The sequence below is a fragment of the Aptenodytes patagonicus genome, chromosome 15 (assembly GCF_965638725.1).
Source record: "Aptenodytes patagonicus chromosome 15, bAptPat1.pri.cur, whole genome shotgun sequence".
In the NCBI taxonomy this organism is placed as follows: Eukaryota; Metazoa; Chordata; class Aves; order Sphenisciformes; family Spheniscidae; genus Aptenodytes; species Aptenodytes patagonicus.
Genome location: NC_134963.1, coordinates 16,490,922 through 16,633,586, shown reverse-complemented (window position 1 = coordinate 16,633,586; position 142,665 = coordinate 16,490,922). Strand labels below are relative to the sequence as shown.

Below are 142,665 nucleotides of genomic sequence, written 5' to 3'. Positions count from 1 at the left end.
AGTAGACTCTTCCCCAAAAGGAGCCATTTCAACATGTAACTGGTAACGTGGCAAAGCAGAGCTCAAACAACAGGATACCTCTCCCCAGGAGTTCCACACTAGCTGCTTTGTGAAGCCTTGGCCCAGTGGTGGTAACTCTTCACCGGCTCTAGCAAACAAAAGCATCCTGGAGATGCGGTGAATGCTAACGCTGGACAGCTAGGAGAGCAAAGCAAAGCAACAAAGGGGACTCCAGGCCAGCAGCTTCACTTCCAATGGAAATAATGGAGATGGCCACATGGGACCTGAGTGCTCAAGGAATGGAGATGAAACAATGTCTATAACTTGTTCTTGGTGAAGATCATTTGTTAAGTAGGGCTTCACTTAGAGGTGGCATAAGCCAGCACTGCTGCTAAAAGAGGGAGTCTTGCCTACGCCACGCCAGCCTGCATGTTGCAGTCTGGTGCCATCCCTTCCCTCTTGACACCAGGATTCGAGGCAAACTGGGCCACTGAGCTCATACCACATGAAGCTGACCCGAGAGCTACAGCTGAATGGTTTGTTTTAAGCCAGTTCAATTCCCCAGCCTGGGAAACTGCTTTTTTTAAATTATTATTTTCCAGGAACAGCACTTACTTACATAAGCTTAATCTGTTTCTCAAACTGAGAGGCTTTAACATTTTCTTGGGTGTTTGATTTACTGTCATGGAGTATTCTGTTTAAAAAATAGCTCCACAGGCAGCAGAAATGATCATGCTTGGTTTCCTGTGGCTGCCTCCTGTGTGCTCCCTCATGTGTCTAGCAATTTGGTTGATCTCAGAAGGAAGCCTTTCTCAGCAGAGCACTAATTTGGGTATGTTTCCTCTAGCCTGGTTACATACATTCATGGTATTTGTAAGAAAACTGTATCGCTGAGAGCTCTACCTCTCAGCTGAACTTGATGGAAGGTGGCAACAGTGGGATTGACAGGCAGTAATATCACATAATTCCTGCTTCCTTAGGAAACCTGGCTGAAATTAACACCAAACTGCATCAGTCAAGCACTTGATAAATGGACTAAGAACTGGCTAACAGATCTCACAAAAAGAGTTCCAGGAAAATCAGGGTTTCTGCAGATCAGGATATGGATCAGTGCTTATTCAACAATTTCCCTCAAGATCTGAGGGCAAATAAAAACTAATTCCAGGTAGGTGGATAACAAAGTCCGTCCAAGCAGTAGGCCACATTAGGATCAGTACAGGGTGATGGGAACCCCTTATTGTTTGTGCCTTAAAAAGCAAAAATGTATTTTACTATGGCCAAATTCCCAGTAGCCAGGAGTTCAGATCATTGCACTTTGGAAGGGTGGTGGCGGGGTGATGATGAAGGTGTCATGCCAGAAGAGCTCACATGTTCATGACCAAGCGATGGAGGATGCTCAGGAGGAGCAGGGAGGAGATATCCTCTCTGCCTATGCCACTGGGGAGACTGGCACTGAAATACCCCTTTTCTGGTGCCCTGTTCTGACGACGTGCCCTTTGCTGGGTAGCAGGATGCACAAACCTGCCCTGAGCCCTCAAAGAGTTATGGTTTCATGAAGGCTTCTCATTCCTGCTTCCTGTGTTTGGTTGGCTGTAGTGACATTTTTGGACATCATCTACGTTTCCATGTCTGCCAGACTGGCAGCACCGTTTGTACCAGGGACACTTTCCAGATGGTGTACCACAGTAGTTTCAGACTACAGTTCTGTAAAACAAGGAGCCTCACCCAGCACTTCTGCCAATTCCTCCTCCTCATCCCCTGCACATGGTTCCATACAACCAATTGACCCATCACAAAGTCTCTTATCCATTTTACAAATATCTCCTCTGTGCTGAAGGCAAACTTTTCCTGCTTCCATTCTGCCAATCCGCAAGTTTCTAACCACTCAGGACCTGTGAGACCACATGTCCTTTCCTGCATTCCCTCCTGACATGGCTCAGCTCCATCCTACAGTCAAACCACCATGAGCCATGGGACATGACAGAAGTCTGGCTCTTGAACTGTTTGTATTGTGTAAATAATCCCCAACCCTTACGTGCTGGGGTCTACAACATGGTTTATCATGCTCCTGCCAGGGACATGTGGAGCAGGTAATTCCTGACAGGTCCAACCACTACTTTTCCCTCCAGGAGCCCATGAACTGGTGCCATGTGGCTATCAGATTGCTGCCAACTCTGGCAGCAGCCATGGGGAGCCTGTGACAGCCAGGTCTGAATCCTCACTGCTGGACCATTGCTAGTAAGGAGAGACCAGGATCAGAGCAGGTGAATGCTGGCAGGGCAAAGAGTGTGTGGCAGAGGAGCAGCACTGGAGAATGGTGAGACAAGATCCAAACTCATTGCCAGCAAGTGCATGGTTCCAGTTAACTGAGTGTGTGTGCTGTGGACATGGGGGTACGTGCAAGCAGAGGTGTGAGCCACCAAGGCTTGGTGCCCTGGGTACCAGGGTGAAGGTGGTTTGGTACCTGGGGAAGGGCATGGGATGGGAAGGTCGTTACTCACTGCAGTGGGGCTCAAGAATGACGCTTTTTCGTGGTGGGGTTTCTTCCTGTGTATCATTCTGGTGGTAGGAGGTGAAGGTCAGACACCTAGCAGGACCACGGCATGATTTAGCCCTCTGGGCAAGAGATTGCCACTCTGCCCCACTTTCTCATGAAATCCAGCTTGGCCCCAGGGGAAGGGGACAATCTTTTTCTTTGGGGGGGGGGGGGGGGGGCAATCTTTTGGGGGGTGGGGTGGGATTTTCTGGGAGCTGCAACAGACAGTCTCCTTCTCTGCCAACTGCCACTCTCCTGAGGTTTGGGTAGCCTGAACACCTCAATGCATCCCCCCCCACTAGGACCCACAGTCCTGGTCCCACAGCAGGGATGCTCTGCCTCCTTCCCCTTCCAGTGCTGGGGAGGAGGAGCTGCGCTGCTAGCACTGTCCAGCTCTGGGAAGTGCTGGACAGGCACAGGGTGAAAATAAAGGCACAATGGAGAAAGGCATAAAGCAGTGGAAGCAAGATGGGAACTAATATCAAATACTCACAGCCTGTTTTTTTGCAGCATACACCAAATCATAGTCCTGCCACAGTCTCAGTGTATTGGCCAACCACCCCAATGGTGTGCATCCTTCCCCAAAGGACAATGCTGGGAAGTGGAGTGCGGGACAGCGGTATTCAAAGAAGAGATGCTCTAATTCCACCCCCCGTGCCCCCAGCTTTTCAGTGGAGCCATGATTCCTGCTGAAGTGTTTCCAAGCACTTGCTGCAGGAAACCCTGGGAGTTCATGCACACAACCAACTCTGGGCCTGCCCTGCAAACACTGGTGTTTCCGTGCTCCATAAGCAGCAGTCTCAGGATGTTTCAAGGAAAACAGTGCTTCATTCATGACCTTGTTGGCTTGAGCCAACTTTCCCCCTCCACCAGCTGCAGCATGGGCTCTGCTTCCAGCCCTGGGCACAGGACCCAGATCAGTCACTCAGAGCCAAGTTACTCTAGAAATGGCAGAAAGGCGCAGGCGGGAGTTAGGCTGGAGCACGGAGAACTGCAAAATGCTTGAGCTGACCCTGTTCCCAGCTTATGCTGGGGGTTGAGCACAGAAGGGGCAAGGGCTGTGCTGAGGGAGGAGTTTTCCCAAGCACACTGGCAAATTGTGCTGAGCAGAGGTGGTGGGAACTTAGCCCTTGCAGCCAAAGCTTCAACCTGCTACGATGTCCAGGATGAGACATGGGAGTTCCTGGGAGAGATGAGAGCCCTGAGTGCAGCCTGTACATTTACTGAGCCAACCAGTCACACTCATCTTCTCTGATGCATTCAAGCACACAGCTGGATGCTTGTGGACTCAACACAAAGGGCTCCCCTGTCCAGTCTGGACCAGTTCACTTCCAGATGTGGAGTCTGGAATGACCCAGAGAAGCTAAATCCCAGAACTGCTTGAGACTAATCCTGAAGACTCTGAAACCATCTGCAAACTGCCAGGCTCATTCAGTAGATGGTGATAATAACCACTGCCCAAGCAGGAGCAGGAGAGCTGGTCAGGTTGGGGTTGTCCTGGCAGTTCTGCAATGTTGTCTTAGTCAATAGCTGACAAGATGCTGCAGGCTGTGAATTGCCAATACAACATTAATAAGTATGTCAAAAAACACAGGGCTGAATTATTCAAAGTGTGTAGCTGGAGAGACAGCACTCAAGACATGCAGATACCCACCTGCATCAGGACAGCTTGGGACATGTTAGGACTGAGTCCTGGCAGCTGGAGAACAGACCTCAGGGGACAAACCCCATCATTCCCCCAGGGCTCAGGGTCTACCTGCCTCCTCCAGGCTACTCTTATGCCTAAAGTCCCATTATGGGCAAAAGGGAAGACACCATACATATGGAGCTAAGTCTGGTTAATGTTTTGGCAGTCTAATAGGCCAAATCATACAGAAAACCGTATTTAGTAATGTAATCAAAATTGTTATACAAAAAACTTCCCAATGTCTGTCCTTTTCTCTGGTGCTGTGCTCACCCCTTCAATGTCCCCTTGGGCCTACGTGTCCTTAGACCTGGCCCAGAGTGCCGGGCTTCCTCAGGCAGAGAGGTGGCAGGGAGTCACAGAGAGCCACAAGCGTGCTCAGTCCTTTGCTGGGAGAAATCTGATGTTCATGGTGGGGTTTCTTCTGCCTTGATTTGGGAGACCCCAGTGTTATTCTTTTATGCTCCCTCTTCATCAACCCCCAGCTAAAGTTTGAAAGCTGCACAATAGCCTCCCACAGCCCCACTTAACATAAAGGGCTCTATTTCATTATGCACGACAACCTGGATTTGTTATGCCATTAACATACACAGTGTGCACAGAGTTTAGCTGGAACAGTAATAGTTCCTTAATTGCTAGGCAGTTGTTAAAACAAGCTAAAAGCAGCTCAGGCGAAGGCAAGACCAGACCAGTCCTGAGACTCCACACTGTCAGGTCAATAAAGCGCCTTTGGCTTTCAACTAAGAATGACAAAAATTATATTTACTGGGCTACACTTCCATCATGATCAGAGACACACACACACACATATGCATGTTACTGTGACCTGGCTGCTAAATTTCATGCCACAAACAGAGTAATGCTTTTCAGCCTAGCATTATACAAATTGCCTATTTCACTGGCATTACAGACCCCACAACGCCGTGGGCTCCCTGTGTTTCCTTGCAGGCAGAGGACTTGGCACAGGGTGAGGCCAGGACGAGGGTGATAAGCACCAGATCGGGGCAGGATGCTGCTGAGCCCATTTCCCTGACCAATACAGGAGTGGTGAGCAGGGATCTGCGCTCTCCTGGTTGCACCAGGCGCTGGCAGATTGCTGGGCACGAAGATGCAGGTGTGAAATGTGCGCCTTTCTCTGCCTTCCCTTCTCCACACCTTCCTTTCAGAAATTCCCTATAAATCAGTTTTGGATCCCTGCTCAAATGGTTAATGCTCACTTCAAACCCTCTTTTTGAATTGTACAATGCTTCACATCTCTTACATTATAATCTCCAGTTCATTTTCACTCCTCCCTTTGACACATTAGAAAGACTGTCTGATAAAAGCGTGTACCTTATATCCTGAATAATCCTCTCCAGCAAAACACCCTGACCCACCTGTCAGCAATGGGCTCCAGCATGACACAGGAGAGCTCAGATTGCACCAGCCTTGTGGGCAATTCCTACTGAAGAGGCCCCTCATCTTCCTGCTTGCTCATACCAAGGCACGAGTTTCAGACAGGAGATGGAGGTTGCAGAATAAGCTCATTTCATGTCAGCATGGCAATCTCTGAGTCATCCCACTCATTGCTGTCACCTGAGGAAATTTATCCAAGAGCTCTGCTAGCTTGAGAGCTCCCAGGGATGCTCTGGGTGAGGTGAGTGAAGGGATGCACTTCCTTTTCTCAGTGCTGTATTTGAACAGACTGCAGTGCCTTGTCTACACAGCTGCTCCTCTGAGCTGCTCGTGGTCTGCTTCAAACGCTGGTGGTGGTTGTCCACTGTGCAGCCTGGGAAGCAGAGCTTGCAGACAGCATCAGGGGGGCAGGAGGGGGGGCAGGAGGAGGAAGCCCACCGCGTGTCCTTGTGAACAAGTCACAGATGGGGAGTGCATCAGCTCACTGCTCCGCTGCTCTGCCTCCACACTGTGCTCAGCCCTGCTGCTCGCACCGCGGCTGTGCCAGGCTGGGTGGCTCTGGCTCTGCCAGGTTCTGTCCTGACCCCCTCCCCCACGAGGCTCAGGTGAAGGGGGAGCTGGGGGACTGCACAGCCGGCCCATGAGTGAGCCAGGCAACAATTTCATTTTTCCAAGACTTAATTTCAGCTTCTGGGATGCTGAGGCGCATGTGTGGATGTGCCATGCTTCTTGATTCAACTCCTTCTACAACCTCTTCTTGGAGATCAAGCACACTATCACACTAAAAAAATAACATGCACCGGCAACATACCAGAAACACTGCCAGAGAACAGACACCACGGACAGTGGCTTTGAGACAAGCCTGTCTATAGCTCGTTATCTGATTGCAATGAATGTGGGCAGCAGAGTACTCCACAGCTCCCTCACCAACTCCCGGCGTTCAAAACACTTGACTCAGGTCTCAGAAAACATTATGCTGTCCAAAAATAATGAGATTTTAAAAATTAATAAATTCCAGCTCTGTTTATTTGCCTTCTATTTTTTGGAGCTGTTAGGAATCATGTTTCCAGTTTTTCTCTGCAGTCACAAGTTTGGCTCTGATATGATTTTCATTCAAGACCGAGTGTCTCGTGTAATCCCCTGACTCTTACAGCTGGGGCTATAAGAAAAATAACAGCTCTCTGAGGACTGAATTACCAGAGCTGCTAACCCTGGTCAACCTTTTCAGGTTGGTAAAGTAGGGATGGGGATGCTCTTAAGAACACTACTGACTTTGGCTTGGAAACTAGTGAATTACTTTACCTGTAAATGCTTCACCTCTGGGATTCATGATCCTTCCTGTGACACAGGGGTCTTTTTCTGCTCCTCAGCAAAATCCCAGGGCATACCTCCCCATGATGGGAATGGTTCAGAGCACAAGCACTGTACTGACTTGCTGAGCAGTGTTTGAAGCTCTCACAGGGATGTCAGGAGGACCTGACTGGTCCTACCTACCTGCTGATGCCATAGCTGTCCTTGCAGAGAGGGAACTGGCTTCTCTGCCTGTGATGGCAAAGCATGGCAATCTGTCCTGGCTTCTTTGCTGTGATGTAGGGCTTGGGCTGGGTAAGTGCTTGGGAACAGCCCAAACAATCATAGATACCCAAAGCTTGTCGAATTTCAGCAAGTTCAAACATTTGCCCAGTGAATAACATGAAATTCACACTCATCATTTGTCCTTTGCTCTTTTTCCACTTTGTTCATTTTCTCACCATGCCAGTAATGCTGCTGTGAAAACTCTGTATTTCCCCAAAGAAGCAGGGCAGGACTGGCTCCATAGCTGTCCTTCTGGTCGCCCTTATGTCATGTGTTGTGTCCAGGTCCAATGTCTTACAGAGTGCGCACCAACCCAAATGATGTAATTTAGTCATGCGCTTCTCCTTTAGCCCCACGTAAGACAGATTTGCTGAAAAGCTCAACAAGAGAATTGAAATGTTTTTTCTGAAAGCTTAGGAAAATGAGATCAAGGGCTCGATATTCTTCAGCGATACATTTGTGCGTGCTGACACTCCCCAGTGTCCGGTTCTCTTTGTACTCAAGAAACAAACAGGCTTGGGGAAAGAAGAGAGGCTGCTACTGCCATTGGAGAGCCCTGCTTTCCTGAGGTATTAATAAGGGTGTCCAGCAAGGCTTCAGGGCTCCTGTCCAGTGAGAGGACCACTGCGGACATGCGCATTCCCCAGGACAGGGTCTGACTCATCCTGGTCTGGATCAACTCCACGATCTCTCCGCAGTCACTAGAGAAGAGACCTTAAAGAAAAGGATCTTCAGTAAATGTGAACATTTACTGCGCAATCGAGGTTTGATCCATGCTTTGATGGATTACAGTCATTTTTATTCACCTTTTACTTTGCCCTGCTGTCAGAATAATTCCCAGGTAAAGTGGATTCCCACATGGCAGCCTGTCCCTCTGGGAGAAGAAAACGCCAACATCACATAGACCATCTGACTTTCAAGGTGCCTGCCAACCCATCGCAAGGCAGGAAGCTCTCCAGAGCTGAAGCGCTCGGTCTGTGGTCTTCTGGCAAGCAGTGCTGGAAAACCAGGAGTTTATAAACTCCCTGAATCTTGCTCCTTTACACTGAGGACAGCTGTGGCAGATGAGTAATGGTCACACTCTCACCAGCTGACAGACACCTTGCAGAAGGATGCATTTGCATAGGAAATACTCATTAAAAAGCAGCTGAATCTTCAGTGGGTGAACCTCTGGGCACCAGCAGGTTGCAGGGCAGGGTTCGTGCAGACAGCTGCTCTACCGTAAGCTGCAGCGTGCAATGCAAGAACAGGTAAATGTTTTTCAGATCAATGCTGCACCCAGACAAGGTTGTAATTTATATCACAGCTCAAGTCACAGTCTTAAAGGCCATATAGGTACATATTTATACAATACATAAATACATACATAAATACATTACATAAATTATATATAAGTACATATAATAACTCTGTTTCAGATATACGTTATTTCAATGAGGCTAGAAAAAACTTTCCCTTCACCTTCTTATTTTGCAGCTGATCAAGCAAATGAAGAGGGACCCTGTCCAGCACAGCCACTTTCACTCCATAATGAGCATAGTATGTGGGGCAAGACCAGGCTAGCACCACGCGCAGCATGCTGCATAGGTCTCAGCTGGCAGCTCAGGGTATAAAAAAGCAGGATTCAGCGTGCTGGATTCTGACCTGCCAGGGCTGATTTGTCTCTCTGTCCTAGCATGTCCCCCTGCAAACCACAGACCTGTGCCAGCCTTTCCTGCTCCTGTCGCTAATATTCAGCATTCCCTACAATGCCGGCCGTTCTTTAGGTGAAGAAACTGAGGGTACATAAGAGCAACATGCTGATACAGGGCAAGGTGAAACAATTATTGCTTAATTATTTAGATAAACCTTCTTTTTGAGACTGGGGGGGGGGGGGCAGCAGCTTTTTTAGCCTTTTTTTTTTTTGTTCCCTCCAGCAGTTTTTTGTGGGGTATTTTTCATTGGTTTTTATTTGTTTAGATAAGGGGGTTTGGGTGGTTTTCTCTTTCTTCTTTCTTTGCCCACACCTCACATGCAGTTGTTCTATGGGTGTGTTGGTTGATAGAGTTATCTGTCTGTCTGTCCATCTACCTGTCTTTTTATCTCTATTTTTCTATCCATTGTTTTAGTTTTTGTTTTTCTTAAATCCAGTTTGTTGGTTCTGTTTTATTCTGGTGTCTAGAGGATTCTCCAGCTAACTACTTCTGTTGGTTGTTTCCCAGTTGGTGGGTCCCTCATTAAAAGGGCTTGCACCAGTGGTCTGTAACTGCAGGGAGAGGCTGGTGCCTCTCCTGGGGCTGGGGGTGATGGTGGGCTCCCAGGTGGGAGGCGAGCACTGGTTGAGATGCTGATTTGGCAGATGAAGGAGCTGTGGGGGCAAGGAGCAGACTGCACTTGCAGGGAGGATGAACACGAGAGTGACAGGGTCTTCACAGAGATCTTGAAGAGACAAAAAAGCCTGAGCTCTGTGATGCAAAGGAGGAGGGACAGCAAGAGATGGGGCTAGAACGACTTGTGGATGAAGACTTCCATGATGGGGGAGACTGGACACTTGTGACTTCAGGCAGTGTGGGAAATGACCTTTCTCTGCCTGCTGATCTGTGTTAGCAAATGGGTGCAGACCCTTCATAGCCAAGGAAGGAGACCAAGCCCATGAAAAGAGGTTTCAGCCAGACTCGAACAAAGCATTAAGAGCAGAAGGCAGCAGCTGGTGCAGGTCATCACAGGTTCCCTCCTGTGCAGGATGGAGGCACACATCTGCTGACCTGACCTATGTCACAGGAGGTTTGTAGGTTGCCAGTGACCTGGATCTTGGATGTTCTGGAGATGCTGCTGAGGCTTTTTTAGCCTTCAGACTGTTATGCCTTGTTGCAAATTGGTATGGACACAATGCTGCTTCCAAGGGATACCTGTAAGAAATCAAGAATGACTGTAGGGCTGCAGGGGTGAGAGAGAAGGACTTAGAAGCCCAGATATTGTTGTCTTCAATCCTGCAAGGGAAACCAGAAAGACTTGGGTAGGAAAGGACTCACCCCATGAGTTGACACTTGGCTGGTGTCATAGGCAGTGCTTTGGCTCATATGACATGTGTCCCTCTGTGGTGAGCAAGGACTGCTGGGCAAGGACGGGATCCACCTGACAAAGTGGGGGAAGACCATTTTTAGCAACAGGCTTACCAAGATGGTGAGGAGGGGTTTAAACTGGGTGTGCTGTGGGATGGTGATAACAGCTGGCAGTTGAGTAAAGAGAATGGAGGCTGAGGTGGTACATACCTGTGACAGGGTGATGGGTATGAGAAAGCCCTTGAAGCCCCTGGGAAGTATAATGTAGGGTGAAAAGGGACCCATGTCAAGTGACAAAGGGGGCCCACGTCATGCAAACACATGGGAAGCAAAAAGCCAGAGCTCCATGTGTGGACATCAAACTGTGATATTACTGGAATAAGTGATAAGTTGTGGGAAAGCTCGCTGTGGTAGGCAGATAGGGGCAGTTAAGGAAAGAGAGGCAGAGAAGAGGAAGGGAATGTGCTTTGTTTTAGGAGGTGTATAGAAGTTCTCCTGTGAAAGGGGTGACAGGCTGGGTGAGACCCTGCCTGTCAGGCTCAGAGGAGAGGCCACTAATGGTGACATTGAGGCAGGAGTGTGCTACAGGCTGCTGTAGGGTGAGGGAGTAGACAACATCTCCTTCAGACAACTCGAGAAGGTCTCCAGACTGCAGATCCTCACTCTTTTCAGAGACTTTAGTCTTTCTCACATCTGCTGGAAGGGCAATGGAGCAGGAGATAAACACTCCAGGCAGTGTCTGGAGGATGTCTGGGACAACTTCTTAACACAACTTCTTGGATGCACAACCCACAGTTAATGCCCTCCTGGATGTGCTACTCAAACAAGGAGGAGCTGACTGGAGGTGTGATAATGGTATTGGCATTGCTTGCAGTGACCACAAGACTGGGGAGGTTTGGGGAGGAGAGCAGACTTCTGTTTTTTCAGGGAACTGGTAAGTGGGAACCCATGGGTGGTAGCCCTAAAGGATAAAGGAGCTCAGAAAAACTGGCAGGTGTTTCAGGACAACTTCCCTCAAGCATAAGAAAAATTCTTACCAATATTCAAGAAAGTCAGTAGATTAGTTTGGCTAAAGAGGGAACTCCTGACTGAGCTCCAACATAAGAAGGACACACGGAGGAGGTGGAAGGGGTGGGAAAGGCTACACAGGAGGAATACAGAATCATTGTTCCAGCATGCGGGCAGGGTGTTAGGAAAGCCAAAGCTCATCCTGAATTGAAAGCGACAAGGGATGTCAAGCGTTGCCATTAAAAGGGAAGGAATAAATAAGGGGGGTGTGGGTATGCTGTTGAATGGGATGGGTAATTTAGTGACAGGGGATGCATATGAGGCTGAGGAAATCAATGTCTCCTTTGCATCTGTTTCCATTGACAAGGTCTCCCAGGCCTTTGTGCTTAGAGAAGGGGTTCAAGGAGGAGAACAAATGCCAGTAGCGGAGGGGGATCAAGTCAGGGATCTCTTGAGAAATCTCAACCCACCTGAGTCTATGGGACAAAACAGGACATATCCAGGGTGCTCAGAGAGCCGGCTAATGGCAATGTCAGACCACTCTCTGCCTTCTTTAAAAGATGAAAGAGATCAGAGGAAGTCTCCGACAACTGTAGAAAGCCTCCTGTCACAGCCAGTTTCAGAAGAGAGGACGAAGGACAACCCAGAACTGCAGGCTGGTCAGACTCACTTCGGTCCCTTGGACGAGTGAAGCAGGGTGCATAGAAGGTGGCAGGGCCTGATGAAGCTTGCACCAGCTGCTTTCATCTCTGAACTGAGCCATATCTTCCAGAACTCATGTTAGGGAGGTGGGGGAGGACTGAAGAAGGGCAGCGTGGAGACAGCAGTAAGAGGGGGTAAATGGCGTCACTGGCTCAGCCTGGCTTTGATATCAGAAAGAAGAAAGAACAAAGTACAAAGCCTTCAGTTTATAAGTACCTATGATATCTCTAGGTGATGAAAAAGAACCATCTGGGATTTGTCAGAAACAAATCATTTCAAATCAGACCAATTTTTTTGACAGTAACTGGCCCGGTGGATAAAGAGAAGCAATAGATGTGAAATATATTGACTTTAAAGCTTTTAACACAGTGCAACAGGATGTCCTCTGAGCAAACTAGGGAAATATACTCTAGATTTCTTAAGAGGATGGGGGTGCAAGTAGGTGAAGGGTTGTTCTCAGAGAGTTCCTGACAAGCTCTCTGTCAAACCAGGAGGGCTGTTCAGATAGGTCTGTCTGGAGACTGATCCTCTTTTGAGTCTTGATTCCCAATTTACAGGACAGAATTGAGAGGATGCTTCCACCCCTGTGAATAATGAATTCATCCCAGCTGGAATGAATGGCAGAATCAAAACTAGAGTGGCAGTGACAAAATGCAGAAATGGTCTGAAAACTGTTACTTAAAGGGGGGCTATGGAGAGGATGGAGCCAAACTCTTTGCAGAGTTGCATAATGAGGATTAAGATACAATGGGCATGAGCTGCAATTGGGAAAATTCCCATTGAACATAAGGAAAATATCCTTCACCTTCAGGACCAGAGAGGTGGGGAGGATCTTCCTCCCTGGAGACTGTCAAAACACATCTTGGTGAGGCACTGAGAAACCTGGTCCAGGTTTTGAGTTAGCCCTGCTTGGAGCAGAAGAGTTAAGTAGAGACCTCCAGAGATCCCTTGCAATATAAATCTTTCTATTAGTCTATGACAATGGTTTAGCTGGTTGTTTGCCAATATCAGCCATTCTGAGCCAAAGTAATGACTGAAGTTCTGAGAAGCTCAGGGGACAAAGAGAAGACGGGATGTGCAAAAGCCAAAGAAACTTCAGAGAAGCTAAGAGAGGAAACACCAGTGCACCTGAAAAGGGACAATCCTTCAGTCCAAGCAGACTGGCTGCAGGTTTTAATTTCCCTCCCAATGGCTGTGATCCTGGTCACTGTTCTTTAACTGACATTATACAACATGTCTAAATAGCACCCCTCATTTGGAAGGCAATGGCTGACTGTAAATGAATTTTTTAACCCATTAGGAGACATTTTCTAGGCCACTGTTCCTGGTTTTCACACCTGTGACCCTTTTAAGCTCTTTGGCCTATTTGCATGACAAATATCATTAAGCTTTTTGAGATGCCCAGCTGTAGCCCTAGATTCCTCTTCTCTCAGGCTGTATGTGGCTGGATAGCAAAAATTCTCTCCCCAGTTCTGCTTCTCCCTGGGATTAAGCAAAGAAATTATCAGTAATTGACAGATATCTTTCAGGTATCTTTTTTTTTTCCACAGTGCCCAGGATTGTCCACAGGGACAACGTAAGAGGACAGAGGGTTCCTCAATGGGCAGGATCACAGGCTGCAGCTGGGGTCAGAAAGGCTTCCTGGAGAGCTCCTTTGGACACAGGACCCTGTGATGTGGCATCTCTGTGAGGTGGCCTCTCTGCAAGGTGACCTCAGCAGGTAGGTTAGAGAAACACAGGTTCAACCAGCTGCACTTGGCTTTGGGCTATGGCACATGAGAGAGGCCCTGGAGATGGGGTAAGTGGGCTGAGAGGGAGGTAGGATGTGGTGGGTGCGTCCTGTGCTCAGCGCATCAGACACGGCAAATTGGGTGGGCAGCCAGATCTGCTCCTTCCCATGGAAATTCCTGGTCAGCTCTCAAAGGGCTCCCTAGGTCACAGGGACACCCGGCACTGCAGGACATCCCATCTTTTAGTAGCAGGATTGGACATCAGTGCCTGAGTCTATGGGATCTGTGACATCACTGAGTTGATGTCAGTCAGGCTGCCTGTGACCTCATTGAATCCCCATGTGGAGCGCTGATACAAAGGAGTAAATGCTCTGACATGTCCTCCCAAGAGGCAAATAGCCTTGATACCTGCAGGAATCCATCCCTCCCTCCATTCTGCTCACAGGGCTCCAGGTTAGCCATTGTAGACTGCCTGCCCCATCAATTAACAGACCCCTATTGAAGGTCTTTGCTCGTTTTCTTTTTCTTTCTTGCATTTGGCTAAAAGGACAATAGATAGTGAATTCTCCAAGGTCTCAAGTCAAATTCTGGCTGATGGCTTATCTCCATTTCCTTCCCCCTCTTAACAGTGGTGAGATAAACCTTAGACTTACACAGCGTCTCCCATATTCTCCAGGAGCAGCAGAGATGCACCACTCCATCGCCAGCCTGGCCCAAGGAGAGCTTGTGCAACGTGCCCCTCACCAGGGCTCTCAAAGACAGCTCAGCTGGGCCAGAGTACAGTGGCATTCGTTTCCGAACTGCAGATTACAAAAGAGTCTTAGGAAGGTTTTGCTGTGGGAGTTTTTCTAAAGCTTTTGTATTCTGCTCAAATGATGCTTTCCTCAGAGCTGAGCAAGCTCCACGCCCCCCCCCCAAAAAAAAAAAGAAGGAAAGGAAAGGAAAGGTCAGGCCAAGCCTCTGCACGGATGAAATCCCTGAAAGAGCTGGTTTCATTGTGCGGCTCAAATGCTGCATTTGCCTGACTAAGACACAACTGCTCCTGCTGGCCTTTTGCACTGGTCTCAGGAGCTTACAGTGGATTGCCACTAACGGCAGGTGCTGTAAAAGCCCGAAGTCCTTGAAGGGAGCATTTCACTAGGGCTGCAGACCAGCGGACACCTCCTTTGCCTTAATTGCTTAATTAATACTCTGCGCAGGCATCCAGCAGCATGAAAGCAAGCAGGTGTGAGGTTGTGAGCCGCCCTGCGGAGCTACTTCCCATTAACATTCACTTGGCTTTCTGCAGTGGGAAGCAAAAGAGCAGGGCAGATAAAGCGTAATTAAAGGGCCATTCATTCAAATGTTACATTTCCATCTACTCAAGTGCTATCAGGAAAACTCTGGCCTGGTGCAGGGCACCAGCGATTTGATTAAAATTTCAGCCATGCCCACTTGGACGCGCCGGCAGGGACTGAGTCTGGGAGTGATGCTGACCCTGACAGCTGGGTCCCAGGGTGTCCCAGTGAGTGCTGGGACTGGGACAGTGTGGGAGCAGCCTCCTCCAAAACAGACACAGAGTGGGAATTAAGGAGCTTGGAAAGGAAATGTGTGTTCGAGGGGAAGTTTAAGATGATTTTGTTCCTCAGTCAACGAAAGCTGTAGCTGGGCTTCATCCCTAATGAAATCAGTGCTGATGATAGGAGGCACGATAGCAGCCTGGCTGTGCACGGACTCCTTGCCTGAGCTGGAGCTGTGATGGGCAGCGTGAGCTCCCCAGCTCTCCCCTGGCTGCCTGCTCAGCGCAGTGTCCTTTGTGGGGATGATGAGGGGGCATCCCGTCTCTGTGCAGAGCATCGCAGTGATGCCCAAGGGGGCTGATAAAATAAGGGAGACACGGGGGGCATTGTCTCTGTTGCTGACTCACACTATATTATATGCACCCCGCAAGCCTGGCAAAGGAAGAGGGGTACAATCCCCTCATCCTCCATGGGGCAGAGAGCGGGCTGGCTGCTGGCCCATACTGTCGTGCCTCTGCAGTCAGGTCACGCTGGCTGCTGGCCCAATTTCACGTCTCGTGAGCAAGCTCCAGAAACGTCTGCTGATTGCTGTTGCTGAAATAACTGTGGCCATCACAGTGTCCTGGTGGCATTAGGCCCTGGGTTGCTGGAAAGCAAGTCTGAATTTCTTTGGAGCTGATCTGTTGGGGCATGTTCATGCTGACTGTGTGCCATGCATTTTTTCAGGTGTGATGGCTCTTTGCTCAGGGTCACAGCCTAGAAGACATCTTTGTGGACACAGCTGGCAACTGCCCGTGAATCTCCCCAGCTATCAAATTGGAAAGAGGTCCAAAAGCAAGCAAGCACCTGCTTGACTGTGTCAGGAGGCAGCAGAGCTGCAGTTGTTGATGTTTTCTGCTGAATAAAAGACACTGTGGGAGTTTTCCTACCTACAGAACATATTTTCTCACCTGCAGGCTACATCGCAGAGATGCAGGCAATGTCACAATTCTCCTGTGAGTCTCTGCTGCTCCAAGAGAAGGAGCCCCATGCAGAGCTGGCAGGAAATGCCGTGTTGACTTCTACCCTGCTGTCATCCCCAAGAGAGACAATTTCTGCTTGGAAGTGGCAGCGAGGCATCGGGTGTTTTCCTTGGAGCTGTCTGCCATGGGAAAATGCTGCCTGTCCTTACCCTTCCCCACCTCCTGGGGACCAGAGTGCCCCAGAACCACCACTGGACTATCTGCATGTACAGTCTCCAGGAGGAGATGGGCAGCTTTCTTCTCCCTGCACACAGATAGCTGCTTGTGATCTAGAACCTCGACTAAAACTGATAGGACTGGGGGTCCGCTGCCAGCAGCAAGGAAAATCAACCTCTTTCTTTGCAGGGGCCAGGACACTGTGCTGCTTGCCCTAACACTCTCAAAGGGGGCTGGGAATGGGGCAGACTTTGAGAAGCACAGAAAAAAACCCCAAAATTCTGTTTCTTAAATAACCATCTGGTAGTGCAATGTAGGGTAGAGGAAGAAGGTTGTGTGTGCCTGTCATTATGTGGGAGGCCACCTCCAAAAGTTGCCTGTGTTTTGTCCGCTGAGAATACCACCTTCTGCATTGGTGGCCCTACTGTGTGTCCACTGCCAGCCATGGGAAGGCTGACTTCCAACACAGCCTCAACATGCTGCCTGGAAGCTGCCAGGAGCCCTTTCCCTGGGAGGGAGAGCACGAGGCTCCGTACAACCAGCTGCGGGACAGGGGCAGGGAGTGGCTCTCACAGATCCAAAAGGAAAAGCACAGAGAGGAAAGCAATACTGAGTCAGAAAGCTGGGGAGAATGAGCTGACTGAGAAATACAGTGGAATTAGAAGAAAATTGGGAAATGTTTGAATGAAAAATACAAAGAAAATAATATCTTCCAAACATCTTTCATTTTATCAGAATTGTTCTGACTTTTTTCCCCCTGAAAATATTTTTCAGTGATTCCTTGTCTCATGAAACCTTGTTTAGTTGTGCCTGTCTAGCGTGGGAGCACTGGATGGACGATGGAGCTTTCCTTGGAGCTACCAAAGGTGTTGCGACCTGCAGCAGCATGGGCTGTCCTGCCTTCTGCTCCAAGCACAAGGCACATTTCTGTGCTTTGCTCCCTCTGAGAGAAGTGTACACATAGCTTGGAAGTACAGACAGTTTCTCCCTGAAATACCAGGCTGCACACGCTTCTGCTTTGGGATGGGACAACAAGACCAAACCTGATGCATTTCACGTTGCTTAGTGCACTACTGGAAGGCACACAGGTATGGTGGGGAAGGGTCCAGTGTAGGATCCAGCAAAAACTAGGACAGACACAGCGCCTGAAGTGCCATTTCACAGCTTCAGCCACCTCCAGATGCAGCAGGCGAGCAGAGAAAGACAGAACAGCAAGTTTTTGTTTTGAAAAGGCGGGGAGTGCTTCCACTCCTTCCTCAGCATGGGCCCGTTAGCATAAGGCCAGGACTAAGGCAGCCTTCACAGATCACTGTCAAAGGGAGTTTTTGTTTAATAAAAATAAAACTTTGTTTTTATTAAACAAACAGGCACTGTCTGAAACCCAGGCTGCCCACCTGCAGCGGTGGGGGGTTTCCACAGGTGTTTGCAGATCCGTAAGTTACATCTTCTCACACGCACGCACAAATGCACACAGAGATCAAACACTCCCAAAGACCCACCAGGCAGCTTTGCAGGTGTTTTAATCACCATCTAGGACTGGGAATCCCAGCTGCTGTAAAATAAGAAGAAAACAAATCAAAACCTTTGAAGGAAGAGGGGAGGGGGCCATGTCCCTTTATCCAAGTCAGGGAAGATCTTGGAGCCTGACTGCAGAGGAAGGCGTGCAGCAGCCCCTGAGCAGCTACATGGTGCAGGGGCACTTTAGGCTTTGCAAAGGCTAGCCAGCTTCCAGGATAGCCTTGGGCTCATTTATGTGAAAGACACGCCAAGGGGTATTCACCAATACCAATGCCTTGTTGTGCTAGGTGTTGTACAAGAATGTTATGAGGATCAGCTGGTGCCTCAAAATATTTTTTCATGTAGAAAGATGGCTCATTCAAGGACAGAAAAGAGAAGAGAGGTGCAGAGGGGAACGGGGCCATTTTCTCCCATCTAACTCCCATTGCTCTAGGTGAAAAGCTTTATGATGGTCTCACATCTAGCAGGTCAGTGTCCTGCAGAGCCCTTGGAGCACAGACAAAATATATGATGGTGGGTCTAGATGGTGAAGAGTCTGGCTGTCATCTCCAGAGCTAGCTGAACTTCTGCCAGACATCACTGGTTCTCTCATGTCCAGCTTGCACTCAAACCAGCTGGCTTATCTCCAGGTCTTTTCTCTGCTAAACTCTCCAGTCTTATGTCTTAGAAATGTAATATTAAGGACAAACATCCCCTGGTGCTGGTACAGAAGAAAGTTGACGTAGCTACATTGGGTAGTTGTGAGCTCAGAGCAACATGAAATCCCCATGCCTGTGACCCAGCTGCACGGTGCTCATGGCCATGTGTTTGTTCCTCTCTGGATGGGCAAACAGCACACTCACATTTCTGCTCCCTCTTTTGACTGTTGCCTCTGGTTCTGAGGCAGCAAGAGAGCATGACCAAAGCCTTCTCCTTGTGCTTGGGAGCAGGTGGGGATCAACCCTCCGAGGTGCACATCCGTATGGTGATGTCCATCAGCACCTCCTGATTCACAGACCTGAATGCTAGGCAAATGGGTAACAGATATAGCAGAGAGAAAATATCCCTCCTTTCTCTCCTCAGCCCTTCCAGCTCCCCAGTCCTGCCCTTGAATATCACAGCAGCCTCCTTTTGTTCCCACCTGCCTTCCCCACCAGCTCTGCTTTGCCTCCTCCATTGCCCCTTTGCAAACCCAGCAGCACTGTACAGACACTGCCATGCCAGTCCTGCTCCCCACCTTGGGGAAAGGGAAATTTTCTGCTCCAATTCCTCTAGGAGTTGGCATCTCCATAAGCAATCCAGGGGAAAACATGGACGTTGCGACTTGAAGTGTGGAGGTTAGTTTGGGGAGTGGCAGAGGATACCAGGAGTTTACCAAAGACCTAGTACAAGGTGATAGACAGAAGAGAAACTGCTGGCCCAGCTCTGGAAAGCTGCATGGCCATGGCAGCAGGGCATGGTCCCCTACTGAGGAGCAGGTATGTGAGATAGGAGAGCTATGCTTTACAGCTTCCAGGCCCCCAGCCAGCTCTGGAGCCCAGGCGAGCTCTGCATTCAGCTGACATTCAACCCCCCTTTCCCTGCACACCCAACTGCCCTCCTGCCTGCTTGGCATGTACTCAAAGCTGGGAGAGGCCTCATTACCCCACTGATGGCCATGCACCGTTCCTCTGCCAGTAATACTTGGAGCAACCAAGTACCACGTCTTTACAAATGCCTTGTCTTCAGGATGGAGAGAACTGGGTACATGCAATGCTCTTTTCCTCCTGTTTTGTAAGTCCAGCTGCATCATACTGATTGAAGCCATGACCCTCCTGCCCCAAACACCACTTATAATAAATGCACAAGTGCTTCAAGTGTAAACGTATTCCCTCAAAGACCAAAGCTCTCAACTTGCTCAAGTGATCCCCAAATAAAAAGCAGAGCAATAATGGGATAGATGAGTTTAGCACAGTCAGCTTCGTAATGAACACCTAGGGAAGCATGAGCACGTTAAACAGGGCTCGCTTATGCTATATGGGGTCACTATTACATGCCCTTCATTATCGGAAACTTGTAACAGGCAGAAGCCTCTGCCTGGTGTGAATTAAGAAAAAAAAGACATGACATTTATGCTTCTCACGGCACTATCATTTGCTACCTAAGGAAGCATTCTTTCAGCAAGAACTTATAAAAATAATGAGCAGGTGACTCTCCTTGTAATTTCTTGACATTTATTCTGAATGTCCTTAACTGTCTCATTTCCCAGAGCACTGACAGTAGCACTCACCTGCTCCAGGCAGGTGTATTTCCAAAGCTTTCCTTCCCAGGATCAGACATTCCACGGAAACCCTCCAAGAATTAATCTGAATGAGCCAAAGATTTCTGTTTTGTGTGCAAACCACCGGAAACCTGCAGTGACTCTGAGCCGCTCTGCAGAGCCACTGGTACATAATGTATGTAGCCAAGCCAGAGCTTGGCTAAGAAAAGCTCAGCCCCAAACTCTGGGAGGTGCCTGGATTTCCTTAAACTCAGCACTACAAAATGTCTGTGAGCACCCAACGTACTGAGTCTAGCCAGGAGGGAAAGGCTAATGCCAGAGATGTCTGAGGGATTTAATTGTGAAAAGTGACTTGGCTTTAAAGCCTGGGTTTTCAGCAACATTTAGGTATGGTTTTGCAGAACATCACATTGTAGACGGCCAAGCCAGAGAACCTCCAGCTCCATCATTCTCTTTCTACACCCACTACCAACACTCAACACAGCCTGGCAACTGCGTGGCCTCCAAACCCTGTCTTTGCTTTTGTATTGTGGCAGTCATTGACACAAGACCTTAAGCACTGACAATGTGCTATTGCTTTGCGCACAGCCTCCCTAGGACCTTCCTCTTGTCTTTAAGTGGAGTCAGATGTCATGCAGCTTGTTCAACTGACCCTGAAGGGAGCTCTCAGCCAAGACTGTCCTCTTCAGCCACCCTACTGCCCTGTTCAGTGGGGCTTCGTTCAATCTCCTTCCCCACAAGCACCTGCCCTGGACTACTTTCTTGTTGGATTACACATCAACGTCTCCAAATTCACGGACAATTGCCTTCTAGGCAGTGACAGTGAATGGCTTGGGTCCCTGGTGCCCTATTTATTTTAAGAAGATTTTTCCTGGTGGTGGAATGAGCTCAGATCCCCATTGAGGTCAATGAACCTCTACTACTGTTATACACAGAGGAGTCACCCTAAAATATACCCACGTGGTAGCCACCCAAGCCCCAGAAGGTGCAAACTCTAAAGTGCTTTCCAGCCTGCAGGACTGATGAGGCTGTTTGCCAGGTGGGTGCATTAAAACTTCCAACCCAAGAACTCACCCCAAGACATTGGGCTGACTCACCATCAGCTATTCCTATGAAAGCCTGGGCCATTCTCATCCCTGTTTCAAGCTCACTACAACCCGCTCCACCGTGATGGCTCACCCTAAACCTTATTGCTCCCCAAACTCAGTCCCCAAAGCTTTCCCATCCTGCTCCCCCAGGAGAGCTCACATACAAATCCCCTGCGGTCAGTCTACTGCTGCCCACCCTCTGCTAATTTCAAACTCGTGTCCCATACTGCTGTCCCTGAGTGCTCATGCTCAGTTATGTCCCAAAACACATCTGCTAGAAGATAAGCATAACTTAGAATCATAGAATAGAATCAAAGAATCATGAAGGTTGGAAAAGACCTCTAAGATCATCGAGTCCAACCGTCAACCCAACACCACTATGCCCACTAAACCATGTCCCTAAGTGCCTCATCTACACGTCTTTTAAATACCTCCAGGGATGGGGACTCAACCACTTCCCTGGGCAGCCTGTTCCAGTGTTTAACCACTCTTTCAATAACGAAATTTTTCCTCATGTCCAACTTATTCCTTGCTGAATTCTGTCTTTAAACTGCAGCCCGGTGAACTGACCTGGAGTGCTCATGCCAGTCTGTCCCTACAGACTGCTTTTTCTTTTTTTTTTTTAAAAAAGCCCTCCCCACCCCACCAAGTTTATTTTGGTCCCTCTGAGTGAGAAGAGCCACAGCAGCCTCAGCACAGACCTGGCCTAAGGGGAGAGAAAGCTGGGAGAAGGAAATGAAACAAGGTAAGAAATAGAAAGAAAAGGAGGAAAGGAGGAGATAGACTTGTCAGCCTGTAAGATGAATCAGCGACAACACAGCAGAGGAACTGGAAATAGGGAAATACATATTAAAAGAAGGGAAAATGCAAAGAAAGGTGAAAGGGGAAAAAATTAATCTGTGAAATATTTGTAAAAAGGACCAATTGGTGATGACGGAAATTTAGAAAATAATACAAGGAAGTAAGAAATAAGAATAATGAAACGTGAAGCAGTTCTTCACAGTTGACAGTCATGAGTTATCTTGACTTTTTTTTCTCTGAAACTTGTTTTCTAGAGGCCAGGGTTTATCTTTTCAAGCACATTTGTTCCTGCTTCTTGAGCGGCTTCAGTGCTCGAAACTTTCCATTTCCACAGCAAACACTGACAAAATCACAGAAAAGGGATCCCCATCTTTCTCCTTCTGCCCTTCCTATACTGTGTGGGGATAAGAGGAAAAAGTGGCACAGCTTTAGGAGATTTTTGCTGTAATAGACTAGATGATGAGGAACAACAGCAATGAAAATGCTCCGTGGTGATTCTCTCTTGGGTCTCCACAGATGCAGCAGGTGTTTGGTTTTAGGAATGATGGATTTCCCTTTCTCTCCTCATCCTCTGGACAAATAGTACAGGGCGGTCAGTGTACTCTGTGGGTGGGCGTGCACGTGTGTGTGCACCCCTGGGGTGAGGTGGATGTGCAGGTCCTTCCAAGCTCTGGCAGGGTGCTGGTCACTCCTCCGGTGACAAGGATTCCCGTGTTGACCCAAATCCTCTGCCCTGTTGACAGAAAACACCTCTGTTCCCCCAAACCAAAGCTGATCACCGGGGAAATGTTTCTTCTAATGTCTCTGGGGGATGGATGCCTTGCTCTGGTGCTCCTCAGCCCAGTTCTCGTGGATCGAGCTGCTTTGCTGTACGTGGCTGCTGACGGTACAGCAAACCAACAGGCTGCTCAGCTGGCCATGCTGCTGATGTGGGTGCTCGGCAGTTTCTCCGCAACACGGGAGAGAGGCAGTGGCCTGAATCATCGGTGTCATTTGTTTCACTTTGGACGCTGGCAGGCTCGGTCACACAGCCAGGATCCTTTCCCAGGGAGGAGCAGGGTGAGTCATGTGGCCCTGACGAGTGCAGGCACTCCAGTTTGCATCGGAATTTCCAAACTTACTATATGCTTGTAAAAATTAAATGGTGCTCTACTACTTACAGAACTGTTTTTTGTCAAGTTTAACATTATCCTGAATATTTCATTAGTATTTAGGATAGTAGGATTAGCTGGATCACTTTGCTGTGGAATCTACTTTTAGGTGCTTGCACAGAGATGGAAGATACATAGATTTTGATGGGTAAATCCCAATTTTCTTTGCTACTTACCCAGAATACCAACAGTTTTTATGTTTCCCCTGTGAAAGCCCGGGCAACCTGCGAGTTCAAACATTATTTAAAAAAAAAAAAGCCTCAAAAATGACAAAACCAACTTAAAAATAATTAGATTTTTTTTCAGAGACTGTTCCAAATATCCTCGAGTTTTACAGATTATTTTTTCTTCTGTCCTCTTTTCCTCCTCCCTTTCCTGCAACTGAGCCTTGCTGCCTTGATAAAAGATAAAGCAACTCCCCAGTAGCAACAAACATTTGTAAATTTAACTCCAAGCTGTTTGGACTATTTGTAGGACTTGTGTTGACCCTCCTGATGGCAGCAACCAGCGCCCCTGAAGCAGAAAATGAGCAGCGTGTCTGCACCACGCACCAGCTGGGGACTAGCTTCTGTGTAAGCCTGTGGAGGTCCTGAGTCCATCTGGGATGATGAGGCCAGAACGTAAAAGCTTCCTATTCGGAGACCATCCTGGATGCTGCTCAGCTCCCCTCTTGCCAGACTACCGGTTGCTTCTTCTTACACCTAAGAAGTCCCCTAAGTGCAGGAGCTGGGGCCTGGGCATACATTTGCAAATTCATTTTAATTAATATTGGTTCAATTAGCTTCCAACATAAAGCGTTGGTTTTTTTTTTTTCTGTCATTTTATGAATCTTCAATGATGTTTCCAGTGGCATAATTTGCTCACAACACTGTTAACTACTCGGAGGCATCTGGGGCAATGTAGTCAGTGCTTCTTTCTCCTGAACTGCACAGTAAACAGCCCATTACAGTCATAGTTCAAACCAGTGTGAGGGAAAATCCTCCCTGCGCTTGCTATGCCAGGCTTGGGCACTTGCTCGGGTGGCAGCTGGCAGATGAAGCCTGCTGGCAGCAAGGGTGCAAGCAGCCGAGCAGGGTTATCCCAGGGGAGCCTGAGGGTCACCCAGGAGAGCAGGACACCCCAACAAGGAGGACGTGTCCCCACGGCTCCTTGTGCTGTCCCCTGCGGACTGACTGCTCTGCTCTCAGCTGCTGTCTCAGGCTAGCCAGGTGCTCCCCTCCCTTGGGCACATGGTCTTTAGAGCTGGACAGGCACGTGCTGTCCATGTCTGACAAACAACAGCGGCGGTAGCGCCAGCTTTCCTTGGCTTTCACTCTTCCTGCAGCTCTCTGCTCCTAGCACCAAGCTGTTAGATGCCAGCTGTCTAAAGGGCCTCAAAATCATGTGCTCAGGTGGAGGCAATGCTTGCTTTTGCTCATTTGGGGCTCTGCCTTTGCCTCCTGCCATTAGGACATTTGACGGTCAGGTCTTCAGTGTTTTAATCCCTGCTCTACAGACCAAACCCCCAGAAGTTTTAGAAGAGAGGTGAGATACAGCTGGCATCCCTTGACTCCAGTCTCTGGAACTGCCCCAAACCCACCACCATTCCTGTTATGTGCTCTGGATGCTGCTGGAAGCTCTAGGTGACCTCACTTGATTTGGCTGGGTTGTTTATTCTCTGAGCCAGCCTGGTCCCTCCTTTTTCCCTGCTCAGGATGTCGTAGCTGGTCGGACTTGTGGTGCAGAATTGACTGCCAGTGCAGGGCTGGTGCCTGGTGAAGTGGGGGAGCTGAGCAGGGAAAAGAAGGATGTTTTCCCAACTGGGAATCCAGTCTCACAAGGCATCTCTGAGATGCAGAAGGGAAAATGCGGACATCCAATCCACTGCTGGTGGAAATGATAGCACAGGAGAAGCCTTTAGACCGTGGAGTGTGCAGAGACACTCTCCGGCTGGGCACCATGGGGGGAGACAAGCCTCTGGTGGGAGAAGGTTAAAAAACACATACCTGGAGAGCCCAGAGTAGTTTCTAACCTCTCTCCACTCCACTGGAGGGCCATGCTGTACTGGGAACTGCTCTTCCATGGAAAGATGACCAGCTGCTGTAGATAAATTAAGTCCGTTAATCCCTTAAATGTCTCCAGTCTTTATCTCAAGATGGCATGTTGTAAATGTGTGCAATTTGGATCCTCACTGAACTTCTCTTTGGCAGTACCAGGGGTGATGCTGCAGGTGAGATGCAGATGCCCAGTGTGACAATGGCCCAGTTGCTGTAACCCAGAGAGGACATGCCATGTGGTGCTGTAAAACCTACGAGTCAGCATGTGAACGGCACATGGCACTGCAACACACTTTGCGTCATTGCATGTGACGTGTGGTTGTGGTTAAGTGTAGAGAGTTTGTAGCTACAGGTTAGATTAAGATTTTTTGTAAAAAAATGTCATTACACATGTTTTCCCTTGTGCTGGACAGCTGTGGGCAAAAGCCTCACTAAGTCTGCTTATCCTCTGCACAGCTGTTTGTGCCAATGTGCTGCTTCTGCCACTCAGTGTATCTACGGCAGTTCATTCTCTCCGCTCAGAGCCTTTGTGCTCTGGGCACGGCTGCTCAGAGCATCCTCCTTCCCACATTTCAGCTCCAACTGAAATGAGCAGAGCCTCCTGCTGAGCCTTCACTGTTTTCATGCCCTTAGTACACTCCTACGGGCTTGAATTCCAGGTGTACTCTGCGTGCATTGGGTCCTGGGTGTGTTCTGCAACATGACTCTGAAAGGAATTGATAGGAGATATCCTGTGCTGGGTTGCGGATGCACAGGTTGAGGTGGATAACCTCTTGTCTCTTTGGTGACTGGCAGTCTCTTCAATTAAGTTTGCCATGATTTCTTAGTGATGCTTTACTAGTTCATAAACGGCTGCTTCAAATAAAAGAATTGCTGAATGCTTGGGATTAGACCAGCCAGCTTTTGGGTGGTGGTGGTGAGTTATGTTCTGGTTTAAAAATAAGGTGAAAGAAGAGTAATTATGGCATACAAAAGGTAAGTAAGACTACTTTCCCTAGCCAAATCCCTATACTCGTTTCTCTTTCCTGAAGCAGCTGAGAACTCTCCAGAGGAATCACAAGCTCTTGTTAAAACAAACAGATGACTTTGTCTATTCCTTGCCCAGCCATGGGGAGTGTCCTGAGCCTGGAGTCCCCCTTAGGCAGCATAGCCTTGCAGGCAAGCTGTTTTCTGCCCCAAGGATTCTCAGCATGGGCTGTCTATGGGGATCAGAAGAGCAGCAGAAGCATGGGTGATGGTGCCATGCTGGGAATGGGATGCCACCAGGAGCCTTGGGGTGCTACCAGCTCCAGTGCCCTGCCCAGAGGCAGTTCACCAGGAGAGCTTTTGGCAGGCCAGCACAGGTCTGAGCAGCCTGCAGTAATACATCCTCCTTGGCTCCTGTCTCCCAGCCTGCTTGTTCTCTGGACTGGTGCATGGGAAATGTACCTTTTAATAGCTAAGAAGCCCTGTTGACTGTCTGCCCAAAACTTCAATGAAAGAGGCTCCATCTTTCCACTGTGCCATCTTTGATAAATCAATACTGTCTGGGAGTATTTACCTTGGAGATCCCAGGTAAATGAAGCACTAATTATTAATTTAATAGTGAGAATAAAAATCTCTCAGGTCATAAAGAGAAAGGCCACTCCCCCTCAAAGGTGAATACAGCAGTAAGCAGAAAGATAGATAGATTGATAGAGCTGATATATCATCAAAGAGCTATACCATCTTAACAGAGTTTTCTGAAAAGGCTTAAGGCACCTCTCAGGCCTTTCTGTGCTTTGGGTACTGTCTGCATTTTGTTTCTTAGATCCAGCAGCTTCCTTGTGAAGCAAAAATTTATTGTGAGGGAGATTGTTAATAGCAAAAGTTCAAGTACTATAGTCAAAATCTGTTTCTTCTCTTCTTGGAAAGCCCATGCAAAAAAAAAATACATACACATGTAGAAATAAAGCTAAGAAATGCATCCCTTGGAGCCAGACAATTAAAGCTAAAAGCTGTGGTTGCTCTGCATCTTCATCTAGACGCCCTGGCTAAGGTTTCCTTTTCCATTAGTGCATTATTTAGCAGCTAAAACGTAATAGAGGGTGTAAGCCGCAATGCCTAACACAGCCTCAGAGGGGCCCATGCTGGTAGCAGTTACAGTGCTGTGCATGCAGACCTGCCACCTGGAGACCTTACTCCAGATTCAACCTATCACTGAGAAATAAGGGCACGCCTGAGCATGGGGTTAGAGATTTTGAACATGTGAATGGGGTGGGAAGGGAGGGCCCAGACCTACACAGGTATTTTGGCTGCGTAAGATCTTAGCTATGGATGGTACAAAACCCCCAGTGGAATCCCAGCAGCACTGTCTGTCTGTCCTTCCTGCGTCTGAAACTCCCCCTGTAGAAGAAGCTCCTCCTGCTGACACCTGAGGTCCTTCTCTCCATGCTGCACTGCCCTTGGGAGCTGAGGTCTTCTGGAAAATGATCCCAGAGCAAAGTACCGCCTGCCAAACAGGAGAACAAATAACAGTGCTCCAACATGTCCTATCCATGCTCACCTGGAAGCACCACATCCATCCCTACATGTTCCGGCTAGCACCCTAACCGTGACTGTGTAGCCATGGCTATGGAGGAAGACTAGAGCCCCTGCACTTGTTTTTCAGTGCCTGGCAGCTTCCCGGCCAGCCCAAGAGCATCGGTGTTACTGCAGATGTGCTGGTAAGCTGAGCCACCAGTGCCAAAGCAAAACTGTCTGCACACCGGCTCTCCAGAGAGGAGGCATTACTGGGCTCTACACCCAGGCACGTGAAAGGCACCAAGAGCTCTTCCTTTGCATATTTATCCCCTGAAACCTCTGTTCCCTGTCCTCTGGGCTTCAGGCCTGCCTGGGCTCTCCCAGCACTGTCAGGCAAACGAAACAGCAGTGGCTGCAGTTGTGGATATTGATGTGTGCCTATATTCATAGCTCCATAAAGCTATTTTATGGTGATATAATAACCCTAAATATGGGACGTATTGGCAACAGAGAGTTAGTAATTCTAAGTGGTCTATCCATAGTGAAATAAATGCCTCCCAGTTATCAATAGAGGAGCTTGATGGAGTCAAGTAAACAGCCGCTTTTCAATATCTCTCTCTGCTGTAGATTCACAAGGTATCAATATATCTATTGGAGTCCTTTGTGAGTAAGACATAAATCTGGGCGTTTGTTTCCTGGGAACAAATGCTTTATTATTAGCAAATTGTAAAGCAGGGTCTAGGCACTTTGCTAACAAGTGCACAATCTGCAATTCTAATGGCAGTTCATCTCCCATCTCACATACACACGCATGCACGCACATACGCCCCTCCAGTAAACACCTCCGTGGGAGTGATTAGTATCTCCTGATGACTGATAGCCAAGCTTTCTCCTCCCACTTATGCTGCCAGTTCAGCTGCTGAAAATAAGATCTGCAATTGCTCCAGGCCTGGCAAAGGAGCACGCGGAAGAGCTGGGCAACACATTCCACGCACAGAATGGCAGCGGAGCATTTTGACATCTTGCCAGGTTTCCTGAAAAGGGAAGGGGAAAAAAAATCCATTTTCATCAGTCCTTTTCTGCTCGTTGTTATTAAAAGTGAATAGGGAGCTGTGTTTGTCAGGAGCCACGAGCCAGACAGGCTGCTCATCACCCATGTGGTGCAGAGAACAGACAAAGCCTGGCTGGGAGATGGCTGCAGACATCTCTCAGGGCTCTCCAAATGCCCAGGTTATCAGACCCCACTTGCATTACCTGCCTGCAGTCTGGACACCCACACTGGCCTGCCTGGGAAACCCCACTGGGCGATACTTCACACCTGGGTGGCAGCCACCATGAGTTGTCAGCAGATTTTGGGAACTTCCCCCAGCCCCACTCCACTTTCACATGTGCTTTCAGCTCTGCCTGAGCCCTGTTTCAAAAGGGACCAACCAGAGGCAACAGGCAAACCCACTCGGTCCTTCTTACCTCCCTGTAAAGTGGAACTGGCCCAGGAGGCTGCCACAAGATCCTGACAGTGGCTGCTAAGGGAGGTCCCCTCTCCTGGTTTTCTATTTTCTCGAGGCATCACCATCCCTGGTCTGGAGGACAATCCAGCCGTGAGCTCTGCAGCAGCTCACCAGACACTCTATGCAATTTAAAGGGGGAAAAATGCTCTTGTAACTGTGAATTGAAAGGCTGGTGGGATGATATTCAATCTGACTTAAAAAGACTTTCCTATCTTCCTGAAGCTCATCTTCCCTCTCCAGCGACGTGCAGGCTGCAGGGCTGTCATTTCAGGGATACTTCAGAACTGTGGTTTGCAAAGCTCTGATATTCACAGCAGCTCCTTGGGAGCACTGCAGAAAGGCACCTACCACCCACTCCCTTCAGAGAACAGCCAACATGTCCAGATATTTGCAAGCTACATTTGTAATGCTTTGAAACAGTTTTTCAAGTAAATTTTGGTAAATCTATCAGTGATCTTCCTCACTCTGAAACTATTTTATATATTTCAGAGCACTTTATCACACATACACAAGAAGGTGCCCTTCACAGATGGCTTCTCTGTTGCTTTAGCATGACATCAAGTTGTCTGTGTGATTCACAGACCCTCTGGAGCCTGAGGAAGAGAGCAGCCCCGAGGTCTGTCCAGACATCGAAGGTCCTTCCACACCCAAGCAGTGGTGCAAGAACTTCGCAGCCTGCAGTTTTCCAGTGCACGACTGACAGCCCTTCTCCACAAGGCATCTGTTAGACCAGATCAGAGATGTTTGACATGAAAACAGATGTGGAAGATGGAGTGTTTACATGAGGCCTTCCGCTGCTGCTTTGGTGGGAACTCAGCCAGGGTTAGTGTAGGTGAGACAACCAACAATACACACAGACCAACTGCTGGGGGACCCTGCTTAGTCCCGTGGACCTGCCCTCTTCCAGTTTTGATGTGATTAATTGCACAAGAGGAGCTAAAGCTGAATGCATCCTCATACAGGCTCCTTCATGGATGCAATTACTGTCCTTGGCTGCTTGCAGCTATGGGACTGCAGCAGAGGTGAAAATGGAACCAAGTGCCACAAAAGGAAGAGGCAGGACTGTGAAGTGTGGGAAAGGCATTAAGGTGGGTGCAGTAGCCAAAGGGGCCAGATGGGCTCTGGGCTTTGGAAAAACCTGAGGAGGAGGAACGAGGAATCAGCAGAGAGTCCTGCCCGGCTCCCACAGCACTGGGCAGTAGCAGGGGTAAGACCTCCACCACCACAGTCCTCCATGTATCCAGTATGAGGGCTCGTGCCCCCAGGGCAGTTTCTCTCGCCAGATGCGATGTGCAGGAGCAGAGGCAGGTCGCCTCCCCACCGCTCAGGGAAGGAGCTTCCTTCTGCACTGAAATGCGGAGGCTTTTCACAGAGCCCTCCCATCCCTCACTGCTCTCCTTTGCATGCCAGCATCTGCAGGGGTGGCCAGGGGCTGGCAGGGGCTGATCTCCTCCATACCTACCCTCGAATCATAGAATCATAGAATCATTAAGGTTGGAAAAGACTTCTAAAATCATCGAGTCCAACCGTCAACCCAACACCACCATGCCCACTAAACCATGTCCCTAAGCACCTCGTCTACACGTCTTTTAAATACTTCCAGGGATGGGGACTCAACCACTTCCCTGGGCAGCCTCTTCCAATGTTTCACCACTCTTTCAGTAAAGAAATTTTTCCTCATGTCCAATCTAAACCTCCCCTGGCACAACTTGAGGCCGTTTCCTCTCGTCCTATCGCTTGTTACCTGGGAGAAGAGACCGACCCCCACCTCGCTACAACCTCCTTTCAGGTGGTTGTAGAGAGCGATGAGGTCTCCCCTCAGCCTCCTTTTCTCCAGGCTCAACAACCCCAGTTCCCTCAGCCGCTCCTCATCAGACTTGTTCTCCAGACCCCTCACCAGCCTCGTTGCCCTTCTCTGGACACGCTCCAGCACCTCGACGTCCTTCTTGTAGTGAGGGGCCCAAAACTGAACACAGTATTCGAGGTGCGGCCTCACCAGTGCCGAGTACAGGGGCACGATCACTTCCCTCCTCCTGCTGGCCACACTAGTTCTGATACAGGCCAGGATGCCATTGGCCTTCTTGGCCGCCTGGGCACACTGCCGGCTCACGTTCAGCCGGCTGTTGACCAGCACCCCCAGGTCCTTTTCCAACAGGCAGCTTTCCAGCCACTCTTCCCCAAGCCTGTAGCGCTGCATGGGGTTGTTGTGGCCGAAGTGCAGGACCCGGCACTTGGCCTTGTTGAATCTCATACAGTTGGCCTCGGCCCAACCCTGTTCCAGCACTGCTCCCTGAGCATCACTCCTGCTTGCCGTCAGAGATGCGGCTCCGGCTGTGGACAGCCTCGGCACCACGATTCCTCCGCTCCACATGAATTCACAGAGAAGACCCCTTCAGCCGTGCCCATCATCCCCGAGATGCCCAGGACAACAGCACATTTTTAACACAGCCTTCTGCCTCCAGCCTGTCTACTGCTGCTTCAGCTTGTGCCCAAGCCAAAGCTGCAGTGCTGAGCAAATATAGCAAAAGTGGTTATTTCCAGCAGACTGTGGGCAAAGCCCCCTGCCCTGCAGGTACCACTTGCAGAGAAAAGAAGCCAAAGTTGCAGCTCCTGTAGCATGGGAATGCTCAGGGTTTTCTTGCCTGGCACCTGCAGCTGTCCCCCAGCCTTGGCCCTGTGGCTGCTGGCTTTACCCGATGCCCCCATCATCAGGTCATCACACACATACACACGGTCCATGCCAGGCACCCGGCAGCACCATGCCAAGCCACTGAAAATGCTGCACTTTGAAGGAACAGAGGCAAACAGCAGAGCAGAAAGCAGTGTCCTCCCCTCATCCTGCTATCCCTTCTGCTCTGGGAAGGCCTAATGCAATTCCTGTTCTCACCGCATAGATGGCGTTAAGCTGTGCTCTGCTGTTTGCTGTGTACCAGCGTGCTTAGCAGCACACCCACGTGTGCATGGGTTTGCAAGGCCAGTTACATATATATATATATATATGAAAATGTTATGTTTTGATAGTGATCAACTATCAGTGACTTGAATGATTTCTCTCTGTTTCATTCTCAGCTCTGTTGTGCTTAAGATCCACTTCACCGCTGTCACCCAGGATCATCTTACCCTGCTTCGCATCTCTCCTTTATAGTCCCTAATAAGGGGACTATCATTTGTACCTCTGTACCTTGCTTGAGGTAAGTGCAGTGATATATCTCTCCTTTGCGCTACTCAAACCATGTGCCTGCATTGATGCTCTCTTGCTTCCTCTGGGGCATCACGGTCAGATCACCAACACCCTGCCAGGCTCGATTTTCTCTGCCAGCTCCCCCCAGGTCTGGCCCGCTGTTTCCTTGAAACTTGTCCTGTACTTTGAATGCAGCAGGGAGTCAGAATTACGCCCACTGTTCCCTTCTATTCTTGGCCCTCCGCTTCCCTCACCTCCCAACCAAAATCTGTTCGCCTTCTGAAAATGGCTCATATTTTCTGACTGCGAGAAAGCATCTCTCCCACAGGGGTTGTGGTGCTGTTGGCTGTCACACTTCAGAGCTGAGCAGCCTGGGGCAGGGGTCTGCCCCCTTCCCCTCCTTGACCCCTCTCTCCAGCCATGCTGAAGTGGCAAGTGGCTGATCTGCCTTGAGGCAGCAGGTTTTGTGGCTCCTCCAATCACTCTTTGTTGCATTTATTGCTTGCTTTATGCCAGCATTGCTAAATTTACTGGAGTTGTCACTGGGAATTATTGGTGTGTCCGTATTTCTCTCTTTGAATGCCTGTGATTGCTGGGTAAGGCGGCACATGCTATTTGTCCCCTTTCCAAACGACGTCTCTGTCGAATCAACAAGAACAGATTATTCATCTGCTGCAGGAGGCTAATTGCAAACAATCATAAAACAAAATATTATTTCATTGCAAAGTAATGGACAGCACTGTCTCTGCACCATATGGCACCCTAGTTCAAACACGGCCTGATCTGGCCACCTGAACACAGCCCTTGTGCAAGCGCTCTTCCACTTGCTTAAGGGATATTCACCTAATGGGACATTTTCCTCGGCAAGGCAGCAGCAGAGCACTGTTATTCACAGTCCGAGGAGAGCACCTGCAATGCCAGAGCAGGGTGACTTTCATCCAAGGAGAAGCAACAAGCCCCAAGCTCATATTAAGGCACAGCTGTACCACCTGCACCCGTTCCCCAGAGCTTCTGAACCTCTGCCTGCAGCATGGGAAACTGTGAGGTGCTCTCTAGTGCTTTGAGATCTCTGGAAGAAAAAACCACAAATCAGCATCCTTGAGTTGACCATTTTATGATCCTTAGCCGATGTGTGGCACAAACATCAGCACCCAGGAGTCAGGGCAAGGAGGAATGTCATGGAGGCAACTGTGGAGACCCTTCAATTCAGAAACGTCGCGGCAGGGTTTTGCTGGATATGAGGTTTGCGTGTCCCATTCTCACGGCACCCTCCAGCGCTAATGGTTGGACCTCACCCCTGATGATGCACTGTGACATTTACCCTCGATGAGTGGCTAGCACGGCGTGAGTGTCCCTGCATGTCTTCACCTGGTCAAGAACTGGTCAGCACGGCCTCGAGGAGTCCTGGTTTTATAGGAGATGGGAACAAGAGACATCGAGCTTACAATCCTTACTGCCGCTGCTAGGTCTCTAAATCGAGCAGCTGGTTTTCAGACAGTTGAATTTTCAATGAAAAGAACTGATTTCCATGGGACGTTGAGTCTTCCCACAGAGAAGCATTATGTTTACCTCCAGCCTTCTGTCTTTTCCTGAAAACCACTTTCTTTAGGAAACTACGTGGGCACTTCATTTTTCCTGGGGACACACTATGCAAGAACAGGCTTTTAGTCATCTCTTCAGCCTCTTAATTGAAATATGAAAGGACGGATGACCAAGTGGCCACCAGATCAGTGGGGCTCACGAGGTGGCCTAACCACAGGAGTTCTTCTAGGCTCAGGCCACTGCCAAGAGCACCACCTCCCTCTCACTGTACGTGGCAGTATTTTTTGCCAAAATGCTCACTCCCATGAGTTCCTCTCACCACTTCCCAGTTTACCCCTGTGAATCAGGAGCCCAAATGTTCACCTGCCTTTTGTCAACAGAGCAAAGCCATTGCCTCGACAGCGATATTTCTGAAGTCTTCATTAAGAGCTGGTTGAACAACGTTGCCAGCATTTTCTTTGGTCTATTTCTTAAAGCTGAAATGGTTTTTGTAAAGCCTCAATAGTTTCAGCACACATCTTCCTGAAAAATCATTGTGGTCCAGAGCAGCAATAATGCAACAGTAATCCTGTGGCTTGGTGATTAGTGTTAGCTGGGCTGTAAGACAAGCAGCTCCAAAAGGCCAAACACTGGCATTTGGGGAGATCACAGCAGTTTGGGACAATAATTGCCAAAATGGATCAAGGACAAATCCACCAGGTTTGAGCTCACTGTTCAAGTATTACTGTACTCCCCTGAATATAGAACAAGTTTTAGGACAGAAAATAAGGTTTGAAAAAGTCCAACTTGCCACACATTCCCTCCAGGTGATGTCTGGGGTCACATTTAATCTAAAACCTTTTTATATTGTGAGCAATACATTGTTCCTCAAGTCTTCTGCCCAGTTTGGCATGATCAGGGATGGAAAATTCTGCTCTGAACTTTGCACTTCCACATGTCAGCTCAACATCTGTGCTTTCAGGAAAACATGCACAAGAATTTTAATTGTTTAATTCTAATAAAAGAAGACAATAGTGCCTCACACCTTTCTGTGAAACACCTTAATGCACGCCAATCCAGTCGCAAATAACACCATCGAACGGGCCCCAAACCCTGCGTGCAGGCAAGGCCACGGAGGGCTTCTTGCAGAGCAGATTAGCTCCTGTGTAGGATGCTTGTCTATTTATGTGTCAGCATCTTGACAAAAAATGGAGCTGACACGCCGGTGTTGTCTCCATGGAGGGAGACAGTGGTGGGTTTTGAGGATGCTAACATCTGTGTAGTTTCTTATTATTTGTTGATCGCCCTCTTTGAAAGTTGTGCTCTAGCAAGACAAGCCAAAGCACTGGTGTCAGTGAGGCTGGCAACATACTGAGTTTTGAAGACTTGTGACCGCACTATGTTTTTTATAAAACAAAAGAGCCAGACTGTGGCATCTGGAGATCCATGGGGCACCAACAGTCAAAATGGCAAAGCTACTTAAACCTGGTCTGTCCCAGCTGAACGTCCTGCATAGAAGGACCCATAAACAGCCCAAGATACTTCAGGGGGAGCAATCTTTGCAGATGGCTGAACAAATAATCACTGCCATATCCCAGCTTCCTATCTTGCACCTTCCTCCAGCTCCATATGTTTCTCTTTACCATGTACAGTTTTTCTGCTCTTTAGCCAGTTTCTCATGCATCAAGCCATGCCAAGTCCTAAACTCATCAGAAAGAGTGCATGGGCATGGGACACTGAATCCCTCACATCATTCAAACACAGCCTGCTCGTAGTCTCCATCACCTGGACAGTCTGCCTCAGGTCAGTGGTGTTTGTCCAGTCAGATGTGCCCTCAGGAAACCTCAAGCTACTCTTAGGGAATTCATTCTTAAGGGCCAATTTCTTCTCCTAAGGCTGTTTGGAAGATTTCCAAAGGATGGCTGGGTGCAGTTCCTGGTTCATCACACAGGTGGGCTCCAGCATCCAGCACACATGCCCTTATGCAGGAATGCCATGCCATGATGGGGCACATCTGTATGTCCCACATGGTTTGGTCCAGCTTGCAGTTATAATTTGCCTCCAGCCTGCCCTGCTCCTCTACCCCTTAGCTGTGTGCTCTCTTTTCCCCCCATTCCCCATCCCACCTCTGTTTTGGTTCCTGCTCCAGGGTGGTTCCCTTTCCTCCATCTCTCTCTGATGATGGCAGCAGGGAGAGGGGAAGAGTCCAATTTTTGGCCTGGCATAGCCTTACCTTCACTGTCTCTGGACAACCCACGGAGCTGGTACCATGTTTGGTAGCAAATCTACATCAGTTGGGAGGGATAAGTGCTGGCCAAGTGGTGACAGGACACACTTATCTGCCTCACTGTCATTGTGCCTGCCCCCAACACAGCACTGCTTAAGCTATAGGAGCATCCCTGGAAATCTCTGCAGGCCCTGGAGGGTTTCAAGTTAAGACATGAGCTAAGAGAGTAATCTGAAATGAATAATTTATTTTGGTGAATTTTCCTTCCCTCTGTTTACAGATTGTCTAGGAGCAGATTGCAGCTTTCGCACCTCAATTCATTACTGGAAACTATTTGCAGATAGTTCCCGGTCTGCAACTCATTTGCTAACTCTGTTGGGAGTACTGCAGATCTGAAATCAGAGCTGTTTTGATTGGTCACGTGGTACTGCCATGCTCTCATTCCTCCATGAAATATATGTGACGTTTAGAATCAGGCTGTAAGGGCAGATGCTCCTAGTCACGAATTAAATGTTCATTTTCTGCCAGTGCTCTCCAGTAGCCCTTCTGCATGTCCCTACAACTGCCCCTGCCAGGACATCCATCAGCATCAAGAGAGTAGGAGTCAGCCTTAAAAAAAATGAGTAACCCCTTCTCATCTTAAACTGAAAAACAAACAAAAACCAAACCAAGTAGGAGAAACCATGTCTCAGTAACTCAAGGCAGAGAAACAATATGCAGCAACGTCCATCCAGGATTGGCACCATCACAGTGGAGACGCTGTCGGCTTGGAGGAAAACAAAAAGCTGACCCCTTTAAAGAACATATAAGCTACAGCCCACACCATCAGTGTGCTGCACCTGGGAACAGCAGAGCTCCTGAAATGCAGAACTGTGAGCAGTTACAGGACCTGGAAGGTGACCCCAATTGAACCATACTGGTGTGGCTGTGATGGAGTGGCCATTCTTCAACCGCTGCCCTCGGGCCTCTTCCCACTCCTTGGGCACTGTGTCCAACACACATCTTGGTGGTCCAGGGATAGCCATGGAGTATGTGCAGGATCTGGTCACCAGGTCTTACTCAGGGGGCACTGGGAGGGCTTTCCACCCCAAATACCTGCTTGTTTTGGATGCTTTGTTCTTCTGGAGGTTTGGCATTCACACAGCTGTGGATGAGAGCTGCCAGAGAGCAGCAGTGCAGAAATGGAGAGGCCATGACTCTGGTGGGCTCCTCTGGACCAGGTCACTGGGTGGGCCTGTGAGATGCACAGCCATGCCAGTTCAACCCAGCCCTCATTCACTCTGCTGTCAACACAAATGGAGTGCACAGGGGTCCCCTGGTTCAGCTCCATGGAGGAGCAGGTTTTACCCTTGGTCCATGTCTGGACTTTTGCTGACCTTCTCCCCAGTCCCCTTTGCTCTCTCTGCACATGCTGATGAGAATCTCCTACCCTCATATGGTCCATGCAGTCATGAATCCTACCTAGTCCATCATTTGGAAGGAAAAAAAAGCATCCTGCCCAGAAATCTAGGGGACCAATCTACCCCTTGAGCCGCTAATAAGGCCAGACACTCGGGATGCAGAGCCTTTCTCAGCAGAGCCTACAAGTACCCAGACCCACCATGGAGGACCCTCCTTTGAATCAAGAATCTGGCCAGGAAGTCACTGAAGAAACCTCTTAGGGCTTTGTGTTTCCTCTTCTTCAAAGTCCATTTAGCATCTTTGACTGTTCCCAGTTGCTTCACAGTCAGTGCAGAGAGAGCTCAGGACAGCTCCAAGACACGTGCAAGCTCTCATCCACTTAAGTCTCTCTAATGCTTGAAACCGAGCAGCTTTCTGCAAGAGGTGCCTGAATAAATCTGTGGCCCTTCCTGCATGGCCCTATGATACTCTGAAGGATTCTTGGCGCATCCCAATCTCAGCAGCACCGCCAGGACCAGGTGGGAACCTTTTACTGCATGACGAGAGGGGATTGATGTGTCAGGCTGAAGCGAGTGCTGAGATGATTTACAGGAAAAACTTGTCCAAGCCGACCCTATTGCTCAGGCAGAAGAGGCCTGAAATCTGAGGGAAATCACGAAGCAGAAGCTATGAGGCTCATAATTCACCTTCCTGGGAAAGGCAGCATCCGTGGGGAATTGCTGGCTGTGCAGGGGGTGGATGCACTGACAGAGGGGAAACTTTTCTCACTCTGCCTTGCCCATCCAGGCTCTGCAAGGCTCTGGTGCAGTTTTTCATGGCAATAGGAGCAAAACAGCACACAAGAACAACACAGGTATTCAGTGCCTTTTCCTGAACTAATGCGATATGGTAATGAGCTGAGACAGCTGACAGAGATGGAGTGTTGTGCCTGCCGCAGCGGGGGTAGATGGTTCAAGCCAGGCAAAGCTCACACCAGGGCCCAGGACTCAATCAGCATGTCTCTGGCATGACACCTCTCACCGCAAAGGAGTCTAGGAGCGGCCAGCCGTGCTTCAGTCTTCTGGTTACTGGGCTCTCCCTGCAGTGTGCTGTTTGCTCGTACAGCCGTCTGAGACATTCTGGCACCCAGGACACATTGCTCAGTGGGGTATCCTACTGCAGGAAAGAAATCAGACCTGATGTGTAACCTGGGACTGTTTATATATAAGTATCTGTGTGTGTATATATATATATATATATTTGGTGTGCAGGTAAGATGATCCAATATTGCATTCACGGTAGTCTGGTCTGCTGGAAGAGTCACACTGTCAGCATGCAACTTATCTGCCCACCGGTGTGCATCAGTTCAAGTCTTGAAAATGGAGCAGTAACTACGCTGGGCGTCTGGATAAATCATGTCAGCACAGTTCTTCCTCATGTGTGCAAACCTGGCCAACGAACCAACCTTGCTGATATAGAGCCTCCCTGTGCCTCCATGTTTGGCCAATCTGCAGGGTATGTGTTTCAGCTGCTGAAAATGTCTAGGAGAGAGCCATGATCTATGTGTCCTTCATATAAGACAACAAGTAGATGGTATAACACATAAACTATGTCAAAGTCCCAGTGCTGGTGGGTCTGGGGAGCCCTTTCAAATTTATATTCCAGAGTCTGACCCATTGTCTGCCTATGCCTGTCCTCGGAGCAAGTGAAAACTACTTCAAGACAAGGTCTTCTTGGATCTCCAGAAAGAGGACTTGTCCAGGGGTCCAGGGGGATCCTTATCTAGTGGAGAAGGTAATATTCCCTGACCTGTTGATTGCCCGTGCTGCATTATGCACCATGTGCTCATGTCTGCTCCTGTCTCCTGCAAGCACAGGCAGTTCCAGAACTTGCCCTAGGCACAACAGCAAACAAACTGGTCTTTTAGTGCCCTTTTTCTGCATCCTTATTCCTCCAACAGATGTTTTCAGATGCTCACATCCAAATCAGACACAGGACAAGGTGCAGCCACAAGGCAGTGGGGAAGAAAGGTAAAAAGCCTTTACCGGATCAGCACAAGGGTAAAAGCTACACTTTACTTAACACTGGGATTCAGGAATCAACTCCATTAGTTCCTATTCCAAAAAAGAGGTGGGTGTGAGCGTGGCAAAGGGCAATGGTTTCCCATTTTATAGTGCCCTCTCTATTTCTCCACATCCACCTCTCTCTTCCACCTTCTCCTCAGCACCCTTAGACCCAGGAATGTGCCCCAAACACATTAGAGCCACTCTGCTCACAACGAGAGTTAAAGAGAGCAAGTGAACCGTTGACACTTTGCAAACAAGGCTCACAATCCAAAGAAAGAGAATTGATCTAAGTGTGATTAAGCATTAGGTAAAGACGAACATGTAATTATCCAGTCAAAGCAAGGTGTCTCTTGATCTCAGCGAATGTTGGCTCCTTTCTAAGCTGCAAATGAGCTGCACAGAATTAGTCACGCTGTAATTGCAAGCCACTTCAGATCCCCCTGGAGACCTCCTACTTGGGAGACTCCTTCTCCTTCACCCAGTCCTTGCTAGACAATGCTTAGACATGTTGGGAAATGGAAAGCGCAAATGTCCAAGATGCAGGCACAGAGGGAGAGCCAGTCTCCTGTACCTTGTAACATAAGCTTGGAAAGCAAGCTGGCACTAGGACACCCGTCATACTGTGGAGCACCACTTTGCATGCCAAGGTCACAGCCACCATGTTACTTCATGGTGACCTGTGTGTAACAAACTGTTGGGTTTCAAACCAGCCCCAAGCGGTGCAGGAATCTGCAAGAAAAGTCAGTCACAGCCCTCTACAGATGTGCTTTCTCCATTTCGAGATTAACCTTTCAGAAATGTCAGCCAAACAGTCACACGCAGCCGGCTGCCTTCCTGGTAGAACCTGTAATTTTCGGCCTTGTGACTATAGCTTCAGTTAACTCCTTCGTTGCTCACGTTCACCCTCCAGCCCTCTCGCAGACAATTCCAGCTCCAGGGTCCTTTTATCTGCAGCAATCTTGATGCTCTGCGCGTAGGTGACCCCTCTCTCCTGATGCACCACTTGGGATAGCAAAGTCAGAGGGCATTATTGAAACATGAGTGCTTGAAGGTGTGTTTAAAAGTGAGGAGCAGCATATTCCTACCTTGTGGTACCTGGACTGTCGCTGCAGAAAGAGCAGGGCAAGATAGGATCATCCTCCCTCCCCAGAAGACGTCCACAAATCAACAACAGGGCGTGCTGCCAGCAGATTGCTTGAGAATGCTCCTTATCTCTTCCCAGACCTCACCTTTCCTTTATCCCTGACACCACCAGACATCCCTTCTGCCCCTTCAGAGCAGACCTGCCACAGACTGGCCCAAGCACCCATAGGAGACAGCCATGTTGAAAGCCACAGTCCCATCTGAGGGTCCCAGCCTTTGACCTTGTGGGCATAGTGCTCCCTTGGCAGCACGTTCATTAAGTGCTGCCTTGGGCTGTGTATACAGGACTCACAGAGAAGAGAGGGGCTGTACGGTGCCAAGCTCTAGTTCGTGCAGGGTAGGGCAGGGGTGCAGCACACACTGGTTAGGGTGCAGGCATGGATACACCATGGGCAGGGATACAGCTGGAGACTGCCCTTATGCAGAGCAAGTAGAGGGAGCAGGGCATGCAAGGCAAAAGGAGTAGAGAAGGTAAGTGTATGACTAAGCTGGGATGCAATGAGATATGCAGTCTGGAGGTGTGGGAAGGAAGAGAACTGGGGAATCATCCCTGCACCCTTGCACTCTGGAGGGGCAGAAAGACGGTGCTCAGAGGGCCAGATATCCCCCTGCCCTCCCCTGGTGTCATCTCCCATCTCCAGAGGAACGGAGGAGAGGGGCTCAAGGCATTAGGCTATACCTTTACATTTGGACCATTTTAGAGGGTGTCTGGGTGGCTACAGTTCTCCTGGATCATTTTTAGGTGGAATTTCAAAAGGTGGACAACTGCAAGTGAAAACTCTAGCAGGAGAAGGGGGAACTGGAACGGTTGGTGGCTGAGAAGTCTGATGCAGGGGAAGGTGCAGAGTCTGACCAAGGTGAAAAGGTTTACAAGGTGTCGTGGTTTAACCTCAGTCGGCAACTGAGTACCACACAGCCACTCGCTCACTCTCCCCCGCCCCCGGTGGGATGGGGGAGAGAATTGGAAGAGTAGAAGTGAGAAAACTCATGGGTTGAGATAAAAACAGTTTAATAATTGACATAAAATAATAATAACAACAACAATAATAATAATGTAATAATAATAATAATACACAAAGCAAATGATGCACAATGCAATTGCTCACCACCTGCCGACCGATGCCCAGCCAGTCTCCGAGCAGCGGCCTCCCTGGCCAGCTTTCCCCCAGTTTATGTACTGAGCATGACGTCCCATGGTATGGAATGTCCCTTTGGCCAGTTTGGGTCAGCTGTCCTGGCTGTGCCTCCCCCAGCTTCTTGTGCACCTCCAGCCTTCTCCGTCAGTGGAGCATGGGAAGCTGAAAAGCCCTTGACTAGTGTAAGCACTGCTCAGCAACAACTAAAACATTGGTGTGTTATCAACATTGTTCTCATACTAAATCCAAAACACAGCACTGTACCAGCTAGTAGGAAGGAAAATAACTCCATCCCTGCCAAAACCAGGACACAAGGTTTGTAAGGCAAGGTAACTAGGTGATGCATAATTGGATGGGCTTATTTGCACCCCCCTTTGTGATCTGAACCCACAGAGCTTAGCTGAGTAGAAGACAGTACCCCACAGCCCTCATAACTCCCTCTTTATGCTTCTTCCCCAGCCTGGCTCCTGGTGCCACACCATCCTGCCTCTGAGCCAAGCTCTGGAGGTAGCTTCCCCCAGACATTTCGCACGGCTAGTCCTGGCACCAGCACTTGTGCGTGGGCGTTTCTCAAAGCACATCCTGCTTCCAGCTGTTTCTCAGCAAGTCCCCAAAATATAGGCCTTGAAAGACGAGTGTTAATTGCATGAGAACGTGGCTGCATTTGGCAGGCTTTGCCCTGTCCTGAGAAAAGCCAGATTCATGTCTATTCTGCTGGTGGCACTGAAGGTTCCAAAAGATCTGCAGGTGAGGTAGGTCCTGCTCTGACCCCCAGATCCCAACTTGGGGCCCATTCCAGAGCTCTGCCAGCTGCAGCCCTCCTGCTCTGGTCCTGGAAGCTCTGCGTCTCATCCCTGCTCCAGCACGCTGCTTCTATTGATCTACACATATATCCTAACGGCAGACTTTCCCCTGCTCTGCTCTTACACTTCAGTTGCGGATGACCAATAAAAGGTCAGCAAAAGATATCTAGAAGACATCTGGAAGCCATACCTCCCTGGTACCTTTGGACAGCTGAGGCTGTTTGCATAATTAAAGCCCACACTTGGTAAACTACCTCCATCGGGCTCAAATGTCCAGTTAGGCCTTCCTTTGGTTGCATTTCTTTTTTCCATAGATGATTGTGGTGTCAGCATGAAGTACCCCACAGATCTGTGGGTGAGATGAGATGGGTTATTGTACGCAGGAGAAACAGTTTCTTGGATCATCTTGGAACAATGCCTACACAGAAAGAGGCAAACTGGGTAGGCCTTCAAGAGATGTGGTTATGACACAAGCCCTGAGTGCAAGCTGTTCTAGAGATGGTCAATATTAGGGTGACAAGCTGTAACAGAGGAATGAATATTCGATAGCACACCTATGTGTACATAGATATAGATATATACACATATCTGGCAGCAGTTTGAAACCTCTCGCTAGCAGGGACAGAGCCACCATGTCTTCATGTTCAAGATGTTCGGCTTCCTCTGGCACCGTCCTTCCCTCCTCCTTTCCCCACCGAGCAAATATGTTCACTTAATAAAAATCTGTCTTTCTGCTTCCCAGGACAACTGCAGATGGGAGCAGCCTATGCGGTAAGCACTTGTCCGCTCCAGGACAGGGAAGGAGGGAAGCCTGCGGGAGGGCTGAGGAGGATGGGAAAGCCAGCTTCACCCTGCCTCATCCACCACCAGTGTAAACCTCATGCTTTTTGGGTAAACTGAGGTAAGCTGTTGTCCTTCCTGTACCCGGGAGAGTGATCCCAAAAGAGCAGGGGTGGGATGTGGTGAGAGGGCTCAGACATGCAAGAGGGGAGGAAGAGCTCTCTCTTTCGGACTCTACCCAAGGGCCTGTCTTCGCCAGGCTTCCTCCGGGGAATGCAGCAGCTCCGCACCAGCAGAAGCTAAACCTGGCGACGGGGCCTCGCCAGCACAGCGGGAAGAGGCGCTGAGGTTTCAGGTGTCTCTCGCCGCCTCCCCAGAGAGCAGCCCGGCTCCAGGGGACCACAGCAGGGGAAAACCCACCCGCCGAGGCCTCCAGCACCCGGGGCTCCGCTGCCTCCCGCGGGGACTGCCAGGGCCCGGCAGCCCCCGGGGACCCCGAGGCGAGCCGGGCCGCGCCGTGCGGGCGCGGTTGCCGCGGGAGGCGGAGAGGAGCCGGCCGGCCCGATGCCCGCAGCCGCCCGGGCGTCCCTATCCGCGGCTTCCTTTAGGTGGCACCTCTCCTCCAGGAATGAGCCGCCCGGAGCCTCCCGGCCCCTCGCAGCCCTGCCCGGGCCGCGGGCGCGCACCGCGGGGGCTCCGCCGCGGAGCCGCCGCCGCCGCCGCCGTCGGAGCGGCCCCTGCGCGCTCCGTCTGCCCCCGGAGCGGCCCCTCCCTCCATCCATCCCGTGCCCGTCTCCCCCGTCCTCCCTCTCACTCCTCCAGCCAGTAAATCCGATCTAGGCTGATTCCTCTCACGTCAAACCACATGATCCCATAAAACATTCATCGCCTCTCCATCCCTGCGCCCCGCTCGCTCGCTCCCGGGATACAGTGCAGCAGGCTCCGCGCTCCCCGCCGCCGCCGCCGGCTCTGCCGCCGCGGGATCCGCCGCAGCCCCGGCCCCGTGCGTGCGGCGGGCGGGAGGGAGGAAGGAAGGAAGGAAGGACGGAGGGAGGAGGCAGGCAAGCAGGCAGGCAGGCAGGCAGGGAGGGGGAGCCTCGCCTGGATGCTGACTCCAGCTCGGGGGCTGCTCATTCCCCCGATGAGCGAGGGCTCCGGCACAGGGAGAGCCCCCTCCCCGTGCGCCGCCGCTCCGCGCTCGGGCTGAAGTTTTGCACGAGGATCTGCCCCGCTTTCGCAAGGATTGTACCGCTGCCGCTCGACTTTGCGCCTCCAGACGTGCCTTCCCCGACCCCTAAGATGAAGAGGGCGATAGCTGAAGGTAGGTGCGTCTCCGTCCCCCTCCCCACCCCCCCCCCCCCCGCCGGGGCTCCCCCGCTCCCCGGGGGGCGGCAGGGCAGGGCGAGGCGGCCACGTCCCCAACTTCGCACCGCACCGGGAACTTCCCTCGCTGCAACTTTTTTTTTTTCCGCGGAGTCGGCGGGAGCGACCAGGTCCCGCCGCGGGGGAGAGGGGCCGGACCCCGGGGGCTGGGCTGGGCTGGGCTGGGCTGGGCTGAGCGCGGCCGGCGGGGCACGGCGGGAGCCGGGCGCTCGGCCCGGGAGAGGCGGCGGGGAGGGCGCGGGGGGGAGCGGGAGCGCCGCGTCTGCGGGAGCGGAGGAGAGGCGAGGCCGGAGGGGGAGCGAGCACCGGGCTGCGCCCCGGCACGGCACGGCACGGCTCCAGCCGCGGAGCAAGGCAGCGGGATGGAAGGAGAACAGCGGGCTGAGCTCCGCGGGGGGCCGGTCGGCCGCCCCCTGCCTCGTTTCGGGTTTGGGGTGCCCGGGCTCCCCCCGAAGTTGGAGCAGGCAGAGTGCCGCCGGGGGAAGCGGCATCCCGCGCTCTCAAGCCCGCACCCCGCGGGGGGGCACGGAGCTGCTGCCCCGGCGGAGGGGGCCGGAACCGCAGCGCCCGCGGGCAGGGAGAGGGGGTGGGGGCGGCCCGGCTTTCCCCCCGCTCCCAGCCCGGCCGCCGGGGGAGCACCGGCTCCGCTCCCCGAGCCCGGCAGAGGAGCCGCCGGCCGCGCCGGGCCCGGCCGCCTGCGGGTGCCTCCGGCCGGGGAAGTTTGCGGAGGCTCCGGGCGCCCCGGAGGGACGGCGATTACCGGCGTGCGGCGGGTGCGCCCCGCAGCGCCCCTCCCTCGGGGTCTCCCCTGCTTCGTCTCAGCCCGGTGTCCTTTAGCCAGAGGCTGGGAAGAGCTGGGGGTGCAGGGGGGACCCCCACGTCGGCTCGCCCCGCCGGGGGAGAGGCACGCAGCACGCTGCGAGGCCGGCCTGGCACAGCCGGATCCTCGGGCTGAAAATAGCCCTTTTTCATCTGCTTTGGCGGCCCTGGCGATAGTCTTTGCTTCCCGGCTCCCGGTGTGGAGGGATGGGGCTGGGTCTGTGTTGGCAGCAGCAGCCAGGGGCTGCGGCTGCTGGTGGAGCTGCCCCGCTGTACAGTCGTGGCTTGGCCGTTTGCAGTCGCTCCGGGTGAAACCCGAAATAAAGACCTACATTTGGAGGAAGACATGCTCTCACACTGCGGGTTCAGACCACTTGGAGAAGCATGTGCCACCCAGGTGTGTTTGCTGGAAGCCCAGCCCACGGGTTGCAATTTTTAACTCGAGTGATCAACCCATTGTAGGAGCTCCGCTGCTGTCCAGGCTGCTGGTCAAGGGAGCGTTTGGCATGTGGAGCCTCTTGCTGCACGGAGTCTCTTCCCGTGTGTGCCATCTCCAGCTTGCTTCCTGTTCCCATCAGTGACACAAAGATAATCTTTCTTTTTTTTTTTTTTTTCCTCTTTCTTTCTTTCTTTCTTTTGATTTTGGAGGGCACTCTGGCTGATTTATTTGTGATGATCAAAGGACATATCCAAGCTCTGATCCAAATGGCACACTGCCTTCTTTAGACAGTTTGTATCGTTTTTAAATCTGAAACGGCCAATTTATTCCTCTTTGGGAAACACCTTGGGAGCAGGCTGCAGCGACGGCTTCTCCTGCGGGCCCTTAGCGGATACCAATATTTCAGCATCCATTTAGCTACGTGCTGCACTGATAGCCTGGTGCATGGGTTACCCACTGATTTGAACCCAGGGGTTGCGTGCTTGTGCACAGACTCCTGTGGTGCGGGCTGTTTGTCTACCGTGATGCTGTAGGACGGCTGTCAGCTGTGCAGAGCAGTATCCAGGTGATGGGTGTGGTACAGGCACCCAGGATAGCCTTCTCCCCCGCCATTCGCGATCCTGCTGCAGCGCAGCACTTTCTCTACGCTGTGACATTCCCGGCTGCTACCGGCATAATGTGAAACAACACAGAGGATAATGAAATATAAAAACTCTGTTACAATGCCTTTATTTATAGAACAAGGCTTTGAGGGGTTTGGGTTTGATTTTTTTTTTTCCCTGCAGTTTATGAATTGCTCCCGTGCGAGGCTGGGTAGCCTGGATTGCTGGTAGGTGTGACTGTAAATTCCTTATGAACCTTGGGAGATTATGTGTAGATGAGTGACCATCCTACTGTATCTGGACCACATTTCCCACTGTGGGCTGCCAGGATACTTCAAGTGCCTTGTAAGCCAGAAATAGCCACCAGGGGCAGTTCGACAGGCAGAGCTTTCACTTGGTGTTCTCAGCACTTACTGCCTTATTAACACAATTTATTTGCATTGAAAGAGGTCTTTCCATGCTTATTCTTTTATAAAATTTATTTTTTAAAAAAACAAACACAAACCCCTGTAAGATGAGAACATACACCAAGCTCAGAGACCACTTACTCACTGATGTGAGAGCAGCTTTTTCTTTTTCTTGAGAGAAAACACCATTCATCAGTATATTATTCTGTATTTCCTTTCTGTATGTTCATTTTGTATCAAGGGGCTGCAGCATTTCCTGGGCTTGGTCCCCCCTTCCCCACCAGGCAGCACATACCTCAGACCTATATTCTGTGGGACCACCAAAGGGTGTGTTTGGAGAGGTTTTCTAAAGAGGAGGGTCAGGGCAAAAAGGTGGAGGTGCCGTTGCACTGCTCCGTGCCTGGGTGTTGTATCAGTGCAGATGTTGTTGTGTCCCTGCTGGTTCTGTGATGTTTTCCCCACTAAGAGCGCTAGAGAAAGCTGGTCCAGAAAATAAGTTAATTAGAAGCGGCGAGAAAGCCGCCGCTGCTCTCTCCACTGCTGTGGCTTGTGGGCAGCATGTGCCTGTGCTGCTCGCCACCAGCACGGGGAGCATGGCAGTCCTGTCTTAACAAGCCAGGTCCTTCATTAATTACCTCCATCCCATGTTCAGGTGCTCTGGGCTTTGCTTGAGTAAAAAAAACTCCTGGGAGCCTATGCTGTTCATAAGTGCGAAGGTCGGTAGTGGGAAGGAGCAAGGGGAGGAAGGGGACAGGGAAAATCAGTTGAGCCAGAGCCTCAGCACAAAGGACAAGGAAGATTGCAAAGAGCTGAGCTCTAATCTCTGCTCTGAGCCTGCACACGGCTGCTGTGCCAGTTGCTCACGCAGCTCAGTCCTGCCATGCTGCAGGGTGCATCCTGGTGGAGAGGCTGAAGCTGCAGTCCCAGTGCAGGATTCACCCTGCACATCCAGCTGGAGGCGGAACCGAAGGGAGAAGAAAGGACTTGGTCTAATTAGGTGTGCATTCTCTTCCCCTTGGATTTGCAATGCTTTCTGCTGCTGTCACCTTCATTAAGACATATCTCTGAGTGCCAAGCTCTTCTTTTGATGTTCCTAAAGAGGTTTAGTTTTATGCAGGAGGCACGCACACAGTGGGAGTATCCTGTAACACTGCAAAGAGGTGTCGTAAGAGGCAGCATCACAGTATGGTGCCTGCAAAGGCTGGGAATTGCACTAGGGTTTCTCCCTCCTGTCCATGCGGAAAGCTTTGTGCTGTATCCTAGACCCAGATGGATCTGTCTGGGATTTGTGAGTAACAGGGTTTCAGGGCTTCTCCATCACAGACACACACAGAGGTGTGGGAGGGAGGAGGGAGGCTTATGATCTACAAAGCCCAGCCTCTCCTCCCCTTTCATGCCTGTGGTTGCAACTCCTGGAGGTTTCCAGAGACTGAGGGAAAGGGAGACAATTGTACTGAAAAGTCATAATCAGCTAAAAGAAGCAAAGGGTGGATCCTTCCATGTTTGCACAGAGATGCCAAAGCAATTCATACAGACTTTGATAAATGTGCAAACTCACCTCAGCCTGCGCTGGTGTCTTATTACGGCTATCAGGACACGCGGCAGCTTGAGTTTTGGGTGATAATCATAATAATGATTATCCATTATGGTGCTGTTCAGTGATGTTATGTAGACTCAGAGCAGAGTGGCGTCAAAGTGACACAGATATTTCCTGTGGTGTGTGTGCAGCATGCATGGAAAGGCCCTGCCTGTACGTAAGGCAGAACACATCTGCATGTGGTGTTGCACAGACTCTGTCCATATTTACTTTGCTTTTAGAGAGGTCCTGGAAGTCAGGGCTTCTGGAGTCTGGTCTTGGCCCTGCTTCTGACTTCTTTGTATCCTTGACCAGGTCAACGAGCCTTTCTGTGATTTAGTTTCAGCTTTTCCAGCTCTAACGCTGGGAGAGTGATGCTGAGTTGTCTCCTGAGGGACCCCAAATATGCTTAAAGGTCAGTCCAGAGCTAAAACGTGGAGGTCTGTGCAATTGCAGATCACTTCTTTAGCAGTGACACAGTGTCAGGTGACAAGACCAATGATATTCTCCTTAGGGGTGTTGCTGCATCAACAGCAGGTTTGTCTCTCTGGCCTGGCCTGCCTTCCTCACAACCTTTGCGTTGTAGCTTGGAGCTGATCAATACCACCAGCAGATTTTGCAGTATTTATTGTTCCTCTCAAGTCTCTGCTCCTGGAATCAGGGGATTAGAAAAGTACTTGAGTTTTATTTTGTAGCCTTCCTGGTTGTCAAGAAAAGCAGAAGCATTACACAAGCATGTGCAAAACATTGAGGAAGTTGGAAGCAAGAAAGTACTCCAGTGCTGTGATTTTTAGTGCAGTTTCTTGGTAGCTCAGTAGTATGAGACATCAGGCTGACGGCTGGCAAGTAGGAGGCTGCAACCCTTCTTCCCCAGCCAGCCAGCAGTGTTAGGGTCCTCTCTGCATAGGTCAGGCAAGGCAGGGCTTACAGAATATTTGCTTTCATAAAATCATAGAATAGTTTGGAAGAGATATCTGGAGGTATCTAATCTACCTCTTGCTCAAAGCACAGCTAATTTCAAAGCTAGATCAGGTTGCTCAGGGGCTTGTCCTGTCAAGGATGGATGTCATCTCCAAGGATGGAGATATCCTCTCCTCCTCCATAGCTCAGACTTCTTGGCCTGTCTGGCCAAGGCTGCTCAAGCCCTTTGTCGCCTGGCCTGGGTCAGGACCATGAGTGGCCCATGTCCCTTTGGCATGGTCGGGGTACCTCTTGTCCGTCACTAGGCATGGCAGTGGTGGAGCAGGAGTGATGGTGCACGTAGTGCCTAGGTCCATGCTTGATGGGAGTAAGTGGTTGTTCCTGTGAGTTCAGGAGCAGGTGTTGAGGGGGATAGCAAGGAGGACCTGAGAGTGGGGGTCACAGTCAGGGTCCCTGGCAGGGACACTCAAGAAGGCAGCAGACACTTCCAGACATTTCTGTCTTGCGCCCGTGTGTTTGCTTTTCTGACTGCATTTGGGGATGAAGCCCTTGGACGTATTTTCTGTATACTGGTTGCAGCTCTCCCAGCATGGTGTCCCACATCAGTGTTAGTCAAAGCAGAGTTTCCCAGAAACTCTTTAGTCCTCAAACGCACCCTGTGCTGGAAGCCTTTCCTGGACACCATGCAGTGGCAGACACCTCTCTGAGGACATGGTTTAGCATGGCCAAATCCCAGAATCCTGGAGGTGCTGGTGGGACGGGCCTTCTGGAGGGTCCAGACTCCCACCCTGAGCAGGGCTATTGCTAACGTCAGGTCAGGTCTGCTGTGGCTTTCTCTAGGCAAGCTTTGGAAACCTCCAGTGATGGAGAGTTGCTGGCCTTTCCCAGCACTGGAGCTGATTAAAAAGCTTTTCCTAATGTCTGAACTGAACCTCCCAAACTGCAGTTCTTGACCACGGCTCCTTGCTGTGTCATCTGGCCTCACAAAGGTGTGTTTGGCTCTGTCATCCTTATAACTGCCTTTGAGTAGCTTTGGGCTGCAATGAGATTGCCCCTTCACCTCCTCTTTGCCAGACCCAACCATCCTAACTCCCTCCACCTGACCTTGTAGGACATATGCTGTAGGCTTCTGGCCATCTAGCTCACCCTCCACTGGACCTTTTTGGTTTCCCCACGTTAATTTTGGACTCGGGCAACCACAACTGGACACAGCGTTCGAGGTGCAGCCTCCCCAGTCCTGAGCGGAGAGGGGCAGTAACTGCCCCCACTCCACACTCTTCTTTGCACAGCCCAGGATGTAGTTGCTGTATCCATAGTAAGAGCAACCGTTTGCTCATATTCACCTTGGTGTTCACCATAGCTCCCAGGCCATTTACAGCAGGCTGCTGCTCACAGTTTGCAGGCTGGTATTGATGCATGGGGTTATTCTGCCCCAGGTGCAGAACTTTATGCACTTCTTGTACCAAGTGAGTACTTCTTAATACTGTTCCTCTTTCACTCATTCAAAAAGCTTGGACATTTAGGTAAACAGATGCCTACCTGCAAATGAATTTGTTTCTCTGCCGTACTGAAGTGTTATTTAGCAGTGGGTCAGAAACATTTGAAGAAGTCCAGGGTTCCCATCCTGCACTTGGCTTCTCCAAATCACCATGCTGAATGGTTGTTCCCCGTGCTGCTGCCCAGGTTCCAGTCCAGACAGCTAAGGAGAAGCTAGTCCTTGACGTGGGTTGCCTTCTTCCTTCCACCATCAACATCCTTAAGTGATCAAAGTCCTTTTGCCAAATGATACTTGTTTTGCTGTTTACTTCCTGGAGTTTACTCAGAAAAACTTTCTTGTCCTGCATTTCTGCACTTTATCCAAGGAGCTCTCCATGAAGGTCTGGAGAGCCTTTATTGTCAGCTCTGCTTTGATCCCCATCCACAGCTGCAATTCCACATGGAGATGAAAAAAGGCCCAGAGAAAGCGAATGCAAATACACCAGTAGAGTGAGGTTCACTGCCTGGATGGGAGTTTCCAGCCCATCACAGCTTTGCTCCATCTCGTGGGACTTCGACACATTCCCTCAGACGGCTCTTTGAATCTTGTTGCCTTTTTAACAGTTGTGCTTTCTTTTATCTCTCTGTGTTGCACCTTCCGCTGGAAACAAAGGAATGTTTGCATTCAAATTTGATGCTTTCTTTTCTTCCCTGAGTGCACCGGATAATTATAGAGCCTTGCATGGACTTGTACTAATTGATCAGTTATTAGTGATAATTATAATTTGCATGACGGTTTAGGAAGAAGGGGCACTTCTACAGAGAAGTGATGCTCTAAGATAACAGTTCAGAATTGCTTGCTGGTCAGATCATCTCCTGTGTGCTGCTCAGTGGGGAAATGGGTTAACTTTTTTTGTTGTTGTTGTTAAGAACAAATCTTTTGCAAGAACCATCTGGCTGCTAAATTCTTCTCCTGAAGCTGTGCAGTTTGCTGGGAGTTCATTTGTGTCTTCAGCTACTAAAGAGAAAGTAAAAGTGACTGATTAGTCTAAGACTGGAACCATTCACATCAAAGTGACGGATTTTGTGAGCTGGATTTGGGAAAGTGTTTAAAACTGGTGTGTTTTCATTAAATTTTGAAGACTGTGGGCAGAACTATGCTCTCAGCACTCCAGCACAGCTCTCAACTCTGTACCCTGCGTTGTTATGTCAGAGTGAATTGTGTGGCTGTTAAAATTTGTGTGTGCTTGTTTGATGACTTTAAATACTGATTTTAATTGTGCGTCTTTCTTAAGGCTGTGAGTGATGATCAGAGCCACGTACAATACCCCATGTGCATAACACAGCAACGTGCGCAGGGAAGAGATGTGAACTCAGTCTGACTCTTAAGCAGAAGGGAGGAGGGAGAGGAAAGGAAAAAAATCTTTGGAGGCCCCAAATTCAGCTTTCCCTGCTTCCAGGCACCACGGGGGGCTTTGTCAGAGACGTGCCATCAGCTGCCGGGCAAGTTGGGATTTCAGAAGCCTTTTGCGAGTGCTGGTGTCAGCTACATACCCTCCTCTGACAAAAGGCATCTTTTGAAATCCTAAGAGCAAATACTGAGTTTGTTAACATTGTATTTGTCTCTGCAGAGAAAAATGATCACCTGAAAGCCACTGGGACCTTCAGGACTTGCGCATCTCGACAGCATCAGCATGTTTCTGGGGGCGGTGGGAAGTTGCAGCGCGAGCAGCTGGGGAGCAAAACCGTCTCCCTGGGCGCAGGTCCCTTCCCAAGCGCACGCGTCCAGCATGGATCTGGCTGTGATTAATGCTTTCCATGCCTGTGCAAACATGGTTAGCGTTGGCTTTACACTAGAGGGCTGTCTGTCCCTTTCCCTTCAGAGAAAAGGCACGAGTCTGTGCGCTGGGAACGCTCTTGTCGTTCACAGTATCCACACAATTTGACAGTGGCCTGTTTTGTCAGGTGGGTAATGTGATGCCGGCTTGTATTTACTGCTCACCGCCTCTCTTCGTGCTGCACAAGAACATCTGTGTCCTGGTCTGGCGGGCACTTTGAAGCTGTTTGTCTCAGGTGAAGTGAAGCCTTTCTGGGTTTATTGCCGGGCACTCTGTCCTCCTGCACAGGTCAGCAGCGTTTTTGCAAGAACTGGCAGGCTTCAAACTGGTGGTAGTCTTCTCCTCCTGTTTGTTCAGGCCACTTTTGCTGTCAGGTGTAATAGCACCGAGTGTTAGGGCAGGGGCTCGCTCTGGGTTTCCAGGAGTGTGGCATTTTCTGCTGCTGCCCTGTGCTTGTGAGGAGCTACAGCCCTGAACATTTGCACATCCAGTTCTGCAAGCTGTGGAGTGCACCCAGGCAGGAGGTGCTTTGGAAATCGCTACCCTGGGGGCAGGAGGAGGGTCTTCAGTGTCCTAGGGCTGAAAAAGATTTGGCAGCTTTCGTTTCATAAGCTCAGGTGGGATGGCTTCCTCTGGCTCTTCGGCTAACAGCAGGGCTGGGACCTCTGTGGGGACCTTGGCCACCACAAAGGCCAATTGCTTCGGGTCCACACAGGCACTCATCTCACAGGCCTGTTTAATTCTGTCCCCACTCACCTTTGTCTAGACTGGCTTTAACCCTGGTGAAGATGGAACTAGCTGAGGTTTGCCTCCGCTTAACAAACTTGGTTTGAATTCAGACCTTTCCTTAAAGCGTTATGGCTGCCTGGAGAGACGCAACCGCAAACACAAGCCCCTCAGTGACTTCCAAGTGCATTGTGCCAGCTGCGTTCGGGGCATTTGTTTCCGTTCCTGGATGCCTGTGCAGTCAATGTTTGGCTTGGTTTGGGCAGAAGCGATGTTAATTGAGAGCAGCCAAGTCCCTTGGCCTTTGCTAACAAGGGTCTGCTTCAGCGAGCAGGGCTGGAGGTAGGGGGGGATGCGGTGAGGTGGCCGGGAGCCAGCGGAGGGGAGGCACTGGTGGGAGGGAGAGGGGTGCTGGGCACGGTCTGGGGCTGCGTCCTGCACACACTGAAGTCCAGACGTTGGTTCTTTGTCAGCAGCTGATTTATCAAGTTCAGGGACTTCTCTCCCTCCCTCTTTTCTCAATTTGCAGCTAATATATCCTGAAGGGAGGGGGGAATTAATAATGGTAATTACAGCAGCTCAGTCCTGAGCAGTAGCATTAACCACATGCATAGTGATGGATGGTGGGAGACTGCTCTGCCACGAGGAAGCTGGACGTGGAGATGGCCTCTTGGACCTGCTCTCCATCCACCACCCGTGGGCTGGGACAGCAGCTGCTGCCAGATGTGAGGCAGGAGGGGGATCGGCAGTGGGAGCAGGCTGACATCTGCTGTCACCTGAACTCAGGGCAGGGATGTCCCTGGGCTGAGCATCAGAGATGAGCCTGTTTGCTGCTCAGGTGTCACCTGCTGCAGGCAGGCATTGCCTTGCTGTCTCTGCTCCTGGCCCCGTCACCTGCTGCGGGAGAGCATTGCCTGACTCCTACTGTCATGCAACTGCCTTGCCTTTTTGCTCTGGCCCTGCTCCTCTGTCTAACACCCCTCTGCAGACCTTGCCCTGGGGTCTCCATGGAGCATGTAAAGATCTGCAGAGCAGCCCAGCTCTTTCCAGAGACCAACAGCAGTGCATGACCAGCGTGGGATTTCAGTGTGAGAAGGCAGCGTGCTGGTGCTGCCTTTCCCTGCCCATGGTGTGGGACGTTCCCTGCCCACGCACCCAGCCAGGCTGGTGTGCAGGGTAGTTTGGGAAGTCCCTGGGGAGCTGCCCAGGCTGGACTGGTGGGCTGCATCGCTCCATCCCAGCCCCTGCTCCCTCCACATTTGCACTCCTCTGTGGAGACCGACAGCTGCCGAATCCCTCGCTTGGCTGGTTCAATTTCAGTCTACAAAATGAATTTTAGGCCCTCTGGGTAAGACAGCAAAGGGATTCTGACCGCCAAGCCTGTCTGGGCATTATGGGGGTGTCAGCTCTTGCAGGCTTTGACGTGTCATCTTTAAGCCTCAATTTCTGACATCGTGCGGTGAAGTGAGACTTCAGCTGGGGCTTGGAAGCAGAGCCTGGCCGAGGGCCTGTGGCTTGCACCTAAGACTGGAAGAGGTAACATCTTTGGGTTTGATGTTACCCACAAGACAGATGAGCCATCTCTCCTGGTCTTTTTAGGAAGGGCCATTTCTAACACAACATGCTGTTTGCTGCTGGGGCACTGGCTGTGCTCCAAGGGAAATGCGGTGTCTGGACATTGGGCAGCGGTTATTTAAACGGTGTCCCCCCAGGTCAGCGAGCACTATTCTGGTTTTCCCGAGGCTGCATCCTCTCCTGTGTGCAGCGAAGGGTGGTCCCAAGCCCTGGGAAGAGGCTCTGTGTGGGGCTGGGGTTGCTGCCGGCGCTTGAGCACTGCGCCTGCTCGGGCTCCGTTTTCCTGCTCGACGAGTGGTGTTGTGTCTGAATAATGGGGCCTTTTTCTCCCAGGTTGGAAGGGAGCACCAAGGGAGCAGCACAGCCAAAGAGAGACATTTATGTGAGTGGCAAAATCAATGAATCTGAGCTGCCTCCTGGGAACCAGCCCAGAAGAGACTGACTTTACTTGGCCATGGCTTTCCAGTGGGAAATGCTCTTCTTTTGCTGTATTTATTTTTGGCTTTCCTAGTGTTTTGCTAGGCTTACAATTAATCCTAAGCTTCTGGGTGGCCAGCTGGGCTGCGGGGACAAAGTCTTCTTCAAAGCAGTTTGCTTGGTCATTTCCTGGGGACCTTGGATTTACGAGGAGCTTGAGAGAGCTTGACCTGGGTCCACCTGGGGCATGCGCACACGCTGCTTTTGATGGAGAAGAGGTATCTGTGGCTGCAGCCTGCACGGGGAAGGGGGTGGAGAAGCCACTTGGCACTCTCCCATCAGATGGACAGGGAATTTGCTCTCCCCTGGGAGAGGTGGCAGCCAGTATGTTGCTGCTGGGAGCTGGCACGTGGGGAGGGGACCAACTGTGTGTCGCTGCGTGCATGAATTGGTGGCAAGTTAGCATGGTGCATGTTGCATGGGTGTTAGAGCTGGGCTTGCCCCTCACCCAGGTGCACCTGGCATGTTTTTATTGTCATGAGGATCCCCCAGAACAGACTTTGCCTGCTCCAGCCTTGCTACCTGTGTAGCATTATGTGAAATGTCTCGGGATTGCGCTGTGATGGATGGGCTGCAGGGCTGGCAGGCATTGAGAGGAGTTGTGCTGGGCTCCCTGGGACCCTCTCCACTGCACAGTCTCTGTCTCCAGTCAGTGCTGGAGGGGGATCCCAACCCTCTGACGTATTCAGTGCCTGCCTTCTGAGCTTGTTTTATTGGCAAACACCCAGAGGGTGCCAGCCAAGGCAGCTCTCTGTGTGCTGTGGACTCATTTCCCTGCCTGCACCCTCTCCCCTCCTCTTGCTGCAGCTGAGATGGACCCTCTGGAAGTGTTTGAACTGTGTTGGTTTTGGCTGGGTTTCTGAGCCTTTCTAGTGTGCTCATCTCTTCCTAAAATGAAAGCTTCACTGCTGCTCATCTGAGCATGACTCCCTTGCCATGCACGTTTGTGCCCTGTTTCTCGCTCATAAAGCCACCCCGTAAGGCATGGGCTCAATGGGGGAAAACTGCTGATGTCAAAACTCCTAAAAAGCCCAGTGATGAGTTTGGGGTTTGCTCCGCTCACTGTGTGCCGGTGGGAGATGGGCATAGTTGAGTTTAGGCATCTGCTGCTGTCTGCTGCAATGCAGACAACGTACGGACCAGCAAGTGGAGCACGGGGTCGCCTGGCCAGGGCGCGAGGTCCAGCTCTGCTGGTCACCTGCTGTCAGGCAAATGATTTAGTGTGTGACATACAGAGGCCACGGGCCAGCGGCTCCCACTGCCCCTGTGTGTGACCGAGGCACGCAGCCCCTCCTGATAAATCCTCGTCAGCATATCGTTGTCTTTCTCTCCAGAGAGGAGGGTGACAGTCGTTATGTCTGCCTCTCCCCTGCCTGTCCCCACATCCCCTGTGTTCAGAAGAGACTGAGTGCAGACTGAACATCCCCAGGGGAGGAGATTGGGCAAACTGATGGCCTGCAGTACTGCAGGTACTGGGTCCAGTTGCTCTGAACCTGGGGAATGCAGCGCTGGCCTGCTAAAAAAGACATGTGAGCTCTCCCTGCATGCAGGGCTGGGGCAGAGCAGGCATTTACTGCTCTCTCTAAAACTGAGAGATCCTGTGAATTAAAGGAATGAACCTGACACTTGGCACCAGGAGACGTGGGAAGTGATAATGGGAGACAGGGCTATAATGGCACAGGAATCTCTCAGTATGATGGGAGCTAAATGACGTGGTAAGGAAAATTGCACCTCGTTGTGAGTGTCAAAATCAACGGAGAGGAAAAGGAGATGAACAGTGTTTGCAAGTGCACCCCAACAGCTCCTGTAAAAAAGCCTTGACCCACCTTTGGCTCAGGCTGGAGTCTGCCTGCCAGAGCAGCTCGCATGATCCCCAGCTCCCCCCTCCTGCTTCCCCCAAACCTCTCATGCTTGGGAAGGATGAGGTGATCGGCAAGATCAATCATTCAGGCCAAGTGCACACTCGTGCAGCCTTGCAGGGGTCCTCCAGGCCTTTCTGGATTGTGAGGCTTTATGCATGGTTGTAAGACCAAAATGCCCATCGCGGAGTGTGGACGTGCCTGGATGCATGATGTGCGCACATGTGCACGCATGTGGAGCTATGCGAGCAGAGGCCATACGTGTGTTTGGACAAGCAAGCAGGGCATGGTGAGTGCTGCACGAGCGGCTGCCTTTGTTTCTATCATGGGACAGGGGTGAAAATGATCATGGGATGAGCACACGGCTTGTGAAGGGGAAGGGCCTGCAGCTTGTTTGTCACCCAAAAGAGACAGGAAAATCAGAGCCACGGAACAAAAATAATGAAATAAATGGTTATGCTGAATACAGGCTAATGACGGGCTCCACCAAGCATCTGGGCAGCGGTCAGCACTGCTATCTGTTGCAGGGGCTGAGCCCCTGATGGTTTTGGAGCTGATGAGGCAAGAGGCTCAGCACTGAGAAAAGCATAGCGGTGTTCCCTGTCCTCACCCGCACGCTGGGCTCCAGGGGAGCTGGGAGCCTGGTGCACATCTCGGTGTGGGGCTCTGGCAGCCAGAATGGGAGCATGTGTGAAGGGGGATAAAAACTGGATGAGGAGAAAATGGAAGGTCTGTATGTAAATCAGTGGTGCTTCCTCCCTTGGAGAACCATAGTTCCTTCCACCCCCTTCTCTCCAAAAAGACCTAAATTACTGAGGACACAAAGAGAGTTTGACATGAAGAGAGCTCAAAGGGGCTGGAGATACCTGATGTCAAAGGGAGATGGAAAAGATGGGCCAGCATATAGGAGAAAGCACAGTGACAAATGGCACAGGGAGGATAGCTTGGCTGTTGCTTCTGATACAACAGCCAGATGGCAACACACTGAAAAGCGTAGGAGGAGAGTGTTTCGTTTGCAGGAGAGTCCTCCAGAGCTGCCTCCCACAAGGTCTTGCTGAAAGTCCATGGAAGGTGCAGCAAGGGCCACGTATTTATATTTTCAGGAAAACATCCAGCAACACCAACCTGCAGGCTCTCCCGCTTCTGGCAGGGATGGAGGAGAGCTGAGGCTACGAGACAGCCCTGCTGCCTGCAGGAATGCAAAGAGGGGTCATCACCAGTGCCCACCAGAGTAGCTCCTTCTTGAAAACCAGCAGCTGGTGCCACCAGCCTCGGCATTGACCCTGTTGTCTCCTCACCCAACAGTTCTGGGTGCAGGTGCATCCTCACGACCTGCTCCCTCTCAAGCATTGCCACCTTGGTTTCTTGCTTCAGAGGAGCTTGCTAAGGAGATGAGAGAGTGGGTTATTCTTCAAAGCATAACACCAACATCTGGAGGAGCAGCAACAAGGCTTGGGAAACAAAAGGCGGTAGGTAAAGATGAATATTGAATACACATTTAGCAATGGTGGATATGCATTGCTCAGCGTTACCGAAGGACTGACGCTGAGCTACATGGCATTGCTGAGCTGGGAAACAGGGTGGTCCTGTGCCCACACTTCAGGGGAGGCTCTCTGTTTCTCCCACCATGTGTGCTGCCAAAGAGTTTCTCCCTGTGTTTTAGTAGCTTGTGGCTGAGCCTGAGCCCTCTCCCACAGAGAGCCCTCCCTGACTGCTGCTTTGCTTCAGCATAGCTGAAGCCAACCCTTCCCTGTCGGGTGATTCACTCGCGGCTTGTTCATTTGAATTTGTAACAGTCCTTCTGCACACACTATAAAGAGTATTTAATGTGCAGCATTTTGCTGAGCCTGTAGCCTTTGGAGCTTTTTGTGGAGACCCTTTGTGGCCTCCCTGGACACGTTATTGGAGCAATACAGTCCCAGGCACACTGTTGAAAGCAGATGTTATGCTAGTTAATACAGAAGTGCCTCCATTGCTTCTTCCCAGGATGCATCCAGTCCTGGCTGCTCCTCAGATGGGATAATGGAGGTAATGCTAGCTTCCTCCTCAGTGCCCTGGGCTGCTCTACAGATGCGTGGCCAAAACTTCGTCCCCTCCACTGCTTGTGGTCCTTTGGTTTGTTCTCTCTTAGAACTAAAGGCCACTGTGGAGAAGTTGCAATGTGCTACCCGAAAGGGTTCCTCAGCCCTGGTGGGCACAAGGGTGTTTGTGCTCCCTGTGCAGCAGGTTGGCAGCAGTTCATCCTCAATGGCTGTCTGGCTCTTCAGAGCAGCACCGGGAAATATGCAAATTTAACCTTTGAATTTACTGTGCTGTTCTTTTCCTGGGAAATGTCACTCAGGGCATCAAGCTGGGAATGCCTGGTCTCGGGAGGGGAGTGGGCATAAGTGGCATATGCTCTGTCTCTGGGGATGCATCCGGCCGGCCCACAGCATGGGGCGCTGGGTGCCCCAGGGAATCTTTAGGCACCCCCTGTGAGCAGGAGCGCCCATGCTCTGGAAGCGCTGGGAGCTCACGTGCTCTGCCTTTCTGTCAGCAGAAGCCGCCCCGAACCGATGTGATGTGATGGGTGGAACATGTTTTGGTGACTTGAGCTGGCTCCTGAGTGAGGTAGGGAGGATTATGTCCCCTTCGCCGGGTGTTGGGCGGGGGAGCTGTCAGCAGTGACACATCTCACAGCGGCGAGAGCAGCTCGTGGGAGCCAGTGCCTGTGCCAGAGAGGGCTCCTCTGCCTCAGGGGGAGGGGAGCGCTTGCAAGGTTGGATCCAGACGATGCTGCTGCGGCAGGAGGGAGCTCCCCGTTCGGTTGAATGTGCAGCAGACAAAGAGCTGAAGGGAATCCCAGCTGTCAAAGTTAGCAGTGACTGATAGGACTGTTCTAGCTCGGACCAGAGACTAAGATGGAGTTTACAGGCTGCCCCTGGGAGGTACCTATGGAACAAAAAAAAGGTGTGATTACAGTGTGGGCAGGAGTGACTGTGCAATAAGATGGATTTCAGCACAGGTGAATAACCAAAGACTGTGTCAACATCCCTGGAGGGCTTTGCCCTGGTTGCTGGACCGTATATGCCAAAGCCTTTCCTGCCACAATAGCTCTGTTGCTTTTATGAGCTTCTGTCAGCATGGATATGCCTATCTGCAGCTTTTCCACCATACCTATGTGGTCTGTGCCAGGTTCAGGCATGGCTTTGGGGAGGCAGAATACACCTGAAGAGCACTGTGAATGGCTCTGGTTGTGTGGCCCTGGTGCAGAGTGTTCCCTGCAGCTTTTTGCAGAGTTATTACAGTTGCCAGTACAGATCTGTCTTTGTTTAGGACAAATGCTTCAGGGTCAGCAGAGCAGGAACTCTCAAAGAACAAGCCAAGGTGTGCAGCTGGGCTCTCCTCCAGGACCCTCCGATAACAGCCAGCGTGGGCAGCTCCAGGCTAGCAAGACCCTGAGATAACAGAGCAGAGTGCAGCCTGCCTTCACAAGCGTCCCTAAAAATAGCAAGGCAGGATGTCCATGTGATGGGTTTCAACAGGAAAATAGATTCATTTCCCAGCTCCCAGAGGGGTTTTTGGAAACAGCAGAGAGTAAATAAGGGTTTTGAAAGTGATGACAAATACCTTGGAGGTGCCCTTCCAAGCAGCCTTAACTGTTTGAAATTACACTCACATCTCCAGTGGCTCTGAGAAGGGGAGCATGAGGCCCTGAAGATCTCCAGATTACTGGGCTCTTATTTGCTTGGGTGCTAATTAAGAGAATGTCAAAGCTCTGCTATGTATTCTGCAACTCTGTAAATTCAGATAAGAGCTATTACAAACCCATCACAAGGTGTATTAAAATCTCCTTAATTAGTAAACAATAAACACAGCAGTCTCTGGGAGAAGGGCTGTGAGCACTGGAGAGGAACACAGGACAGGGATGGACACCAAGTCATGGAGCAATGAGATGAGGTGGGGAGGATGCTGCCCACTCAGTCCTCATCCCCCAGGAGCAAGGCAGTGCAGCAAAGGGAGTCGTGTCAGGCTCCGCACGGGAAAACTGCTGGTCTCACAGCTGATAGCTGAGGGCTCAAGCTACTGCCAGAGCCCTTGGTTTTGCCAGACGTTTCCCTGTGGCTGCTTGGGGACTGAAAAAACATCACAGTCTTTGTCTTGGCAACGTAGATGGAAAGCTCAGAGCAGTGCAGGGATGGGTTTCCCTGTCCTGTGCAACCTGAGAGCGTATGGCTGATGGTGGGTGTTACCCAAGGGACACTGGTTCAAGCCCCTGCGGCAAGAAGAGGGCCCTGTACCAGACGTATCCAGAAGAGACAGCTTGCCCCAAGGCTACGCAGGCATTCTGGACTGAAAGATGCTGGATTATTTACACGAAGAAGAGTGGCTCCAAATGGAGATGGAGATTAGAGTGTTATCACCTCACAGCTATGGCTTGCATGGAGCATGCTTCTGACCCCGCTGGCTAACTGGGATCTCAACTGGCCCAAAGCTTGGATGAGTGCCTTGACCACTGGGGCAACTTTGGACTTTGCATGCTCCTTGACCAGAAGTACCTTCCTCTTCCAGAGACACCCCTTCCTGATCAAGTTTTCTTGAAACTAACACTAATATATGGAGCTTCCACCATATTCACATTTTCTGATGAAAAATCGCCTCTCAGAAGGGGAGTCCTCACTTGCCTGAAGAGAAAGGACGCTGGGGTTTGAGCTGCAGGTGTGGTTAATACACAGATGCAAGAAGGAGGTGGGTTCCTGGGTGGGGAACTCAAGTCCTGAGTTGTGGTGGGTTTATGTCCCTGGAACGGTATGCAGAGAATTGTCCTATTGCAGATGGACCAGTTCAAGGAAATCCCATGGGTGGTTCTTTCAGGGAACTTAGGTCCTGAGAACAGGGTCTTTATCATCTGCTTGTCCTCTGGGAGCTGGCAAGGAAGGTCCACAGGCTTTCTAGTGACATGGAGCAGTTTCCTCTCCTTTGTCTCCAAATCTTTTTGCAATAGCTCACTGAGGAATATTTCCATTTCAGGAAGCATTTCCTCTCCCAGATCTGGATGCTGTGCTGGTGTCACCCACTTCTGTGATATGCTGCCTCTGGAGACATAGCATTTCATTTCACATTACTATGCCCGTACCTTGGGAAGAAGTGTCAGAACAAGACAGACCTACTCCTCTGCCCCTCTTCTCCATGTTCCTCTTCTACCAGATGGGCTGGGCTTTCCTGGTCTCCACTGTCTTTAGGACATTAAGGGCAATAGCTAAGAGGGACATAGCATTACTACTGGGTGGGAGTGAAGTCAGTAAAAGGACTGACTTTTACTAAAGCTTTTACTTTTACTAAAAGCTATCTCAATTCATGTGTTGGCACTGATGGAGCAGTTTCTTCAGGAGGAAGAAGGCAGTTGTGTCCCTTGCTTGGTGGGTTCAGAGGTCTGAATGTCCCTGACAAGGTTTATTACTTGGCTGATCCTGATAATGTGATGTTTGAGCCCATTGTGAAGCACGCCTTGTCCAAACTGCCTTTCATTCCCTGCGGTACTCCCAATTTTTGTCAGTTGAGGGTTGATGAGGCGATGTGTGTGACAAGCGTCTGGGTGCTTCGCTCACAAATCAGCAGGGCTAAAGGAGAACTCACCAGGCAAAGGAGCAAAACCTAAATAATCCTCAGATAGCATCTTAAAGCCCTGACAGGCTCCAGTCTCCTCTGTAACAGACTCTATTCTCCACCTGCCCTGGGGCAGAAATACTGATCTGTCTTCTGCTGGCTGTGCCACCAGACTGTTCAGCCCCTCATAAACTCATGTCCTTCAATGTCCGTTCCTGGCACCTGCACCCTCTCCTAACCATTCCCTGTCCTGGGTGAGCACGTGTCATGCTGCCAGGTCTCCTGGCCCCGCGGCACCTTGCAGGGCAGCTCCGGCAGCCTTGAGTTTGTCCCTTACAGACAGAGGTTGGGACCTCGGAGTCTGGCCTGAAAATAGCAAAATACATACAATTGCTGTGTCTCCGTAAAAAGACTCTGTCTAGTTTGAGGCTTCACTGCCTAGACAGAGAGCGGGCGGGTTGGAAAGGAGCAGGGGGGTTGCACGGTGATGGCACTCACATGTACCTCTCCAGCTGTGCTGACTCAGCTGTCTCCAGCTGTTCCCGAGGCAGCTGTGCAACACGCTAAGTGGCCATGTCCCTTATCCCCAGCAAGGGGACCCCAGGGGGTCACCCCAGCCCACCTCCTCGGGTACCTACGCTAAAGGTTTCCAGCCACCACTATCTACTGTAACTCCCTTTCCAGGGAGGGTGACAGGTCCAGTTTCAGTGACCCAAGACTGGGGCACCTGCTCTGCTTGAAAGCTGTGCTGTGGCCTCGATGCACCCGCAGCATCATCAGAAGGCTGGATGGGGAGTGGCAGAGGGCTTTGCATAGGGGCTGCGCATGCCGATGGGTCTTTCACAGGTTACTGACCAGGTTAAAGCACTCCAGCGTGTCTGCCCCGGCACTGCGTAATGCTCCCACACTGTCTGCCCTGCTAAGAAATTACTTCAGCCGGCTATGGCCAGCCAGGCATGTGGGAACAACTCTTGCTCCAGCTGCAACCCAGGGGCTGTTGGAGGAGTGCTGGGGCAACAGAGCTGTGCCATCAAACCTGGGACAGAAGAGGATGCACGGGCTGGAGCAGGGACCGTGGGGCTCTGCCTGGAGAGCTTTGCCTCCTGGATATGCCTCGGGCTGGCAGGAGGGGCTGGATGTCCTCCAGAGCAAGGCGAGGGGAGCCAGGCCCCTGTGCAGGGCCAGAGGCTCTCCATCCCATGTGCTTTTCTCCCCAGGCTGGCTAAAAAGTCTGCATAGAAGGTGGGTGGCCCTCCATGCACCCTTGGAGGTTAGCCCTGCCACCAGGGAAGCCTGTACAAGCCGAGATGGTTTCTTGGACATGCATCCAGCATCAGAAGCCGCGGGCTGCAGGGACGAAGGGGTGTCTGTCCCCATTCCCATCTTCCTCGTGCTGCTTTGCTTGGCTCTGGAGATAGCCTGCTTCTCCACGTCTGCCGTGTGATATCTGATCTGTGTGTAATGTCTACTGGTCCCTTGCTGTCTGAGGAGAGATCTTAGCACTGCTAAGGTCACGTTCATCTGAATTGCCACAGACCTTTCTTGCATCTCCAGAGACAAGGGACCTCAGTGGTGGCTAAGCTACACATGAGACAGTCCAGTCCTGGGGGAAAACGGGGTAACCCACGTGCAGTCGAGGAGATGGTGGCTGGAGCTATGTTTCGACCGTGAGTCTGGGGGGCTCCTTGCAAGCACCCTGCCCCTGGGGCTGGGTCATGCCTGGGAGGAAAGCGGTGTGCTGTGTCTGCTGTTGTACTTGTGAGCTGGTGGTGTTTGGCGAGCAGTGAAGGAATAGCAAAGGCATCACGGATGGACTAATTCTTCTGGCATTCATCTGAGGAAGAAGAAATGATGGGGGAACCAACTCCTGGCTTGTCTGTGCAGAGGCACCTTTGCAGGGAGCTCGGCTGCAAAGTTCTTGCACGCGTAGCATCCTGCGGTGCGGGTATGGGCGCATTTGTGACTTCCCTGCCACAGCCCATGTGTGCACGGCAGGACTGACAGGTCTCCCATATCTGACAATATATTGCAGTTGCACGCATCCAGAGCTGGAAGACATTTTGGGTGAGAGCTGCAACTACAACAGAGCTGCCTGTGCTCTGGGGTTTAGGCATTTCTTCCAAAATTCATTCAGGAGCAAACATGTGAGCTGCTTGTGCACATGTCTAACTGCAGCTGTAAAGGAAAGCAACAGAGATTTCAAATGGCACTGCCTGTTTTACCAGGAAGAAGTGTGTCTTATTATAATTGCCTTACTTATTTGGAAGAAAAAACCCACTGTAGTTAGAAATTCAATATAGAAATTACTAGTTACTACCCTCTGTAGGCTAATTTTGAGGGTAGAAGAAGAATGAGGAATTTAATGCACACTATAATGAATGTCAATCTTCTCTCTTAATGAATAGGAATCACAGTTTGCTGCACATTGTAGGGAAATGAAAAGCATCCAAAGTTCAATTCACTTTTTTCTTTTTTTCCTTTCTTTCTTTTTTTTTTTTTTCTTCTTGAGAGACATAATATAGTGCACAGCAGATGGGTACATTCATTTGTGAACGCTAAGTATTTTTATCTCTCACTGTACAAGTCAAGGTTTTCCTTCAGCTGAGCTTTGTAAAATTTCCTATACAAGCCGAGGCATGTCACTTACGGAGCTGGATCCTTGAGAGCAAAGTGGTTTGTTTTTTTTCCCCTCCCTCCTGTAGCAAACCATCCAGACAATTAAAAGCAGAGATGACCCAGCTTGTGCTTGATATATGCTTGCTATTCTCAGGCATGGTTTTGCTTGCTGGATTCGCAGAGGAGTGTGTGCGTGTGTGACTCTTGTGCAGTTAGGTCCCTCGGAGGGAGCACAAAACCCCATCCTATTGCTGCGCATGAAAGCGGTACCTCTGCCTGCTTTCTTAGCTGCTTCCCTTGCCAGCAGGGATCCCCCACTGTGAGCCAAAGGACGAGTTTGTGGCAAGAGCTTTAAATTTGAAAGGCCGACGTAGTTAGCATGGGACAGCCTCGTTCCTAGCTGTGGAGGCTGTGCAGAAATTCATGTTTAATAGCAAGGAGAGGGTGGACTCTTCAGCATGGTCCAGCTCCGTGGTCCACAGGACCTTCATCTGCAAGAGCTTGCTTTGCTTGCGTGATGCTCTGGAGGAGCAGAGCATCTCGATCTCATGAGGGGGAGGATATCTGTGGAGCAGCAGAGCCTGTATCAGGAGCCCTTTCCTAGTCCCTGTCCCAGTGGTGCTGTTCCTTGGCAGCTTTGTCACTGAAGGAGAACCACCCTCCAGTGTGGTTCAAGGGACCTACTGGAAGTTGCTGAGCTCCTGTCAGTGGTCTCCGTTAAGCCAGGCTGGACATTTATATGCCTTTCCCTATGGCTCCATTAATATCATAGCTAGCTTGGAGACAGTTTTAGGAGACCTTGCTGCAGCCCATGGCTAGAGGCCAGCAGCTGGGTGTTGTGGTTGGCAGCAGAAGGCTTGGTGGACATCTCTGGTGGTGGGGCCAGGGTCCTGAAGTCCTCTGGCTGATGCTGCTGGGATGGCTGAGCAAGTCTTGCTTGTCAGTCTTTCTAAACAGTGGTGCATCACTGCTACTGGTCCCCTGGCTTGTTAAGGGTTATTCCCTGAGCCTGGATGGCCTTTAGGATGAGATCTTGACTGGCTTTTCAGATTTCTCCTTGCATCTCTCAGGGTTTTGAAGTCACAGCACTTGTCTGCATGGGAGAACCACACTCACCTGAGGTCCAAGCCAAGCCCCAGCCTGGCCTAGAGGGACGCCAGTGGAGAGTGCCCTGTGGGCACAGACCCATATTACAGCTAAGGTGATCCATGGACTAAGAGCTGCAGAAAGGACCTGTGCCTGCTGTGAGCGAGTCCATCCTGATACACTGCATTTTCTTCTAGTTCCCTGAGCTGAACTGCCTGAATGCTCTCAGAAAGGAGCTTTATGAGGATCAGCACCCTCAAATGACCTGTCTGTCAGCCTTGCAGATGGGGCAGTGCATGCTGAGCCTCTCTGAGGGTTGTGGTTTGGCAGGTGGGACCACGTTCCCGCCTGTTCCCCTGTCCCAAGCCTTGCAGTGCAGCCTGTGGGTGCCTGGTGGGCCAGGCTGGGACAATGCTGCCAGTGCAGCCCACCTGCTAAGCCAGTGCTAACTCTGCACTGAGACCTTTCTGTGGGAAAATCCAGACCTCGTGGAGCAGACTCTATGGGAGAGTCTTGGACAGAGGCTCATGAGAAGGACACTCTGAAGTCTATGGTTCGGGTCCTCTGCTCAACCTGGTCTCCACTGGACAATGTGCAGATCTTCCTAGAGCCAGCTCATCTGATTTTTGTCTCCCTCTCCTCTGCATGGACAGCAGTTCATGCGGGTATGGCTTTCTGTGATATTGCTTCTTGCACACTGCAAATTCATGCTGATGAAGGTGGTTTAAGGCATGCACTATGCACTGTGGGCAGAAGCTGGAAGGTCTGAGACGGTCCTTAACTCCATGAAGGTCCGTTCCACTAAATCCCACAGTATGTCTGTCTCCTGCTCATTTTGTGACTTCCCTCAGTCTTGAGCAAAGGCAGAGCTGAATCTTTTTTCTGGAGCTAATTCTGCCCATCTTCTGCTCAAAGCCTGTGATTTCCTTGCTGTGCCCATGCAGCTGCTCTGTGGCCTGAACCTGCTGGACTCAGAGGCGAGGGGAAGGAGACTTTGGGGTGTATGTGAGGGTTGGGGGGTACAGGGGTACTACACAGAAGGGCCTCCCCCTGCAGGTACTAGCACCCAGGGCTCAGGCATGAAAGGGTATGGGAGGTAGGGGTGCAAAGGGGGAAAAGGGAATTTTCAGGGGCACCTGGGGGACAGAGCTGAGGGCTTGGCCCCATCAACCCAGGGGTGAGTCTCAGGAAATCTCCCTGGGAAGGGATCATAGAATCATAGAGTAGTTTGGGCTGGAAGGGACCTCTAAAGGTCATCTAGTCAAATCTCCCTGCCACGGGCAGGAACATCTTCAACTAGATCAGGTTGCTCAAAGCCCCATCCAACCTGACCTTGAATGTTTCCAGGCATGGGGCATCCACCACCTCTCTGGGCAACCTGGGCCAGTGTTTCACCACCCTCAGCGTAAAACATTTCTTCCTTATATCTAGTCTATATCTACCCCCCTTTAGTTTAAAGCCATTCCCCCTTGTCCTGTCGCAATAGGCCCTGCTAAAAAGTCTGCTGCCATCTTTTTTATAGGCCCCCTTTAAGTACTGACAGGCTGCAATAAGGTCTCCCTGAAGCCATCTCTTCTCTAGGCTGAATAACCCCAACTCTCTCAGCCTTTCTTCATAGCAGAGGTGTTCCATCCCCCTCATCATTTTCGTGACCCTCCTCTGGACCCGCTCCAACAGGTCCGTGTGTGTCTCATGCTGAGAGTTCCAGAGCTGGACGCAGGGCTGCAGGTGGGGTCTCACCAGAGCAGAGCAGAGGGGCAGAATCCCCTCCCTCGACCTGCTGGCCACGCTGCTTTGGATGCAGCCCAGGATACGAGTGGCCTTCTGGGCTGCGAGCGCACATTGCCGGCTCATGTCCAGCTTTTCATCCACCAGTACCCCCAAGTCCTTCTCGGCAGGGCTGCTCTCAATCCCTTCATCCCCCAGCCTGTATTGATAGTGGGGGTTGCCCTGACTCAGGTGCAGGACCTTGCACTTGGCCTTGTTCAACCTCATGAGCTTCACACAGGCCCACTTCTCCAGCTTGTCCAGGTCCCTCTGGATGGCATCCCGTCCCTCTGGCGTGTCAACCGCACCACTCAGCTTGGTGTCATCTGCAAACTTGCTGAGAGTGCACTTGATCCCACTGTCTGTCATTGCTGGTTGTGCCAGCGGAGCCTGGTTTGCCCGCTGTGCCAGCCTGGTGTCCAGATACAGACCCTAGAGGAGGAGCTGGCTTGCAGGGGCCATGGGAGCCCCTGTGGCCACTGCTTTGGGAGGTGGAGGAGGGGGAAGGCAGCTCTCTCCCAGGCAGAGGTGCTCTGGTGTAGGTCATTCATTGCTGATGTGGTCCTGGGGATCTGGAAGGTGTTTTTCCGTCTGTTTTCTCTCATGTGCAAATGTAAACTCCAGCTGAGCAGATGCCGGCTCTGTGCCAGAGGAGTTTAGAGTTCCACTGTTTTAAAATATTTATTAATGTGAAGATGTAGTTAGCACTTAAGCTGAGGCAATACAGTAGAAGTCTTTTTGTTGGAATGGAAGTTAGTGATGCTGAAAAGCCATTAAGCTGTAAATATGAACTATATTAAGTGCTCAGTAGCAACCTTAAATATCCCTTTGTTGGTTGCTTTGCTTCTGCGAGGCTGAGTGTCTGTTGAGGGGATTACTCACTGCTATTGCTCAGTGGCATGCCCAGGTCTGCCTGGTAGCTTTAAGAGGGGCGTGAATGGCTTTGCAGACGAGATTTCCGGAGCAGCACAGCTCAGTGCTTGCCTTTCAGCGGCTGATTATTCCACAGCTGATCGGATGCTCGCAGGGACTGTGAGTGGGGCGGGATGGCAGAGCAGCTCTGCTCCACCTGGAGAGGCTTTGCTGGGATCTTGTGGTCGCCTGCAAGGGCTCGGCTCACAAACCGCAGGCTAGCGCCTCATTTCTCTTTCCTTGGTTGCTGGTATGTTGCAGAAGCTGCCTGCTTGCCCTCAAGTCTGGCAGACCCCGGGCTGCATTTCCATCTTGCCCTGGAGGCACCAGCACCAGGACAGAGTGAGTCCAAGGCAGAAAGGAGGCTCTAAGTGAGATGCCGCACTGCCTGTATAAGTGCTGCCTGTGGACATGACTCCCAGGCTTCCTCATTCAACCCCTGCTGAGGAGCTTCTTCCCATCCAAATGGGCTCTTTGCCTAGTACGGCATCAGCCCTGATCCCCTCGTCCTTGCAGATCAGTCAGAAGAGGTGGGCTTTTCTCAGAAAGTGCTGCCAGAGCTCAAAGCAAGTGTCAGCAAGTCCCTTGTAATCACGCTGCCTCTGAGCCTTCCCCTCTCTCCATCCCTCCTTGCAGGCTGCTCACGGGGAGAGTGATAAGGGGAGGGATGGGGTGGTGCTGTCCATCCTCAGTGGCCCGTGGGTCGTGACTGTGCTCCCTAAGCACCTGCTCAGCACAGGGCAAAGCAGAGAAGCAGAAGCCCTTGTGGTGCTGTGGTATGAACCCTCCTGCTTGCCTGGTGTCCTGCTGCAGTGCCAGCCCAGCTCTGCTGCCCGGAGTTTAACAAACCTTGTAATTTCTGCCTGAGCAAGGGCTTGGCTTTTCCTTGGACCTGTGTATCTTGACATGCTGAATCCCAGCAGCTGGTTTTGGGTGGATTATCCCAACCAAAAGGGCTGTCTGGACAGCCTGCTCTGCATCCTTCACAGCCCTCCCACAGACTGTCTGGCAGCAAGGCACCATGCGAAGCAAAGGGAGGCAGCCTGGCCATGCAGACCCTGCCCGCATCCACTGTTTGGCTGTGTCCTTCTGTGCTCCAGCCCAACAGTGGCGCTTGATTTAGTAAACTCCTTTTACCCAGGAGAGCTCGTATTTCAAACTTTAAAGCCAACCTGAATAAAGATTGCAAAAATAAGAAACCCCCACTCTGGCTGCTGAGAGCATGAAGCTATATGGATTTCTTAGGCAATTAAATTTTACATAGTAGAGTAACTAGACCGTACAAATTTAAAGAGCACCTGGAATATGCAGGCATATTCTGAAATTTCTAATCTCATATTTCAGCCCTGGACCATTAATCTGTCACATTTCTTGCCTCTATTTCTGTTCTATCCACACTGCTTCAGAGTTGGGATATCGCTGGTAAATGCAGCTCTTCCACATTCGCCTCTAGCTCCTGTTCTGTCGGGTGCTCCTCCCCTATGCATGAGTACCTTCTCCTCTTCAGATCCTGTGCTCAGTATCATGGTTTTTTGGAGGAGAATGGAGCACAGCTTCTCAGGATAGCTTGTCACTTTGCCGCTACCTTGCTAGGAAGCAGTTCTGCAGCAGAGCTGGGACAGATGCTTGGGGATGGGAGAACCATCTGCAGAGACAGCACAGACCTTCCTGGGGAGAGGGCGTGCAGCCTCATGACACCGTCATGCATGGGCTGGTGTGCTGGTGGGGGGGCATGGGCTGGGTGGGCAATAGGAGGGATAAGCAGGTGAGGGTGGGTAGGTCACTGAAGAACCCACATCACAGAAACCTCTGGCAAAACCTATTTGCTCACATCCTGCCATCTGCTGGCCTGCTGCTCGGTGGCTGAATGTCATCGCTGTGTGCGCAACTGTGTCTCCAGGTTGCACACCCTCTCATGCCCTTCTGAGCTCCCTGAACACCCTGCTGACCTCTGGGGATCGTAAGCAATGGTGGTCGCTTCCCCTGGCGATTGCAAATGCCCAGCCGGGCTGTGCTCCGTGCATGGCGTGCTTCCTCCCCTTTGCACTGATCCCTGTGTAGCGGCCGCCACCTGCCAGCGGCATCCGAGCTGGGATGATGCTGCAGAGCCCTGTCATCCCCAGCCTCCTGCCCAGCCAGCCCAGCTCTGACTTCTTTGTTCTTCCCAACCCCAGCTGGCTCTTGCCTGCCAGCCCTGGCTGCTGGCTCGCCCCCAAGACATGCCGGAGCATGTAATCCCCTTTCCACTGGGCAGCTAATTCTGGTGTGCTGGCCCCTTCCCTGCTACTCTCATCTCTGTGCTTACCCCTAAGCTGCTTTCCCAGGTCAGGTGGACAGCAGCAATATTTCTGCTTGCTCTTCCTGAGTGGGAGGATGCTCTATGCCTGTGCGGAGGTCTGTGACTGTGAGCTGGCTTCAGAAACCATAACTGTTGGTTATTCTTTATTATTTAAAGACTGAGATATAGCCAGTGGGATCTGGCCCCTGAGCCTGGGGAGAATTGGAGGGAACACCTGGATGTTTTCTGCTTTCCCCAGTGCAATGGTAGTGGCTGTGGTTGTCTCACCTTCACGGGGCACCTTTCCTGCCCCGAGTTACAACTTCCTTGTTGGCAAGCAGTTGTAAATGGCACAGCTGTATGAATCCTGCTGCTCTGAGGGCTCAACAGGCTGCATGTCTGGTGAGGAGACAGCTGTGGCAGGCTGATACCCTTGGGACAGCTTGCATTTGTTTGTGCTGTTGCCTTTTGGGTCAAGGAGTTAAAGGGGAGATTTTTCCCTTTAGCCATCACAAGAGCATCCCCCAGCTCTCCAAATGGACTCTTGCGATCTCACTTGGGGTTGCAGATGCCCAGATCTGTCAGAAACAGTAGCTGGTGTAGTTTTGTGCATTGCTCGCAGGAAATCAGTGGGCTCTGTTCAGCAGTAGACTTTATTCTAGCAAAGCAGAGGGCTGAAGTTATGGTTATCACATTGGAGACTGTTTGCCAGAAGATGGTAAAACAGACGTAAATTGCAGGTCATATTTATTGCTAAACCTCATCCCTTGTTTCTCCTGTGCCTTGGATAGCTGGACAAGTTGGCAATCTCACCCTTTTGCCACCAAGCTACGGCAGCTGCCGTGGGAGGTCTTGACATCATGGCAGTGCAGTACAGCTCCTGCCAGCCACAGGGGCTGCCTCCATACCCCTTTTCCTGGATTAATCCAGTTCTCTTCAATAGGAATTGTGTCTGTAGGAGCACTGGACATGATGGGGCCCTGACTTTTGTCTGGGACTCTGGCTGGTTGTAAAATGCCGATGGTATTTAAACAAGGAGCCCCTGTCAATGACTAAAGGAATTGAGACGCTGCTCAGCTTCATCTAAAATAGGTCACGGGTTGAAATGATCATGCAGTGTCCCTGCCAGCCATTTCTGGGAAAAGCCTTGTGCGTTATCTTTGAAATAAGGGATCTTCAAAATGCTTTGTCTCTTTTTGTGCTTCTCTGCTGGGGAAGGAGAAAGCCTGGAGGTTTGGCTGCAGCCCTGTCCCCGAGGTGCTTCTGGGGAAACAAGGACATATGGGGGGCAGCAGGTCCAGGAGGCCATGCCAGACATCCCACCCTCCACGATGCATCCAGAGGCCTCTGTGGGCTCAGGGTCCTTTCAGCCCTCTGCGATGCAGCTTCGTTCAGCCTCAGCTGAAACTGCATCCACCTCTGGGACCTCATTTGAAATCCAGCTAGAGGGAAAAGGGGGGGAAAAAATAAAATTGACCTGTTTTTGTTTGCCTGTGCATACAATCCAGGCTCCTTGGCTGTTTTAAGCTCCTGGCCTAGATTAGTAAAAGATAGGTTATTTTCATGTGGAATTGTTTGGAAATAAAGGCAGGTCTGGGATGTTAATTTGCTTTTTGTTGTTGCTGAAAGAACCGAGGAGCTTTGGAGCCTGGTTGCTCTGTGAGCAAGGCAGGTAGGTTTGTGTTGTTTTGTTTTCAAAACAAAGTTGGAGGGATCTACTTTGCAGAGCAAAATGAGCAAGAATGGAAGAAAAAATGTGAATGCTATCTTTGGAGAGCTTTAAAAGTCTGATTACCTCTGAGATGCTTTAGAAATTCAGAGTTGACCCTGCTCACTTTGTTTAAAAAAAAAAAAAACAACAAAAAAAACCCCTGCCTCCTCATCTGTGGCATTCTTTGTGAGGACTTCTGAAAGACTCTGAAATGCGATGGCTGCTGAATAAATTATAAACACACTTCCTCTGGTAGAGCGCTTGTTTCAGGCTGCACATCCAAAAGCAAATTAAATACTCTTTGGTGTAATTTCAAATGGAGCTGTTTGCTTCATTTTGAAGATTGTGTATTCAAATCACTTATCTTTTTCTCAGGTTACTCAGGAGGGGGCTTTCTCTGGCTGAGAGCCTGGATGCGGAGCTGGCTGGAGGGAGGTGCAGGTGTGAGACGGTGTGTGCTGCTCCGGCTCTGCCCTGGTTGCATCGCTGAGCGCCGAGCAGGGAGCGCTCGCTCCTGCCTCAGGCTGCCTGTGTTTGGAGAGAGCTCAGGAGGCAAATGTTTAAATCATGCTGCTTTTTAAAGCAAGGAAAGCCCAGGTCCCATGCTTGGGCTTTGGGAGGGCTCCCCTGTGCCTCCATTGCAAGGCAGGGATGGGGCACAGAAGTGTTGCTGGGTCTCCTCAGAGCAGGGATTTTGCTGTAGGGAGCCAGACTTGTTAAACAAGCTCTTCTTGGCTGCTGTGCTTTGCGAGCAGCCTGGAAATGGCTCAGAAAAGAATTGGGCAGGCCTTGCCAGTGGTCCACAAGGAACCTCACTGGAGGGATGTTTTGCAGCCCAGCACTGTCTCAGTGACAAAAAGTCCCCGGGATGTGACACTCAGAAACAGGTGTGACGCTGTGACGCTGCCCCTGCGCCTGCTCAGGGGCCCAGGCCTCCCAAAGCTGTATGGGAAGATGATGCTCCAGCTCTGTGAGTTTGCTGAGCATCGAGCAGCGGTGCTGTACAACGGCAGAGCTGCAGCACCAGCACCTCTGAGCTGCATGTAAGGCCGCCTGGGAGCCCAGGAGTGTGAAATGCATGGAGAAAAGTGGGTCCAGGGCTGCTCTAACTGCTCTAATTCTCCACAGGCGATAGGAGAGGCAATAGCTGAACATTTATACATTAAGTTATGTAGAGGTTATAATAGCACTTTATGTTGTAGAGCAATCCAAGCTGCACTTCATCACCCCTTCTGCTGGCTTTCTGCCTGCGAACTGGACACATGATGTGTCGGTTCCAGCCTGTGTCTGTCCCCAGCGTGAGTTATCAGCTTGATTTCAGAAAAGGCTTTAAGTATATTTAAAACATAAAGGGGAACAGAATCCCCCTGTATCTTCTCTATGAGCAGAGTCCAGTCAGAAATATTACAGATTGATCGGTTTTTTATCTGGGAAGGAGGATGGCTCCTTAACATCATTAAGTGGTGACCTTTAAAACTCATATTCTCCTGCCAGCCGGATCGGGCAATGGATGGAGCAGAGACGGATGGCGGCGGTGGGGAATAAAATCAATTGTTTGCTGAGATCAGTGCGTGTGTGTTTTCAGTGGCGTGGAGGTCCCTGGGCCACTGTTCACTGTCCCTTACTGCACATTTCTTTCTTACAGCAGAATAAATTCTGTTTGGTGCCCAAGACGAATTTTCAGAGTCATATGTCATGTTTTACAAGGGGCTGACAGCGCAAATTGGGGGAGAATAATGGTGCCCAGCCCTAACTCACCTCAATGACTTTATTAATTTTTCATCCGGAAGCAGATGAGCAGGCTGGGTTCTTGGGGGTGTTTTCTGTTGGGAAGCTGGTCTGCTTAGTTTCAACTTTAAATTTTGGTGTGTGTTAATGTTCTGCCCAGATTAGGCTGTGAGACACACTGGGTGGCAGCACCAGAGCCAGGGGTGAGGCTGCTCATCGGGAGCATGCAGTGGCTTTACACCAGGCTGCTCCAGTTCTAGATCTGGGTCCTGTCCTCTTCAACCCTAGTGCCACCTGCCCTTTGCTTGGGAAAGAGAAGGTGTCAATCCCACATGGATCTGGGCAGGCTTGCCTTGAACCCTCTGAGTTTATGGCAGCCCATGGCAGCGTGGCGATGGGAATCTGCTCTGTCATGCCCCACATGTGGTCTTGTGTGTTTTAATGCATGTACATTACTGGTGCTGTGAAAACAAGACGTTCTCAAGGCAGAAAGCTGGATCATGGCTGGCAAGTCTTGCCCCGTGTGGCATAGTCCCATGGCAATGTCTTCATGCTCTTGGCTGCCATCTTCCAACACCTGCATCCTCCATGGCTACAAGGTCAAGGCAGGTCCAGCTGCCATGCATGGCAGCGCAGTCCTGCCGGACACAGGACAGCCATTTGCCACAGCCATCCCCTAGTCGTAGAATCATAGAATCATAGAATAGTGTGGGTTGGAAGGGACCTCTAAAGGCCATCTAGTCCAACCCCCCTGCCATGGGCAGGGACATCTTCAACTAGATCAGGTTGCTCAAAGCCCTGTCCAACCTGACCTGGAATGTTTCCAGGCATGGGGCATCCACCACCTCTCTGGGCAACCTGTGCCGGTGTTTCACCACCCTCAGCGTAAAACATTTCTTCCTTTATCTAGTCTAAATCTACCCTGGTTTAATTTAAAGCTGTTTCCCCTTGTCCTGTCGCAACAGGCCCTGCTCAAAAGTCTGCCGCCGTCTTTTTTAGAAGCCCCCTTTAAGTACTGACAGGCTGCTATAAGGTCTCCCTGGAGCCTTCTCTTCTCTAGGCTGAACAACCCCAACTCTCTCAGCCTTTCTTCACAGGAGAGGTGTTCCATCCCCCTCATCATTTTCGTGACCCTCCTCTGGACCCGCTCCAACAGGTCCGTGTCTTTCTTATGCTGAGGGCTCCAGAGCTGGACGCAGGGCTCCAGGTGGGGTCTCAGCAGAGCAGAGCAGAGGGGCAGAATCCCCTCCCTCGACCTGCTGGCCACGCTGCTTTGGATGCAGCCCAGGATGCGATTGGCCTTCTGGGCTGCGAGCGCACATTGCCGGCTCATGTCCAGCTTTTCATCCACCAGTACCCCCAAGCCCTTCTCAGCAGGGCTGCTCTCAATCCTTGATACCGGGGGTTGCCCCGACCCAGGGGCAGGACCTTGCACTTGGCCTTGTTAAACCTCATGAGGTTCACACGGGCCCACTTCTCCAGCTTGTCCAGGTCCCTCTGGATGGCATCCCGTCCCTCTGGCGTGTCAACCGCACCACTCAGCTTGGTGTCATCTGCAAACTTGCTGAGGGTGCACTCGACCCCACTGTCTATGTCACTGATGAAGATATTAAACAGTACTGGTCCCAACACGGACCCCTGCGGGACACCACTCATCACCAACCTCCATCTGGACATTGAGCCGTTGACCACTACCTTCTGGATGTGACCATCTAACCAATTCCTCACCCACCAGACAGTCCACCCATCAAATTCATACCTCTCCAGTTTAGAGAGAAGGATGTTGTGGGGGACCGTGTCAAAGACCTCACAGAGGTCCAGATAGACGACATCTGTAGCCCTTCCCATGTCCACTGATGTAGTCACTCCATCATAGAAGGCCACTAGGTTGGTCAGGCAGGACTTGCCCTTGGTGAAGCCATGCTGGCTGTCTCAAATCACCTCCCTGTCCTCCATGTGCCTTAGCATAGCTTCCAGGAGGATCTGTTCCATGATCTTCCCAGGCACAGAGAGAGGTGAGACTGACTGGCCTGTAGTTCCCCGGGTCTTCCTTTTTTCCCTTTTTAAAAATGGGGGTTATGTTTCCCCTTTTCCAGTCAGTGGGAACTTCACCAGACTGCCATGACTTCTCAAATACGATGGATAGTGGCTTAGCAACTTCATCTGCCAGTTCCTTCAGGACCCGCGGATGGGTCTCATCGGGTCGCATGGACTTGGGCACCTTCAGCTGCCTTAGATGGCCTCGAACCTGATCTTCTCCTGCAGTGGGCGGCTCTTCATTCTCCCAGTCCCCGCCTTTGCCTTCTGCGGCTCGGGCGGTGAGGCTCGAGCACTTGCCGGTGAAGACCGAAGCAAAAAAGTCATTGAGTACCTCCGCCTTCTCCGTGTCCCGGGTAACCAGGTCTCCCGTTTCGTTCTGGAGAGGGCCCACATTTTCCCTCCTCTTCCTTTTATCCCCAACGTACCTACAGAATCTTTTCTTGTTGAACTTGATGTCCCTGGCCAGATATAATTCTATCAGGGCTTTAGCTTTCCTAACCTAGTCCCTGGCTGCTCAGACAATTTCTCTGTATTCCTCCCAGGCCACCTGTCCTTGCTTCCACCCTCTGTAGGCTTCCTTTTTGTGTCGGAGTTTGTGCAGGAGCTCCTTGTTGATCCACACAGGCCTCCTGGCATTTTTGCCTGACTTCCTCTTTGTTGGGATGCATCGCTCCTGAGCTTGGAGGAGGTGAGCCTTGAATATCACCCAGCTTTCTTGGGCCCCTCTTCCCTCCAGGGCTTTGTCCCATGGCACTCTACCAAGCAGATCCCTGAAGCGGCCAAAGTCTGCTCTCCTGAAGTCCGGGGTAGTGAGCTTGCTGTGCACCCTCCTCGGTGCCGTCAGGATCTTGAACTCCACCATTTCATGGTCACTGCAGCCCAGGCTGCCCTTGGGCTTCACATTCTCCACCAGCCCCTCCTTGTTGGTGAGAACAAGGTCCAGCATAGCACCCCTCCTCGTTGGCTCCTCTACTACTTGGAGAAGAAAGTCCTGCAGGTATTTGTCACCTGTGCATTTGCAGATGGTCTGGGACTCGAGCTGTCTGCAGATGTGTGCGTTGTTGCTCTTGCCCGAGTTGGCTTTGCCGCAGCCTCACGCAGCTGAAACCTGCATCTCCACTGGGGTGGCAACTTCAGACCCATTGCAGCGCAGCCCCCCAGGGGTGTCTGCACCCCTCTGCTCCCCCCAGTCTGGCAAGTCCAACCTCCCAGGGTGGGCAAATCAACCTTACATGCCATGTGCTTGGAGGGCTCAGTTTGCTGTGTCCCCACAGACATGGGTTCATGTAGACTAAGGTGGGCTCTGTAAAGTGGGTCCAGCTCTTGTGCTGCTGCCCACAGCTTGACTCAGTGCCTGGCAGGAGAGATGCCCCAGGGGAAGCAAAGAGCAAAGTGAGAAGGAAGAAGGTGAAAGTCTTGTGTAGAAGGGGTGTAACTCTGTGAGGGGTTTCTGCTGCCCCAGGGCAGTGGGTGACCGGCGGATCCTGTTCCCGTGAGGATGCGGTCAGCGGCGTTACTCCTGCCAGCAGCCTGGAGCTGGATCCAGGAAGGTAAACCCCAGTTTGGTCTCTCTGTTTCCATTTCTGTTGCCTGCAACCCTGGAGCTCCCAACGCAGCCTGGAGCATCCAGGCGGGCAGCGGGGCTGGCATTTGGGATGTGGGGAGGATGATACAGGGCAGAGTGAGCTCAGGCAGTCTTGGTGGAGTGAGGGTCAGCTCTGGGGCTAGAACCTGAGCACGGACACATGGCATAAGGCCACAGTGACCCACTTACGTCTGGTGGAGGAGGGGAGGAACAGGCTCTGTGCTAGACCAGAGCTGTCTCTGCTCTTGCCAAGACACAGTGCAGAGTCATTACAGGGTAACGTGCTTTCAAAGATGAGCAGGGAAGTGCTGCATCTTTTTTATGGCCCTCTTCTTTGACCTCTGAGAGGCAATGGTGAGGACTTGGTGCTCATTCCCATGCATTCAGCGCAGTGGCAGTTTGTTGTTCGACAGCGAGACAGTTGCTCATCCAAACGAAGGCACGGGGACAGTGGCAGAGAGGAGCTGCATTGCAAGGAGGGGTGACAGGTCCTGGGGAGAGTGGGAGTAGCACAGAGACCAGCTTTGGTCTCCCCTCCCTTCTGAGGAGAGAAATCGGGGTTTTCCCCAAGCCCTGAGCAAATACAGCAGTTGGCACGGCTGCTCTGTGCCCCTGAGCTGGGGTGTGTTTACTCCTCGTCCCAGGGCCATGGTTCCCCAGGGAAGTGAGGACAAGAGTACCTGTGTCTTCAGTGAGGCTCTGCCTGACTTTGGGTTGTCTTTGCAGAACTCAGACAGCCCTTAAAGCAAAAGGTTACCTAATTTATAGTCCCTGGATTTATGGGAGGCATATATCAAGGGAGAGCATAATAGCTTTCATGTGGCCCATCAGCAGAGGGAGGACCATCCTGAAGTCACTGGGAGCAGGGACAGCTGCAGGATCATTCACCAGTGTAGCTTCTTTAACTATGTCACTTCAGGAGCAGGGAAGAGATGATTCTGCTACTGCCTCACAGTGGTGTTGCAGCTTGCTCCACGCACTGCTTGCAAGCAGGTGTTGCGTCTGTGCTGGGAGGAAGCTGGAGGTGGTATCCAAAGCCCCTTGGCTTCTGGCAGTGGATGGGAAACTTAAGAAGCGGAGATTTCCCAAAGCTCATCCAACACAGCATGTGGGGCCAGAGATCTCGCCGATTCCAACCAGACTCCCTGCCCTGCCTGGGCGACCTTCCTGAAGATGCCCTGTCCTGTGCACACCCTTTCTCCATGCTCATGCCCCCCACCATGGGCATGTTTGGCCTTCCTGTCCCTCCCTGCATCCATACCCAGAGCTGGTACTGCTGTTGCTGGGCTCTCTCTGCCCCTTGGCCCAGCACTGGGGACCTGCCCCAAGGTGTCCCTTCAGCCAGCATCATTTCTTGGTGCTTCTGCCTGTGAAAATGGCTTCAGTGTCCCTTGGTTTGTCTGACAAGCAGAAAGCTGAAAGGGCAGATTAGCTCCCATTTTGCTCCCAATAGCTCTTCTAAGCAGCCAGTGAGCCTTTAGGAGGGTGGGGATAGAGCTGTGGGGTCTGATCTCTGCTGCACGAGCCCTTTCCTCCTCTCTGTCCTGTGGTGCAGTGCCCCATTGCCCCCACCCAGAGCTGCCCCAGGTGATGCCCTGGCTGTGGAGGTGTGCTAGGCAGGAGAGAGCTGAGCTGGTGGTGGGTGGAATCACTCCGGCTCTGTTTGCTTTACCTAGCAGGAACACAGGGTCCTGGGCGTCAGCCCCATCTAGCATGTGCCAGGTATTCATAGGTGGAAGTTTGTCTGGGAGCTGGGGATCACAGCAGCTGCTGACTGCAGCAGCGGCATCCCAACAGGAGCTGCTGGATGAGCCCCAAGCAGCACAGGGGTGAGAAAGGCTCCTCTGGGTTCAGTGCCTGGCAGTGCTGGGGCCGGGAGAGTTGTGTGGACTGAGCTGGGCTGGAGCAGACTCTATTCCCTGCAGAGGGACCAGCAGAATAACTCCCTTTCTGACTCATTCCTGAGGCTTCAGGCAGGGCCTAAAGCAGCTGGTGGGTGCTGAGGCACTGGAAGGAGCGGGGAAAGGGAAGGGTGAGAGTGTGGGTGGGTGTAAGCAGGGTCCCAGACACTGGGTGCTGCATCCATCAGCACCACCAGCCCCACAGGATAGAGGGCACGAGCCTTCCTCACACATCCCAAAAGCATAAATGGCTGGAGCCTCTCAGCTCCCTGAGCCTTTGCCCTCAGCGTGCAGACTCCTGAAATCGGGAGGAATCACTTGGGTTTTCTTCATGGACACAGCAGGGCAGGCTGAGCCCTTTGAAATTCAGCTGACCCCACCAACTGGAGCTGTACTTTTAGAGCTGCTTTGCTGTGGGCGTAGGAGGATGATGGTTGCAAAGCTGCTATTTCTGGTGCCCAGGCTCTCGCGTTCTTCCTCCTCCTCTGCAGTCCCTGTGCCCACTCTAGAAGCTGGCATTGCTGCTAGAAGGTGTTCTGCTTCTTTAGCAGTTCAAGAGCTTCAGCAGTTATAAAAACTTCTCTTTAAAAATTCATGCTGTTCTGTATCATGTTAAATATTTATTCTTAAGGAACAACGCGTACCCCCTCCCCCATTCTGCTATGATACCTATTTTGCATATGAGCTGATTAATAATTAAGCATCTACATTTTATTTTGACTAACAGAAGGTGTGCTCTAGCCAATTGGATGCCTGTTGTGTTCTGCTGAGCTGTGAATTCACCTTCCCTCTCCAGACGGAGGGATCCTCTCTGGTCGTGTCTTGGAGCAATCCCGCACTGGGAATCCAAGCTGGCCATGGCCAGTCCTGGACATATCTGTATTGCTGCAGAGCCCATGCTCACCTGGCCACGGAGAATACTGTAGGATCACCCCTTCCCTTTACACCTAGCAGGAAGCCAGGGTGGTTACTTCAGCCTCAGTTGTGTTTTCTCCCTGACTTGTAATTTTGCTGTCTTCAGGTGAAGACGATGCATTTTTTCTGATGGAGAGGTCTCCCTTAGGCTGGGACAAGAAGAAGTTGGCGCTGATCTGGCCGGGCAGCCAGGATGGCCCATGGCAGCAGTGAATGCCTGGGTGCCAACTTTCACCCCTGCTGAAGCAGGAAACGGGGGAAGAAATTGGGTGTCATGGGCCAAAGTCAACTGTGTCCCAGCTGGTTCCGAGCGCAGAGCTGCTGCTGAGCTGCTGAACGGCTCCATGACAAACATCGGGTGGTGGCATGAGGTCTCAGAGGACAGTTTCCTCCAATGCAGCTTTGAGCTACTGTGGCCCCCTCTGGGGAAGCCACTGCTGAATCTGAGACCCAGACTCCCTAAATGATTCCCTGGTGTGGAAGGGGAGACCTGTGTCCTTGAAACAGGGACCTGGCCTGGTGATACAAACAGGGCTGCTTAGTCCCTTAGCCCCACTGGATGCACGTTCCTTTGGAAGCGGTCGGTAGGTCCAGCTCCGTAACCGGAGCTTCCCTGCACGGGAGTTCTGTGCAAGAGGGAAGCATGGTGTCTACAGCTTAGTGGGACTGGGCACACAGCAACTGGACCTCAGCAAACCTGTGCAGGTGCTGAGTGTGCACCTCCCGACAGGTATGGGGCCCTTCCCCTGTAAAGCCAACTCCAGTAGACAAGGGGTAACTGGAGCAAAAGACCTCTCGGCCACCTGGGACCCAGTCCTGCTGCAGGGGCATCTCATGGCAGAGCTACTCTGACACTGCTAAGCTCAGGAACAAGGGCTGAGGAAAGAGCTGACACAAGGGCAAACTGTACCCTAGGATTATAAGGAATTAATCCTGCTAAGAAAACTGTTCTACTATTCAGGAGAGATGCTGAAAAAACAGCATTTGTATTCTGTGGGAGATTTCAGTGTTAGCCCCTCTTCTCCCTGCCCCAGATTTCCCAAAGAAGAACAAAAATAAATCTTAAATTTTCCCATGGAAATACAATCCCTGCTGCTTTGCAAACATGGGAGCATCTTGTTTTCTGTAATTCCCAAACAGAGTAATATATATTCTTTTCACCAATAAAAATGAAGCTACAGATCCATTTTGGAATAGATGTTTGAATGTTCAGGACATAAAGAAATTAAAGCAAATTGTGTTGAGGTGTTTGTTTGGGGAGCTCTGCCAAAATAGACGTGATTCCTCATTGTGGTCCCTTTCAGGAGTGCTGCATTTTCTAAATGCTCTGTCAAAAGCATCTCAGCTGGCTCTACCCTTTAGACTGGAATTACAAAATGAAGAGACTGTGCAAGACTGAGATTTACTAAAGCATTTGGTGCAGATTCACATGAAATCTTTGTCTCAGGCTGAGTTTTAACAGCCTGGGTTGTAAGCGTTGTCATAAAGAGCAAAGATTGCCTGGGGGGGTTGTAAACAGAGGGCGATGATGGGTAATGGCAGAGCGCAGAGTGGGGTGCTGAGGCTGTGCGTGGGGTGCAGGGGACACACACGGCAATTGGTGTTTCTTATTTAACAGCTTCATTAGTGAGCTGCAGGCAGGCACACGCAGCATGGTAATGAAAGGCGCAGATGGTGCTAAACTGGGAGGTGTTGCAAACAACAGTTCAGTGTGCGATGCAGAGCGCCTGGGAGAGGCTGGAAAATCAGGCATAATAGGGTGACGCTCAGCTCATGAGCAAATGGCCCAGGACAGAGATGGCCAAGGGCAAAGCTGGCAACGAAACAGCAATGAAGGCTAAGGCAAGAGTGTGCTCAGGAGGTTAGGTGGCAGGTTTCATTTGCCACATGGCGCACGTGCTGCAAAACCTTCCTTCCCTCCTCGAGCAGGGGGGAAGCTGTGTGCATCTGCATCACTTTCTCTCGCTGGCTGCACTGAGTTCAGGGCACTGTTAACAGCAAAATCCTGAAAACCTGGAAGCAGAGAGGGCAGCAAGAGTGAGCAGGCCCTGGGGAGAAGTAGCTGTGTGCTGTTTGCATTGCTGGGGCTTGCTGTGTGTCCCTGCATGAGTATGCATGTTATAATCTGCTTTTAGGAGGGGAAAGGACCATGAACATAGAAGTCCCGCCTTGAAAGAGACAGTTTTGGTGGTGTCAGACACTGGCTGTAGGACATACAGGGCTGTAGGATCATCTTGAGGACCCCGAGCTGGGACATCTAATGAAAGAATTGCAAGTGTTAAGTACAGCCTGGGCCTTCCGTGCTGCAGGGACTGGCTGCCACATCCCTCACATCAGTCAGTCGAGGCTTTTTCCTGTGGGGCTTTGTTGAAGGAGAGGTGGTGCATGGGGCCAGCAGTGGAGTGCCCCAGACATGCCGTGGGAGAACGGGAAATATTTGCAAAGGCAGGTCCAGAGCCTTGCCTGCCTCTGTGCCAAGGCTGTGTGCATCAGCAAGAGCTCTCTGAGGGCAAGATCTCGTGTTTCCCACTGATAAGGCTCAGGAGCAGGGATGCGAGAGATGCACTGCGGGCTGGTACAGGTCTTTGGCCCTGCTACACCTGCAAGAATGGGTGTGGAAATGCAGCTTGTGTTGTGGACAGTCTGGCTTTGAAGGCACCAGTAGATGGAGGAGCTGCTGTTTCCCTCCACTGTTCGTGGTTGTGGTTAATCACTGTGACTCATCTCATTTCTGATTTGAATTCTCTGGCTGTAACCTTAAGCCACTGGACCTTGCTTTGCCATCCTCTGCTAGATTAAAGAGCCCTTGAGTACCCTGTAGTTCTCTTCCCTGAAAGTGCTTAGGTGCTGTTATCAGGTCACCTCTTTTAGCTTCTCCTTAGAAGAGCGGCAGATCATATGTCTTCAACCTCACACCCTTTCTCCTGCCTGTTGGTATCGTTTTAGGGTCTTTGCAACTGCTTCCCCTCTTCAGTGCGGGGTGGATCCCCCTGGCTGTAACCAGGCTGGTGCCTCTCTCTGAACTCACGTGGGATGGTTTTGCACTGGAGCGATACTGTAATCCTGCCTTCCTTGTGTCGCAGTATGGGCCATTTGCTTTCTGGACTTGCGGAAGGCCACCGATGTGTGATCACGTTTATTGCTGGCGTTCAATCCCAGCACTTGTGACTTGAGCTATGACACTGGCTGGATGCTGCATTTTTGATGAGCAGTTATTGTTTTTGGACATGCCCTGGCAGATTCGCAGACCTGGGGAGCAGGAAGAGTTGGATACGGACAATGAAGTTTTGTTTTACTTTATTCCTCTCTGTGTGAAGCTGGCTGGCCTTGTGCCAGCAGCTCTCCCATCCTCTCCCCTCCTCTGCTTGGACAGCAGCAGCCTCTCTCCCTCCTTCCTCTGCATTTATCTGCTGCTCAATGCCAGTGCTTGGCGCATGGGATGGAGGGGCTTTCGACCTTGTTTCCTCCCAGCCTGGAAGGAGGCGATGCCTGCAGCCTCCACTCTCTCACTGGAGATTTCAAGGTGTAGCTAATGCCTGGGCCAAGGCGTTAAATGGAGGTGGTTAAAATGGTCAAAACAGAGGTGAACTGGCTTTACTCCTACACGTCCTTTCCCTCCAAAGAGAGGGAAATGTCATTCTCCAGGAGGGGTCAGAAATCCAGGCTCAGCTGGAGAAAGAAGACATGCCAGGGCCCTAGACCTCCCAAGAGAGCTGGAGACTGTGGCCAAACCAGGGAACTACTTGCACAGCCCAAGCCAGTAAGGCAATGACCCTGCATGCTGGCACTGTGCATCTCTGATAGTCCTGCTGGGCTGAATCTGCTCTCAGCAGCCCAGCGTCCCAGCTTATTTCTCCTGCTGGCAGAGAAAAGGCAGCTGAGGCTAGCATAACAAGGATAATGTGCCAATGCCAAGGGAGAGCAACACCAAGACTTGGACCAGAATTGACCTGGGACCTGTCTCCAACTTGCAGGGACCAGGGATTGCCCTGGTGCGCACTCAGATACCTGCTGCTCCCTCCCAAGCCGGTCATCACTCCTCAGTTTTGCTCTCAGAGCATGACTGCCCTTTACTCTGCTGTGGGGATTGCAGGATCCGATCAGTGGGTTAGCAGGTCCCCCTGTTTTGTATCATCATTGGGAGCTGTGGTAGGTCCAGGAGAAATTCCCAGTAGCCTGCTGGACATGGTTATCCTGGGATGTTGAGCTAGAACCATCAGAGTCCTTCATTGGGCCTGCCTTCAGGGCAGTGACAGTTTTAATTGCCAGTTTTAAGTAGAAGGTGCCTAAATTAGGGAAGTGATCGTGCCCCTGTACTCGGCCCTGGTGAGGCCGCACCTTGAATACTGTGTTCAGTTTTGGGCCCCTCACTACAAGAAGGACATCGAGGTGCTGGAGCGTGTCCAGAGAAGGGCAACGAGGCTGGTGAAGGGTCTGGAGAACAAGTCTGATGAGGAGCGGCTGAGGGAACTGGGGTTGTTTAGCCTGGAGAAAAGGAGGCTGAGGGGAGACCTCATCGCTCTCTACAACTACCTGAAAGGAGGTTGTAGCGAGGTGGGGGTCGGTCTCTTCTCCCAAGGAACAAGCGATAGGACGAGAGGAAACGGCCTCAAGTTGCACCAGGGGAGGTTTAGATTGGATGTGAGGAAAAATGTCTTTACTGAAAGAGTGGTGAAACATTGGAACAGGCTGCCCAGGGAAGTGGTGGAGTCACCATCCCTGGAAATATTTAAAAGACGTGTAGATGAGGCGCTTAGGGACATGGTTTAGTGGGCATGGTGGTGTTGGGTTGAAGGTTGGACTCGATGATCTTAGAGGTCTTTTCCAACCTTAATGATTCTATGATTAAATTGCAGGGACATAGAAGGAACTGCAGGTGTGCGTGCACAACAGGCACACGTGGCGTGTAGCAACAGCAGATATACATGTGCACAGAAGTTTCTCCCTCTTCTTTCTCTGCCCTGCAAATCTGTCTAGTGGAAATCCCTCTGGCTCTGCTGACTCCTCCTCCTTTGTTCACACTGATTTCTGTGAGTTTTGCAGAAATACTCCCTTTCTCTGAAAAAACACAGGCAAAGTGAAAAAGCATAGCACTCAGGGTGGTGGTGGTGAACATATGAGCAGGGCTGGGGGTGGACCAGGAGCCTTGCTAATACAGGGCAGCACCTCTTCTTTGGCTCAGGACCCTTTCCTGAGATTGCAAACGCTGCCTGTGGCAAAATTCAGTGGGTAGACAGCTTTCCCTGGGGCTCCCAGGACAGGCAGGACCCCTGCCTGTGACCTGATCCTTCCTCTGCTGCTGTTGTCCTCGCTGGCCCCCAGCAGACAGGCCAGGCTACAGTTCCCAGTCTGCAGAGGGTGAGCAGAAGCATGAAGGTGCAGAGGTGATGTCTTTGCAGGTGTCTGAATGGAGATGAAACTCAGCCAGTTGGGCAACAGTATTTGATTTTAGACGGAATGGGCTCAGATCCTATAAAACCTCCATCCCGGGAGGGATGACGCCCACCCATGGTACACCCACAGGAGCCTGGTCCTGCTGTCCTCCTATGCCGAGCTTCTTTGTGTCTATCTCCTTCCCAAGGCATATGGTGACTCTAAGCTCTCTGAGCTTCACTTGCCCTGTTGTCCATGTCCCTACATGATGGTCTCATGCTGAGCTCTCCCCGTTGTCCTCATCAGCACGGGGAGCAGCAGTGGGTAGAGGCACCAACAATGTAATGGCTGGTGCAGAAAGCAGGAATGAGCCTGAGCTCAGCTGGAGGGAGCTCAGGTCCCTATCTCCCTTAGCCAGGAGCTTGTTTCTACTCCAGCTGACAGACGGGGAGTTACGCTTGGGTCTGCACAATACCTCCAAGCAGGCACTGCTTGTTCTCCTCCTTTTCCATGCTTGGCCACACTTTCTGCAGGAGTTGTCCCCTCCACAGAGTCTGCAACACCCATTTCAGGCATTTCCATGGGTTTCAGGTGAAGCCAGGCCAGGGCTATGCTAGCAGCAAAGCTCTCCTAGACAATGTATAGGAAGGGTAATAACTCCTTCCTCTCCTATTCTCTGCGCCAAGCTTGTCTCCTGGGAAAGTCCCCTCTTTATATAGCAGGGTGAGTGTTTTTAGGTTGCAGAGTGGTTTTGCAAAGATTGCATCAAGGACTCTTAGTGCTCGACCTTTCCCATCCTGCTGCAATTTCTGAGTGTGAGGCTCAGGCTGTGAAGTGGCTGGAAAAGCCGCCGACCCCACACAGCCTGTTCTCCTCAGCAGAGACTAGAGCCACGGCTGCCTCCCAAGGCACCTGCCCTGCCATCCACAACTGGTGCTTGTGATGGGGCTCATGGAGACCTGGACCAGCCTTTGCATGGATGGTGGCGGTGAAAAGTGCCGTGCCTCCTGAGAGGGCTGTCAGACCACAGCCTCGACACATGGTTACTACCACGTGTGCCGTGCTTGTGCTGCTCCTACTCTGGGAAGACACAGCGTGATGGTCCTAGCTGGGACGTGCTGCTGTTTTAAGTTTTGGGTCGGTAAGTTCCTCTGGCTGAAGTCAGCTGAGCCAAGTGGCACCAGAAATGCAGACAGTGCGAGCTGGAGGAGGCAGAAGGCACCCTAGGTCTGCGCAAGAGCAGACCTGAAGGATTCCAAACTGGAGGAGAAGGTCGCACCAGCACCATGCAGGAGATCAGACCTGCGTGGGGCAGACTTCCTTCCCAGAAGGCGAGAGGGGCAGTCAGCAGGGTGGTCTGCCTGCAGAGGGTCTTGCACAGAGCTGTGGGTCCCCATGCCCACTGTGGCTACACGAACCCCAGCTCAGATACCTATCTTTGAGTTGGCTGCCTGCTGGAATGGCTCACGGCTGCTAAGGCCCATGCAGGAGATGGCGCCTGAGTGAAAAGGGCTCTTCAGACTGGTGGGCAAATGTTAGATAAGGGTTGGTGTCAGTAGCTGGAGCTAAAGCACATGTTGTTTAACAAGAACAGAAGCTAGCTGCTGTGCCAAGGGGGATGGTGGGTCTGGTGTCACTGGCAGGTCCAGTGGACAGATTTTGCATTTCCCTCTTGATCAGCTCTGAGCTTGAAGCAGAATTAAATCCAGGTAGTCTTTTTGTCTCTGCAATGCAGGAGGTCAGAGAACACAGTTGTCTCCTAGGGCTTTCCAGCTAGTGACTGTGCACCGGGAAGGGATGCTACCTTACTGGCAGGTTTATTCTCCCTTCAGCTCCCTGACCTGTCTCCTGCATGGCCAGACCCCTCTGCTCGTCCCATGGCACACACAGTTGCTGGAGATCAGCAACCAGACTTGTGGGTTCCATCCCTTGCCCTGCAGAAGATTGCAGTGGACTGCACGTTAAGAGGAGGAAGATCCTTGGTGAAGGCACATACATTGCCCCGGACACTGTTACTGACCCTGCTGGAGGATCTGGTGGTCCGAATGGACATAAATCCGCTTCAAACCCAGCTTTGCAGAGGACTGACGATGTGTGTGTGAAATGGCAATGGCTGAGCTGTGGCCAGGGGCTGTTATGTGCAGAGAAATCAGGGTAAGCACAAAGCAATTGGGAAAAAAAGAGATGTTTTTAAAATTTAAATTAGTTTTATTTCTTTTCATGTTGCGGGTCTGCATTTTCTTTTAGTCTTACAGGCTTGTGCTGCTAAAGCAGCTGTTTTGTGCTTGTTCCTTTGATTAGTTTCTTAGCAGTTTCCCAGCTTTTCCATAGAGACTTTTTCTTCGGAAGAAGTTTATTTCTTAAGGTTAGTCCTTAAAATGCTTGTCCATACTGAAAAGCAGCGCCAAAGCCCAAGGAAGAACTTTGCTATGGGAATGATACAGACACATTTGCTGAGCAACAAACTCCACTTTCTGATGCACTGAGGAGTCTCCCAGCGAGAGAGCCAAGGGGCTTTGATTTTGACCATGTCCCATCATCAGAGTTTGCAGGTTGCATTTATTGGGACTCTGGCTCCTCAAGCAGTTAGATGCTTTAGAAAAACCATACTAATTCCCTGTGGCTGGGAGTATGAGGCTAATTTTATACTGCTTCGTTTGAAAATGTCAACTTGTGTGTACAAAAATTTTACAGCAACTTTGTTCGTGCATTGAAAACTGAGATCACTTTTTAATGTTAACAAGGAATCAATTTGCTTTGAATGCGCAAAGATTTTACGCCACTAAGAGAGAAGATTTTTTAATATTTATATAATAAGCCTATGGTATTGTCCGTGTTTTGAATAATCCATATCTATTTTGTTGCCCTGCCTCAGAAAAGATGCTGTAGTAAAGGAAAAGCCTGTGAGAAGGGCAGCCAGGATGACCAGAGGTACAAAATAGGTCTCAGATGGGGAAGGATCCATGTAGAGGTTTTACACAAAGGTCTCCAAAGCAATGAGTGGGGCAGGGCAGATGAGCAGAGAGTAATTAGTTGCTATTTTTAACACTGGTAGCACTCAGTAAAATGGTCAGGCCAGAGCCTCACAGCACATCCATCGCTTGTGGAAACCTTTGCCCCAGGATGCTGTGGCAGTCAAAAGAGAGCGTTTAAAGGGAGGAAAGGCAAACTGGCTTTCTGGGATCCATTGGTGGCCATAAAGCGGATGGTTCCTGTGCAATCCCGATTTTGGAAGTCTCCAAACCACTGGCTGTTACCTCTGACAGTGTGTCAGAGGAAGGGCTGTCCTATTCCTGCCCTGTTTCTCCTACTCTGACCTACGTGGAGGCTGCTGGCTGTGTCAGAGACAGGATGAAAGCTCTGATGATCTTTGTTCTGGTTCAATATGCCAGTTCTTGTATAAAAAAAGAATTAAAAAACAGGTTCACAGGAGCAGCTAAGACCCAGATTCAGATCTGCTCCAGTGTTGCAGAAACAGGGATTTAACTTTTAGAAGCTTGAGATTTCTTTCGCTCTCTTATCTGTCTTTTTTTTAACGGTTTTCTAAAATTGCAATAAAGCATCCCACGGATGTTTTTTTTCTGGTTGTTTTATTCTCTGTGTGTGTGTGTGTGTGTGCGTGAAAATCCATTGCACATTGGTGCTAACTGCTTAGTTTTCAAAGACAGACAGACCATGCAGCTGCTTGGTAAAACGTGTATAAATCACAGAGCGAACATAAGTAGCGTAAAACATTGCAGATGTTCTGAAACAGTATGAATTATTTTTAAACAAAAGTTCCCAAATAATAGTTGTATTTGCTTTCCTAGTTTGTAGTGCTCTGATCTATCAGATGGAAGCTGCGAGTGTGATGGGAACGGTAACTCACCTTCCTCAAGCTGTCATCAAGCTGGAGGGGCCTGGCTATCTCCTCCCTCTTTGAAATCAGGACATCTGATGTTACCTGTTCACAAATGCCCCTTGCAGGATGGTGACAAGTGTCTGCCCCAGCTTTCCAGACTCTCATTGTGTGTGCTGGGGCGGGAGTCGCTCTGGATGGACCACCAGGCGCCTTTAGCAAAGATGCTGTCACCATGGGACCGCTGTCCTGCGTGTGCCAGCTTGGCCTGGAGACCACACCTACCTCCTGACAGGGTTAAAAGAATAAAAGTATGTTTGGCTGATTTCACGAAAGTCAAAGGGATCCTCCTAACGACAGCCTTCATAACCCATTACAAAAAGTTAACGTAACACGTAGGTAAAGCCAACCAGCAAACCTAGCTCCACTCCCAGCTCTCAATCTGGATGAATCCCTCTGGCCTCTGCTCTGCCGCCACCACCCCTCCTCGCGTGTCCTCCTGGACAAAATGGGAGTGGAGACGCCAGGTGCCTGTCTGGGCTGGCTGACTGCTCGGATGTGCCCGTGGCGGGCGGAACCACAGAGCTCCAATGCAGGATCCAAAGATGTCCCGGGGACTCTGGAGTCATTTCCATCCACATCAGAGACATCATCTCAAGGATCTTTTTATTCTACTACTGTTGGAGCTTCCTTTTATTGGGGTCTTGCCGCTAGCCTTTGAGCATCTGCAGGCCTGCTAACGAAATGCTCTTAAGCTGATTTGAGAAGAAATCTCTTTGATGAACAAAAAAGGACCCTCAAGTGCTGATTTTCAACCCTTTTACCTCTTCTTGTAAGAGTTAATTGAACTGCAGTCATAAGAACATACTGTAACAGTTTGCAGATTACACACTACAGGAGGTCCTTGGTGTCCTCTCGCAGTTTGAGCTCGGTTTTCCCTCTCCTTACTAGTACGTCTTGCAACAGGAACCTTTTCACTACTTCACAAAGAACTTGCAATAAGAGTATTTCAGAAACCATTGTTTATTTAATATTTATGACAACCCTGGAATTCAAATTAAGTTGCAACAAACTAGCACACAGGTGGTTACGGTGTTATTACACAATTTCTAAATTACCTCCTGGAACCTGTATTTTTCATGGTTTCATAACCCCCTTGTTGCAAAGCTCTGATGTTGCCTTACAGCCCTGCACTTCAGCACTCACCCTGAATTTACTTCCACCCGTTTCCTTAGTCCCTCCAGCAGGAATGTGTTGTCCCCCTGACCTTGCCTTGCCACAGTTTGAGCAGGAAGGTGGCATGCTGATCTCTCCCAGGTTTCTGACCCAGGTCAGCAAATAGCTTGACATCTCCAACATCTGGGAGTGCCCCAGGATTAAGTAAGTGGTCTACAACAGCCAGTGAAATTTGGATCCAAAGTGTCATGGGCTTTAGGATATGTGTACAGATATCTGTATAAGTAATCTCAGTGAGTTCTTGGTCTAGACATCACCTTCTTAACTCCCAGGCCAGCAAAGCCTGGTATGGATGTTGTGCATTCTTCTCACCTCCCTGATCTACCACCTCGCTACGAGACCTGCAGGGTTCTCTTTCTGTTCTCCTTCTTGTCCCCAAACACACCAGGCTGGGCATGAGCACTTCCTTCAGGGCTTCCTGAGGCGTCACTTACCGATGGAGATGGCATCCTCTGATGCCAGTGTTTGCATTCCCCAAACCAGCTCTCTCATCATGGTGCTCATGACTCATACTAGGTTGAGAGGTGTGTTAAAAGATGCTCACCTACTCTGTCCCTCCAGTGACCTACATGTGCCGGTCCCTTGCAGAAGTCCAGCCTATCATTCTCCAAAGCAAAGAGTAAAAGAGCAGCTGTTGTGTTTAGCACAGAAGTAAAACAAGTAAAAGCTGTGTTTGTAGCACCAAAACTTTGCTGCCGCCTTCTAGGTTTCTCTTCTCTGGCAGCTGGAATGGCACACAAACCTGATCAAGATTTAATTCAGCCTGTGGCTTGGGCATGATCTGTGTAGCTTGTCCTGCAGCCCTTCCCCTTTCCCAGGAGCCGGTGGCACATTTACCACAAGCCGTCTGCCACCCCTCTGGTGTGCATGGGCCAAATTCCAGCTAGCTGTCTGTGGTGGAGCTGCTGTCCAGGCAGGCTATTTTTTATTGCTTGAACATGCATTTGTTGTATCAGGTGGTGTGGAGAAGGACCAGCTGTAATGTACCCCTGTCCCCAGTCCCACTGTGTGCCCTGCCGACCCTGGGAGAGAGCCAACTCTTCCCCGTGCTTCTGTGGATGATGGGTGCACAGTCTCTCCTGGGTTTCCAACATGGGTGGAGGTGTTCCGACCAAGAGCTCTGAACACCCCCCTCTGCCCTTGCTCAAGCTGGGATAACATTTTTGCACTCCCCCATGCTTGCGCTTAAATAAATTACAGCAGATTACCGACACATTTATACGTGCTATGTCACCTCCCAAACACTGCTTGCTTTCTGCCTTGCCAGAGCACTACAAAGCATGCACGTCAGCATGTAGGCTGGGGGTGCCACCCGGGCTGCTGTCAGGGACTCTGTGGTGTCACAGTTTTATCCCTTCCCCTTGCCTTTGAGCCAAACCCTTGGGATGCCTGAAGGCTCACCTGCCAGGCAGCTTCACGTTCCACCTCAGAGTCCCTCCCTTGCAGTGTTAGCACCAGGTGCGCAAGGACGTGGACCCCAGGGATGGTGGGGCAGCCCCTGGCCGCAGGGAGATGGAGCTCCCTGGAAGGCAGCAGAAGCCAAGGGGATGCATTCCCCTCTCTGCTGGTGTACCTTGCTGTGGAGAAGGCAGTCTCCCCACGTGCATGCTGCAAAAGCCATCTTCCTTGGCACTGAACCTTGTCCTTGGACGTGAATGGCTCAGCACAATGCGCAGGCATCGCAGCACCCAGCTCGCTGTGTTGACACAGGCTCCTGGGAGAACAGCATCAATTCTAGGTGAATATTAATACTAACAGGAGGAGACAGAACCATTGTTTACCCTGCTTTTGTTAATCAGTTTGTTTCCATTCGTGATCCCAAAATGAAATTAAAAGGCTCTGTTTACATTGCTGAATTATCATCTGCTCCAGCAGGTAAAGTACTTTGGCAGAGAATTAATGGAGCCACGGACAGATTTGTGTCAAAAATATGTGCATATTTTCCCACCGAAGGATTTGTTTGAAATGAGCTGGCATCTCATGCCTTTGTGTTTAAATAAAACATCATCCACCAACCACCCACACATGCTGCTGGGATGCTCTGGCCCTGAAACAAGTTCACCTTTAAAACAGCTGAGCTGAAGGCTTTTCCCGTGCTAGATTCAAAGGTGATTTTCCAAGACCAAAGATGGCCTTGGAGGGTAGCTTAAGGATTCAGAATATGCTTGAAGGAAAAATCCAATCCTGATGCCAAAGAAAGACGGGAGAGTGTGCACAGGGCTTCAGTTTGTCCTCAAGAGCTTGTGCTAAATTGTGCTGGAGGGAGAGGACGGGTATTTCTGTCTCAACAGCAAGAGCCAAATTATCTTCTCTGGTGCCGCAGTGCAACCCAGCACAGAATGGGGCCCTTGCACCTGCCTCAGAAGGCTGAAAAATCCAATTCTGATCATTTTTGCTCCAGCAGCACTAAATTTATAACCCAGCACAAGGAAGACAAGATCTAAAAACCAATTTAGCAAAAAATAGCCTTTGCAACTAAAAATTAATGCTGCAAACGGCCTAAATGAAGCTTGAAAATAGCTTTTTTTCTGCTCCAACCAATGATTCACGTGCCTATCTGCAAACAATTCAAATGCAGTAAATTGAGAGGAAATATAAATCAGGTTTCTAAGTGAAGCTGCATAAATCCAATAAATGATTGATGAGAGAATCCTGTTTTAAGACGCTGCTGTCTGTCTCCAGTGCTGAGGCAGAAAATAATGGGGCCTTCGCCTCTTTGGGCCATGCCGAATGAAGCGAGTTTGCACCGACCTCTGATCCCCACTCAAGGTCAGATGCAGCTTTCTCTCTCCACCTGGCCAAGCTGTCCAAAAAGAGAACTGCAAAATAAGGCTGTGCTCACCCAAGGACCTGGCAGAGATCGTTACAGTCTCTTCCCCAGGGAGGAGGAGGGGAACGGACTCACCGGCTGTGCTGCAGAAGAGCCAGAGCTTGCAGTGCAACCCTGCAAAGCCAGAGAAACGTGGCTACCGGCATGGACCCGCTCCTGCAGTGCATCAAAAGCATGGCTCAAGCCGGCCATGCTCCATGCATCTCTACCTGGTTTCAGGGCAAAGGAGCTGATGTGTCTGACAAATTCTGGCTCTGCAGTAGGACCATACCATGCTCCTCTGCTCTTATGGCAGGTCTGGAGCTGGAGGTGCCATGGTGAGAAGCTCTTGGCCCCTTTCTGCCCTCTGCTGCTCTCTGCACGTGGGGATGTGTGTCCTGCTGGCACAGGGGAGGTCTCAGCTCTGATCTTGGAGCACAACTGTAATGTCAAGGGCGGCTGGAAGGGTGGCTGGAGTTGATGTGTTCCCAGAGCTGATGACTGTGGCAGATGAATGGGAGCGCAGAGACCTGAAGACATACCCAAAAATCTATCCAAGAATTACCCAAGTCCAGCCAAGGCTCCTGCATGCTGCAAGCTATCCTGCTGCTGCCAGTGCAGTGCGGTATCCAAACCTTTGCTTGGAGGTGCAGGGGATAACCTGCTGTGTATGGGAGCAGTTCGCCAGGAAGGGGATTGTGGCCAGAACACATTTCTCATATGTAGTTCTTGGTCTTCATTCCTTGTTCTCCATGTGAGCAGCAGCTCCAGTGACTGTGCCCGGGGTGCTGGGAGGTGTGTGCTCCTGCCCGGCTCTGTTCCTGGCGTGGAGCCACCCGTGCAATGTGCGTGGCAGACAGCCGGCAGACCCCGCACCTCCAAGACACCAGCTTCTGACCTGGTGACTGATGTGAGCACCGAGCCTGCAGTGAGTGATGAGTCTTTAAGACACCAGCAGGTCACTTAGCAAACCCCTGAGGGAGACTGTCTGAGAAACAGAGGGGATCTGGGTACCCTGTCCAGCTGCCAGTGTCCTGCCTCCAGCACAGAGCTGGTGCCAGAATATCCCAAGTCCCCTGAAGGGCCAGTTGCTCATCCTGCTTGGACTGAACAGCTCTGCATTTGCAGATGGGGATGTGTCACATGCTGCTGATGCAGCTCTGAGAGCTGGCAGTCACGAGCAGCTTTTTCCATCCACAGAGTGATGGGTGCGTTTGGAAAGGGACAAACCTCATATGAGTTGCTCTGCAGCCCTAGAGTGGAGTACAATACTTCTGGGGTGCCACCTTTCCCATCTCTTCTGGGGATGGAGAACCTGATAAACAGCGGGCTCCTGGGGACCACGTGGTACTGGGCTGTGCCCCACTATTCCTGCTTTGAGCTGTGTCAGCTTGGGTTGTAGCAGAGCAGATCACCCCTGAACAGACCTTGCATTTCACATCAACCATTGCCCTCATCCTGCCCCACCACCAGGCTGCCAAAAATGCAAGGGGAGAGGACAGTTTGCTTAGGGAGGCAGCAGGGCAGCAGCAATGTGATGCTCTGGCTGCCAAGGTGCCGGGAAGAACCTGAGCAAAAACCAGAGCCACGTGGTTCCCTGCTTTGCGTTGGGACTGGGAAGTTCAACCACTTTTTTCTGCACCTGACAGGTCAAGACAGCTGCCACCAGCTCCTGCTTCCAGGCAGCCTAGCATAAATCAGCATCAGTGGAATGAGGTGGCTTGTCTCTGCTCCAGGTTGTCCCTGTTTGAATTTGGCTCTGACACAGTTTTCATGAAAAATTTATTTTGTGAGAAAATGGATTTTCAATCAAACCAGGCATTTCTGCATAAAATATTGTTTGCGTTGACATTTTCCCATTTTTTTTCAATGATACAGTTCCCTTCCTTTCTTCTCCCACCCTCTTCCAAAGAGACAAGCACAAAAATAATTCAGAAGCAGTGTTAATTTTTCAGTGAAAGTGTCTGGGTTTGGGTAACAGAGGACTGCATATTTTTAGAGAAAATCAAATATTTTTCATCAAAACAGAAAAAAAGTCAGTTTTCAGAAATGAAACCAACAACTGTTAACGTAGTGGGGAAATTATAACTATCTGGTGAATAGTTTGCAGAGAGAAATTGGTCTCTGTAGCTGGCCAGCCTACAGCACAGGAGGAGGGTGCTGTGTCTCACCCAGCCCCTCGGCTCTACAGCCCTGACCTTGCAGAGCCATGGGGGGAGTGGGGACAAGAGCATCAGTGGCCTCGGTTCCCTCCTCTTGCTCATGGCCAAAAACCCAGGATGACTTTCACTGAAGGGATTCACTGCGACCATCTCCCTGCTCTCAGCAGGCTGTGCCCAGTCCTGCTTTCGATCCTAACGAGGCTGGATCAGGCACCAAATTAATCTACTCTGGTGACAAACAGCATGTTGTGCACAGGAAGGAGGAGGCAGTATCTGGGGTCCCGGGGGATGCCCGCTCTGTAATGGAGCTGATTTCCACGCATGCCATGTGGGCTAGCTGCTGCTGGGGAGATTGCCAGCCCCCGGTGCCCTAGATTCGGCTTCCTTCTGCCCTATTTCTGCCTGGCTTGTTGACAGGCGGAGGAAGGCTCGGCTTTCCAAAAGCTCCCTGTGACAAAAGTCTCTTACAAAGACAAAGGCTTTGCTTCATCAAGCCATGATGGATAGCCCCTGTATCTGCCTGGGCACAAGTGAGCATCCCTCAGCAGGCGACTGTGGGTCCTCCATCCTTTGGGTGGTTGGCTCTGCTGATGCAGGGCTTGGGACCAGCACGGGAAAGCCCAATGCCTGGGCTGCGGCTATGAGACAGCACCAGAGGACGAAGCAGCAATTTCTGAGACATGCAGAAGAAAGCGTCCCACATTCCCACCCATGTGTTTTGGGGGGCAGAGACCGCATCTCCCCACACAACCCTTTGTCTTTATCACAGCTGAGCTAATCAGTGGGAAAGGTCTTCGAGGGATCCCCAGCTGTCCTTGCTGAAGTTATCTGATGTTAACTCACAATCTGTGATCCCGCAACAGCCCTGAGCTGGCTATTCATTCCCACTCCCTGAGCTGGCTCATCCTGGGAGCAAAGGGTGCTGGTGCAAGAGAAGGGTTGGGGCTGAGGCCGTGGCTACGTAGAGCAGTTGAAGCTGTCAAGGCACTGTACTCTATCTACTGCATGGGGGATCCTGCTGGCTGCCCTTTAAGGAGCAGAGCTAACTCTGGAGAGGCCTCAGCAAGATTCACCCTGCCAGCTGTGGCTGGCAGCTGGCTAGGCATGCAGCCTTCGGAAATTCTTGCCATTTTCCAGCTCTTGCTCTTTTGCAGGACCAGCAGAATTTCTCAGTGTAGAGACATTTGTTAATTTGCATAATTAAAGCACTGCAAACTCAACCAAATTCACAGATCCCTGTGCTGGCTCCCCTGAGACTCACCACTTCTCTCCCATGAATTATTTATTGGCAGCACTGTTTCAAACGGGCCCCTTTGTCTGCTGCGTTTGCTCCGGATTTCATCTCCCCAAGGAGGAGACGATGCTGTGGTCCTCTGAGGCACAGCATGGGGAAAGGAACAACTCCATTTGCCACAGCCCTTCCTTTTACTCTGCCCATCAGGTGAGAACAAGGGAACTCCTGTGCAGGCAGCAGAGATTCCCGTGGAGCTGCCTGTAGCAGAGCAGCCACAGCCTGCAGCCGGGGCTGCAGTCTCCACACTGCTTCGTACCTCTGGGTGCATCATCAGGAGGGGCTCAGGGTGCCTGGCACCTCTGCCCCTGTGCGCTTGCCCACTTCTCCCTGCGTGGGATGATAGGTCTTTGCGTGGGACAGGCTGCGATACCTCTCCAGCCCCGTGTGCTATGGGGAAGCAAAGGGGCAGTCTGTGAGCAGCTACACTGCAGCCGGGCACCCTGAGCTCTCCCGTGTGCTCCCCTTCTCCCGGGACACTTTGCCTCTAGTGAGAGCATCCATTAACTGGTTTGCTTGCCAGAAACCACATTTCCCTGGTTCAGGCACACAAAAAGTAACAGATAACACAAGAGAGAAAGCCAGAGAGACAGAGGAAGGCAGGAGCAAGTGGTAAGTACATAGAGACGTCGCTCATATTTGCAGGCTCTCCCTGCTGGAGTCGAGTGTGTGCTTGTAAATCCCACATCAGAGGAATACAAATATTTGTGCTGTGGAAACACTTCTGATGAAGTCCTGGAGCTCCCCTTCTCAATTCCTTTTAGCCTTTCGGAGGCCTGTTTGCTTCTCAGTCTGTGGGAGCCCTGCAGACAGCGTGGCTCTGGCAGGCAAACCCCTGAACATCCGAATGCTGCGGCTGCTTCCATGTCCCATGGCTGCGATGGCTCCCTACTGGCAGAATCCACAGCACCAGGAGCTCAGCACTGCCCAGCAAAGATGGGCAAAGATGCAGCTGCTGTCCCTGCATCTCTCAGCAATGTCTGCAGAGCAGGGTGGGGCCGAAGCAGGAATGAAATCAAAACATAGAGGTCCCAGTGCTGAGTAAATCAGAGTAAGTCCAGGTGTCAGCTGCTGCACACAGCTTTGCTAAACAGTGGTGCAAAATGATCTGAGGACGGAACACCCGAGCATGGGATGATGCTGGGGCAAGGAATGGTCCAGTGAGACCAGAGCTGCGCTTTCCAGTCTGATACGCCAGACTGATGTTTCACCCTGGACCTGGACCTGGTGAGGGAGTTTGCAGTTGAAAATTCAGCCCTAAAAAGTTGCGATCTGCCAAAATTGCAAGATGCCTGCGCAGTTCTCATCCTCTCCCCACCCATGAATATGTATGTACAGCGACGTGGCTTTTAATAACATAAGCACTTGCTATTCGATCTCCTGGAGCTGTGCCAGCCCCGAGGCTGCCACGGGAGGGAAAGGCAGCGGTGGGGGCTGAACCGGGAACACCAGGGTTGGCACCGGGCAGGAGATTCGCGGTGCTTTGCTATCGTGGGCCCTTTTGCCGCCCGCCGAGCTGGGCTGGGGGGGCTCCTGGCGATGCTGTTGGTGGGCTTCACTGGATATACAGCTGAAGGCTTCGTACTGGGGGCTGGAGCGTTTATTCTGGAGAGCCTCGGCTCTCTCGCTGTGCTCATCAAAAGGTGTGATCACGCCTGCAGCGGCGAGGCCCGTGTGTGTAATTTTCAGCTCCTATCCCCTTCGTTAAATCAGACGAGGCGAGAAATGGTACAATGCAGTTGGGGGCTATTGTGAAAAACCTCTGCAAAGGATTTTCACAGTGTGATGGAAGCTAGAATATTCATCTGGGCTTCTTAGTTTTTATTTTTATTTATTTATTTATTTATTTTTCCTGGAGACTGCTGTTGCTGATGTATTATTTATATAGCAGGAAATTAGACTCTGAGGACTCAAGTATTCTTCAAATAAGCTTCCTAATTCTGTCAATTAAGAATGCACAGGCTGCTGGGTCTCTGGCTTGGGAAGAGCTGCAGAGGAGTGAAAGCTGCCCCTGGTCATTGCTCTGATGTGCTGCATCGGCGGCACACTACAGATATTTCAGCTGGAGGAAAAAGATCTTGGTCCCAAAATCAAATGTGTGAGATGCTAGGAGCGTTATATACAGCAGCTCTTGCTGATTTCAATGGGACAAATAGCTTCCCTGTGCTCTGGCGGGGGAATACTGAAGCCCTGAATGTGTGGTCTCTCGTTATGTTCTGTAATGAAATCTGGTGCTTTTCATTGCTGTTAACAAATGGCTGCCAAAGCTGGGAGACCACTGTTATGAGTTAGGGGTCATTTACTCTCTAATTAATGCAGTAATTCTTCATGTGCTCCCGGTGTAGTTCTACAGCAAATGAGTTGACATGTAATTAATACATAAAAGAGCATCTTCCTTCCTTTACCACCTTTCCTTAACCGACGGGCATCTGTAAATGGGTTTGGAAGTCTACTCCTGCACTAGGGCACGGGGATCTGTTCCCAGCCATGGAAGAGGGCTTGGGCACAGGGCTGCAGGACGGGCTGTTCTCGCCTCCCACAGGAAAGGGAATGTCATGGGGCAGAGGAAAGGAGGAAGCAAACCGTCCCCGAAATGCAGCTGGGCATGGGGCCACGCCACGAGCTGCCGGCACCAAGCTGGGAAACAGAGTGTTCCCTTCTACCTGCAAAATGCTTAGCCCCGATCTGTGACTGAAGATGTTCATTTCGTGGCCAGGAAAAAGCAATGGGGGGGTTGAGGCGACGCTTGCCAGCACATTTACAAATGCTTTGGTGCATTTTCTGCACAAGGAGGTCAGGCACAGGAAGAGCTAAATGCTTGTCCTCCCCTTAATGTTGCTACGAGAAAGGTGAGACCTCTCAGAGGACAAACCCTTTGTTCCCTTCTGTCTTTTATGGGCTGGACAACGTCCCTTCTACTGCCCCACAAGCACACTGTGCTCCCCAGCTGAGGGAAGGAGGTTTATGGCTGCAGCATAGTTTTTCTTTTTTTCTTTGCTACGAATTTAATGTCCACTGCAAATGCAGATCTCTCCATCTGGAGGAGGAATAAACGCCTGCACTGTCTGCTCTGCATAGGAGTGATAACTCATTCTGGAGGACAGGGACACATCACTCTGTGCAGCACTTGCACGAGTCCTGCCAAAGGGCTCTGGGGACGGGACTGCCACTACAGGCGAACACCCTCACTGCTCTGGGTGAGGGCTGGACGGGTGATCCCTCTTCTCCTGGGGTGATCTTCAGTACTGCATGCCAAGGACCAGTCCAGAAAAGGATTGATTCCTATGTGCCCCTGGGAGCATGGGCCTGGCCCCTGTGCAGGCAACGATGCCCCCACCACCCTCCAGCTCTTCCCAGTCCCCAAAACCTTGCAGATGACACCACAGTGACTTACTTGCACACTTGAAGTGAGCTGTGGATCCCTAGTCAGAGAGGAGGAGAGAAATAATTTCTCTTGCTTTCTGTAACCCTTTATGGCCTTGGCACTGTATCTCTCTCACTCTCCTTTGTTGGCTAAACAAGTTTTCCCTCCCAGCCTTCTGTAACACCATCCCTTTGTTGAAAACCCTAGCTTCTGGGAGTATGGGTTTAATTTTTAAAGTAGTTTATAGTCATGACGGCTGTGGAAAAAGATGCAATAACTCACCCATTTGGATTCACACAGCAGAACCACAAATCAATGGATCCACAACGCTGATTAGCTGTAAGAAATGCCATATGCTGTTTTAGCGCTTGTGTATCGCATAGACTTGTGCATGGGGAGCTGGATGTGGAAAGTGTCCTTTCCACCATTTTCCATGCAGCCGTGCAGCCAGATCCTAAAACATGGGCATGTCCCTGCGCAAGCAGCTTCGCATGAGAAGCAGAGATGCTGGAGAGTGGGCGTGGCCCCTGTGCTGCTTTCATGGCTGCTGTAGGATGGTAAAGCATTGACGGTCCAGTCTCAGCTTCCCTGGGATCATGGAGCATGACCGCCATCAGGCAGGGTGGTGCAGAGCAGAGCTGAGAATAGCTCTGAGGATGAGGGTGCCCCACCCTTCTTAATCCATGGGCTTTCATCTTTTTTGGCTGTGGCAATGCCCAACGCCTCCCCAAGTGCTTTCCAGAATCTGGCTCTTAATCCCATGTGTCCCTGGCCCTTGCTTTCTGTTTTCCTGCCTGCTATTGGATGCAGCACTCTTGGTCATCTCCATCTCATGTCCACTGGCTGCCCCTCTATCTCGTCCTCCCGTGCCTGCTGTTGCGGTTATGGTGGCTTCAATTCAGTTTTGCCCTTGTGCTGGTTTCTGTCTCTGCTTCTCAGCAATGCACGTGGGCCAAGAGCAGCATATCCTCCCTCTGTGCGCAGCGTAGCCCACCGCTGACCCTCGGATACTGCGTGAAACCAACAAACCGATAAATAGGGAGCAAGACTCAGCTCTGAATCACAAAGACTTCAACTCATGTATTGAGTTAGAGAGAGAAAAGCTGCCAGCAGGCACTCACTAGCAGGCTAGTTCTTCTTCTCTATAGAAGCTCATGAAATATAAACCTCACATGGCATTAGACTTCTCCCTGTCCTTCATGCTTATGGGGAATAAATGCTTTTCTTTTCAGCTCTAGTGAAGGCAGGGCTGAGCCTCTCCATCTGAAAACGCCAGGTTTGCTATGGAAACCAGTCCCTGTTATGACAGCTCTCCAGTCCTCATCCAGGGAGGAATCAGAGACAAGGCTCTTGGGTTGGAAACAATGAACACAGGAGAGGCACCGATCCTCTTCTACACCTCGCTGGGGCAAGCGTGGAGTAACTCCCTGCTTGGCTGGCCTTGCTCTCAATTTGGGAGGGCAGTAATGGAGAGGGGGACTTGACGCAGGGAGGGAAGCACAGCAGAAAGCTCCCCATTCTGCTCATTTCTAAACTGATCCTTTTCTTCCTTGCTATTCCTATTCTCTATTCTTCTTCTTTTTCAGTCCTTCCAGATAGGAAGGTATAGAAATATAAGCCACAGTGTTTTAAAGATGCAGCACACTTACAAAACAAGGATATATGTGGTTAAAAGTTTGCACTCTGTTGGATTATTCCTGCTTTTCTACTTCTCAGGAGACAGATCTTTGCAGGGACCTGCCAGCCGTCTCCTGGGGATGACTGTGCTCTGCAGTGGGCTGTGGGCGAGAATGAAGAGCAGGACAGTCCTGGAGGGCATTTGCCTCTCATTCTCAGACATCTCTGTCACAGGTGTGATGCTCAGCAGAGATGCCACGCAATGGTGAGGAACAGAGGAAGCCATCCGGGGTTTGCCTATACACATTACTGAGCCCCTGCCTCTGCTTCCAAGGTTGTCCATGGCCGAGCAGCTATCTGCCGAGCCGGGAGACATCAGAGAGGAGGGTCTGTAAAGCAGCAAGGCATCTAGTGGGGCAAAATCTACTACACTCAGGTTCCACACAAGTTGTCACTGAAGGCCCTTGCGGGAGGTGTCACTTCAAAAAAAGGCCGATCAGCCCCATATGGATATGTACATCTGATCTGGTTGTCCAGTGGCATTTATTTGACCAAACCTGAATGTCTACATCTAAGCAAGTCTATTTTGCACTCTTTACAGTCAATGGAGTCCAGAGCATGATGTTTCTCTTTCTAAACACCTGGACTTTCTCAGCTGAATTGCGTCCCAGAGTCTGTAGCCTAGACTGATCAGATCCCCTCCCCCAAATTAAAATAGTGAAATGCAACTGCAAACATCATCTAATCTCTGGGATCTCTGGTACACAGCAAATCCATGCTTGCATCAGAGCTGGCCCTTAAAGAGGGGGAAACAGGATTTCGTAAGATTTATGGCTGCCATAGATCATCTCCATCTTTTTGGGGGGTCTCTGGCCCTCACATTCACTACAGTAACCCTCCAACCAGTCCCCAGCATCGCTGCTGCAGGCAGGAGAGCCTCTGCTGCTTCTGCAGCTGACACCAGGTCCATAAATCACCTCACCCCCTTCTGCCTGCCTGCCCTCCCCAGGAGTACTTAAATCAACTCTAAATGAGCTCATTTAAGGAAATACAGGCAATCAGTGGTGAATTATTGCAAGGCACAAGGGCTTTCTTAAAAGCGACGAGCACTTATTGGTCATCTGGACTCCAGAAGGCACAGCCCTTTAAATCAAAACCCACAGGTTGGACTAAGCAATGCCTCTGCCATGCTTCCTTGAGCAGAGTCTGCACTGACGGGTTGTCAGCATCTTCCTCCCTCCCCGCTGTCCTTTCAAACCGTCCTCTTCAATACGATCCCTGTGCGTTCTGTTCCCTCTTTTCAAACTCGCTTTTGCTAACTGTTTTTCAGTCTGAGGACAGCATGTACTCAGGCTTCGGCTGGTTTTGAGACCTTCTCAAGCTCTTTCCACACCACCCTGCTTGGAGCCACAGGGAGCCCAGCTAAAATCAGAAGACCATGGAAAATGGTACCCTGTTGCTCAGGAAAGGGGTGTCACTCTCTTCAGGGGGTGCTGTGATTCGTGAGCCTGTCATTGAGGCTTTCCTCATCCATCATGTTTGCAAACAGCAGCTACAAACCTCAGCTTTGAATAGGGAAGGAAATTCTCAGAGAACACACAGTTTGGGACATTTAATTCACCTCCTTCTTTCTGAGGTTTGAGGAGATAGATGAGTTAGCATTTTCATCTTCTTTGCCAGGAAAAAAAAAAAAAAATAGCATTAGAAAGAAAGCTGTGATGAACTCCTGAATCCAGAAGCTGGGACTTCAAAAACTTTGCTAAATATCTTAAGATCAGTGATAAAATCCTGAAAGTTAGCAAGACCTGCAGCACATGAGTGCCCACACATCTCCCTGCCTTTGACGGCTGGGCTAAGGCTCAGGTGGGACTCCTACCCCTTGCCCCCCTTCCCCTTGCCTTTCCTAGACTGTACAAGTGAGGGGGGCAATGGGATCAGAGCAGCCTACATTTAACGTGAAGACAAGACATTCATCATCAGCCTGATCTGCTAATTTCTGTGTTGTGTGGTGGCAGTGAGTGACAGCTCTATAATCTCACTCAGGGAAGTCATCATGTGGGTCATATTCTGTCTAGGAAACCACAGGTAATGTTTTGACTTCCTTCTTTGAATTGTCCTAGTTTAAAAGCATTTCAGAGTTCCCTCTTGTTTTGTCTGTAATGTTAGTGTCAAGGGAGTCACGATAAAATGTCGTCCCTCCCCCAAAACAGCAGATGAGAGCTGTTTTGGTTTCTGAGTGAGTCTGGGGCATTTTTGGGTGCAGAAAGTGGAGCAAGGGCTGGAGTTCAGCATGGGGGAAAGGTTGCAGTAGCAGTCGCAGTGCACAGTTGTGTGACAGCTGTTTGGAAAATGATGGAGCATTCTTAGGAGAAAAGGATGGCAAACCCTTGATGACCTCCCTCTCTCCGGGGCCTGACATCTTTTCACTCAAGCATTTACTAATTATTTCTCAACACGAAGCCTGCCATATTTGGTGCCTAACCTTGAAGATACCTCTCTGGCCATGGTCACTCTACCAACACCAGCTCCGCCACCTGCAGTGTGCTGAGCCATATGACCCTGCTGTATAATAGGGCAGAGCAGCTATCCTCGCTGTTCAGGGGATGTGGCATCCACGTGCTGCAGTCTTAGAGCTTAGGTATTCAGTGAACATGAAAAGTCCTGAACTTAGTGAATCTCATCACTTTCTTCAGTCTTGGGTGAGGGAGGGTATGTTCCCACGGCACAGTGACATGCAGGGCTGCAGCACCTGGGCTGCTGTTGGGTATTCGAGGCATTCTCGTGCAGGATGCTCCTCTCTCCTACAGCTCTGACTGCAAGTGCAGACGTAACAAACTTCATCACCTCTGTCAATCCTACTGGCACCCATCTGCAGCTGTGGGGTTGGGATACCTCTGAAAATCAGGCCAGCAAGGAATGAACTCCAAATAATTCATGGTAGCTTGAGGGTTAAGCCTGCCTATGCTTCTGCGATCAGGGGTGAAAGAGAGGTTTAGGAGCCAAGACTGAGTCAGAAAGCCCCGTGGTCCATGCTGCCTGGCTTCCTGGCTTTCAACAGGTACCCCTAAGTGATGTTGGGGTGGGAGTGGTGCTCTGCAGTTTCTGCTTCTGACCCCAGATGCAGCCAGCAGTGCAAGGATCCTGAGGGAGCAAGCAGAGGACAGCATGAGCTTATCGCCTGAGCACACAGCAGGGGAGGGAGCACTTTTTCCTCATCGCTCCTCAGTGGAGCATTTCTGATTTTTAATTCCCGGATGTGTCATGTCAAATACAAAAGCAGTCCTCTGAGCAGGGACTGAAATAGACCTTCTCCCTTCTGTACTCTGTCCTGGTCTCAGGTTCATCTCCTGCCTCATTCTTTGCAAGATTTTGTTGTATTTGTCATGGCAGACCCGTGCTCAACACATTTCATTTTTCAGTCCTTCCTGCTAAGGTTACGGATCCAGCCCTTCAGCATGCTTATTGGTTCCTCTTGAATCCACTTGGATGTGGTTATGATCTGGAGAGTTCAGATGCCCGAAGTTGCCCCCCTTTCTCTGGAGTCTCCCACCAACCATCGAGATGCTGCTTACTGATGCACAGGGATAGCTTTAAGCTTGTGAATTTGCCAGTGAGGTGCAGGTAGACACGTTAAAGTTACATAGGGCACCAGGTCTATGAAGGAGCCCCTCCTTGTGCTGTGATGCTCCTACGTCATCATCATCATTATGAATTGATGCCACTGGTGTCTTTTGCTAGAAACTGATGATTTTTAACCTGCACGTGGGATCTGACAGCTCTGCTCCCAGGATATATGCACCTTGGACCAGCCCTGAGTAGTTGCTGAGGAATGGCTCTTCTCTCTGGGCAGATGTGTGGGGCCACCACTTTGCTGTGGGAGCTCACTAGTTTTCAGAGCCTGGCCAGTCTAGACAGTCTGTGTGAAAAGCATAATCTTGTGACACTGTAATGGGAGCTTCAGCTGATCGTCTTAAGAGGGTGTTCTTGGTTGTTAAAAGATCACGATTTATACACAGGGGCTTTGCTTTCCACCCTTTTAAATAGTCTTTCCATTTTCCTAGGATCTCTCTCATGCTCTGTCCACTAACTCACTGTTGTTAATGGCGTCTAAAAACATATAGTACTCTTTATATGCAAGAATATCTCAATTTACTTCTTCATTTTTGTTTAGGTAGGCAGTCCATCAACATCTGCTTTTGCTTGGGAAGTGTTGTGTTTGGCCACCCTCTCTAACTCAGTTCTTCCAGAGTCCAGACTGGCATACCAGTGCTGTGAACGTGACTGGGATGGCACTGGACCTGGTTGTTTCCAGCCAGCCTGGTTTTCTGGAGCTGATGTAAACTCTTCTTGTAGTCTAAAGTTGTTTTCTCTTTCTAATGTCAGAGTCACTGGAGAGGCCATGCTCTAAAATGTCAGACTATTTGTACCTTCTTTTGGGGATAACGGGTCAGTGACTTCACCTGAAGTTCAGCTGAGACCATTTCTCTTAAAGGTTGGTCCTTCTCGATGTCACATCAGTGCATTCATTAGTTCAAATTTCATGCAAATATGATTTGAAATGTTCTTAATGATCTTAGACAAAGCTATGATACCTTTCCTCGACTTTGCATGTTATTTCAGGTAGTCCACAGAGACAGGGTGATTGATGGTAAATTCACACTGAGGTCCAGCTGACCTATTACAAGAAGGGTGCATGAAGCAAATGCAGAAGAGCCACAGGTGATGATGTGCCCCTTTAGAGGATATGTCACTGGTGTGGAAGGCCAGGTGGGATCTTCCGCTCCATCAAAGCCAATTCAGGATGTTCAGTGCCACACATTCTCAGTATCTTCCATATACACCAACACAGAACTAAACTGAAGCCTTTTGGTCTATTCCTGTTATCCTGAGGGTTTCTTCTCTTGGATTAGGTAGTTTATAACTAGCTCATAAGTTAAAAATGCTGATTTCATGCCTCTTCATTTGTCTCCTCTGCTGAATTGCTTGTGTCTGGATGTGATCTGATCAGTGGTTACACAATCTGTATTCAAATCAGTGGTCTATAGCTGACAACCATTTATTTATATATATGTTTATTTTTTTAAATCAGTACCCTGCATCACCCATTTATTAATTTCTGCAAGGTCGTGCAAGTCTCAGATGCACCAAAGCTTACAAGCATCTTAGCAGAAACTTTATGTGTCCCTTGCTGCAAGTGCTTTTCAATTCTCTCTTTCTCTTTCTCATTTAGATTTTCTTCTCAGTCTCTTGTAAATGTCTTTCAGACGTGGGCTTCCCTTGTACTGTTGTGATTATCAGGAACGGCTGAACTCCCCTCCAGGCGTGAGGGCTCCCGTGGTTCTGAAAGCTGTGGGTCTGCTCCTCCTGACATGCAGAAATTATTTTGCCAGCATTAGAGAAATTGCTTTGGTTTTGTGCATTAATGCTACTATCAAGCCTTAACTTTTTTTTTCTGGAGATTGCCATGTTGCCTTGTCCCTGTTCTTCAGTAGCTGTTTTAAGTAGTCAGACTTCCACACTTGCCTTGAATATCTTCTCCTTCTTTTTTGAAGTTACTCCCTTCAGAAATGGTTTTAAGTACACTTAGTCTCCCTCTTTCTCAAAGAGTTTTGTCTCTCATTTGCTTCCCCTCTGGAGAGAAATTTCTTGTGTGTCACAGGACCTGACTTTCATTGCTGTTATTTCGGACTGCAGCTGGTTTAAGTTGGCAGATTTCAGTGATGTTCTGACTCATGTGTGGAGCAGAGCTGGGGGCTGACTTTTATTACCATCTGTCATGACCTGGGAGTATTTATACCTCTAAAAGGTGATATTTTGATGTCCCTTTTTCTCCAAACATTTTCTCCTGAAAAATTTCTTTTTGTGGAGCACCAAATGTCCTTCCCTTCCCTAGCATAAGGATGACAAAAAAAAAGCCCAATAACGTTGACCTGTGGTGCTGTGCTGGTCTGAGTGATGGTTTTACATCCAGATGCTCTGTTCCAATCCAGAAATTGAGCTGGGACTATTTTGGCCAAAACTTTCCGGTTTTATTTTTTTCCAGCTCTTTGCAAACAACCTGCCTAGAGTTGACCTGGTGTGTGTTTGGTTCACTGGCTCTCTGCAGCTCTGTCTTCATGTGGGTACCAACCTGTGCCATTGCACAGCTCATTTCTGCGGTTCAGCTTTGAAATAGAGAGGACAGACAACATGTTTTCCCCTGTGGTCTTTCCATATCTCCTTGTTGATGAGCCTTGCTATAATGCCTGGTAGGGCAGTTGCTCCTCCTTCAGCTCAATAAATTTACTGTGCTACACTGCTTCCTCTTGTATTTTTTCAGGATTCTGCAGCCCTTAGAAGACACAATTAAGACATTTCAACCTGTGCACAGAGCTGGTCCTCCAAGTTCAGCTGTGGATAATGCTCTTTCTCTCACCACTTCCATAAGTTTCTTGGTGTTTTGGTTAAGCAAGAATATCAGAAACTAAGAGCTATTGTAACGGTGATCAATAATAACAATTGTATTCTTTCTGATAGTCTCTAGGAGCCCCAGGCAGGAACTAACATTTGGCAATGCAAGCACAGAACAAAAATTCACTCCCAAGTAAACCACCTTGCCTTCACTCGTTATCAGCCGTCATCTTGCAGCTCTCTGGCAGCTCCTCAGATACGGCTCTTTTATCTATAGTCTTTCCCCTTCACCCTGATTAGTTGGAACGCTGATCATTTTCCCCAGAAGTAGCTGCATTTTTCTAGCCTATATCAATCTGACATTTTTTTTCCACAACCCTCCCTGTCATTTATCTATCCCCACTAATGCTGAAAGCTTCTCCAGCTCAGTAGGGGCAAATTTAATTAACCTGCTATTTTCTCCCATTCTCATTTAGATCATTAATGAGAGTGCCTAATGAGTCTGGGTCTAATAGTGGTCCCAATGGCCTATCACAGCACATGTCCTCCTCTCGATATATCAACCAGTTAACATTCAGCTTCAGTTGGGATCTCTCAGCCAGTAGTAGTCATTCCTCCAATCCAGTACAAATTGCTGTTTCACGTAATGTGTCAGGAGTGAGTTGGTTGATGCTGTACCGTGTGTTGCCCATCTGCCTGCCTTGCCCAGCCAACTGGAGATGAAGGTGTAGGTCTCTGCCTCAAGTCAGGCACTGGGGGGATACAGCAACCAGGTCTCTCACCACATTGGGCTTATGGGTGAAACGGTTATGCACCATTGGGCACCCCTGCAAGCCTCTCCATACTCAGCTGGCCAAGCAAACCCCTGTATGCTGAGGTCCATCAACACCTGGAGATGGAAGCGTGCACCCTCGCGCTGGTAGGTGGCAAGAGAATTTATGTGCCATCGGCTTTGCAGGCAGCTGAGATGAGTTTGAGAACTGCTGTGGCAGTTGCATTTTAGGTGGTGACAGCTCTTGGGGAGGTTTGCCACTGCAAGAGCTACCCTTGTCCCAGCGACCGGCCACTGTTGCTGTTTCACTCACTTTGCTGCTCTCTGACCAGCCGGAGATGAGGGGATGCTGCGCTGTGGGAACTGGCCAGAGTACCAGGGAAGATGAACAGGAGGACATTGAACTTGTTTGATTTCAACTCAGGCAGCGATTTTGAACAAACCCAGCCATCAGACACCCCCACCCTCTACCCCATCACAGGAAACCCCAGAGGGACCTTCCAAATCTAGGATTAGCCGGTTCCCTGATAATAGCCTCTGGGCACCAGCACCTAACATGAGGGCTAAGAGGCATGCGTCACCTTCAGCAGGATTTAAACACGTAAGAGGAGAGGAGAAAGAAATAGCTGCTGGATTTTAACATTAGCAAATGTCAAACCATACATTTGGCAATGGAAAAAAAACTAAGGTGACCTCTAGACGGCCGGGAGAAGAGCTGGAATATTTTGGTAGTAAAGGGGATTTAGGGATTCAGAAAGCATTATCTTAAGGATGAGGGACACACTGTGGCTTCAGCAAAGGATGCTATCGCCTGGGAAGAATAAAGGTCCAGAAGGTATTTTATCGGTGCAAGGCCTATGTGAAGCCACCAGCTGAAGCCACCAGCTGAACCCAGCAGCACACATGTCTGGAGACACAGGGAGCGTGGACGGCTCCGGGGCAGGACACAGACCTCCCCGACGGCCGGACCCTGCAGAAGTAGAAAACGGTAAGCAAAGGGAAGCACAAAGCTTTGCTCAGGGCAGAGGAAGACTTAGGTTTGTGGCAGTGTGAAGAAGAAAGGCTACTCTGAGGTGATGACTAGGAGAGGGGTGCAGGCAGGAGATGCTGTGTATACACATCAGCAGAGACCAGGGTAAAAGTGGTGCAAAGTCAAGAAGAGATTGCCCTCCTTTGGAAACAGCACAGGCTTGGTCCTCGAAGCACTGGGAGGACACCCTTCCTTGAGGTGACATTTTATCAGTCAATGCAGAATTTGTCCACAATTTCCTTTGTTGTCAACGTGATTTCTCTGTGTGCTTTCCCCGGTTGCTTGGTGTGTCAGGCTGCTGCTGCTTGTCACGCAATGCTACCGCATGGTGCTGGTTTGACCAAGCTGTCCCACAAGGGAAGCTGTTTTGGACTGTTTTCTCAGCAAAAGATGGGGGTGAAGGGGATGTCACCCCAAATAACATCTTAGAAGGAAAATAGCAAGGCAGGGGCCAAGGGTGGTGAAGCAGAAACAGCAGCATCTAAATCCTGAGTGGAAGTAGGTTTTCATGAGGATGTAAGTAGTAATGCAGGAGCCTTTCTGACTCTTCTGACTCTCTGTAATCAAGGTGAGATTGTCTGAGTTTGCTTAATGCTACATCTCTGAAAAAATCCCTAGGGGAGGGATGGCAGAGACAGAGGCACCAGAAGAAAAAGACAATCCGAAATTCCTAGCTTTACTCTGAAGTACTCGTGGTTTCCCTGTGTGAGATCCCTGGCCTGATTCCTCACACAAGGCTGGAGGGGGTTTGCCGGGCTGAGATGGTTTGCTGGGCAGTTTTTGTGGAGTTTTGGTTTTGGGAGGTGAGAGTACTGAAGAGGTTTGTATGCCAAGGCTGGCATAAAGCACACTTTTTTGAAACGTGTTGTCTGGATAGTGCCCGCTGGAACCGGCAGGGTTTGCTTTCCTTGTCCTTGCTCCTGTCAGAAGTTGCACAAACTATTTCCCCAGAGAAAGGAGAGTTTGCTTCCACTTTGGCAGGGAAAAGAGAGCAGGGGGAAATGAGGAGTCTTTTTTTTCTGTCTTCAAATCCACAAGATTTACTCTTCTCTTTCCTTGGCTTGCGTCAAGTGTGAGAAATCCCAAAGAAAGTAACAGTGAATATGCTAGGATGAGCTTTTTCCAGGCTGTAAGAGATGGGATATTCTCCTTGTAAATGTATATATTTCCTATCAGGTCACGTTTTGGTGCCTGATGTTATTGCTCTTAACCTCGGGGTATCCTGCAGGATTGAGCTTCCCAGGTGCATTTTTGTGATTCTGATGTAATTCCTATTCATAATTTGACCAATTTCTTCCTTTTTTCACTTCAGTTAATTCCTTTGATGACCTGGTTCCTATTTCCCCCAAATCAGCAGTTGGTCCTTGGTCTCCCTCCCAGTGCTGAACGAGGTGAATTAAACAAATAAAGATGGCAAGTGAAATGGAAAAAAGTTCACTTAGTATCATGAAATATTAATAGCCACTTAGTATTAGGGGAAATTAGTCCTGCTGCACTAAAACTGCTCTGCATGGAGTGACTGAACTGCAGGGTGTGAAGTCTGTGTCCCTGTGGAGATTTGCAGGTCCTGGCTATAGGATGAAGATTGCCTTCAGTAAGCTTCATGGTTTGGTTCTTTTAATTAAGTAATATGCTTCAGGGGCTAAAGCAAAATGTGTTGCTACAACATCCCTTTCTCAGACAAGGCTGGCAGTGGAACAGCAATGCCTACCTTGCCCGCTGTGGAAGAGTAAGGAAAGGTTATTGGTTTGAGAGGGCGATGCCAGAGTGACGTGAATACCCGGTCCTGGAGAAAAACAAGTCTCACGGAGTCAGTGCTAAGGAAATCTTTTATTTTCTCTGAAATGATCCTGAGTGCTTAAGCAACTTGCCTGTGGAGGCTGTGAAGTAGCATCTCCAGAGAGGGATGCCCGGCTGCGGTGAGACACCATCCATCAGGAGTGGTTTATGGAGAGTGGCAGTAATCCAGCCGTGGATGGAGGTGCAAGCCTTTTCCTAAGGAGTGTGCATGGGAGCTCTGTCAACATTAGGTGACAAGGTCCCAGTTCTAATTCCTTATAAGTACCAGAAAATCAGGGGAGTCCCAGAGGCAGGGAAGGCCAGTGCCCACCACTTGTTTAAAGCAGCAAGTGGGAAAGCCCCGTAGGTAAGGAGAGGCTCGTCGGTTCGATCTCAGTGCTGCAGGAGAAAGAGGAAATGTTAACATAGCTAAAGATCAAAGGCATAGAAATATCATTAATTTCAACTGGTAGATTTCCCAGAAAGTATTCTTAAACCCAGTCGAGTTCTCATTTTTTTCTGATGCTGTTTTTAAAGATATTGCTGTCACTATTATTTATTAATCATATTGCCACAATGCCAACAAGCCCCAGGCATGGACTAATGTTCTGGTGTATTAGATGTGGACAAAAAAAAACCAGTCTCTACTTGTGTATCTGGATTTTCATAATATATTTAGACTTATGTCAGGCACTTGATTTACTTGGTTGAAAGTATAGTCTCTATTGAATCAATGGACAGTTATTAAATGGATTAAGAAACAGGCAGCTAAAAGCTCCCAAAATGCGTTTGTTTTTGGAGGATCATTGCCAAACAAGCTGCTTGCATACTAGCTTTGCAGGATTCAGCTTTCACCACGGTGTATTTCACTATTTTCATGAATGATCCGGAAAATATATATAAATTAGTTGCCCATAAAGTTTGCAGCTGACTCGAATTTTGCCATGATAAATAATGATGAAGGCAAGTCTTTAATGCAGAGCAATTGCAATTGCTTGGTAGACTGGCAACAGTGAAACAACATGAATTTTAATACAGCTAAATGCTCGGTCATCCATCTCCGAGCACAGAATGTAGGCCACTTCGTCAGGCTGGGAGACTGCCTGCTTGAGGGCAGCAACTCTAAAATTGATTTAAGGGCCATATTGGATAACAGGTGATTATGAACATTTAATGCCCTGTAGTGGTGAAATGGATTAACATGATCTCTGGATAAAGAGGGGAAGCCAAAGTCTGATTAGGGAGTTTTTATCCACCTTGATTAAAAAGCAGGAAGGTGCTGTAATCTACTGTAGCTGTAATGAGACCCAAAGGCTGGAAGTTGAACTGAGGGCTTTTGGCATGGAAATCTGGTGCAAACTCCTGGCGGTATACTATGGGGTCTCTGAACTCATGGGGGATATCTGTTGTAAGAGGTGTGGGCAGCTCAGCCAGCCACCAGGGGCTGCTGCCTTCAGTGAGGTTCAAGCCTTGTCTTGGCTGCAGGCTGGGATCCTTTCCCCATTGCTCGCTTCCCAGTTTCCATGCAAACGGAAAAGTGTATCATTAGCGTCCTATTGTATTCTTGTTTAGCTTGGTTTCACAGAGTCTGCACATCACAGAGCAGTATGTTTATAGAGTTGTGGGTGTCATGTTTCTTATCTGGTGAGAGTGGATGAGAGAGCTGCAGCAGGGCAGGCAAGCATATCTAATGCTGAAACTGCAAAGGAGACAAAGCCAACACCTGATAAAGACAATGGCAGTTGAATTTGCACACTTATTAAAAATCAGTCCCAACTTTTATCTGGGAATGAAAGACTGAGTCATGTGAACGTAGCGGGGATGCGTGCCAGGGAGCTGGGAGGGATGCCAAGAGAGACAGGGGAAAGGAGGCAGAGGGGGGAGCATGGCTAGACTGTGCTTCTGTCCCACCGCATGGATGGAGGGGCCGGGTGTCCAGGGGAGTGCTGAGAAATGCCCTGTGTCTGCACCACAGATCTCGCTGTAAGGGAACTTCATGGTAGAGACCTTACATTTCATTGCATGGCTCTGCTACTCCACCATCCAAGGTGACAACTCACGGGGTGGTGTGGAGAGCTCTGGTTATCCAGGCTCAGAAAGGAGAGCATCAAGTTGTGAGCAGCGTAGAGAAATATGATCTTCAGTCACCCGTGTCTGCTCTCATGTTTTCATTTCTAGCTGTTCTTTGAAAAAGTGGTTTTGTCTAAAGTCGAAATTAAAATGTTCTCCCTCTCCCTGTCCTACTTGTGTTGCCTGGGGCATTGGCTCCCAAGCTGGTTCTTCAGCTGCAAGGGTTGTCTGCGTCCATGCAGACAACCAAACTGAGGTCATGGGAAATTTTTGGAGCAACTTTTCCTTCCAGGCTCTTTCCTAGAATTCATTCCTCCACTACACATGATCTGCAGATGCTGGGTTTGTAAGCAAAAGCTGAGATAAATGTCATTTTAGAGGAAAACCAAGAAAAATGCTGCCTAGTGCAATGGGGCACTTCCAGTGCTGAAGATGTGGGGGTGGGATTCGCAGCTGCCAGGTGGGGTGCAGTCCCAGATGGCTGGGGGAGAGCAGGTGTAGATGCCATCTGGAGCTTTACCTCTCCTTTCTGTGAGTCACTCGCACACAGTGCTTTCACCAGTGCCGGGTTCGGATACACAGAAAACTCTGCTTCTTAGTAATAATGTTTTGAAGCATTCCTGAGATACTTCGGGCTCCACGGGAGATCTAAGTCATCTCAGGAAGCAGAGTTTACTTCCTTTGGACACCTGTTTGTACCTGATTTTTTACAAATATGGCACAGATAATACTAACTTCCCTAGGAGCTAGTTGTGATTCACAATGCATATTTTCTCACTTCATTCCTCACAGTGTGAGGATTGAATGGTGGCAATATCATAGATGATCCTGTTCATGCAATGTGCTGGGTGCGTCCCATCCAGATAAGATGGAAATGAGGATCGTGACCACTTATGATGCCGTCACCCGCGGTGCCGGGGACCAGTCACAGCTTCTTTCAGTCTGCTTTCTTAGGCAGCCTGGGATCTGCTAGGATTTACTGGGATGGATACGGATTTTAGTCATATGACACTTCGCAAAAGACAGTGTGGCAGGGACAGCTATGATGATACGTGACATTAGTGGCCATGACTTGGAAAAAAGGCAGATGTGACATTTCTCCCAGGTTGTGAGGAAGGAGCCCACCTCCTCTTCTGCGTACTGTGCTCAGTCTGGCCAAGCTCAGCGTTGCAATAAGTGCACCACTGCAGCTCTGCGTGGTGGATTAGGATCACAACAGTTATTCAGAGCGGTCGTCCAAGATGAATTCATGAGACGTGGATTTGGAGAGTTCAGCTTGTACCTGCAGGCTTTCATGGGTGTCTGCTTGTTCTGCTGGCTCTCCTGCAGCAAGCTGACAGCCTTCCTGCCCATCCTCCTCCTTTTCCCTCCTTCGTGCTCATTTTTTCCAGGGGTGCCACCGGCTGCTCCAAATGCTGGTTCCAGACCATGTGCTTTCACCTTCCCTTTGGGCACTGGGCATTTTCTGCCCAGACTTCTTGCCTCTCATCTGACTTCCACATCAGATATTTGCCTTGGACTTCTGCCTTTGTCACAGACAGTCCCCTGCATTGGGTATCTGCATGAGATTTTTGCCTCTCCCCCAGCTATTGCCATAGTATTTGCTAACTGGCACGGTATCATGTCAAACCCATCTGCTCAGAGCCAGATCCCTACAAATACCATGTGCTCTACTGGGTACAGAGGCTGATGCTGAGATTGGCCTGGGGGAAGCTGTGGTGCAGGGACCTTTGTGGTGTCACACTGGTGGAGGGGACACTAGAGAGGGCCAGGAGCAAGGCAAAACCAAGACTTTGCGTTATGCCTTTAGGAGAGCTGAACATAGCCATGGTTATTCCAGTGTCAAGCAACCGTACATGATCACATCCTGAAAGGGGACACACTTCTGCATGTAGTAGGAAAACCAGCTTGCCTCTGAGGAAGAAAAAGGGAACACTGGGAGAGCTTGGATAGGCCAGCAGCATCTGGGATCTACACCGTCTGCATGGAAAGGGCCAGGGTTGAACAGTATCAGGCCCAGGACTGAATGGTATAAACCCACATAAGAGGCCTTTTCTACAGTTCTCCATGCTTTCACTTTAAGGTCATAAGCTTTCCCCTTTAAAAGGTCATAAGTTTTTCCCTTCCAGATATGGGATAGATAGCTGGAAATAGGACAGATGGAAAACATGGAGATTTATTACATCTTACACAAGAACAGCTGAAAATTCTGCCTCTGCTGATAGAATTGGCAGAGACTTAGTCCCACCAGGTGAGGTGGCAGAACACAGAGCTGGCAAGAGCGCTCATTGAAGCATGGCCTAGGATATCCATAGGATTTTCCTATGCCTATCCATAGGAAGCAGTGATAACTAGGTCAGCTTTTTAATGCCTAAGAGAATAACCTCATATCAAAGATGCGAGCAAAGTTTATTCCTCTTTTTATGCAAACCATTTTAAGGAGCATCTTTAACCTGTGTTGATAGGTAGGGATTACCAAGTCCTTATTTCTGTGAACTACTGCTGCAGCTTGGCTGCTGGATCAGGAAGATGTCACTGCTACAACCAGCTTACATTTTAAGATTTGGGCACAACAGTGAACTGTGATAATATTTCTGCTTGAAGGAAAGTGGATATCTGGGCACGTGATTTGTTGCAGCAAGGGGTTTCACGGTAAAATTCATAACCACAGACTAGATGGCAGATGCAATTCAGCATTTATAAATACAAAGTAATGTACACTGGCAAACAGCCCAGACCCTTACCTAAACAAACACAATGATGGGCTCTAAATGAGCTATTGCCACTCAGCAAAGTGATCTTGGGAATTTCGTGGAGGGCTCTCTGAAAAGCTCAGCTTGATGCTGAATGATGGCAGGCAGAGTGCAGGAGCTGTAAGGGACAGAGCAGGACACCTAAACCTCTGCCTAAGTCCATGCTGCAGTTGCATCCCGGGTATTGTCCTCCCACCCCAACAGTGAAGAGGACCTGGAAAAGATGCAGAGAAGTACAGCAAAAAAGTCTGGAGTAGCATTCATACAGTGACCTAGGGCTTGGAGAAAACCTGAGGGAGTGGAAAGAAGGTTTCATAGTCTGTTAAGGAGACAGGGAAATTCTGCCTCAGGCAGGCCCTGGGCAGCTCCTGTTTGCCCGGAGCTTGGAGAAGATGCCAAGGCAATGCTCACACCGTTTAGTATTGCCTTTCAATACACATCTGCTCCTGACCACTGTGTCGGACCAGCCCAAATGGGCTGACTCAGTGCAGCTCTTGTCACGTTCTTGTATTATAACGAAGGCTTTTCTCTTTCTCATTTCCTGGCCTCACAGGGCATGACTACGCTATAATAATTGATATTAGTGTTATTGTTATACAGGGACCTAATGACTCCTGTATTTAAATCCCTTGATATATTCCCCTATGAAGGTTTCTCATGACCTTTTCTTTGAGACTCTTTCACATCTCTATGGCTTGCAGCAAGCCTTTGAAATTCAGCAGGAGGAAAGGAAAACCCTCTGGCTAGAGAAGAGGCTTTTTTTTTTTTTTCCCTCATCATCAAATTCATATTCAAATTGGCTGAAATATAAACTGTTAACTATCACCTTTTCCTTTCTCTCCCTGATGTTGCTGAGGGAAGTGCTGGCAAACCACCAAAAGTATAACCCTGCCCAAATGTTTTTAGGCTAAACTGACGCTGCTGCCAAAATGCTGGGAGCGCTGGAGAGTCTCTGGCAGGGATGGGGAGCACCGCCGGCCGGGAGCTGCTTTGGCACATGCCCGTGAACGGATGGAGCTGCCCTGGTTAAGGTTTGTGCTGCACTCAGCTCACGTAATGAGTCATGTAGTTCAGCCCTAAGCGATGCTGAAGAATCAGCATTCAAACCCCTCTGGAGATTTGTGAGGATGGATTCTAAGAATTGCACATGATATAACTCTCTTTTACCTTCTTCCCTTAAAAATATCCCTGCAATATTAAGTCCAAAAATCACATTAAGGGAGTATGATTTAGGTGAAAAAGATGAACACCTAGAAGTTAGGAAATGGCACATCTATTGCCTCCATCCCCTGCCTGGATGCATTACGGAAATGACCTTTCATTTCTCACCGCATATGATATTTTTTCTTTTGAAATCCTGTCTCGTTCAGGGTAGAGGCTGGGTATACCAAAGAGCAGGACTGAGGGTGTACTGCCAAAGGGAATGAAGAGCATCACAGTCCCAAAGGTTAATGGATCTGGATGCAGTCCCAGAGCATGTGGGATCAGAGACTGTACCTATAGAAGTTAGGGGTGGGGTTCAGGTGCCTAAACATTGCTGCCTGCTGCCATTTATATCACACCCAGCTCCAGCTGCTGGAAAAGCAGAGGTCTCCTAGAGGAGTTGTGTCAAATCTGCCAGCACTCGTTTTGGTGTCTCAGACCCTCAACGGTGTCTAGAAGAGAATTAGCTGGCTATTTTTAGGCAGATGGGATTCGGCACCGGAAAAAGACGTAGGTGTTTTGGTGTGAGCTGGGACTCAGCTCCAGCAACAGCCCGTGGAGATGGAGCTGACCCAGTCAGTTGAGCCTGGAGAGCAATTCAGTGCCTTGGAGCAGACACGGAGCTGCGGTCAGCTGGCTCGCTCCAGTGACCACACTGACTATTCACCTTGACAGGGGTGCCTGACACCCCAACATCCCCATGGAGCTGCAGATATGCCACAGGACCTGCAGCAGTCCCAAAATTTTCTGCTGCAGCTGGCTGCCAGGCGACTGCCTGAGGATGCTTGCACGGCAGTGGGCACCTGTGTGCTGGGACCTGCTCTGTTCGTACCCGCGTCAGGTCCTCAGTTCCCCAGAGTTGTAACACTGGTTGCTTCTCCCAGGTGCTTGTGTGGCGGCAGAGCATCACTCCTCTCCTCTCCTCACCCTAAAGCCACTCCAGCTGCACCATCCTGAACCAGCCTTCCTCTCTGCAGTGGAGGGAGGAGGCAGCAGAAGGGAGAGAAACTCCAGCCTGGGGTGAGACTCATCCAAACCAATTCTCCTTCCTCATTCACCTCTCGATTCGCCTTTGATTTGAAATGCATAAAAGTGCTGCCCTCTTCCTTTTGGCGCACACACACTCACACACACAGACCCATCTTTGGCCACAGGACAAAGCAGGAGACACTGAAGCTGCTTTGCAGAGTGTCTTTCAAAGCCATGTGCTGAATTTCAAACAATATCAGTTCAGAACAGGGAATTATAGCAGCTATAGTGTCTCCGTACTATAAACAAAGGCAAAATGCTGTGTGCATCAGCAAAAGGCTTTGTATTGTAAAGTACTCCCTTTATGTCCAACCAGGAGAGAATTCAAATGATTATTGACCCTCCACTGTAGGAAAGCCGCATTATAATATCTCCAAATCAATAGAGACAAGTGCAGAGCGGCAGAGAAAGGCCACGGCACTGCAAACTGCAGAAAATTGCATTTTGCTTTGGCCTCTTAAAAAGTTTGCAAAGCATCTATTAGAGGCCCCCGGAGCCTTTTCTTTCTAATTGCCATGTTTGACAATGCGATCGCACAGGGGACTAGCGGAAAGACAGATAATGGACCCACTTTAATTGCTTCCCAGTTCCATGAGTCATAACACTTCTGAGATGGCAAAGGGGAAGTGCGGCAGTTTGACTGAAGGAGGTATCTGGCTTTTAAGAAAGCTCTGGAGGAACAAATGCTAAACTCAAAGCCAAAGTCTTGGAGGGACTGAAGGTTCCAGGTACTGGGTTTTCTTTCATCTTCTGCATTTGACTGGAACTATCCAGTTAAGTTTTAATCGTGTTCTGGAAGGGGTAGGAATGGCTTCTCGTCTAAGGGATGAGGGAATGGATGTTATGCCAAGACACTTTTCCTCAGGGATGAGCACTAAGGTTGAGTCCTGCAGGTGGAAGAGTCCAGCAGGTGGTGGAGGGTCCGGTGTCAATCACTTGGCAGTGGTGGTGGGAGCACACTGCGTAGGCAGAGCTCTGGATGGATTTATCTGGCAGGTCAAGGGAAGGACGCTGTAGTTCCACACTGGGAGCTGGTCTTGGCACATATTTCTGGGAATGGACACACAGTGGACCTTCTGACCTCCCTCCTCCCTGTGCCACCAGTGAATATCTCCTGTACTTCTGGCTAAGGGCAGGGTATGTTTTTCCTGGAAAAAGAAGGAGCCCACAGCCAGAGCTGAACCCAGCACTCCAGGAAAACAAACGATGGCGTTTGCCTGTGCCAGCCAGGCTGCAGCGCAGCTGGGCTCTTTCTGCCCAGGTCCTCTGGATTCTTGTTGTCATCTGCCCTCAACCAGGGCTTTGACCTTTCTCCTCAGGGCAGCACCCACTGGGACCCCTCAGCATCATGGATACTTGGTGCCTTCCAAGAGGAGCAGAAGCCCACGACACTCACACTATTCCTGGCAAGTTTTAAGCTGTGTCTGTGTGATCTTTGCCTGGCTACCCTCTGAAGGTCTTCATCCTTCCCCTCTGCTTTGTGCCAAGGGAAACAAGCTGCAGTGTGGTGTACAGGACAGTGTACAGGCTCTGGGCACTGCCAGGATGTGTCCCAGCCTCTCTGGGGACGGACTGGTTTGCCTGGGTGCTGCCTTCACCTCAGCTGGACAAGCCGTGGGACATGGTGGTTGTGAAGGAGGGGAGGAAGATGGAAAGGAGGAGGTAATCAAAGAGGGGGAGGAACAAGGGGAGGTGGAGAGGAGAACAGAAGAAGGTGGAGCACGTGGCTTTGTGCCAGGGTGCCCGGCTGATGGGTCTTGGGGTGCCTGGTTCCTCTGCCCATCGCTGCAATACAGTCCTCAGATTAGTGCTCCAGCTCCTTCTCTGTGTTATGGCCCCAGCTCTGTGCTAGAGCATGAGGCTCAGTGAGGTCATGGTCCACACCATGCTGCGATGCTCAGCTCAGCATAAAAGGGCTTGTGTCTGTGCTTTGCGTCACGACATTGGGCCCCAAAACAGATGCCTGTTTCCAAGTGATGGGCTCCAGCCCTGGGGGCACAGGGCAGTGATACAGTTGGCCTGTCTCAATCTTGCCGGACTTGGTCTAGAGTAAGAGATTACCTGAAAATATGGGGGTGTATTCCAGGCAGACAGGAACAAGGTCTGCTGTGCTTCAAACCATCCTAAAACTGTGTGGCTGTGTTAATGTGGCTTGATGCCAGGTCTTAGCAACCTTCCTGTCCCAGGACCCTGCCTTGTGCTCATCCCTGTCCTAAAGTAGTCACTTGGCACCTGGTCAGAAAAAGCAAGGTAATATCTGCCTGGAATTGGATGGATGAAACTGTCCTGGTGCAAGGTCTGGATGGCTTATGGCACTTGGTGACCACTGCGGTCTGGGACACACTGAGCACAAGGCACAGTTACTGGTTGAACACCAGTGACAGAGAAGCTCCTTGGAGCAACAGGGGAAGGCCAAGGCATGGTCCCTCTGGTCTTTGTCACAGCACACCCCAATCTGGCTCAGGAAGAAAGGGTCTGCAGCATCACCTTGACTTCCCAAGGCTGTCTGTGGGCTGCACCCACTCCTGCACTTGCTTCAGGCTCTGTGCTGGCCAGAGACTCTCTGACAACTGCTGGGTGCTGAGCTTTGTCATGGATCAGTCAGGACATGGTTGAGCTGCACGGTGGGAAACTAACTGGAAAAAAGCTTTGGGAGATGATTGGCAGTAACTGTCTCTGGTGGAAGGAGCTAATCCGAGCAGCTCAAGAACACCAGGTCGCTAATTAAAGCACACAGGCTAGCCCTGCCTGTAATTAATTTCCCTATGCTGCTCCACTGGCAGCCAGCTACCAGTGCCACTGACTCAGAGCTCCCAACAGCCTCAGAGGCATCGGCAGCAGGAGAAGAAAAACCATTTTTCAGAGTGGAGCAGGATTTGCCCCTTCCCTTCTGCTCCTCTGTGCTGGGGAGAAGCTGTAGCATGCCTCCAGCTCTGCACACGCCCAGAGGCTGGGACAGGACCTTGCTGCCTGGCTGTGTCCATAGGAAAGGGCTGGTGGTGCACGCTCAGGGCACAAGCAATCAAGTGATCCAGAGGGTGCAGGAGCATGGCTGTCAGGAGGGGGTGGCACAGGGCAGGGCGGTATTCATATGCATGGCTTGTTCCCTGCTGGCTGCTTCATGTTCTCTCTTTCTCTCCTCGTGTATACATATATTTATTCTACACTTGCCTCCCCTGGCTGGAGGTGGAACAGGAGTGTTGTCATTGTGATTCCTCTCCCATAGGAATGGTTCTTTGCATTCACTCCACTGTGAGCGTGTCGCATAGTTATAAGGCATGTGGGATGCATCTGGGTTGTGGTTGGATTTTCCCCGAGTAGGCTGTAGCCCCTGCGGTATTGCCAAGGCAGGGAGGAGCAGCTGGGAAGAGCCATGGAGCCTGCAGCATTGTCTGCAGTCCGAGCGCTCTTTTGCTGGAGCAGGTGGTATTGCGTAGTGAGGTGAATCCCATTGCTCCAGTGCCACCCCGGCCCACATCATCTGCATCACGAAACTGAAGAAAGAGGCTCCAGAAAGTCATATTTCTCTGGCTACAGGTTTTCATTATCAGCTGGAGAGGAATCGTGCTGGTCAGAGAGTTGCCAGCATTGTTTTAATTTCCCAGGAGGCTCCTCTTGGTGTGACATGTCTCCAGCAGGGGATTTCAGTTGTCTCGTGTTACTTTGCTCCATACAGTTGTTACAGTTGCTCCATACAATGGGACGTGATATGTCAAAACATGACAAGCCAGCCAGAATGTGTCATAATACTGCACTCAACACACTGCCTTCCAGGGATGCTCAGCAGCTAATAATAACAGACTCAAATTATCTCTGCATGCCGAGCTGTTATTTTTTCTCCCATGTGGACTATGATATATAGGAGTCTCCCACCTATATTGGACCGTTGGATCACCACAGATTTATTAATTGCACACGGTGAATTATTTTGACTAGCGTGAAACTCAGGCCTGGGATCCCAGCCTGTTATTGCAGAAAAGTGGCTTCTCCAATACCTTTGTTATTGCTTCAGTAAACAGTTTGGTAAGATTTCCGTATGATTTACTCCTTTATTGTTGGGGTTTGAAGTTGCTACTTCGACGCAGAGATGATGTGGTTTCATTAGCTCCGTGACTGCCTTTCAGGCTTTTCTGTGAGATGCAACTGCTGTCTCCAGGATTTGGCCCCGTGGGAGCCAGCATGCTGCACCATGCACACGTGGCTGGAAGCGACCGGGCTCTCTCCAGTCTCCCCAGTTTGCCCCAATCTGCATCATTGTCTCTTCATTCCTGACTTTTTGAACTCTGCTATTTTACCTTAAGGTGTAATGAGGCATCAACATGCCTAAACAACATTTTCAGTCTTTCGGGGAAGGAAAAAACCTCCCACAACAGTGAAGAGGGAAAGCTGCTGTTGTCCCTGGGCTGGGGATCCCCAGTGATGGGGAGGAACATGCCTTTTTGCCAGAGGTGCTGTGATGAGCTGGGAAGGAGACACACGTGTCCCTGCTTGCACGTGGTATTTCACAAACAGAGCCTCCCACTGCTAGAGTTGCTGCCCATTCATTTTAGCTCCTGTAAGTGGTTTAGAGGAAGCAATCTAATTACTTGCTGCTAATTGCTGGTAAAGCACTGCTGAAACTGCCTCTCCTCCCTGCCTTCCCTGGGTAGGAAACAGCAGGTCTCTCTGCAGGTGTCTCAGCTGGAGGTTCATGCTGACCCTCCCTCGCAGGTCCCCTTTCAGAAGACGATGCTGGCTGCACAGCCTCTGCCCATCCCTGCCCATCCTCCAGGCCCTTTCCCAGCAGCCCAGCTGGGGCTGGTGAATTTGGTGAATCAAAATGCTTCCTTGTGATTCCTGTGCAGCCCAGCTCCTGGGAAGGAGGTGGTCATCGCCATGAAAAAATGTTCCTCTCAGGGGCTTTTCAACCCCAATGGGATGCCTGAACACTTGGGACACACGAAACCTACTTCTGCCTTGCAAACTTTGAGGAATCCCTGAATCAAGCATTTCACATGATTTCCTCCAACAACAGTACCGCCCTTTGTGGAAAAACATGCTGTTTTCTCCTCTTCCTTGGTGGCTGCCCAGATTCAAAGGGAAAAAGGTGACAGAGGAAGGGAAAGCAAGACTATGTGGTGTAAAGGTTTGACCGAGAGAAGGAAAGGATGCTTTTGGCCCTGAGACCTCTACAGGCAGGTCTGACCTGTAAGTTATTCTGGGAATCCTCACAGTTATTTCTTACAGGAAGACCAGGTCAGTCAGAAATTGTTCATGGAAAGTCACAAAAGCCACATCTCCATCTTACGTTTTGAACGCAATCTGGGGACACCTGCTTGTTTTGGAGAGTTGTTCAATGATCCCGAAAAGCAAGGAGCTGGTGGCACTGCTGGAATGGGACGCAGAGTTGCCTAGTACAACCCCGTGGCTGCAGGCATCAGCCACAGCTGGGCAGATGCTTTCCCATAGGCTGAACTGCGCTAAATGTGCCTGTGGCAGAGACAAGTGGCCCCCAGAAGACAGCCCCTTTGCTCAGAGGTAAGCTCTTTGGAACAGGGCTTATGTTAGATGTGCATTCAGGACCCACAATGCAAATACATAACGATCACTCTCTTTCACCACCAAAGTGTGAAAGGCTGAGGAGGTGCTCAGACTTTGTCACTACAAGTGTATATTGATTTTAGCTATTGTGTTGAGCAGTAGAGCATTTTTAATTCTGCATTTTAATTGTTTGGCTCCCCTGGCATATGTTGTTTGTGGTTAGTGGCAACGCACTTAGAAGGGTGATTTTCAGGCTCATCTATTAGCTGCAAAGGAAAGCGCTCTCCCATGACCCTGGCTAATTTGCATACTATTTTTGTTATCCTTTAGGAAGCAAACTGCTGATTTTGGTGCTTTGCTTGAACATCCAGTCAGAAGTGGAGTCTTGCCCCGGGGCGTGTGTATGCTACAGTGAACCGAAGATTACAATAAGTTGTCAGCAGCAAGGACTGACAGCAATCCCCACTGAGATACCCATCCAGAGCCAGCGCATCTTCTTGCACAACAACAAGATAACCCTTGTGAGGTCCACCAGCTTCACCTCCTGCCGCAATATGACAATTCTTTGGATCCACTCCAACAACATCAGCCTCATTGAGCCTGGAGCCTTCTATGGGCTCAACAAACTGGAGGAGTTAGATCTCAGCGACAACACGAACCTGAAATCTATCAACCCTGTCACTTTCCGGGGTCTTGTTCACCTCCATACCTTACACCTGGATCGCTGTGGGCTCCTGGAGCTCTCCACAGGGCTTTTTCGAGGTTTGTTCTCCTTGCAATATCTCTACCTTCAGGATAATAATCTTCAGAACCTGCTGGATGACACCTTCATAGATCTCGCAAACCTCACCTACCTGTTTTTGCATGGTAACAAAATCAAGAGCTTGTCCGAGAATGTCTTTCGTGGGCTAATCAACCTTGACCGGCTGCTTCTGCACCAGAACAGGGTCAGCCTGGTTCACCGCCGGTCTTTTCATGACCTTGGGAAAGTGATGACCTTGTATCTGTTTAACAACAACCTGACAGTGCTCACGGGGGAAACCATGGCTCCTCTGGTGTCCCTCCAGTACCTACGCTTGAATGGCAACCAGTGGATCTGTGACTGCCAGGCTCGGTCTCTCTGGAATTGGTTTAAACAGTTTAAAGGATCGTCTTCAGAGCTAGAGTGCCACCTTCCCCCTCGCTTGGCAGGGAGAGACCTCAAAAGGCTGCAGAGCGCCGACTTGGAAGGATGCGTCGACTCCTTCAACCAGATACGAACAAGCGTTTTTAGCACTAAGACCAGATCTGGTAAACTGCCAACTGGGGTCCCCCCTCTTGGTTCCCACAATGGCTCCCCGAAGTGCTGCCAGCCAGAAACGGATAAATCGTTTATTTATGAAGCTAAAGGCAAGGCAGGTCCTTCTTCCCACAGCAGCCGGCCATCCTCCAACAACCCTCTCAAGGACAAGGAGAACATGTCCAAAACCAAGTATGTTGAGACGGACCCTTCCAAAAATGGCAGCAACAAGCAGATAAACGATTCCCCCTTTGGGACCTTCCCCAGCATTGTAGACCCTCCATTGACCAAGTTGAAACCAGAATTTCTAGAGCCTATTGAACCTTCCACAATCCCAACCAAAAAGAGGCAGGGCTGCTCTAAAAAGAACAAATCAAAGGCTCAGTGCCGCCTCACCCAGCAAGGAAACAGCTCCACGTTACAGCTCAGCCTAAGCCTTTTGATCCCCCCCTTGGTGTGGAGCTTACTGTTATTCTGCTAAAATTAACTCTTTTCCTGGGTTGATGACACTTTAATACTAGACTTTTGCTGACCTCCATAAATGTTGCAAACAAAAGCAAAACTACCATCCACCCTGAGAAAGCTTTGTTACACAAAAGTTAACTGGATGCCTTTATAAAAAAAAACAAAACAAAACAAAACAAAAAAGACAAACACCAAGATGTACATAATTTATTTGTCCTGAATCCTGTGAATTATACCTTTGGTCTTCGGAACTGCACTTGCCCAAAAAGCAGCTTTTGCTACAGCAGATGGTAAAGAAATATGGTTTATTTACAGGAAAAAAAAAAAAAGTGTAAGAAATGCTCTGAAAAGAATGTCTAAAATCTGTTTGTAACTTGACATCACACTGAACAATATTGCAGGTTCCCATTTGCAGAGGTAATGAATTTGATGCTGTTTTAATCCTATGTTTATGAATATTGCAGTTTTTCCGTATTCATTCCATCACACCATGTTTACGGGCAGCATTTGTTAAAGAATGCTACCTTTTCCTTCACGAGATTGCAGTATATATAGATATGCATTTTATTTTACTTGTGTACAAGTATACAAAAAAAATATAAAATAAAGATTTCTTTTTCCTAAATGGTTGTCATCTGCAAGGGGTGAAGTACGCTAACCAGCTAAAAAGCTGAAAAATTAAAAGGATGTTGAGTAATCCGTGATCTGAAGGCAGGTTGAGCATTTAACACAACAGTAATAAATAAGACATACTCAGCATGGTTATGCAATCTTTAACTGGTGCCAACAAAGGGTTTCCTTGCATGAAACATGCTCTGCTAATATTCCTGTTTCCCTTCAAACTGTCCCACGCATTCGCCCAACATCATTCATATTTCAGGATGCTCAGAATAGCAGGAAATATTAGCCCAGCCCCTTGGAGCTGAGGACTCCAGGTTGCAGGTAGAGGAACGTTAGTAAGCAATCCCAAGAAGTCAGGCAGGGCCATTTTTCTTCTGATATGCACAGATAACTAGACTCAGCTCTGTGATTAATGAACCAGAAGGTAGTTCAGAGTGGAGCAGCACTCAGGCTTGGATTTATGAAATAGGGTGTATCTCCCCAAACATGCAGCTCCTGGCCTTGCAGCTCAGGCTGGCTGTGCTGGAGAGCTGGTGTCCATTCCTGGTTGTGCCACCAGTGCTTCATGGAGTCACTGTGCAAGTGACTTCATCTTCTGTATGACCCCCATCTTTGACCTCAGGATGCTATGAAAATAAAACCATTGATGTCTGGGTGTCCCCATACCACACAGTGGGCCATAAAGCACCTGCCTAGATCTAGCTGTGCACTCCTTGTACTGCAGACAGCCCCTCTGTGCACTCCGCATGTACTCCAGGTTACAGCAGGGTTGTGCATAGAGTTTGCCAGGAGGTTGCTCTTCCTTATCAAACTATAGATTTTCTTCTGTGCTCCTCCCTTCAGGAAGACTGTTGAGGTATTGAGGTCTATGCATGCAAGACCAGCTGGTCACATGCGGTGGCATGTAGTGTGGGCCAGAGAAGGGTAAGAGCGGTGTCATGGGTGTACCAAGGTCCTGGGAACATGCACTAGTGGACTATGCGTGCAAGTCAGGCTGAGGGTCTCCAGGCTGCACTGGCCACCATTGGGATTCACAGCACTGGGACTGGTGCTCAGCTTCACAGAACAACCACATGTGGAGGAGGGAGCGACCATCGCAAGCCAGGAGTGAAGGACATCAGCAGGGCCATTACTGAGTGCCAGCCTTGCTCTAGGCTTGATGGTTCACGAGAAGGGAACAGCGACCATGGGAAGAAGCAGGGGAGGATGCTTGGATGGCTCACATCTCAGAGAGTCTGTGATGCTGCAAGTTGGGCAGCCAGTGTGGCAGTATCTGAGGCCCACCTGCAACAACTTCATGGGGTGTTTCTGGGTACTTTCTACCTCTGCCACAGCCAGTTTCCACCTGTGTGAATGTCAGGGAGGGCAATGCCCAAACTGTTGCATTTGTGATCTGTCTCCTCCAAATCCATCACTGGGGCTGCCAAAAAGATGTGGCATAGACCCATACTGGTGAATAGCTCACTCTTGGCACTGAGATGGGGACTGATCTGTCAGTACCCTCTGTATCGCTGGGCAGGAGATGCCGTGCAGCATGGCCCTGGGATCCCAGCAGATCTGACTGTTGCCATCCCAGCTCAATGACCAGCATCAGCCTCTGCAGAGGAGCCAGGCATGTTTCGGTGCAAATGCATTGTCCCACCCAAAGGATGAAGCAAGAAGTCAGTGCCCTGTGCTGGGATTCCTAAGTGCCTTGATAGGCTAGACAGCCTTGACAATCCTGATGCCTGCATGCATGTCTAGTTTGTGTGCATACTTATCCACACACGCAGGTGAGTGTTCAGTACATTAACAGCTGCTTTCTGTCATACTTGCTAGGATTTGTCCCATTCATGCCAGTGCTGAAGGATTTTCCGAGGTCCTGCATGCCCAAAGCAGGACCTGTCCTCTCCTACTCATGCAAAAGCATCATTCAGACTCTTGAGGGATTCAAACCTACCCCTGAAGTTGAAGCACAGTAGCAGAGAGCAGCTCAGCCTGTGTTGGCCACGGGGTCAGCACCACTCCAAAGCCCATAGAAAAGCCAGAAGGAGAATTGCTGGATGCTGTGACGGGCTGCTGTGGAAACTCCCGTTTTGGTCACAGTGTCAGGGCACACCGCGTGTCTCCCTTGTACAGTAGTTAGTGAGTCTTGTGGTCAAAATGCTTGGACCAGTGCCCACAGCTCTATGGGCATGAGGAAACCAGACGAGGTGGCAAAAAACAGGATGAACCTGAAATTAAAAAAAAAAAAAAAAAAAGAGGTAACAGCTGTGTGTTGTGGCATTTCCCCACAGCAACTAAATGGGCCCTGAACAGAGCTGAGATCTGGGCTTGTCCATGCCCAAATCAGTATCACGGGGAGTTTGGCTTTGATGCTCCCTGTGGTTAACACAAAGCAGACTAGCGCATTACTGTCACTTATCCTGCATGGGCTAGGAGTCGCTTTATGCCAACGTAGTGACACTCTTCCTGCTTTCTAGAGCTTGAGTCTGCTGTGCTTTCAGTGGCTCCTAGGACTATATATTGGCCACAAGCCCAGAAGAGTCCCTTGTGCTAATTTCCTAGATTTCCTGCTGTCCAGATGCCAATTTCTGTGTTTACAGGCATTAGAAGGCCATTTGAATGACAAATTATTGAAGAAGGGGATGCAGTGGACAGCAGGAACACCTGTAGGAGGCTGGAAGAGGTAAAGGGTGAGCTCTGGTGTTGGTGAGGGTAGGGAGGGTTTGAGGACTTCAAAGAAAGGCAGTTTTGCTTCTGCTTTGTGCTTTGCTGGGTTTGGCACAAGTCTTCCGGCTATTCCTAGACCTATTTTACACTCAGATGTCACTGAGTTAAATGGGATTTACCCAGCAGGGCTCAGGACCTTGTTGACTGTTCCTCATCTCATGATACTTTCTCTTTCTTCCTTTCTCGCTGTGCAAGTCACAGTCAATTTTCTGCTCACGTCCTTTATGCCAGGAGTGAAATCAAATAAACAAAGTCAACAGGGAGGAGCCAGAATGGCTCTGGATGGATGAGGGATGCAGTCCAGACTGTCCTGGGAAGAATGGACTCCCCATCACAGAGCGCAGTGCTGCACAACTCAGCACGTAGTGTCCCCTACGCATTGTCACCATATAGACCCTTGATAATGCAGTGCCCACTATTGAAGGTGCAGTAAAAACACAGGCCTTCAAGCAGTGGTGGAAAGACATTGTGTTCATGCTTGCTTCTGTGACAGCATTTGCCTCCACAGATCCACACTTATACTTTGCTGTGAGCTCCACACTTGTCCTTGCAACAAGCAGGAACAGTACCAAAAGAGAAACACTTTTTCCAGGTTTTCAGGTCCACCTGTAAGCACCACCAGGCGCCAAGGAAATGATTATGCCCCTCCTTCTCGTGGTAACATGTGAAGTGTATTTATCCTCTGCCCCCTCCCTCCATCTTGCCATCCTCCTGCAGAGAGCAGGGAGATGGGACTGTACCTCTGCCTATGGATGGGGAAGTGGAGTCCAAAAGCGTGTGCCCTCAGGTGGTGATTTGTCCCATCCTAAATGAGGTGCCTGACACGGGTATGGTGAGCCTCACTCCAAAGGTCCCCGTCTCTGTCATCCCCATCTAATGCTGCCAAGGTGCAACATCTGACATGGACACATTTTATGTAAAAGTAATTTCATCAAACTGGTTTTGAAAGCTTTCTTTTTTAATAGATAACTGTGATTCACTGAGATCAAAACTATACAAGGATGCTGTGGCTTTGACACCATTTCCATCAGCAAGACCTTTTCAATCAAAGCCAGGGAGGAAGAGAGGGGTAATGCAGTGTGAAAGAAACCCCACTAATGGCCTGGTTCATAAGAAATCCTAGATGTTGATTGGAAAGGACTTAGATGCTCTGACACATGTAGCTCAAGCGGTTCTAGCGTAAGCTGTGGTCTCCTGAGGATTGCTCACTTTCCCTGTCCAGAGCCCCTCCAAGCCTGCAAAAGATGAACAGTCTGGGTCTGTGCGTTGAAAGTCCCTCACAGGGCTGGGTCTAAACCTCATTGCTATAGCTGCTGAATCAGCCTTGCTGGAAACACATCATCAGATGACCATGATCATCAGAGGCTGGGAGCGGGACAAGACCAGCCAAAGCTGACCATGGCCTGGCACTGGACCTTGGTAGCTTTGTTCTCTGCCCACTGCACACAGCAGATTGCGCTCTCAACAGTGTTTCAGGAACAGTCATTTTGCTGCATGCAGGGGATCTAGAAGTGCAATGCCCGGAGGGAGACAAGCTCAGGCAGAGCTAATGGTCTCTCTTGGCTTCAGACTTCAGGAGTCTACAGTTGCCTCAAATGTGTTTGTGGCAGCTGCTTTCCTCCCCTCTTACCCCTCTTTCACTGGATGTGAGAGGACATGCAAGTTGCCTTTGCCTCTTCTGCCTTTCTCCTGAGACAGGGGACTCCCATTTCCAAGCTGGTCCTCCAGACAGCAGCACTGTGACTCTCCAACTGCTGAAAAACATTACTCAGGTCCCCAAACTGAAATCAGCTTAAATTTGTGGGGCTTCTTAATGAAGCTCATCTGAGTTCTGCTTACTGCATACTGGTTTTGGAGACCACGTTTCCAAGCTTTTCTCATCTGAGGCTGAAGTCTCCCCAGTCTTACTCTGAGTCGGGGAACCATCAGAGAAACACCAGATCTCACAAGACTCAGGACAGTGCTGAGAGCTGGCAATGCTGTGTCAGGGATTGGAACCTGCTTCTGGCAGTAGTGCCTGCAGTTACCTGCCTGTGAGGACAAGTACCTGTTTGTAACCCTGGCCCTGGGCTGCAGGCAGATGGCATCTCTGCCCCATCCTTCCCCAGTAGCTCATAGAAGATCATGGAGCAAATGCCCAACTGCCTGTGACTCCACAGGGCTGAGATCTCTGCTCCTAAACAGGATCTCCTAAACCTTGTGAGCAAGTGGTGTTCCCACATCTCTCTGCCCTGACATGAAGATTATATGAGCTGCTAAGTTTTGCTACAAACAAACATGATGCATAGAAAAAATAAAGGCCGGAAGGTTTTCTAATTCGAAACTGTGTTTCTGGGTTAGTTCCCTGTCATTAGTGAGGGAGAAGAGCTATTGCCGTTCTGCCTCCTTTTCAAAATCAGAAACGGATAAAAAAACCCAGAGTCATTGAAAGATGGGGTGGGCGGGAGAACAGAGAACAGGCAGGAGAGGCAAAGGTTTCTTAGGGATGGTATTGGACCACAGTGTCACGATTGCTGATGGGAAGCTCCAGAGATAGCACGAACTCTGGGTACAACCATGGTGAGGGCAAGGAATCTGTGAAATTATGCAGAGACCTTCCCTATAAAGCCAAGCCCAAATGTTTGAATCTGGCTAGGGACAGAAACACTAATTAGAGACCCCTTGATTTGAGCTGTAACTAGGGCACTGCATGGGGAAATGCTGAGGCAGGTGAGACTTAATGGAATTGCTTCCCAGGGCATCTATAAATAGGGAGAATGGAGACTTGGCAAAGGAGGGGCACGATGAAAATAAAGGTATACACTGCCCACTCACTAAACGATAAGGGACTTCAAATCTTGAAATGACCCACCTTCAGTACAGTTTGAGAGACTTGTTCTAGGTCAGCAGGTACCAAAAAGGCCCAGCTGTCATCAAGCATAAAACCAGTAACGTCTTTTGGGATGAAATCATAGCTTTTGATAGGCTGCCGCACTCTGCATGGCACCAACACAGGCGTGCTAGCTGGGATGAGTCACGGGCTGGGCTTCTTCGCAGCATTTTGGTAGTGGGTGGCTCCATCTGCAGTGGTTTGCTTGTGTCAGGGTCCATCTGCAGTGATTTATTTGTGGGTCGGGTCTGTTGGCAGTGGTTTGCTCATGGCTCACCTCCTCTGTGGTGGTGTGGTTGTGGCTGGCTCCCACTTGCATTTGTTGTTCTGTGGCTGGTTTTGAGTATTATCACTTGCATTTAAAGCAGAAAGGGAACGACTGCAAAATCCAGTATGAGGAGGGAGTGCTGGACTTTTCCATGTGAGTGGGTAGCTAACATTTTAAAACAGTGAAGCTGCACCTATTGGCTGGTTGTGGTCAGTGGGGCTTAAACCAGCACTCCTGCAACTCACTGCATGTGTGCCTGCTGCTGCCTGAGCTGTAAGATCCTGCTCTGCTTTCTGCACAAGCTTGTTGGGTGCAGTTTAATCCAGCACCTCTAGAGAAGGACCGTAAGCTTCATGGCGTGGACAGCTGATGTGGTTCTGCCTGTCCCTGGGGCAGGCTGCCAGGAGCGCAGCAGCATCTCTCACCAGGTATGCTGCGTGATCCCTGCCATCGCCCCAACAGGCCGGGGATCCTCCCTGCTGCCCGTGAGCAGAAAGGCGCATTATGCACTAGCATGTCCATGTCCGGGAGGAGTGGCACGGCATCTTTCTTTTACAGCACCCACCATGGACAGTCCCCAAATACACATGGAGCTGCCTCCCCCAGACCCCCAGACATCAGCCTCCCCATCGCTGCCTTGCCCTGCTTGAGGAACTCTGTGATTAGCCTCTGAGCTCTGGGGTAAAGCAACAGAGACGGCTCTGCCTGAGCTGCAATTTCCAGCAGTGCCACAAGCACAATATGAGACCTCGGGTGAGTCATTCAACCTCTTTCCCAGCGCCCATCTGGGTGCAGAGGGGCACCAGCCCCTCTAGGGAGGAGACTGTGCTGGGTCTTCACACACGTCCAAGCTTCTCCTTCAGCAGGAGAAGGGCAGGATGCTCGACTGCTTTTTGTTTTCACTGGGGCAAAGCCCTGGAGTGGGCTGACTGAGGACTCTTATGTAGCTGCATGCTTGCTAAATAAGGGCAGAGCTGCTCTTTTCTCCCCCCATATTTCCATTCAAACCTCAACAACAGCAGCAGCAGGAGCAGCTGCTCCCATGGAATATTTATAAGTTGTTTGCAGAAATGTCAAGAAGAGCCAGTGGTTGTATTAACACACTCTCAGAGCAGCAGTCTCGGAAAGTTATCTTATGTGATTCTTAGTCAAAGTGCTTTATGTAACAGTTACAAGCGCTTACAAATCCCAGTGACATTTTCTTGTTTCTTGACAAACAGCCGTTCAGTGTCCTGACACTGAGACAGGAATCAATCACTTTTGCTCGTTCATTAGCTGTCTCCATCCTCCCCTCCGCCCCGCAGTGAAATTAACACCAGGTTATCTGGAAGGCTCAGTCCCTTTCTGCATGACAATTAGAGACCGAGCTCAAAGAAGATGCAGCAAGGCTGGATAACAGGCACGCTCCTTACCCAGCGATGTCAGACATTCACACGAATTTCAAGTTGACTTCAAGACGTTAGGACTAAATGTTCCCATTTGCTTTGGGCAGTAAAAATAGAAATTTTAACAAGGTTTCCAAGCAAGACTATTAAATTCTGTATTTTGCTAAATGCTTTTTTTTTGCTCCTCACTGCCCCTCCCTTGCTGTCAGACTGACCTTGCTGGGACTGTGGGGACGAGGCTCGTGGGGACGAAGGGTGTTGGAGCAAAAGCAACTTGAAGTCACCCAAACAAGGAAGTCTGGGAATGCATTCATATGCACACCTAATTTCTATGAGTTAGGGGTGGGAGTGGAAAGTACACTGGGATGTTTAAATTTACTATGTGTGTTTTGAGGTTGTGTGTCACTTTTAGGAGTGTTTCCAGCAACGGCATCTCACCAGAGAGCTTCAATACCAAGGTCCTCCAGACTCCACATGGGTAAGTTCTTGCAGCGTTGTTGGTTTGGTTGGACCTGGGAGGTGCTTTGGTCTTTGACCAGATTGTTCTTGGCCAACTTTTGTAACCTGGAGGGGTCAGGAATATTTAAGTGCAGTCAGAGGAGCATTCAGCTTCTGATTTGTTTCCACCCTTGGAATATATTACTTATTTCCACCAGAGCCGTGGTCTTTAAACAACCTAAGAGATTATTTCCAACCACTGGGTGAAACAAGGGCCATCCCAGAAGGAATAGGTGTTTGCGGGGAAAAAAATCTGTTTTCTCCTGACAGAGTGGCCTAATAGTTCTGGGAAGGAGAAAACTCTGACACACGGACATCCCGTTTTTCATTGTGTGTTCTATATCACTGGTGCAGCTCATACATTGTGCCAGGGCCCTGAGTTAACTAATAGGTCCTAATGGTCCTGACCAGCCTTGTTTGGGGTCTCCACCCAAACTGTGGGCCCAGGAGCTCTATTTATGTTCACCCTGGTGCCTTCAGTCCCTGTCGGAGCCATGCTGGAGGACTGCTGGTCTACAGCTCAGCCATAGTCATCTCTGTGCCTGGCTACAGAGCCCTGCTGCTCTGAACCCCACCTGTGGGCTGATTTCATGGCTTGACGTTGGACCTGTCCCGTCACTATGGACCTGCTTGGTGATCACTGGACCTGGTCCTGACCTGTGGATTGACTTCCTGGCTTCACCTCAGACCTGCCTCATTGCTGTGATATTGCCTTATGATGTGGACTCTTGGCTGGACCTGGCCACAATTTCTTGGTCTTGTTTCCTCACTCAGGTCCTGTGGGACAGGCTGTGGCTGGTGGGGCCCCTTCCAGCCGTGGGATCCCTCTCAGCTCCTGGCTTGCCTTCCCTGAGGGAGCAGCCCTGCTCTTGCTGCTCCCTGACACATGTCATGAAATCATAAACCTTACAGACACCAGCTATATGATGAAAAGGGGCTAGCAGAACAAAAGGCAACCCAGGTGGCCTGAAGCTTGTCTAAGGTATGACCTCAGCCTTCTCCAGAGTCACTAAATTTTGCTGCTTGCAAAACCTTTTGTGGGGCTGGAACAATGCATATATGTATAAGGGGTGTCTGGTCAAGCTTTATACTTTCCAGGTTCTTTCTGGTTTGCTTGAAAAAAATGAGGAGGAGTGTGGGCTCCAAACCATGTACCAAAGACGGGAGAGGAAGCATCTGGTGTGCCCAGGGGTTGTCATAGTGAAGATGAGTGACACATAATAATGATGAATTCAGAAACTTTCACCTTGATTTCCCTGCCTATTTGAGCTTTGAAGTGAGCCTCTAATATTATGTTAGCAGTTTATTGTGTGTGCTTCATTAAAAATACATCACAGACTTTTTTGAGCTAGAAGGGACGCAAATTAGGTCATCTAGTCCAGCATCCCGCTGTTCTGCCAGGACTCTGATCTTGCTAATGACTCCAGCCCAGCCCTGACAGGTTCTCGTCTGGCTGTCAATTGAAGTTCTCGGCTGACAGGAGGGAACCAGGCTCCATCCGAGATGATTTAACTTTTTAAAAAGTTTCAGGCTTCTTGTTAAATGGGGTTTTATTTCACGTTCCAGTACATCCGCTTGGCCGGTGCTTGAGCTGCAAGGAGAGCAGCTTTGTCTCCTCTGCTGTGTTGCAGCTCCCCTCCGTGCTTTGAGCTGGGCAGATTCAGCTGCTGTTGCCACTGTGAAGCAATGCAGGCATAGGCAGGTGTGACACAGGAGCTGCTCACTGGTGGGAGGTCTTCTCGAATGCATCTCCATGGCTGAAAGTACTTTGGTGGAAACGTTGCTCCAGGACCCTGGCTGCAGTGGTCTTTCCTCATAGTTTGTCCCCAGCCCTTTTCCAGCTTTGCTTTCTCCCATGCCTGTCCCCTGCAGTTCCCTTGGCTGCTCCTCTGGGATAATGGTGCAGGCAAAGGTGTAAGGCTCAGCACTACTGAGGGAAGAAGAATCCCTTTGTTTTGAGTTCTGCGATGTTAGAAATGTAGGGTTTGCCTCAGACTCTTTGTCAGCCTAAGCTGGAGGACACAAGGGTCTGAGAAACACTGGGCCAGACCTAAATGAACATACTGGTAGGCTGCCATCTTATTGTCCCCTTGGGCTGACTCTTTCTGTGGATTGGTGCAGCTCTTGAGGTTTGGTGGGACCTCAGCATCACACAACTTGCTTCTAGGTTGTGCTACTGGTTGCTGTGATTGAGCCCCATGCAGCCTTGTATCTTCCTGCCAAGGGAAGACACAACAAAGCTCAGCTAAATGCGCACCAGTGCTGGCTAGTGTGGACAAGGAGGCTGGCCCCCATGTGAACTCAAGAACTAGCTCACCTAACACTATAGGCATGTGCATGGAAGAGCAATGAGATCCATCAACTCGATCAACTCTCCTGTGGGCAGACCAGGACCTCTGTGCGCCGACTGCTGCCTTGGGAGATGCATCTGAGTTGTGTCCTAGTGAGGAGGAGTCTGACCCAACATTTGCTGCTCCTAGAACAAGTGGTTTGGCCAGGGTCAGCATGATGCTGGCAGATCTGGGGGAGAGACAGCATAACAAGTGCAGGGGAGGGACCAGTGGCTTTTGCCCTGAAAGACCATCATGCCACAGCATTGTTGTGCTCTGAACTGAGGTCTACAAGCAAGGTTTCATTCTGGGGGGAGATCTGAGCACGTGCCTACCCTGGGAGCATGGAGACTCACTAGCTGTGCAGCAGGACCTGGAAAGTCCAAGCAGCCTGACCTGGCCTTCCCTGGATTTTGAGGCAGAAGAGACTGATTCCGGCTTGAAGATGCTCCTGGTTTTTTCTCAGGCTCCGTGCCTCCTCCAGGGGAAGGAAAGCACAGACCTTCATTAGCTGTAATGACTGACTGGTTTGGGTTGGGGCCACGGGCCCTGGGCTGTGCAGTGCTTGGCAGAGTGCTGTGCTGAGCAGTCTAGCATGACCTAGAAAAACCTCTTAATGTGTTGTTCATTTTGAAAGGGGCAATGGTCTTATCGAATCACAAACCACATCCTTCAGCACCAAAGCTACTGCAGCCAAGTTAACTCAATTAGTAAATCACCATGCAGAGCTATTTAGAGACAGTTTTTAATGGCTCTAGCAACAGGAGGATAATAATATAGAAACAAAGTGCACTAATATGCTGTGATGGGATAACTGGCATCCCTCTCCACCCCTGCAGGGCCTTTGTAAAGCAGTACTGTTATATGGGGCTTTCTCATTTCCATGGAGGCCCCCTCCCTAGATCCATTCCCTGGAGCTCCTTCTTTGTCATCTCTGCAGCCTCAGAGAAACTCACACATTTTCAAAGCATGCGAATTTGAGAGGGTGTGTGGTGGTGGTTTTTTTTTTTTTCTTTTTTTGCTTTCCCCAGCAATCTTATTTTAAGTCTGTCCTCCCCCTCTTCCCTCCTGCAAGTCTGTTTTGCCTTGTGTTAGCCCACTTGAGATCTGGGCACCTGCACTCAAAGGTGCTGTCTCCTGTTTTGGGGGGGTTGCAGGCTACCTGGGGGACAAAGTCCAGGTGCTATGCTGGCCATAGGAGGTTCACCGGGTAACAGGGACCAGTCCCTGGAAGGGTGTTTGTACCCTGAGACCCAGGACCATGCTGCTGGGCTGGCAGGCTGTTACGCTAGGACTCCTGGGATCTTTTCCATCCTTTGCCACAACCTGCAACAGCAAAACCTAGCCAAAGCAGAGAGGTTAACAGAGTCATTAGCCACCTGTGTCACAAGAGTTATGAAGAGAGGCAGAGCTCCTGTGCAGTACTTCTCTTCCAGAGCTCAGTCTCTCTAGGAAGGGCTCAGCCCTATATTGTCATTACTCATGGGAGAAATGGAGGCTCTGAGTGGGTAAAATGCCCCAGGTGACCTTAAAGGGTGATAGCAGAGGTGGGATTTGGACACAAACTGCTGCATTTTCATCCAGGGCTCATCACATGCAGAGAATTTAAATCCTTAAATGAGCAACAATCAGCATCTTTCCCAAATGAGGCTGAAAACTGATATTCACTTATGTACGGTTTCTTCTTTGCATTTAGTCTCATGTTTCACTAACAGTGGAATTCAGCAGCTCTGATTCAATTTTGGAGATGCTCATTTCCCCCGCACAAGATGGACAGCTGTAGCTGGAAAGCCTGGCTTGAAGAGTGACCTTGCAGCAGGGTGATGCCCAATCAAATGCTATAGAAGTAGGAAGACCAGGGCTGCCTCTCCATGTAGTCTTGCTGCAGACTCCTTGCAAGCATGCCTTCGGATGATGCTAAATGATCTCACAGTTTTCCCACACAGTCTCACCTCACTCAACCTGGAGAGCACTCGGGCTGGAACGACTGCTCTGTTCTCCTTTCCACGGGCACTGCTTAATGTGTGGCCTGTTTCACCCAGCCCTGCCCTGAATATAGCACTATAAATGCCCTGGTACTTATTGCTATGGTATCTGAGTGCTTCCCAGCTGGCCCTGGACATTTTCAAGACCGTTGTAAAATAGGGAGATTATTTTAACACCATTGTAGGCAGCGCTTTCCAGGTGCTTGGAGAGCAGGGCATTTGGAGAGCAGAATTTGGTGCTGCTGCCATCTAATCCACTCAAAACACATACGGGATTTGGCTTGTCAGAGCAGCAAACTGCCAGAAAGTCAGTCCCAACCTCCTCCCTTTTAGCAAACAAAATTTCTATGATTTGACTGCTTTGAGGATGACACACAGGTTAAAAAACAAAAAAAAACAAAAAACCCCCACCCAAAACCCCACAAAAAACCTCACGACCAAAATTGTGATATTTCTATTCTTTTCTTTCCCAAACATTTAGCTAACAGGCAGCATTTCCCAGCCATCTCTAATAAGAGTGGTATAAATGATACCAACATGCAAATAATCTTTGAGGCATTAAGTGGCCAGAAGAGTTTGGACCCAACAGAAATGTCAGTGTATTTTCATTCCCCCCCACTGCCAAGAGGGCTGAAAAGAGGAAAACTGTGTGTTCAACAAAAAAATCTGTTAAACTGATTCTACTTCAGGTTTCTCTAGTGGAAGCAAAAGCTTGGAAATAGCAGCCTGCACTTAGGCACCGGTCCCCGAGACAGTCAGGCAGAGGCCATCTCCTCTCCCCCCAGCCCAGCCTTGGGAGCTCTGTCAAGGATGAGGAACACAGGTCTGGTCCCTCCTCTGCTTCTGTCCCTCAAGAAAGGTCCCAGGGCATCCCCCCTGCTCCTTCTCATGCTGCATGTTGGGCTTCTTGTGAAATCCCTGAAATCCCTCCTAGATGGGGGTCATTGTCCCTAGGCTACAGCATCATACAAGGTTTTTCCACCATGGAAAATGCTGATATGCTTTGCTGCAGAGGGTGATCTCTGTGAGTCGTGACTAAACAAGCCCACCTGTACTTGGGGAGTGCTGCAACACCTTGTCCTAACCTTGCTTTTATACAGAACCAAGTGGCTGTGCCTTTCCCACAAGGTGCAAACATGGGTCTTGTGCCCATATCCCACAGTGATGTCACGTCCCACACTTGACTCCCTGCTTCTCGGCTGCCAGTTCATTCCCCTGCACTTGGACCCCACACCTCTGCCTTCAGCATTTCCATGGCCACTGGCTCACGGTGCACATCAGTGTCTTGAAGCTTTGCAAGCATTTTTGCACCCAGTGTCACTCCCTGGGGCAGGTTGGAAAGCTCAGTACTCCCACATCAATCTCAGGGAACTGAGTCACGAGAAGACTAAAAGCACAGACTCCAAAACATCTCAATTACTTTTATGAGCTTCTCTTTCTCAGCTCCAGGGAATGTTTTGCAAGGCTGGAGATGCATGTCGAAAACAGCCTGGGTGCCTCACGCCTGAAATCAATGGGCTTTTGATCAAGATGGAGCCGAGTGAAACGGACCCCCCCACACCCCCGAAAAATACGCTTTTGCCCAAAATGCCTGCGTACATCTGTATCTGTGCTGATATCAGTTTGGTTTCTTTTTCCTCAAGTTTTCACTGAAAACATTGAAACAGGAACATGTTCCATAGCACTTTAGCTTTCACAGAAAAAAAACCCAACAGTTTTTGAAAACTGAACATTTTAGTGGAAAACTGAAATTCCTGGGTGGTTTCCTTTTCCAGTGCTAAGGGGAAATTTTGCAAAAAGTCAATTTTTCCTGCAAAGAAGTGTGAGCTGTGCTGATTTTCAAGCAGCTGTAGCATGAGCTCATATAGGCAAAAAAGAAATGTAGCCTGTGCACTGGGGGCGAGAGGCATCTGGTGAACAAGAGCAGATTGTTACACCAGTAAAAGGCATTAAGATTCAACAGTGAAAACTGACAATCTTGAGAAAGGAGCATGGAGGGAGAGGATCAGGTTAATTAGCTTCCCAGAAGAATTGGAGGCCACGAGCTCAGCAGAACTTTGTGGAGGAATTAATTAAAGGTTTGTTTGTAGCTGAGCTTGATGATAAAAAAAACAATAAAAATTCCCACTGCAAGTGCCTATTGCATCCTGACACATCGAGCTGCTCCTGGACTCCTGCCAAGCACTCATACAGCCCGGTGTTTACACCTTCAAAGAGTCAGTGGACAGGAGGGAGAATTAATTGCAATGAGCCCAGACAAGGCTGCCGGAGGGAGACCATCAGAGCTGCCTTCATCCCGCCACCCTGGTGGGTGGGCAGGACAGCGAGAGCGGAGCTGTGCGGAGGGAGAGGACCAGGCAGGTCACTATAGGGCCAGAGGGATGCAG

General features: G+C 50.2%; 1 protein-coding gene across 1 annotated transcript; it reads left to right on the top strand.

Moving 5' to 3' along the window:
* The first annotated feature begins 44,276 nt into the window (after positions 1 to 44,276).
* RTN4R (reticulon 4 receptor) lies at positions 44,277 to 128,235 on the top strand. Its single transcript, XM_076352989.1, has 2 exons — positions 44,277 to 44,728; positions 126,197 to 128,235. The coding sequence occupies exons 1-2, from the start codon at positions 44,707 to 44,709 to the stop codon at positions 127,624 to 127,626; spliced, it is 1,452 nt and encodes a 483-aa protein (XP_076209104.1). The 5' UTR covers positions 44,277 to 44,706; the 3' UTR covers positions 127,627 to 128,235.
* The last annotated feature ends 14,430 nt before the right edge of the window (positions 128,236 to 142,665 follow it).

Excerpts from the sequence above, each read along its gene's own strand:
- RTN4R (XM_076352989.1), top strand. The coding sequence starts at position 44,707 with ATGAAGAGGGCGATAGCTGAAG. Across the intron at positions 44,729-126,196 it reads GAAGAGGGCGATAGCTGAAG|GAAGCAAACTGCTGATTTTG; the intron begins GTAGGTGCGTCT and ends GTTATCCTTTAG.